General features: G+C 44.1%; 2 protein-coding genes across 3 annotated transcripts; one reads left to right on the top strand and one right to left on the bottom strand.

Annotated features, from left to right (window-relative positions):
* Nucleotides 1-19,671: 19,671 nt before the first annotated feature.
* Nucleotides 19,672-94,242, top strand: CDHR3 (cadherin related family member 3). The gene is given in 20 exon segments (XM_074958274.1): nucleotides 19,672-20,204; nucleotides 29,434-29,555; nucleotides 32,991-33,193; nucleotides 35,422-35,590; nucleotides 40,235-40,326; nucleotides 47,910-48,004; nucleotides 48,115-48,219; nucleotides 52,798-52,949; nucleotides 56,387-56,576; nucleotides 60,101-60,269; nucleotides 62,451-62,550; nucleotides 62,698-62,796; nucleotides 66,196-66,422; nucleotides 71,247-71,418; nucleotides 73,545-73,789; nucleotides 77,116-77,297; nucleotides 81,334-81,388; nucleotides 88,121-88,169; nucleotides 93,855-94,010; nucleotides 94,013-94,242. Coding segments are annotated over 20 exon segments (3,345 nt in total).
* A 36,503-nt stretch (nucleotides 94,243-130,745) lies between these two features.
* SYPL1 (synaptophysin like 1) lies at nucleotides 130,746-139,139 on the bottom strand. Of its 2 annotated transcripts, none has more exons than XM_074952539.1 (5): nucleotides 139,056-139,139; nucleotides 137,762-137,880; nucleotides 136,150-136,354; nucleotides 132,353-132,541; nucleotides 130,746-130,883 (listed from the first exon to the last, which is right to left on the bottom strand). In XM_074952539.1, the coding sequence occupies exons 1-5, from the start codon at nucleotides 139,122-139,124 to the stop codon at nucleotides 130,752-130,754; spliced, it is 714 nt and encodes a 237-aa protein (XP_074808640.1). In that variant the 5' UTR covers nucleotides 139,125-139,139; the 3' UTR covers nucleotides 130,746-130,751. The 2 variants fall into 2 exon arrangements, with proteins under 2 accessions (XP_074808640.1, XP_074808648.1); XM_074952547.1 differs by having other exon boundaries at nucleotides 139,068-139,124.
* Between the last annotated feature and the right edge of the window lie 2,141 nt (nucleotides 139,140-141,280).

Raw genomic sequence — 141,280 nt, 5'->3', positions numbered from 1 at the left:
GCACTGCTAAGATTTTATCACTTGTCTGGGAGCAGGGACGAGGTGGCTATCAAGAGACCCACTACACCCCTGCTTTTCTTGCAGTTCTTTCAGCAGGCAAGCCTTGTAGCCTAGTGTTCACTGGCTGAGGTTGCTCTCTGTGCCCCTGACCATGCCTCCCATATTATCCTTCCCCTAAAAATGTCCCTTCACCCCTCGTCTCCACCAGTGCCTTTAGCTCTGGCCATCTTCAGCAGTGAGCTACAGTTGATCTGTCAGCTACAAGTGCTCATCTGACAAATCACCAGAGTTTAATCACACCAGGGCTTGCAGTCAGCAAACTTCTTCAGTTCACAATCCGAGAGGCCTGGTTTGATAAACACAGGTGGTTCATCAGGCTGGGACTGTCAGGAAGGCTTGGGAAGAGGGCCAGAGCCTGAGGAATACGTTCATCATAGAAAATGCATATGTAGATATTTGACAATGTGGCTTTTCAGGGGGATGGGAGGCACAGCTCAAATTACTACCTACATATGTACAATTCTGTTTTCCTGTGTTGTGAATTGTGGGATTGGTATCCAAAAGGCACTGCAGTAAACCATTTTAGAAAAGCATATAGTGTGGATGTGGGGCTGCAGTGCAAGCTTTTTTAAGCTGGTTCAGCCAGCTAGCGTGGATGCACTGAATCATTTATATTTTACCCAGTTAAACCCAATGTGGTGGCTATTTTTATCTAAATAGTTTTTTTAGTATTGAACGGTAAATTAAAAAAAATGTTTAAGATCTAGAAGCAGACATGTAGCAAGCCAATCGAGACACTGGAGGCTGAAACCAGCATCCTTCTAAAAAAGATGATGCAGTTCTCTGGATTTTGGAAGATGTTAACACACTTAAAAATTGCAAGCACAGAAAGTAAGCCAACCTGGCGGTTATCTTATGTCTGTGAACGTGTAACTTGCCACTTTGCCAAATTTTGTTACATTAAAATGCTAATATACATACAACAAAACTAATAAAACACAGAGCTCCTAGCACCCTGGCATATTTTCCACAACACACACACAGTAACATGCAAGAAAGATATTCTTCAAAGAGCCTCCACTGCTGTTAAAAACTTTAAAAAAAAAAGTTTTCTCTGTTCATTTATAGGTCTTTTGGTCTCCCATGCACACTGCCAATCCACAACCAGCGCATTCAGATCCCCCTGGTTGTGCACAATCATTTCACCTGGAGGTATATGAAATCTAACAAAGTACACTGTACATGTGGTAGTATTTTGGCACCAAACTTTTACAATTTTTTTAAACATCTTTGGGGGAAAAATTCTAAACAAACTGTTACATACTGTACTTCATCTTTCAGTTGTATTGGGGTTTTGTTTTTTGCAGGTTTTTGTTTTGTTATTTTTGTTTTTGCTTCTCATCTCCCTTCATTTGTACATTGTCCATTTAGATTGTAAACTCTTCAGGACAGGTATCGTTTATTTATACCAAGCTGAAAAGAACCTACCATGCTACTGATGCTACACAAAATATATACTAATAGTAACTTACTGTATTTCCCTTGATTTCTCTTCTGCTCTCTGTCAATTTTCATGCCACATTTTTCTTTCCTATCTGTGCCTGTCTTTCTCTTGTATGCAGTGTCGTTGTAGCCATGTTGGTCCCAGGATATTAGAGAGACAAGACAGGTGAAGTGATATCTTTTATTGGGCCAACTTCTATTGAGAGAGAGATACACTTTCGAGATTACACAGAGCTCTTTTTTCAGGACCTGACCTGAAGAAGACCTCTCCCTCCACTTGGTTTAGGGGAGGGAGAAGGGGAGAGGTAAGGGAGTGTCTGCATTTTTCCTTAATCCCCTCTTGCTGGGGAAGGGTATCTCTGCATCTCCCCTCCCATCCATCCCCTAATAGTAGAGGACAAGTCTCCCTCACCCCAGTGCTAGGGAAGGAGATGGAGGTCTCTGGGTCTTCCCACCCCAGAGCTCTCTTGATGGGGAATGGGGGGGTCTCTGGTCATCCCCACCCCAGTGGTCCCAGGCTGAGGATGGGGCGGGGGGTGTCTCTGAGCTCCCCTTGCTGGGGAGGCTGGTTGCAGGCCCTCTGCTTTGCCCTGTAATTAGGTGCTCAGAGCAAGAGGGAAGCAGTCATTAGAGTCAAGGCAGGAACCGCTCCACAGCCCCCCTGCTATGTGGAGGTCACAGGAGTCCCCAGGTCAGTGCTAAGAGCCAGACTGGACAGCTGGAGTGTGTGAGGAAACAGCACCCCCTATAGCCTAGAGAAGGGGCTCAAGCCACAAAATACAGATCTGCTTTTGGATCTGAACTTCCCCAGTGTTTGAGGGAAGCTGGGGTTTGGTTCCGCCCATTAAAAGAAGGGAGAGGGTAGCTGGAAAATTTGGATTTGGGTCAAAACTCCCAAAAGTTTGGAGTATGTATGTTCTGGCCTCTCTCTAAACACACCTGTTTTAATGTAGGTCATGTTTTGGCCCTTAATTGACAAAACTGACTTGGATAAAATAATTCCCCCACCCCGCCCCTTGCCAAGACCTTGCCCACTTTTAGAAGCCAACTCAAACCAAACCTTGCTTCAGGTTCTGAAATGTTTTGATAGCTGTTATTGTATATCCTATTTCCAGACTGTACAGGAACCAAAAGTGTCAAGATCTCATGAGAAAGCCTGTTCTTTTTGTAATTCTGGCTAAGACTGGAAGCAAAAGTGCCAGAAATCAATCAACTCTAATCTATTGTACTTACAGAGCATTTATAGACCCTAACATCTAAATGCTAAATTTAAAGGCTATTTTTAATAAATTCCTCATAAGAACATAAGAATGGCCATACTGGGTCAGACCAAAGGTCCGTCCAGCCCAGTATCCTGTCTTTAAACCATGATTTGAGGACTTCAGTAGCTCAGACACAGGTGAGAGGTTTATCACAGGAGTGGGTGGGTGAGATTCTGTGGCCTGCGTTGTGCAGGAGGTCAGACTAGATGATCATGATGGTCCCTTTTGACCTTAATATCTATGAATCTACCAACAGTGGCCAATGCCAGGTGCCCCACAGGGAGTTAACCATAACAGGTAATGATCAAGTGACCTCTGTCCTGCCATCCATCTCCATCCTCTCACAAACAGAGGCTAGGGACACCATTCCTTACCCATCCTGGCTAATAGCCATTAATGGACTTAACCTCCATGAATTTATTTAGTTCTCTTTTAAACCCTGTTATAGTCCTAGCCTTCACAACCTCCTCAGGCAAGGAGTTCCACAGGTTGACTGTGCACTGTGTGAAGAAGAACTTCCTTTTATTTGTTTTAAACCTGCTGCCCATTAATTTCATTTGGTGGCCCCTAGTTCTTATATTATGGGAACAAGTAAATAACTTTTCCGTATTCACTTTCTCCACACCACTCACAATTTTATATACCTCTATCATATCCCCACTTAGTCTCCTCTTTTCCAAGCTGAAAAGTCTTAGCCTCTTTAATCTCTCCTCAAGTGGGACCTGTTCCAAACCCCTAATCATTTTAGTTGCCCTTCTCTGAACCTTTTCTAATGCCAGTATATTTTTTTTTGAGATGAGGAGACCACATCTGTATGCAGTATTCAAGATGTGGGTGTACCATGGATTTATATAAGGGCAATAAGATATTCTCCGTCTTATTCTCTATCCCTTTTTTAATGATTCCTAACATCCTGTTTGCTTTTTTGACTGCTGCTGCACACTTCATGGACATCTTCAGAGAACTATCCACGATGACCCCAAGATCTCTTTCCTGATTAGTTGTAGCTAAGTTAGCCCCCATAATATTGTATGTATAGTTGGGGTTATTTTTTCCAATGTGCATTACTTTATATTTATCCACATTCAATTTCATTTGCCATTTTGTTGCCCAATCACTTAGTTGTGTGAGATCTTTTTGAAGTTCTTCACACTCTGCTTTGGTCTTAACTATCTTGAGCAGTCTGCAAACTTTGTCACCTCACTGTTTACCCCTTTCTCCAGATCATTTCATCCTCAGCACAATCTTACAGATTCAAGGGGCTTGGATAGTGAATAATTTTCAGATAAGCACCTGAAATTCTGGATGCCAAACTGAATGGAATGCAGATGCCTTACGTTTATTTGGGAACAGTTAACTATGTGCCTGACAGGTGAAGTGACTGAAATATAAAAATATGTCTGACTTTTAAGCTGTTGTTTACATATAATGCATTCTGAATCAAATCCTCCTCTTTACATGATATAAGCAGGCCCTCCTCTACTGGCTTATTTATTGAGAAAGACTGGTTTGTTGAATGTCCTTAAGGAACTGGTTTTCTCTAGCAGACAAAATATAACTGCACAGTACTAATGACCCTCTGAATGAAATGAAACTAAGTCAAGAAAAGAAAATTTAAAAACTGACATGTTATTAAAATGTAATGTTACTGATAAAGGGGCTGATTCAATAGTGCCAAACCACCGAACGGGTCCCACATGAGGAGAGATTAAAGAGGCTAAGACTTTTCAGCTTGGAAAAGAGGAGACTAAGTGGGGATATGATAGAGGTATATAAAATCGTGAGTGGTGTGGAGAAAGTGAATATGGAAAAGTTATTTACTTGTTCCCATAATATAAGAACATGGGGCCACCAAATGAAATTAATGGGCAGCAGGTTTAAAACAAATAAAAGGAAGTTCTTCTTCACACAGTGCACAGTCAACCTGTGGAACTCCTTGCCTGAGGAGGTTGTGAAGGCTAGGACTATAACAGGGTTTAAAAGAGAACTAAATAAATTCATGGAGGTTAAGTCCATTAATGGCTATTAGCCAGGATGGGTAAGGAATGGTGTCCCTAGCCTCTGTTTGTGAGAGGATGGAGATGGATGGCAGGACAGAGGTCACTTGATCATTACCTGTTATGGTTAACTCCCTGTGGGGCACCTGGCATTGGCCACTGTTGGTAGATTCATAGATATTCATATTCATAAAACAAATAAAAGGAAGTTCTTCTTCACACAGCGCACAGTCAACAGGTCCGAATGAAGTGAATGACACTTGAGGCTGTTCACCAACTGTCCAGCTGGGGCTCAAAGAAATCTTTGTGTATCTAAGGCCATCAAATTATGTAATTGGCTAGTAACATCTAGTAATGCAGCCTCTTACAAAAATTATTCTAGTTTTTTATGTATACAAGATGGCGTGTGACATCTAGTATATACAGAAGATAACACTAATGAAAAAGTAAACTACATAGTCCGAGGGAGATTTTTTTAACAACAACCAAAAACATTATAAACGAAGTATTTAATTAAGTACTGTTGGCACAGTTCTACCGTCAAATACATTTAAAATCAATTGGAGTTGTGCCCATGTGTATGACAGTAGCATTCAGCCCAGTACTGGCTGTTGTTTTTTAAAACTTCCTTTAACTGGCAGACAAAAAATATGCTATTCCTTTAAGAGACAGTGGGCATCAGTAGATTCCCTCTATTCGTGTATGTTTAATTCAGTTAAATAATAAAAATAATTTCAAATCGAAATACTCAAGTTCAGCCAAGTTACTAAACACAAACATCTCTGCTCCCTCATGTGGAGTTGGTGAATTCTTATTTTGTGTATATTGAAATGTGCTCAGTGTGAACTGTAACATTGCTTTTAATTCATATTTATTTACAAGAAACCTGTAATCATTTGGTAATGCAATACCAGCTTCCCTTTCTGCACTAAGAGAACTGTTTCTCCTCACTATCACACGAACTAATGGCCAGAAATATTACTAAAATTAAACTCACACTACAGGAAAACCCAGTGAGATCAGAAGACCTGCTGTAGAGTGGATTGTAAATATAACTGAAAATAATCTGCTCATAAGCACACAGACTAGACCAAATTCTCCAACACCATAAGCAGTGAAACTGCGTATGAGTTGAAACATGTAATGGTGGTGGTTTTAAAATGCTTTCAAAAAGCTTTGCCTAGTCAATTTTGGTAAAAGGGAAAAATGGTCATCTTGACGTTTTAACATATGTAAAATTGTTGATATAAACCAGCATAAAATGGAATCAAAGGCTTTGTGTAAACTAAGTTTGTTTGGGATGCTATATGATGGTGAAAAGACCTCCAAGTAGTCTTATGAAAGCATAAGTTTACATAACAATGGACCACAAATTCCTTGAAACAGAAAGAAATGCCTACATTTGGGATACTGGAAATGATCTTATTTGGACAACTGAGGCAGAGATGTCTGACCATTCCCCTTCTAGATATTTTAAAGAAACACAAGGGGCATCTATGGAGTTCTGGAGATACTTAAATATGAGGGAATTTCCACACCTTATCCAAGTTTAAACACCTTTTCCTGTGGACACTGGGAGACTTTTCTTGAGACATCAATGGACCAATAAGAATGTCAGGCCATCACCAGCAGATCAGTTGAATCCTAATGATGTGGCCACAGCGGCAAAATGAGGACAGACACATGCATGGAATTAAGTGGCAGGTGGCAAATTTTTTTAAACTTTTAACACAAGGGAGGGGCACTACCCACCCATCACCCATAGTCTCCTATACAAGGCATTTAATTGGTTCCAGTGCGGGGGTTACAGGGCTTCTGACCATATGACCGTAAGACATTGTAGGCTCTCCTCAGCCTATGTCCCAGGAATCAGCTCTTTCTGAGTCCTAGCACCCTCACCCCTACAAGGGGGACAGATGGTGCAGCAGGGTGGGGACCTCAGCCCACGAGGGCCACAAGGTTTCACCCAATCACATGAGCCCAAGGCCCATCACCAAAATCCTAGGTCTTTTACCTCTGGGAACGGTTAATTTTATTCTCTTAACCGCAGTGGAAACTGGCCACGAGTAATGATGAGTTAACAGCACCACTCCTTAGGTATCATGCGCATTCCTACTTAACCCACTGTGGCTTGAAGGTGCTGTGAGGAAGGCAAAAAACTCCCTGGTCCTCTGTCAAGTGACCCATGGGAGAAAAAATTTCTTCCTGACCCCCAAAACAGGAGATCAGCTAGACCCACAGCATCTGTCAGGGTGGGTTCCCATTCCTAGTTCAGGTGGGTAGGGTGGGCTGCTGGGAACAGAGCTGAAAGAGGCTCCATATGACCCCTGTGCTGGGCTAAATCCCTTGGAGCTGGGGAATGCTGGCCAATCAGCACCCCTCTGCCCGAGCTGGCCAGTGGATGCCAGAGACTCCCATGGGAGGAGCTACCTATTGTTCCTGGCCAAGTGCCTCCCTCCCTTGTTACTGGGATTGTCCCCCTTTCACTGCCGTCTCCATCAATTTCTCTCACCCATCGATGTAGGTGGATGGCCTATGTAACCAACCCCAGTTCAGAGTATCCCTGTGGGTGTTGTGGTACACAATAGTCCCCTCTAGGTGTCTGGTAGCACGCTCTGTGTACCCGAACTTTGGAGGCCAGGTACTCCAAGCGCTAGGCTCTAGCTCTCACTGGGTTCCCACACACATACATGTTAAGTAACAGAAGATGCTTTACTAGGTCTGGCAAACAGAGAATGCAAATCCCCTAGACACAATTGCTTTTAACAGTTACAGGAAAGGATTAAAACAATAGTTCCTTACACAGCTCCTGGGGCAGTCCAGTTCAGGGATATAAAGGTTCCAATCTCAGCTCTCAGGAAGCCTTCGCATAAGTGACGGATATAATATAAGCCTGCCCTGGCAGAGCTGCAGCCGCTGGATGCCAGTTGCGGGATTTGCATGGGAAGTTTTTGCTTATTATTATTATGGACTCCAGGGAGATTACTGAAGAACCCAGGAAGCTAAGTAACACATACCGCCTCCTCAGTTGCCCTGGAACGTGCATGGCACATATAAAAAGGTCAGGTTCTTCTGGAAGAGACAAGCTTTTTCCACAGAATGGCTTGGGGTCGCAGGAGGGGAGGCATGCCACGGCTGGTGGGGTTCCAGCTAGCTTGGGGCTCCTCCGGCTGTTTGGGGGGGTTGGCTCAGGGCTTCTCCGGGAGGAGGAGCTCAGGGCTCTGGCCGTGGAGGGGGCCTCGGGCAGAAGAGGTGGGACTGGGGGGACTAGCCTCCCTGCTGGGGGGCTCCACCAGCTGCCCATGAGCCTGTGCTCTGGCCTGTCCTCCACAAGTAGTTCCCATGTTGCGTCTCTGGCCTGCTGCTCTCATCCAGGTTACTGACTCAGTTAGACCTCAGCGAAACTAATATTCCCATTGTTATTACTGCTTGCTGTGCGCTCCACAATATCTGTGAAAGTAAGAGGGAGACGTTTATGGCGGGGTGGGAGGTTGAAGCAAATCGCCTGGCCCCTGATTACATGCAGCCAGACACCAGGGCAGTTAGAAGAGCACAGCAGGGCGTGCTGTGTATCAGAGAAGCTTTAAAAACCAGTTTCATGGCTGACCAGGCTACGGTGTGACAGTTCTGTTTGTTTCTCCTTGATGAAAACCGTCCCCTTGGTTCACTCTACTTCCCTGTAAGCCAACAACCCTCCCCTCCTCCCTTCGATCACTGCTTGCAGAGGCAACAAAGTCATTGTTGTTTCAAATTCATGCATTCTTTATTAATTCGTCACACAAATAGGGGGATAACTGCCAAGGTAGCCCGGGAGGGGTGGGGGAGGAGGAAAGCACTGGGTGGGGTGGGGGAGGAGGGGAGAAGGGAAGGACAAGGCCACACTGGACTTCAAAACTTATTGAATGCCAGCCTTCTGTTTCTTGGGCAGTCCTCTGGGCTGGGGTGGTTGGGTGCCTGGAGCACCCCCGCCCCTGCGTTCTTGGGTGTCTGGGTGAGGAGGCTATGGAACTTGGGGAGTAGGGGAGTTGGTTACACAGGGACTGCAGTGGTGGTCTGTACCTTTCCTGCACCTCAACCATACACTGGAGAGTATCAGTTTGATCCTCCAGTAGGCTCAGCATTGCATCCTGCCTCCTCTCATCATGCTGCTGCCACCTTTCCTCTTGATCCCGACACCTCTCCTGTTGCTCCTGCCACTTGTCCTCTTGTGCATCTCTCCTGTCCTTGCGTTCATTTTGTACTTTCCTGGACTCTGCCATTGTCTGCCTCCACTCATTCTGCTGGGCTCTTTCAGTGCGGGAGGACTGCATGAGCTCCGAGAACATTTAATCAGAAGTGCATTTTTTTCGCCTTCTTATCTGCGCTAGCCTCTGGGACGGAGAAGCTAGTCGCAGCGTTGAAACATTTGCAGCTGCGGGAGGAAAAAAAGGGAGAATAAAATTGAAAAAGACACATTGGCCATTTAAAAGCAGGGGCTGATGTTTCCGGGTTAATGTGCAGCACAAACCCAACTAACCCCCCCTCACACCCAATTCTCTGGGATGATCGCTTCAGCCCTCCCCCCACCGCGTGGCTAACAGCAGGGATGATTTCTTTTCAGCCACAGGCAAACAGCCCAGCAGGAACGGCCACCTCTGAATGTCCGCTTACTAAAACCACCCTATTTCAACCAGGTGACCATGAATGATATCACTCTCCTGAGGATAACACAGAGAGATAAAGAACAGATGTTGTTTGAATGCCAGCAAACACCGGGACCATATGCTGCAACGCTTTGCTTGGCAATGATTCCCAACTACGTGCTACTGGCCTGGCGTGGTAAAGTGTCCTACCATGGAGGACGCAATAAGGCTGCCCTCCCCAGAAACCTTTTGCAAAGGCTTTGGGAGTACCTCCAGGAGAGCTTCACGGAGATGTCCCTGGAGGATTTCCGCTCCATCCCCAGACACATTAACAGACTTTTCCAGTAGCTTTACTGGCCGCGAATGCATCCCAAGTCTTCAGGGCAAATTAATCATTAAACACGCTTGCTTTTAAACAGTGTATTATATTTACAAAGGTACACTCACCAGAGGTGCCTTCTCTGCCTTCAAGGTCCGGGAGCCCGGGTTGGGAGGGTACTGTCTCCAGGGTGATAAACAGTTCCTGGCTGTCAGGGAGAACGGTTTCTCCGCTTGCCTGGTGTGCGCTATCTTCAACCTCCCCCTCCTCCTCATCTTCCTCATCCCCAAAATCCTCATCCCTGTTGCGTGAGACTCCCTTGCAGGAGTCAACGTACAGGTATGGGGAAGTTGTAGGGGCACCCCCTACAACTGCATGTAGCTCATTATAGAAGTGGCATGTCTGGGGCTCTGACCCCGAGCGGGCGTTTGCCTCTGTGGTTTTTTGGTAGGCTTGCCTGAGCTCTTTAAGTTTCATGCAGCACTGCTGCGGGTCCCTTTTATAGCCTCTGACCTTCATGCCCTTCGAGATTTTTGCAAATATTTTGGCATTTTGTCTTTTGGAATGGAGTTCTGATAGCACGGATTAGTCTCCCCATACAGCGATAAGATCCAGTACCTCCCGTTCGGTCCATGCTGGAGCTCTTTTGCGATTCTGGGACTCCAGGGTCACCTCTGCTGATGAGATCTGCATGGTCACCTGTGCTGATCAGCTTGCCATGCTGGTCAAACAGGAAATGAGATTCAAAAATTCGCGGGGCTTTTCCTGTCTACCTGGCGAGTGCATCCGAGTTGAGCGTACTGTCCAGAGCGGTCACAATGGAGCGGTCACAATGGAGCACTTTGGGATAGCTCCCGGAGGCCAATACCATCGAATTGTGTCCACACTAATCCAAATTCGACCCGGCGACGTCAATTTCAGTGCTAATCCCCTCCTCGGGGAGGAGTACAGAAATTGATTTTAAGAGCCCATTAAGTTGACAAAAATGGCTTCGTTGTATGGACGGGTTCAGGTTTAAATTGATCTAACACTGCTAAATTCAACCTAAACTCCTAGTGTAGACCAGGGCTAAGTACTATGTAGACCACCCTGACAGATGTTTGTCTAATTTGCTCTTAAAAATCTCCAATGATGGAGACTCCACAATCTCCCTAGGCAATTTATTCTCGTTCTTAACTGCCCTTAAATCTTGAATTACTTTGTGTCTACTAAGGGAGCAGAGTGGGGTAGTTTTTCACCCCTCACTAGAAGAGGAGGCAGCACTGGTTTTTTCTCAGAGAAAGGTCTTCTCCCAAATGTTTGTCAGGAGTCTGAATTAGATAAGCATTCGCAAAAACAGGAAGAAAAAAAGTTTTTTTCAGAAGTAAGTTACCCTTTAATGACATTCTTACAAAATTGATGATTGAATCCCCCCATGAATTTTGCCAATAAATTCAAAGATTTGTGACCAGCACCTTTGTGTTTTGGGAACTTTCACCAGAAGTGGAGAACGTTGCTTTCATCCTCTCATTCTCTAAAAGAAAATGATGAAGTGAAATTTTATTTTCCAGTGATTCTCTGCCCCACCTCCCCCCAGTATAAAATATTTGCTTTCCATTTTCATTTTTTTTAATTTAAATTAGAAATGGGTTCTTGGAATCAAAAGTTTGAGTTATTACGGACTACTCTGTTCAATGATCTCACGAATTATGTATGTATGACACTACTGGTGTAGATGTTAGCTTAAATTCCCTGCTTGAGGGGATATATCATATTACAATGAAATTCTTTTTTTGGCACCTTTATCATCACCATCATCCCTTGTTATTGAGGAAAACAGATCAAGGAATGAAAAGGAAAAGGAGGAGAAGAGCTTTCCCAGAATTATAACAAGATAATTTTTCATTTTCAGATTTCCCAGTATGAACTCCTCATCCATGGGGATGGAGCAAATTCCAACATTCCCTGACTGCCTACAGGTCTTTAGGATTATTATTTATTCACTACTGGTAGTGTGCTTGACACTGTGCAAGTACAGAAGATACTCATGTGGGCCAGCTGCCAGGATTTTGTAGGTGCTGCATCTTTAAGTAACTGTTTGAGGCTGTCTTGAAAACAGAGAAGCTTATCCACCACGTCAATATGAACCTTCCATAGTTGACTATAGAAGCTATTGCTCAAATGCACCCTGAATGTTTGGAAAGATGTACCAGTGCAGTTTAATTTAATCAAAAATAGCAGCAGTACATGGTAGCTTTGTATAATCAAAACCTTTAATAGTAAATACAATCTTTACAGTTCTAATATGGAAAATTTTCTTAAGGAAGGCATTACACAGGCTGCTTTGACACTTACAGAGTCAAGATTTACAACCACAAGGCAACATGGCTTGCACGACTGCCTGATATTCTTTAAAGCTGGTGTCCTTATGATGTCCAAGATCTTTCTCTAAACACATTTGTTGGACCTGCCAAAGACAATGCATGCTTTGTTAATCTGGATGGTGATTTCAGCATCCATACAAAAAAGCATTGTCAGATTCAACACTTCCCAAGTGGCATCACTGATGAAAATTTCATGTTCAGTGAAGGGATGGGCAGATGGAGCTTGTCAGAGCAAGTCTGTCTTTTCTTAATCTAACAGTAAGAAAGTTGATTGTTGCTATATTAAAATGAGTTACCAATGTGTGGAGTTCCTGCTCAGACTGAGCAACAAGAACAGCATCCTAAGGAGGTCGAGCTGTTTGGAAACTTTAGTTTTTCCTTCAGGCATGATAGATTGGAGAATTTACCTTATTGCACATGACTGTCGTTTTCTGCCTGGAGCTTGTTGGTGGATTCAGCATTAACTGCAGCAGTGAAACAGGTAAAGTGCAAACACACATCCTTGCTTGACATCTGTCCTGATCTGACGGATCACCACTGTAACCGATCCTTTCAGACATATCCTGATGGAATGAATGGATGATAGCAACAAGCCTATCTAGGCAGCACTCCCTGAAAGGATGACACAACATGCTCACAAGCCTTAGATCAACTTAATATTAGTTAGTATTGTTCACATGCTCTTTTCTGAAGTTATTGGAGAATAAAGATCATGTTTGTGATACAATATTCTGCTCAGAAAACACGTTGGCTTTCAAAAGAACACATTTGGTACATGTTCCACAGAAGCAGACAAAAAATGGATTCTTCCCACTGCTTTGTCAGGAATAGCTACATTTTTATAGACATTACGGGGGAGTTAACTTATTTTACTTAGCTTAGAAATGACAAACGTCTCACGGGTTTGAAAGTTCATTCAACTCAAATTTGTTGACCCTATGTTCCATATAGGAGGAACTGTGCAGAAATCAGAGAAGGGGAGAGGTAAGTTCTAATTAACAAATAAATACAATCAATATGTACTAGATATAGGGCACTACTTGTTGGAGCGTAGTTTCATTTTGGGCAGGTAGGATGTGTGCGCGCGTGTGTGCGTGTGCGTAAATGCATTTTCCCCTAACAAACTAAGCATTTTTTAAATTACATGAAAAAAATTGGCTTACATTTTGAGGAAAAATATTAATTAACTGTAATTTTAGAAAGTCAAAAATGTATATTCAAGATGATGGCAAAACCTTCATGTAGTTCATGCATCCCTAAAACAGAAATTTTGAAAACAAATATTTGGCAACAGATTCAATTTACCAGTAGCAATCCAGCTTATCTGGGAGGACAGAGTTACTTTCTCCCACCTGAGTAAATTCTTTCTCATTTGTTTTAAGAATGGAATCTAATTTATATCAAACAAACTGTTTAGCTGGGGGATGATGACTAACCCTCATAATAATTCACAGAGCATATAGTCCCATTTAAATGGAAGGGTACAACATACGTTAGGTTTTGAGAATTACATTGAAATCCAGAGACATTGGTATTCTCCTGTATTTCCCCACAAAGGAGGGCAATAGCAAAGGCTGAAGGTTAACAATCATAGATGAAAGCGGCAGAGTCCTGTGGCACCTTATAGACTAACAGACATATTGGAGCATAAGCTTTCGTGGGTGAATACCCACTTCTTCGGATGCATGTAGTGAAAATTTCCAGAGGCGGGTATAAATATTTATTTATTAATTATTATTATTATTATTATTTATACCTGCCTCTGGAAATTTCCACTACATGCATCTGAAGAAGTAGGTATTCACTCACGAAAGCTTATGCTCCAATACGTCTGTTAGTCTATAAGATGCCACAGGACTCTTTGCCGCTTTTACACGGCTAACACGGCTACCCCTCTGATGCTTGAAATCATAGATGAGACAGTAATGCCAATTTGTGGCCTGTCCCTCGACTCTCATAAGCATGACCTCAGATCCTTTAGACACATGTGCCTGAAATGTTTCAGTAGTTTTGCAGCAACGGGTACACCTACTTTTTTTAAAGTATTTGACAAAATGATGCCCTGCATTAGCAACAATTGAAGTGGGTGTTGCTTAGATGCTATGGTGGTAAGTACCTTACATATGTATATGTCAAGGTTCCTTCCCAACTCTGAACTCTAGGGTACAGATGTGGGGACCTGCATGAAAGACCCCCTAAGCTTATTCTTACCAGCTTAGGTTAAAAACTTCCCCAAGGTACAAACTTTGCCTTGTCCTTGAACCCTATGCTGCCACCACCAAGCATGTTAAACAAAGAACAGGGAAAGAGCCCACTTGGAGACGTCTTCCCCCAAAATATCCCCCCAAACCCTACACCCCCTTTCCTGGGGAAGGCTTGATAAAAATCCTCACCAATTGGTACAGGTGAACACACACCCAAACCCTTGGATCTTAAGAACAATGAAAAAGCAATCAGGTTCTTAAAAGAAGAATTTTAATTAAAGAAAAGGTAAAAGAATCACCTCTGTAAAATCAGGATGGTAAATGCCTTACAGGGTAATCAGATTCAAAACATAGAGAATCCCTCTAGGCAAAACCTTAAGTTACAAAAAGACACAAAAACAGGAATATACCTTCCATCCAGCACAGCTTATTTTACTAGCCATTAAACAAAAGGAAATCTAACACATTTCTAGCTAGATTACTTACTAACTAACAGAAGTTCTGAGACTGCATTCCTGATCTGTTCCCGGCAAAAGCATCACACAGACAAACAGACCCTTTGTTTCCCCCCATCCAGCTTTGAAAGTATCTTGTCTCCTCATTGGTCATTTTGGTCAGGTGCCAGCGAGGTTATTCTAGCTTCTTAACCCTTGACAGGTGAAAGGGTTTTGCCTTTGGCCAGGAGGGATTTTATAGCACTGTATACAGAAAGGTGGTTACCCTTCCCTTTATTTTTATGACAGTATAGAACATCTTTTTTTGCCTGCACTGAAGACAGTTCAGCCAATAGAGCAATCCAACTGGCTGAACATTGTGGAGTCTCTTCTGATTTGAGTAGAGATGCAGCATTACATTTAACAAGTGCTCCATTTTCACTAGAGATGGGAAACTTATTTATGCATTACATTTATTTCTTAGCTTTATAAAAATGTACATATCCTGGGGCAGATCATAAACTGATATAAACTTCAGTGGAGCTATGACACGTTCTATCAGCTGAGGGTCTGCCCCCATATTTCTCTAAGAGCCTAATCCAAAGCCTAGTGAAGTCAATGAGAGAGTCTTCACTGGGTGCTAGATCAGGCCCTAAGCAAATATACAAACATTTAAATACCCCAATTACATAACAAATTGAACCAATGTCAAAAATCCTCTGCCACCCACTCAGAATGCACCAAACTATCTAGTCCAGCCCTTACGTCAGGCAAAAAGCCTGAGCAAACATGTGGGCCTAGCAATATTTACTAGAGATCAACAAGCTCATGCTCTGTCAGACCATGGGGGTGGAGCAAATTCCAACATTGGTCATCAGCTCCCTGACATTTATATTTAGGGAAGTTGTTAGTTCAAGCATCTTAGTCATTGGGGAGTACATGAGGTGAGAGAGGGCTTTGTAATATATTAATAATCTCTCCCCTGCCTGTCTTTCAGATATTGTAAGGTATTTTGATTCTCTGTTTGGAAGACACTAGGACCTTTCACCTGCAGTTCATGGCATGTTGCAAAAGAATCCTGACCGCCCCCCTCCCTCTCAAACCCACAGAAGAGACGGGCAATGGAGTCCTTATATACTATCTAGAAGTGGCATTACTATTATTATGGGACACCCATTAGGTAAACATTTCTTCAGTTCTTGGGTGGTTTATGGTAGGTGTTTTGTGTCATACTCAAAGTCCTTCCCAAGGTGGGAGAAATTCCAGAACAGGACTTACCTTTGACTATGTCAATAACACATTTTTATATAGATGTATGTTACTTACTCAGCTTCTTGTTTAATTTGAGTTCATTTGTTTTCATTCTTTCCCACAACACAGTCTGGCTGTATCTGTGATTTGAATCTTGTTTTTACATTATTATTGGGCAGAAACAGGAGTCAAATCACAAGCCCCAAACAGTAACATACCACACCCCAAAGATATTGGTGGTGCACTGTCGTGAATTTAAAGCAGCACACACAAACAAACATTACATTATTAGCTAGAAGATCTGGATATTGTTTGCAACTGTAAGTTTTGACTGCTAAATTGATTTATTTTCTAATCGTTTCAAAAGCGACAAATGTATTTACCTCTAGGTTCCACTGCTTTGAATCTGGTCCAGATTCATAATGACAGAAAATCATTACAATCTGGCACATATTTTGTCGCCTATTTAAATGAGCTGATGGTCTCAGTCAAGTATCTCAGACATAGGCTCATATTAAAAAAAATCATAATTAGCTCAGCTCAGAGGCGAAGGTTAAATGAGCAAGGGCACTGAACTACCATCTCACCCTTACAAGGGATCTCTTTAGGTCAGATCTAATTGGTGCTGCTGCCCATGGTGTTTTTTCTTTCTCTGTGTAAATGCTAGTGTTCTTACTCTGGCAGCTTTCATGAACGGTAAATGCAATGCAGAATATCTATATGTGTGTGTAATTATTTTTTCAATGTAGTCAATGAGTCTACTTGTGTGAATAAGTGCTCACCAACGTGAGGGAGGGTGACACAGTTAAATTCATAGCTTTCCAGAAAACAGAGTGATATATATTTTACCTACCAATAAACAGACCCACGAGAACAACTGCAAACCCAGCAATGGATAATATAGATATATGATCAGTAAATGGTAGACTTTGTGTCAAACAAGGCACAGAAAGGTCAGGCTCACATAATTCTCAATGCAATTTACTAACGTTTTATGTGTTTTTTATGTTTTAATAGCTCAAGGGATCTGTGGCTGAAGAACACCTGAGAAACCACACTGGTCTCTTTTGCAATGCCTTCTCTCTCAGCTTCAATTACCTGGTGTACGTTTTTTAAATGAGAAAAGTGTAAAACTTTCTACAAAGATCTTTATGCAAAGGACTCTAAGCCCAATGTTGTCTCTGGTGCATTTTGAATGTGATCTGTAACATTGGTCTAAAATGTACAGGGTGAATATTTTTTCTGTGTTGGATTTCTGTGCGGCACTAGATGGCAATATTCCCTCATCTCCAAAAACAGAGTCATGGCAAGAAGAGGGTATAGCACAAGATCAAATTCCGCCCTCACTTACCCTGAGGCAGTTCTGGTTACACCAGTGGGGTTTTATGTGTGATATCAGAATCTGGTCCAAAGAGGTTTCCCTGTTTCTTTATATTCATTCATCTAGCTTCAGATTTTACAACTCTCAGAACATTACTTGAACAAATAGTATGTAGCAATAAGAGCTGCTGTTTCATTACAAAAGCTTGGCCTCATAATATTTGCACCAAAACCTGCCACTGGACAGGCATGTCTGCATCTAGAATATCACTCTTGCTTTCCTGCTGCATTTTAAATATTGATCTAGAGATGGAATAAGTCACACTCACTCCTCCAATAGAGCTTTGCCTCATGTCATCTGAACCTGGATCACTTCTTCACTCAGACTTGCTCTCAGTTACACCAGCGTAATCAGAGTTACTCCACTGACTAGCATGCGGCAGCTCTGCATTCACACCAGTATAATTAAGAGCAGACATTTTTTTCTTTTCATATATTTAATTGAATTTTTTTCTCCCCAAGAATAAGTGGAGAACAGAAAAAAAGTCAAAAGAACAGAAAAAGTAAAGGAAAGGGGAAAGGAAGATGACATCTTGATTTTCATCTGCTATGAATTAATCAAAGGTTCCTAAAAAGTTAGACCAAATCTTTTCAAATTTGTCAGAGATCCCTCTGGATTGTATTTCTAGAGATGAACCTTAGCCATGGAGTTTGTGGGCAAGGAAGTTGGATGCAGTGTTCACATTTGTCCTTATCTCCATTTCTTTACGTAATTAAGATTCTACTTGCCTCCGGATCACTTTTTTAGGGCCCAGTCCTGCTCCCATTGAAGTTGCATTTTGTCATTGACCTCAATGTATCTATTAAATACATCAGAGGGATAAATACCAGCGAAGGAGAAAAATTATTTAAGTTAAGCACCAATGTGGACACAAGAACAAATAGCTATAAGCTGGCCATTGACAAGTTTAGGCTTGAAATTAGATAAAGGTTTCTAACCATCCAAGGAGTGAAGTTCTGGAACAGCCTTCCAATGGGAGCAGTGTGGGCAACAAACCTAAGTGACTTCAAGACTGATCTTGATAAGTTTATGGAGGAGATGATATGATGAGACTGCCTACAATGGCATGTAGCTGATCTACGACTGCTAGCAGCAAATATCTCCACTATCCAGTGATGGGACACTAGATGGGGAGAGGTCTGAGTTACTACAGAGAATTCTTTACCAGGTATCTGGCAGGTGGGTCTTGCCCACATGCTCAGGGTCTAACTGATCACCATATTTGGGGTTGGGAAGGAATTTTCCCCTGGGTTTGATTGGCAGAGACCCTGGATTGTTGTTGTTTTTTGCTTTCCTCTGCAGCATGGGGCATGGATCATTAGCAGATTTAAACTAATGCAAACGGAGGATTCTCTGTAACTTGAAGTCTTTAAACCATGATTTGAGGACTTCAGTAACTCAGCCAGAGAGCGTGGGTCTACTACAGAAGTGGGTGGGCAAGGTTGTGTGGCCTGCAATGTGCAGAAGGTCAGATTAGATGATCATGACAGTCCCTTCTGACCTTAAAGTCTACCAGTCTAAAGAGAGCTGGCATATTCTTTGTTTCCGGAGGGACACACAATCTGTTAGCATTCATAGGAAGAGGCACAGTCCCTGCCCAGAGACCTTACAATATAACGGCCAGTGTGTGGCCTGGATTGTGCAATAGCACAACAGAGTGTAAGGTTCTCCCCTTATTTCCTTGCACTAGTTACCTGGATCACAAGTGGCAGCACAGGGAGGCCTCCATAAGGCTGCTACATCCCCACTACCTGGGACGTGCCATGCAGTGGGCGAAATCTTGGCTCCTTCCCCGCAACATGCCGGTTAGTATCAGTGTGCTTAGGAAAATTGGCTGCACCAGGTACAGGGAGAGGCAGAGTCCTGAGAGTCACAGTCTGCCTCCAGTCTGCTCCAAGGGAAGGGAAAACTTGCTGCCCCTTGTTGGTGGCTTGTGGCAAAGCACAATCAAGGCCTAAAGTGATAAGACAAACAGACAGAGGGTAAGGGGAACAGGGAACAAAGCACAAGTGAAGTGGTCAAGGTGGTAACTGGACATGACTTGGTAACACAATGTCTGATTAAAAAATAAAGCAAACCAAACTGTGTTAAGCTATGTAGGCCCATGCTGAACTGTGCCTCTCAGGAAACATAGCCCCAGGAGCGAGGGGGCGGGGGGGAGAGGAAATAGGCAAATATGGCCTTACTGCCCCCACAGAACCTGCCATGAGCTGGTTCAGTTCTCAGCATAAGCTATAGCAGTCCAAGAGTAACTGAGCCCAAAACACTGTAGACACGTCTCCTCTTCCCACAGCAAATCCATTCCCACCCCCACGCTGCCCAGGGACCCAACCGCATGCTGTTCAGGGAACCCCCTCACCCCCTGTTTGTGCTGGGGAAACTTGGCTGCTTTCCAGTCCCATTGGGCTGCCGAAGTGGTGTAAAGGGGCCAGAATGCAGCCCAAAAGGAGTTGGCCTTCAAGTGGGATCGCATGCAGAAAGAGCTGTGGCTTTGGATTTCCTGTACACAGAGAGTGGTGTGAAGATGGCTGTGGGGCTAGAGGAGAAATTCATGTCGGAGTGGCACCACTGGCTGGGGTACAACAGGGAAGGAGACCAGGGTGGATACGCAGGGAGGAGCAGAGCTATGCAGGGCCTTGAAGGCAAGGACAAGACGCTTAAATTTGGTGTGGTAGAGGAAAGGGAGCCAATGGAAGGATACAAAGAGCAGAATGACACCGTCAGATTGACAGGCAAGGAAGATGACTTTAGCAAGTCCTCTGTCTGGGTTGGAATGGAGGACATGTCTCAGGGAGGCTACAGAGGGGAAGCTTGCTGTAATCAAGAGAGGAGGAGCTGGGCAAAAGGTTTAGTTGTAGGAGTAGAAAGGTGGCACCAAGAGCATGTCATTTTCAGCTGAGGCTTCAAGAGGCACAATCCATCCCAGAGCCAATGAAGCTCTGGACCATCTTCAACACAGGGCTATGCCTGTCAGGCACAATTGAGCCTTTAGGATGGTTGGGGAAAGGTTTGGGTTGTGACTTATTTTAAGGGAACTTGTTTTCCTGGTCTTATGATAAAAATAATATTTTCCACTTCTATAACCTTTCCAACCAAGGACCCCAACATGCTAACAAACGTTAATGAATTAAGTCTCACAGCACTCCTATGAGGCAGTGATGTATCATTCTCCCTATTTAATAGGTGGAGAAACTTGGCATAAAGAAGTTGTGACTTGCCTATGGTTACACAGTCACTCTGTGGCAGAGGCAGGAATGGGGAACCCAGAACTCCCAACTGCCAATCCTCTACTAGGTCACATGCTATTCTGCTAAATACAATGCAAACTATTTCACAGATGACAAAGGAAAATATTCTTGCTGTGTTAAAATACCCTGTAAAACCACCTATTTAATATTTTACATGCAAAATATAATTCCATAATAGAAGAGACTATTTATTTTGTTCCTTGTGGGATAGGACGTTGTTTGACCATGCCATGCATCACCTTATGTACATAGAAACCTTAGAGTTTCTGTACCAGGAATTATACAGCACTTTCTTCCTTGTGGCATTTGTATCATTCGCTACTTTAAAGGGACGTTTGTATATTTAAAATCTTATCAGCTCAGGAGGCTAAACAATTATAGCAACAAACAAACTAGTAATATGCAGCAAGTGCTGTAGCATGAGGTACAGTGGATTGTCACATGGATTTAACCCTGATTCAATGGCCACTGGATTCAGTGGAAAGACTTTGATTGACTTCAGTGTGTTTTGGACCAGGCCTTTAGTTGCCTTTAGATTTTAAGACAAATCAAACAGTCACATATCATGTCACACTCATGACTGACATGGTCATCAGTGGGAATTCCATCTAGACACTGAACGCAGTGTATGGTCAAATATTTTTATTGTGTACTACAGGACCTGTATTTTTAAAAAAATCTTTATATACTTTTTGAAGATCAGGAACCACAACTCACAAAGTCATTGTTGCCACATCTGTTCTAGTTAAGGTGGATTAATTTTTAAATTTATGTTTCATGAAAACAGTTTTAAAAAAATATGAAACCAGGACAGAAACTCCTCCTGAAACATATTTCTCAGTGACGTGCCCCTTACATTCATGGTGTTTTAGAAGGAGCATTTTTCCTGGTGTGAACTTGGGGCTGGGGGCCAAGAGCTCCAGCTATGCTGCTGACTTACTGTGTGGCCTTGGGTGGGTCACTTGACCTCTCTGAATGGCTGGTTCAAACACAGCCAGGGTGTAACAGAATCCTTGTTGGTTCCCCTCTGTGAGGATGGGAGAACCTGACCATGCCCAGTTATCTACACTGGGGAGTCCAGCACAGGCTCTACTTCCTTACTATTTGCATGGCGGGGGAGGGGGTTGCTATGCCTTTTGTGGGCTTTCTTAAGTCTCTCCAGATGGGGAATCAAAATGAAAATGACAAACCCCAACACATTCAAGGATAATCCCTCCCTGTAACCCCAGCAAAAGGGGTGGGGGGAGGGCAGGGTGAGTCTACAGTGCTGCCACTGATCCGGCACTAATGTAGTGAGTTGTGTGGAAATTGCTCTGGCTGGGCTTCTGAGTCAGGGCTCAGCCTGTCTGCCTTACCTTGGGAGTGCACTGTACGCCCCTCAGGGGCGGACTCAAGGTCTCCTAGCTAGGTGTTCCTGCTGCAGCTTCAGGAATCACTCCTGAAGTCTGTTGCTTAGGGCAATCTGACTCCTCCCCCACCCCACTGCATTTCTTCCCCTTTAAAGGCCTCCTCCCTATCGTGAATGATCGACAGGACCGGAGATGGGGGGGCTATCCCTATCTTCAGGGGCACTCTGGCACCTCCCTCGTCTGTGTGGGGTCTATACACTCCATCACACAGCACCCTTGTGAACCCATTTGGTTGGGCTGTTCCCTTCCACATAATCAAATCAATACTCCCCAGTCCATACTTTTAATTAAAATTGTGAGAGGGGATACAGAGGGAGGGACAAGCAGGAGATGAAGCAGGAGGAAAAGAAGGGATGCAGAATCATTTTGAAATCCTTTATGCATCTCTCTCTCTCCTTTCCATATGAAAAGAATAAAGCCAACTGTATCTATATTTATTTGGATTCATATGAAACACCTAGTGGGATTTCATTGACATCAGACAGATTATGTGAGACACAATCTTAATTTACATATTATTTAGAGCTGATACAAGGAGAAATTTTTAGCTAGATGAGAATCAAATGAAAATGTTGTGTGAGCTCTTGGTGCTGGCCCTCAGAGTAGTTTTAACGTTTTAGGGGGGGAAATGATCAAGGCAGCTAATAGAAAACAATTGCAGTTTTTAAGAGGAGGGAGATGAAGCTAAAAACTGATTCAGGAAGTTACCAAAACTGGTCATTGTAATAACAATAATAAATATCCCCTGATGGCTATGAATCAAGTTTGCAAAAGTCTCTCACTTATTTAGGAGCAGTGGCTACCTACATTTCAATGGACAATTATCACAGAAAGTACAAAATGTCCTCTTCCCTAGGGTAGTCGTAGAAACAGAAAAGTAAACTGACTCAGAGTGTCATATGAGTCAACTATGTGGTGCAGCTTCAAAAAAGGTTAGTATTCTGGGGTGTATTAACAGAAATGTTGTATGTAAGACACGGGAGGTATTTGTCTCGCTTGACTCACCACTGGTGAGCTATGTTCCCTGTAAGCGGCGCAGTTGGGCGGCTACCCAGCAGAGCTTCAAGTGCCATGCAGCTGATCATCAGAGCACACACACATCCAGCCAGCAGCGTGTGTTCAGGTGCCCCTCCACACCCTCTCCACCCACCCACCCACCCCCTGCTGCTTTGCGGCCATGTTGCTCCTGCAGCTGCTCCCAGGACCCTCCTGGTGGCTGTGCAGAGCAGGAGGAAGTGGCGGGGGGGAGGGGGAAGGAGGGTGCTGATGTCAGGGTGTCCCTCTCCCCTGTACTCCGTCTCCACAGAGCAGGGTAGAGGGGTCAGGACTCAGGACTCGCAGCAGCTCTGAGGTCTGAACAAGCCTTCAGGTGAGTGAGTGCCTTAAAGAGAGACAGCACACAGTCTCTCAGAGACTTCCCCAGCAGTCAGCACACCATCTCTCTCTCTCTCTCTCTCTCTCTCACACACGCGCACACAAACACACACACACACACTCTGTCTTTCCCCCTCCCCATGTACCCCATCTCCGCAGAGCGGGGCAGGAGGACATGGTTCAGGAGGAGGAGAGCTTTCAGTGAGTGCTTTAAAGAGACAGCGGACAGGTGTCTCTCAGAAACTTCCCCAGCAGCCAGCACACACACACACACACCGAGTCTCTGTGTCTCTCTCTCACACACACAGAGTCTGTGTATCTTACACACACACACTGTCTCTGTGTGTCTCTCTTTCACACACACAGAGTCTCTGTCACACAGTCTCTCACACACAGTCTGTGTTTCTCTCTCACACACACAGAATTGTGACACATACACACACACTGTCTGTGTCACACACCTCCCAACACTGTTGTTGTTGTTGTTACTTCTTGGTACTTCCTGCAATGCACATATATTCTCTGTAATTTTATTCTTTCAAAGTGCTGTTATTTGAGTTTTTTGACTGGTCTATGCATTTCATAACTTTTATTTCGCTCTCCCACTTAAATTTAATTCTCTGAGTAGTGAGTTCTAAAATCCTTCCTTGTCCTGGCTGGAGTAATTATCCCTACTGGTAATTTCTTTAAAATATATATTATACCTAAGTTTTTTGTTTCTACTGGTGGCGCACATCCGCACATTACCTTGGTGCACATAACAATATTTAGTCTGCACATGGATAGAAAAAATTAGAGGGAACATTGCTGGTGAAGCCTCAGCTGAAGTACTGTATCCAGTTCTGGACACCACATTTTAGGAAATTGGACAAATTGGAGAGAGTCCAGAACAGGGCAACAAAAATGATAAAGGGTTTGGAAAATCTGAACTATGAGGAAAGGTTAAAAAAACCTGGGATGTTTAGCCTTGAGAAAAGAATACTGACAGGGGGGACCTGTTAACAGTCTTCAGATGTGTTAAGGGCTCTTAGAAAAAGGATAGTGCTCAATTGTTCTCCATGTCCACTGAAGGTAGGACAAGAAATAATGGGCTTAATTTACAGCAAGGGAGATTTGGTTAGATATTAGTAAAAACTTTCTAACTATAGGGTATAGTTAAGCTCCGGAATAGGCTTCCAAGGGAGGTTGTGGAATCCCCAGCATTGGAGGTAAGGGCCGAGAATTTCTTTAACGATTTGTTCTGGTGCAGCCTCCAGATGATGTTGTATGATGTGTGTCCTCCCCAGGCTTTTGCAGAACACCTGAACGTACTGAAGTCTCAGATCATTTGCAAAAACTAGGTCTTCTATTCTGGTGCAAGAGCCCCATTCAATGGCTTGAGTCCAGACTCTGGGCTAGCAGCTACCTCAGGTCCTAGTTCAGGGCTCGCCAGCCAGGGATCTATCAGGAGGACTCCAAGTCTTCCATGACTTGAGAAAATGTACATGATAAATCTTTGTCTCCTTCCTCTTGCTGGGTAGCTTGATTTCTAAATCAAACAGGCCATTTGACTCAGAGAATGGTAACAGGAGCAACACCCTGTCTCTGGGGTGGAAGGTTTGTAAGTACGCCCTGTGGATGTTCTTGCCTCTGTTGAACCTGGATGAGGTCCTCCTCTGCGAAAGTGCTCAACTTCTTCAGACGTTCCCGTAGTCAGAAGATGTATTGGGTTTCCCCAAGCACGTTTCACCTTACTCCTTCCATCCCTCTAGCAACACATCCAAGATACCTTGGGGCTGGCATTCATAGAGCAGTTCAAAAGAAACCCGTGGAGAGTTGGGGTACCTCTCGCATGACAAACAGAAGTGGTGGGAGGAGCCGGTCCCAGTGTCTGTCCCAACAAACCTCTTCAACATCTCTTTTAACATCTTTTTAAAACTTTCCACCAGGCCATCAGTTGATGGATGGTACATTGATGGGCCTTGATTTTAAGTAGCTCAGGTTGCTGCAGTGGGGTTTGTACATGTTTTCTGTCATGCCCAGGGTGCAGCATCTGCCCTAGTTGGTGAGCGGCTGGAGGCAGTGTGTGTCCCATCTCCAGCGACCCCTTTGCTGTGAGAAAATTTTCCATCAGTTGTACCACATCCAACAATGAGTCAGGGCAATGCTGGAAAACGCACTCCTGGCCCCTCACCAGAAGTATAGACAAGAATTGCTCTGTGAGGACCAATTCTGCAAATTGAAGTCTGGTGTGTTCCTTGGGGTGAAGCCACCATCAGCAGTCCTCTTTTAAACACTGCATCACCACTCGCAGGCATGCCTCCTTGGGGTAGGCCTCCAGCCTAAAGCGGTACCTAAGTGTCTCTTCGCATATATCCAGATAATCTGAAATAGCTGTCTCCAACCAACGGTAGTCTCTAGCTTGCTCTAGATCAAGGTTATTTTAGGCTGGTTGTGCCTGTCCTGTCAGGTAGAGAGCTAAAACTAATGCCCAGCACTCTGGAGGCCATTGAGAGGCCAACACTACCCCTGACAGGAGCTGAGGAATGCCTCTGGATCATGGTTTAAATCATAGAATATCAGGGTTGGAAGGGACCTCAGGAGGTCATCTCGTCCAACCCCCTGCTCAAAGCAGGACCAATCCCCAATTAAATCATCCCAGCCAGGGCTTTGTCAAGCCTGACCTTAAAAACTTCTAAGGAAGGAGATTCTACCACCTCCCTAGGTAACGCATTCCAGTGTTTCACCACCCTCCTAGTGAAAAAGTTTTTCCTAATATCCAACCTAAACCTCCCCCACTGCAACTTGAGACCATTACTCCTTGTCCTGTCATCTTCTACCACTGAGAATAGTCTAGAACCATCCTCTTTGGAACCACCTCTCAGGTAGTTGAAAGCAGCTATCAAATCCCCCCTCATTCTTCTCTTCTGCAGACTAAACAATCCCAGTTCCCTCAGCCTCTCCTCATAAGTCATGTGTTCCAGACCCCTAATCATTTTTGTTGCCCTTCGCTGGACTCTCTCCAATTTATCCACATCCTTCTTGTAGTGTGGGGCCCAAAACTGGACACAGTACTCCAGATGAGGCCTCACCAATGTCGAATAGAGGGGAACGATCACGTCCCTTGATCTGCTCGCTATGCCCCTACTTATACATCCCAAAATGCCATTGGCCTTCTTGGCAACAAGGGCACACCGCTGACTCATATCCAGCTTCTCGTCCACTGTAACCCCTAGGTCCTTTTCCGCAGAACTGCTGCCTAGCCATTCGGTCCCTAGTCTGTAGCTGTGCATTGGGTTCTTCCGTCCTAAGTGCAGGACCCTGCACTTATCCTTATTGAACCTCATCAGGTTTCTTTTGGCCCAATCCTCCAATTTGTCTAGGTCCCTCTGTATCCTATCTCTGCCCTCCAACGTATCTACCACTCCTCCCAGTTTAGTATCATCCGCAAATTTGCTGAGAGTGCAATCCACACCATCCTCCAGATCATTTATGAAGATATTGAACAAAACCGACCCCAGGACCGACCCCTGGGGCACTCCACTTGACACCGGCTGCCAACTAGACATGGAGCCATTGATGGGTTTGGGCCCATCTTCAGCGGCACAGGTAGCAGCGCTCGTCTTGGCCGATTGGGCCATCCTAGGCCTTCCTGTTCAGGGAAAGGGGTTTTTAAATTGCAGCAGAAAGATACTCTGGCGATCTTGCTGGTGGGTCGCAATCGCTTTCAGAAGCTGCTGCGGCTGTGCTGGCTGGGCCTGCTGCTGGATCATCCACTGCGGCAACGTTCGCTGCTGAAATTGCTGTTGCTGGTTGGCCTGCTGCTGTTGTCATTCTACCATCCACTTACACCGGTGCTCAGGGTCCATATCGACTGATAATCCCTCCCCAAGGACTGGTGTGAAACCTGTTTCTGTCTCAAGGCCTTGTATCAGGCGTAGGACATCTTGCCGTATTCTCCACCACTTGTAGTCAGCTGGCTCGCAGCTTGGGCTCAGCCATCATCTCTTTAAAACTCATGCCCTAGGGTCCTTTCTGGAATCCCCACTCCTGAGCACTTTTTCCAGCGGGAGATGGGCTTACTTCCAGGGTCCTTTCTGATTCTAATTACCTCCTGTTCTTGGCACCGCTCCTCAGGTCCAGCTACGGGGAACTGACAGAGAGTGGATATCAGATCCCTTCTCAGGGCTGCAGTGTCTGTCTGCCCTACTCTAAGAGGGGGCAGGAAGGAAAAGCCAGTCACTGTCTTGGGCTGGACTCCCCTGGCTACTGGGCTTGCTAGTGGTCTCCAGCAGCCTCTCTTCTTGGGCAAACTTCCCCACATTGTCTGTGACCCACTTCACCTTTTGAAGCTCCCCTTCTCCAAATAGAGCATCCTCTACAGGTGTGCCTAATTGGCACTGCCTGAGTGCAGGGACACTTGTTCGGCTTGCTGTCAGTGGGATGGGGGGCGGGGGTGTCCCATCACAGCAGGGGGTTGATGGGATGATGGGGGGGCTGATGGAGCAGAGGGGAGTGGAGGGGAGTGTGGGCATCATTTTTATCATAGATGTACCATGAGGCTCAGAGAGTGACAAGGCAGAGCTGCTGTGGTTAAGAAATTCCTTTGCTAAGCTAGTGTCCCTTGTTTTCCTGCCACATTGTCCCTGAAGTCAGTGCGAAATATAGCAGAAGAATGACTTCTCGTGTCTTGCTTACGTCATTCGTGCTAATACATCCCAGAGTGATGTTTGCTTTTTTTGCAATAGTGTTACACTGTTGACACATATTTAGCTTGTGATCCACTACTATGATGACCCCCAGTTCCCTTTCTGCAGTATTCTTTCCTAGGTAGTCATTTCCCATTTTGTATGTGTGCAACTGATTGTTCCTTCCTAAGCAGAGTACTTTGCATTTCTCCTTATTGAATTTCATCCTTTTTACTTCTGACCATTTCTCCAGTTTGTCCAGATCATTTTGAATGTTAATACTATCCTCCAAGCACTTACAGCCCCTCCCAGCTTGGTATCGTCCGCAAACTTTAGAAGTGTATTCTCTATGCCATTATCTAAATCATTAATGAAGGTATTGAACAGAACAGGACCCAGAACTGATCCCTGTGGGACCACACTCGATATGGCCTTCCAGCTTGAACCAGTGATAACTATTCTCTGAGAATGGTTTTCCAACCAGTTATGCACCCACCTTATAGTAGCTCTATCTAGGTTGCATTTCCCTAGTTTGTTTATGAGAAGGTCATGCAAGACAGTACCAAAAGCCTTACTAAAGTCAAGATATACCACATCTACCGCTTATTCCCCTATCCACAAGGTTTGTTACCCTGTCAAAGAAAGCTATTAGGTTGGTTTGACATGATTTGTTCTGGACAAATCCATGCTGACTGTTCCTTATCACCTTATTATCTTCTAGGTGTTTGCAAATTGATTGTGGAGAAGTCTGATTTATGTAACTGTGCACATGAGCACTGATCTATTGTTGGCAAAGGGATCTGTGTGGGCATTCAGACAAAGGAAGAACCAAACCAATAGGCTCAAATATATATTTATAGAAGAGAGAAAATACAGGACAAAAGTTATGACACAGAGCATGGAGGGAGGGGGACCTGCTCATGTCATTGCAGAACAGAGGCAAGGGAAAAGCCCTGTGCTCTCATAAGCAATAATGATACATTGAGTGCACACTAGAGGATTTCGTGAGAATGGATATACCAGTATAATTATAATGGCAAAACCCGTCTAGTGTAGACAAGTCCTAAATGACTCTGACACCCCAGAACAAGTGTGAAACACACTAGCAGCATGGGGAAACATGCAGTGCTGCATCCAATATTGTCCCTGGTCTATGGAGAGAGAGCACCTCATTCTTCAGTATTATCAAGCCGGCATTGTATTATCTATTCCCCTCCTTCTTTGTCATTCTAAAAGGATTGCAGTTTAAGGGATATTTTATGGTATGTCAGCAAGGAGCCGTCCACTGAAGAGCAAACAGGCTGATGGTGTTTAGAAACTCCCCTAGATACGGCAGAACCTTTGTTTGATTTCTTACTGGACAGCATGACAAGGAAGAAAAATTTAGGTGGAGCTGAAGCAGACTGAGGCAAATAAGACCCAGATCTTCTTTCAGTTCACATCCTAGGACTATGGATGGCAGGATTCTAGGGAAGAGGCAGAACATTTTTCTTCTTTTGGTTTTGTTAGGAAGAATATCTGGTAAGAACACTCTTTTATTCCATTGCTAAATTTAAATCATTCTTGTCTGTTATAGTTTCTCTTAAGGGACCTAAAGCATATTTTTGAGATCAGAACTTTTGACAAAAGAGTTCAAGGAACAGCTGTTTTGTTACTGGACTGCAGTGAGCCATGGGGCTGCATCAGTATAACTGTCAGGAGATTTCAGCCCATTGTGATCATTTATATACCATTACAATAATATTATGCTGGATGCTGTGCTACAGAATAACGTCCACAGTTCAAGATGATAGTATTGGGGTGGGAAAGCAGGTGAATTTTCAAAAAAGCAAAGTCAGTTCACTTTAGGCAGCTCCAGGTTTTGTTCATATTTCATTTGTGGGTTAATTGAATTAAAAAAAATTGAAGTTTTTAAAATGACATGAACTTGATCTATGTTTGTAGCAAGTTTTAAGAAGACCTTGCCATAAAGACATGTATAGAGCCCAGTTCTCCACCACCTTAAAGCTTGTGTAAATGGTAACGTTTTATACCCTCTTCTGATCTGGTTGCTTTTTAAACACTGATGTAGTCATTTACACTAAAAATCAGACTGGTAGTGGTTTATACCCACTTTGCACAGATATAAATGACTGTACCAGGTACACAGCGGTAAGAATCAGGCCAGTAGAATTTAGACTTTTTTTCTAGGTTGATGTTAGTGGTAACTTTAACAGTTGGTGAATTAAAAACCAACAATCAACCAACCAAACCCCCTCACCCACCCCCCACAAAACCCAGACCATGGCATGTTAACTTGGCAATATCAGTATTTGGGTTCAGCATGAAAGCATTACAGATACACAAAGAATAGACCTTCTAACAAGCAGCAAAGAAGAATGGATTGCTTACAGCAGAGGTTTCTTAAACTGTTGTCCATGAACCACTAAGCACTGGCTGGTGCTTGCAGAGAGCTGGCTGGTCACACATTGCTGGCTCTCCTCCTTTTTTTCTAGTCACTAAATTGCTTTAAAAACAGTGTTGCCAACTCTCATGAGTCTCATGATATTTGGTGTTTTCCCCTGTAAGTCCCAACTGCTTTAATCTGTAGATTGCATGAGGATCTCAGCTTTCAAGAGAGTAAAATTTGAGTGTACCATAAAGGCTCAGAAATCAGAAGGCAAAGCAAGAGGTCTCAAGATTTTTTTTTTAAAGAAATTCATAATTTTTAATAAAAAGAAAAGGAGGACTTGTGGCACCTTAGAGACTAACATATTTATTTGAGCATAAGCTTTCGTGAGCTATAGCTCACTTCATCGGATGCATTCAGTGGAAAATACAGTGGGGAGATTTATATACATAGAGAACATGAAACAATGGGTGTTACCATACACACAGTAACAAGAGAGTGATCACTTAAGGTGAGCTATCACCAGCAGGAGAGCGGGTGGGGGGGGGAACATTTTGTAGTGATAATCAAGGTGGGCCATTTCTAGCAGTTGACAAGAACGTCTGAGGAACAGTGCGGGGTGCGGGGGGGGGGGGAATAAACATGAGGAAATAGTTTTACTTTGTGTAATGACCCATCCATTCCCAGTCTTTATTCAAGCCTAAGTTAATTGTATCCAGTTTGCAAATTAATTCCAATTCAGCAGTCTCTCGTTGGAGTCTGTTTTTGAAGTTTTTTTGTTGAAGAATTGCCACTTCTAGGTCTGTAATTGAGTGACCAAAGAGATTGAAGTGTTCTCCGACTGGTTTTTGAATACAGTATCCCCGATAATGTCACGGCAAACATGGTGGCTGCACTTTGTGACTTTGTCCTTACCCATAACTATTTCACATTTGGGGACAATGTATACCTTCAAATCAGTGGCACTACTATGGGTACCTGCATGGCCCCACAGTATGCCAACATTTTTATGGCTGACTTAGAACAACGCTTCCTCAGCTCTCGTCCCCTAGTGCCCCTACTCTACTTGCGCTACATTGATGACGTCTTCAGCATCTGGACCCACGGAAAAGAAGCCCTTGAGGAATTCCACCATGATTTCAACAATTTCCATCCCACCATCAACCTCAGCCTGGACCAGTCCACACAAGAGATCCACTTCCTGGACACTACGGTGCTAATAAGCGATGGTCATATAAACACCATCCTATACCGGAAACCTACTGACCGCTATTCCTACCTACATACCTCCAGCTTTCACCCTGACCACACCACACGATCCATTGTCTACAGCCAAGCTCTACGATACAACTGCATTTGCTCCAACCCCTCAGACAGAGACAAACACCTACAAGATCTCTATCAAGCATTCTTACAACTACAATACCCACCTGCTGAAGTGAAGAAACAAATTGACAGAGCCAGAAGAGTACCCAGAAGTCACCTATTACAGGACAGGCCCAACAAAGAAAATAACAGAACGCCACTAGCCATCACCTTCAGCCCCCAACTAAAACCTCTCCAGCGCATCATCAAGGATCTACAACCTATCCTAAAGGACGACCCATCACGCTCACAGATCTTGGGAGACAGGCCAGTCCTTGCTTACAGACAGCCCCCGAACCTGAAGCCAATACTCACCAGAAACCACAAACCACACAACAGAACCACGAACCCAGGAACCTATCCTTGCAAAAAAGCCCGTTGCCAAGTGTATCCACTTATCTATTCAGGGGACACCATCACAAGGCCTAATAACATCAGCCACACTATCAGAGCCTCGTTCACCTGCACATCTACCAATGTGATATATGCCATCATGTGCCAGCAATGCCCCTCTGCCATGTACATTGGTCAAACTGGACAGTCTCTACGTAAAAGAATAAATGGACACAAATCAGATGTCAAGAATTATAACATTCATAAACCAGTCGGAGAACACTTCAAACTCTCTGGTCACTTGATTACAGACCTAAAAGTTGCAATTCTTCAACAAAATAACTTCAAAAACAGACTCCAACGAGAGACTGCTGAATTGGAATTAATTTGCAAACTGGATACAATTAATTTAGGCTTGAATAGAGACTGGGAATGGATGGGTCATTGCACAAAGTAAAACTATTTCCACATGTTTATTTCCCCCCCCCCCACCCCGTGCACCCTCCACTGTTCCTCAGACGTTCTTGTTAACTGCTGGAAATGGCCCACCTTGATTATCACTACAAACGGTTTTTTCTTCCCCCGCCCCCCCACTCTCCTGCTGGTATTAGCTCATCTTAAGTGATCGCTCTCCTTACAGTGTGTATGCTAACACCCATTTTTTCATGTTCTGTGTGTATATAAATCTCCTCACTGTATTTTCCACTGAATGCATCCGATGAAGTGAGCTGTAGCCCACGAAAGCTTATGCTCAAATAAATTGGTTAGTCTCTAAGGTGCCACAAGCACTCCTGTTCTTTTTGCAGCACAGCTGCTGCTCTGAAACCCTTCACAGAAGTGTAATTTTACTTTCCTTTTCAAATATGCAGGGGCAAAAACGCTGTCACTTAATGGCTTGCCTGCTACAGTCAACGTGACAGAAAATGCTTCAGCTTATGTTTTGGTTCATACGTTTAGTGTTACGTCATCACCATCGCCTTCTGAAGTGGCTTCAGGATATCCTTTAATAATAAACTCAAATCCACTTACGAACGCTTTTCGGATTGATCCTGGAGCTACACGTACTTACAAGGTAAGTTTTCAATTCAACTTGGGCAATGTGTTTAGTCTGTAGACTGATGCTTACTCTTTGGATTACTGGGAGCTGATATTGGTACAGTATTTATTCATGTATCATTTAATTGTAAGAGTTGCAAAAGCAGATCAAGGTATCTATTACAGGAAATTCAAGTCTTATAGCACCCAAATAGCTGATAGTGCTTCTAGGCTTTTTATTGGTTTTCAAACACCATATTTGTTCCACGTATCACAGAAGTAATTGTTTTAAAAAATGCTAAGGCGAATAAAAGCACCTGGGGCCTGATTCTGATCTTACCTACCCCCATGTGGATTAGGTAATGTAAAATCAGAATCAGGCCCCCATTGAATCCAACTTGTTGCACTGTAACAGAATTTTACTAACTCACCTTAATGGGGAAGATTGTCAACCTTACTTAAGCTGAATCCAGTTTAATCAGCCCCTTGAAGGCTCCCTCAGTACTGAGGAATCCTTGGACTTCATAGAGCTGCCAAAGAGATGGTTTGCCACCCTCCTGGCTGCTGATTCAGATGGCATGTTTGGGGAAGGGAGGTATAGCTTGGGCCCCAGATATCCTCAGTTACTGGCAGGGCCCTTGGGGGCTCTGCACAGCAGCACAGCTGGAACAAGCTAGAGCAGTTCTCCAGGTTCCCTAACTTACTGGGAGGCAGTACAGATCAGCTGCAGGATCCGAGGGACAAGAAGGTAGCTTAAAGCAGAAAGGTGCAGCAATGCCAGATTGAGGCCTGGCTTACCCCTAAAAAAATAGATTGACTTAGCTTTATCTCTCAGGGCTGTGAAAATTTTCACACCCTCTGTGATGTAGTTAGGTCGACCTAACCCCCATGGTAGATGCAGCTAGATCAACAGAAGAATTCTTCCATCACCCTAGCTACCGCCTCTCCAAGATTTTTCACACTTGCTATCTGGTCACCCCAAAGAGAAACCCCCCTTCTGTAAATGTATGAAGCATCTACACTGCAGAACCATACCTGTGCTGCTGTAGTGTAGATGTGCCCTGAAATCTGTCCCAATGACTCCATTGTGAATTACTAAGTTCTGCAAACTAGTAGGCAAGTGAACAAACATGATTTAAAAAGCTAGGATGATGTGGCACAAATGTAATTAGCTCATTTACTGGACAAGTGTAGTTAGTGTTAATTATTTATGCTATTGCATAATATTCTAATGAACGTGTAGTACCGTATTTTGTAAAAGTAATGAACTCCTAATAATGAGATACCCCAGAACTACACTCTACTATTAAGTCTTTGCTGAGATATGGGGAAGGCTGTTTTCATGCATGAATTATGGGGGCTGACAATTAGAATCTCTGTTTTCACAGCCCTCTGCTGCTGTGGTGCGAGAGCGGGAGGAGAGCATAGGGAGATTCTTACCTACCCTCCACCCACAGAACAAAAGCAGCAGAGCAGGTTCCCCACACATTATGCAGGAACATGCTAGCCCATGCACCAAGTCTCCTGCTTTGAGCAGTATATAGCTAAGGCTCCCCCTCTCCAGGCCCACAGCAGCAGCAATCGGTAGTTGGAGGTAGAATTGTTCCTGCTCAGAGGCACAAAGAGTGGTCCAGCTCACCTCCAGATGACATGCTGTATTTCTCCATCGTGCTCTGTAAGGACAATTGAGCATCTCTTTCCTCTTCATTGGAGAGGCATCTAAAAACAGCAGCATCAAAGCTGAATATATAGCTTCCCACACTGTTCATGAAATCAGTGAAAATGTTTAATTGTTGTGAATTGGAGGTATATTTCTATTAAGCAGGACCCAATCTGCTTAGAAACATCTAGATTCTCATTTAGACTGTGTGACAGAGTGGCACCCACCTCCCACGAGCACACCCTGGTTGAGGGTGTGCATGCCTGTGATTTTTTTCTCTGCTCACAGCGACCCATCAGCCACTGCGCTTGTTAAGTGGGGCTTCGGTGACTCAGCCCTCTGGCCAAGTCACACTCTCTCCGTGTGCAAAACAAGCAAAGCCCTTCTGGGGGATACAGTCCAAAATGTCCTTCAGTCCTCCCTGGACTCAGTCTTTAATAGTCCAACAGGGACCTACTGCAGTACCCCCTCAGTTGGTGCATCTTCCTGTAGCCCTCCGTCTTTAACCAGTCCAACATGGCACCTTTTTATATGTATTTATTCCTATATACAATAATTACAGATTTGATTGCATAGTGTGCTACTAATAATTTGTTACATTTCAGGTTGTTACCACTGGAGATCCTGTTCTAGATTATGAAACTATGCCAAACAGCTTTGATTTGCAGATTTATGTCAGTGATACAGCTGGGGCAAGTGACCTTCAAATACTTACTGTCCAAATAACAGATGTTAATGAACCTCCTGTGTTTCGTGGCAATTTGGCAAACCAAAGTAAGAGAACTGCTTGGAAGTAACAAAAGAGACTAATGCTTGAAATTACAACATTGGGAAACTAAACCTTAATCACTAAATGTTATAGACGGAATGCCTAGCAATGCTTATAGTTAAGATTGGCCAAATACTTCCATTCTAGAGGGTCACTGTGGTTGTTACCTGTTTTATGTTTTCAGCTGAAATTTAGTGATTGATCTCATGCAGGGAGTGACGTCCCTCCTTGAGACTTGCACTAAAAATGGATCAGGCATTTTCAAATACCAAAAGAGTGAAAAGAAAGCAGTACTAGTGATAACAATAAATATTTATGAGCTTTTTTGATTCGTTGAAGTGTCTTAGTGGCAGCTGTTAGAGACTTCCCATTTGATAGGGAGGTAGGGTGGGATCCATAAAAGTACATAAACATCCGAGTCCTATTTTTAGGCATCACAGCAATCCACAAAACTCCCCTTGGCTGCGCCTAACCATCTAGGCACCTAAAGTCTCTTGCCATCTAAGTTTCTGCATCTGAACCTCCTTCTACGCATCCGGGTGCCAATCTCCCACCTAAGCCACACAGTGATTGACAAACCAGGGGAAAGACAAACTGTTTGGCCACCTAAATCATTTGTGGGGCCTGATTAGAGGTTGCCTAATTCCACATGAAACAGCTGGGGTGGGGGCAGGAAAAGAGGCCCTCCCTTATAACCTTTAGCATAGTGGCTAGGGTTCTGTGCTGGGATGGGGGCAATGCTCAGTTTAAGTCCTCTCTCTGCCTGATGAGGAGAAGCATAGGCACTGACTGCATAGGTCCTCTGGGGCTGGAGCACCCACGGAACAAAAATAGTGGGTATTCAGCACCCACCCGCCGATCAGCTGTTTGGCAGCGAGCAGAAGGTGCTGGGGGGAGAGGACGGAGTGGGGCCAGGAAGAGGAAGAGCGAGGGTGGGGTTTTGGGGGAAGTGGCATGGCCTCTGGGCAGAGTGGGGGTGGAGCATCCACCCAGAAAAATGAAAAATTGGTGCCTGTGAGCAGAAGGGATTTGAACAGGGATCTGCCACTTCTCAGGTGAGTGCCCTAGGCTATGCGGTCTCCCTCAATCTCTCCTGTTAAAGTTGTTCCACTTTAAATAATTGAACAATTAAATATTAATTGGGCCAGAAAAAGAGCCTATAGCCTGGTGGTTAGGGCACTCCCCTGAGAAGTGGCAGATCCCTGTTTGAATCCCTTCTTCTCACTGGGCACTTGAATTAGGGCTCTCCCACATCCCGGGCGAGTACCCTAACCTTGGGTTAAATATTAAGGGAGCTCCTTCTCCTGCCCATGCCTGGCTGTTGTGTGTGGATTTAGGCAGCCTCCGATTGTTCCCTGCATTGACTTAAGTGGCCAAACACCCACCTTCTCCCAGTTTGTAAATCACAAGCAAAGATAGGCCCCTCCTAGCAGCCCGGATTTAGGCATGGAAATCTGACCTGAGGGTGTTTGGCTTAAGACGTGCTCCCCACCCCCCATCAGCATCTCCCATTGGCTATTTTAGGCAGATCCCCACCTAGCCTGTTGGCTTTTGTGGATCACATTCTGAGGCACCTATCTATCTCCTCATATAGGAGTCTAGTGGCTAACCCAGGCCTTTCAGATTGCAGTGTTGCTCCTGTGTTTTTAGTCACCTAAAAGTTAGGCATTGTGATGCTGAGTGTCTCGACATTCGAGTTCCTTTTATGGAACCGGCATAGCCACTTGGTTATGGACATACTGTTTTGTGCCTTGTTGAAAACTGAATTGGATTTGGAGAAGCAACAAAGGTTTAAATAAATGTACTTTGTGCATGTGCAAGAGTTTCTGAAAGACAATAAAGCTAGTGCTCAGCCTGCGTGCACAGCAGTACAGTGAATCTGCATGTGTGTGAGAGAAATTTAAGTGGGAAATCAGTTTTAAATGTAAGGTCATGGAGATTATGATCTGTGATAGTGCATAAGGAAAGAGACAGGGTTCCAAAAATACTATCTCCATGTGATCGGTGATATTGGCCCAGCTCTGTGTGTGTGTGTGTGTGTGTGTGTGTGGGCGGGGGGGGGGTGCAATGTGTGGGAACTTGGAGCACCTCTGCTTCATTCACTGCAGCAATTGGTCAGGGTGTTGAGAAGGAGGCTGGAGTTCACAGAATCCCTTCCTCATTCAGGGTGGGGTTTGGAAGGAGAGCAGTGTATGTTCAGTACATGGCCCCACATCTCAAGGAGGATAAAAGTAAATATCAAACAGCTGCCTGGCTCACTGAGCACCTATCTAGCTCACTCAGTAATGAGGGGACCTGCAGAACTTATACCATGACATCATGGAACTGAAGGCTGTATAACATATACATATATAAAGGGGCAGAATTAAGGTTACAAGAGAAATCATAATTTTGTCACTTCCTGACTTTTAAGAGTTTCAGTTTGAAACTTCAGTGTTCTAACACGTGTGTGTGTGTGTGTGTGTGTGTGTATGTGTATGGAACAGCAATGAATTATTAAACATTCAAAGTTTTTTTTTTCCTACCCAAAAATACAGATGGGCCAGAGCCACAAAATACGGATCCAGCTTATGAACTCCTCAATAGTTGGGAGAATGGCAATGTTATTTCAGGATTTTGGCTCACTGGCAGAGGCCAGTGATGAAGTTTGGATCTAAGTTTAAATACTGATCCCTGCTAAAGTTAAGGATTAAGAGCCAGTGCAGGTTTTGGTTCAGGCCCTTTTCTAGCTGGAAAACAGCCAATTTAACAAATAACATGTAAGCATCCCTGGAGTTCTTGCTTCTTTACTATACTTTTTACAAGAGACAAAATAAACTCCTTGGAGAAGGGCCTGGGTCTTCAGAGCGTGGACAGTGCCTAGCATGTTGTGGGTGCTACTGTAAAAAATACTAATGAGATTTGACATGATGACGCTTCAGGGGATGGGCGCAGCATGAAACATGCTATATTTGGGAGCTTGTTAAAAATAATTGCATCAGTTTAACACTCAGCTAGAGCTGCAGTAAATCAGTGAACACAGACATAGGAGTTGTCTAACTGGGTGGGGTTAGTTATCAATACCAGCTGCCGTTAACACTGATGGCACATTCACTGGTTATTAAAATGTGTCTGTTTCTCATTAAACTTCATATTCATATCACTGTCATCTGGGAATCCTCATTCTGCTGTTTGGGGATTACTGCTGCTCCTTTGGGCACAAGCAGCCAGTCAGGGTCACGGACAGATTAATGTTCTACAAGCACAGGACACAGCAGACGTGAAAAAGTCTACAGTAAATAATGAGTTAAGGGTCCTCTTACTCATTAACTGCCCATACTAGCAATAATTCCTACACATCTTAGGAAAAGCTGGGATTCCCATGTTTCCAATGATGTAGCACATGAGATCCTAGTCCTAGCAGTTCATGATATGAACTGAATTGACGTAGACACAGTGAAGAAAAAGGACAAACACAAGGATGGATTTTAAAGCATCAGGCCACAACTTTATTACATTTAATACTTGGGAGGGCTGCTATCTATCCTGTTAGCCATACTCTCACCTACCAGGCATTTTAAGTGGTTCCAGTGTGGAGGCTAAAGGATTCCCTACCCAATAACCCACCACTCGTGTAGGCTCTCTTCATCTTACCCCTAGGACTCAGTTCATTTTTCTGAGTCCTACTCCTGCCCCCAAGGGGGACCAAGGGTACGAAAAGGGGGGAACCTCAGCCCACAAAGGCCTCAGGGTCTCCTCCTATCCCATGAACACAAGGCCCACCAGTAAAATCCCAGGTCTTTTACTTCTGCGAACCATCCCTTTTATCCTTTTAACCACACTCAAAACTAGCGGCAAGTTGCGATGAAATAACATCCTTATTGAGTATTAATTATTAAACTCTGTTCTTATTTAACTTAACCGTGCCTCCAGGATGCTGTTAGCAAGGCAAAAAACTCCCCAGCCCTCTGCCAGTTTGGCCCCTACAGGAAGAAAAAAATTCATTCCTGACCCTACAACGGGCAAACAATCAGAGCCATAGCATCCACAAAACACAACTTCACGGCTGCTAATACAGGGGATGGAGGGTGAGGCTGCTAGAATGGAGCAAAAAGCAAGAGGCTTCACGAGGCCGAAGCTAGGGTTTAAATTAATGAAAGAGGAGAGTGAGGGACCAGTCAGATCCCTTCCTTCCCAAGCTTGCCAACCAGTGACTAGAGACTTTGAAGGGGAAGGGCACCCCTGCATCCTCTCAGCACATGTTCTCTTTCCACATTCAACTGGGCCTAACCCAGTTGCTGCTGGCCCCATCAGGTTTCCCATTCATTGAGGCAGTTGGGTGGTACTGGTCACAATCCCTCAATGACATAAAAATTCAAGCTAGCCCAGGTCATTTACCAATGACCAGTTCAAGATATGCTCTGTCTGTCAGTGATGTAAGCTTCATAATCACAAATATTGATGGTTGTCTATTTACAGCATGGGGGCATGTTCTTTTGACCCAGCTGTGTGTTGTTTTGGTGTGTGTTTGGGTATTTTGTTTATTTTGGAATTAGACAGAGTTGCAGAGTGAGTACATGCATCAGGTAATGACGTGTTCTGATATAGTCAGTATATCTGTGTCTTTTTTAAAGATAAAATTAACATTGACTATATTTCTATTCATCCAGCTGTAATGATCTATATCTTGGAGGGAAATAGAACACCTCCTCGAGTTATTTACCAGATTGATGCATCTGATCCTGAACAGTCACAACTCACAGTAAGTTTAATTAAGGAAAAAAGAGAGAGAGAGAATGCAATCCACTGCATCTGAAGTATAACTAATTCCCAGGAACTTTCTCCTCTGAACTCACTCATCAGGCATATAGAAAACGGTATATTGTCAGTTGAAATGAAACATTTTAAATAATAAGCTAGAATAGCAGAATGTTATTTTTGATAAGAAGGGACCAATCTCTCGCCAGTGGGGTATGGAGTAGGTTTTAAAATTTGAACACCCTGAAGTTAGATTTTGGAGACAGGGTTTTGCTGTGACCCACCATAGATATAGCAGGTAACGGGGTCTTTCTTACAAACTGTCTCCAAAATCCCTTTTCAGAGTAAGGGTTAAATGGGGCTTTTAATCTTTTATGTTACATTGAAGTTTCTTTTAAATGAAACATTGGGGAAATAACTCTTCATACAATGAAACCTCAGCATTTAGCCATCTGGAAAGCAATACAGTGTGATTTGTGGCCAAGAGCTTAAAAAAATGAAAAGGTTCTGGATATCAGCAGGAATTTCAGAAAAGTCACTTTTTGCAGACTTTTACGTGAGAAACTGGTGAAAGATACAACATTATCACAAACAGACACTTCAGGTGTTACTTCAGCCTGTAGCACTACTCAAAAGACCAATTACATTTTAGGAGCTGCATTCTTGACCTCCTTACTCAGTCTTTTCTCAGTCAAACTCCCATTGAAGTCAATGTGGGTTTGACTGAATAAGAAAAGGTGTAAAGGCATCAGGATTTAACTCTAGATTAATGATTATTGCCAATGAAAGTGAAAAATAACTGCAGTGAATTCTTCATAAGCAAAAGTCTTTGAATCTGTGATAAATCCCAGTCATAATAAGGAGATGCACATGCAGAAATGATGGACTGCTGGTACAATAATACTCGCAGCAGGAAAACTAGAGTGGTCCATTGACAAGAATTTGTTAGCTTAATTGATTAGATTACTCAGCCGCTTTTTCAGCAACTTCAGTTAAACATATCACAATAGGAGATGAATTGTGGTTACACTCGGTTCTATTTCATTTCTGTTTGTCAAAGAAGTAACACAAGAGGAGTAGCACCAGTTGAGCAGGTCTTTCATAAGGCTGTAGGATTTTTAAGAACACTTTACTGATCACCTGGCTTATCATTATTTGATGCTGTATGTTCTAGAATATCACTTGTTAAGTTAGGCCTGCTCTACACTACACAGTTAGGTTGACTCAAGGCACCTTACGTTAACCTAGCTGTGGGTGTCTCTCCACTTGAATTTGGCTCCTGATGACATAAGTGCCCCATTACACTGATTTAATAACACCACCTCCCCAAGCAACATAGAATCAGGGTCAACGTAGTTAGGTCGACGCAATGTGAGCGTAGACACTCTGTTACTTATGTCAACCTTTACTAGCCTCCAGCAGCTGTCTCACAATGCCCCACAGTGTCCGCTCTGGTCACTGTTGTGAACTCCACTGCTCCAGGGTCAGGTAGATGGGAAGCCCCACGAATTTCTGAAATTCCTTTTCCTGATTGCCTGGCTTGGCGAGCACACCCTAGCAGCTCTCCACTGTTGAGTGCAACTGCCCAGCTGACCATGCTGGCTACACACTCCAGGCACACTCCTGCCTGGAGGAGACAGGAGGTGGTGGATCTCCTGGGTCTCTGGGGAGAAGAGGCTCTGCAGGCACAACTCTGAACCAGCCACAGAAATGTGGATATCTATGAGTAGGTTGCTTGACAGATGCAGGAGATGGGCTACAACAGGGACCAGCAGCAGTGCCATGTGAAAGCCGAAGAGCTGCGGCAGGTGTACCAGAAGGCCAGGGAGGCCAACAATCGATCTGGTGCTGAGCTGCAGAAAGCTGCATGCCATCCTCAGCAGAGACCCCACCACTACCCCCAAGAGCCCTGTGGATACTTCTGAGGAGCCCAAATCACAGGCCCCTGCCATGAACAGTGAGGAGAAGTGGACGAGGAGGAGGAGCAGGTGACCGGGGGATCTAGCTGAGCCAGGATCTGGTTTTGACTCCACTGGAGTCCAGCCAGTCCTGACTGTCGAGCACAGGCGAGCCTGATACAGGGGAAGGAAACTCTGGTAAGTGTGCAGTTTACTTTGAAATTACAAGGAGCCTCTGTTACCCTCAGGAATGAGATATCGGCTAAAATCACCACCCCCTGGGGGAAACGGTGCCAGTATGCAGTTCCATTGCCCTATACAACCAGAATTATGCAACAGAGCAATTCCCTCCTCATTTTCCCAACTGCTGGAGGGCCATCCTCAGCATGGATGCCATGCTCTATCAGTCCCAAGCAGAAGTGAGAATGCAGCACTTACAACTTTTGGGGAGCAAGGAGAGTGAGTTCCATGTTTCATTTTGATTTCCATCATGAATACACTGACAAAGGTACCTGTGTGTGTTGTACCTGCAGCTGCTGCCATTGCAGCTGTAAGGTCTCCCCATCCCCACTCACGGAATGCCTGAGCCAGACACAGAGGAAGAAAAGAGGACTAAGGATGACGTGTTCCAGGATATCCTGCAAGTCACTGCTGCATCAGAGAATGAGCACAGGGCTTGGAGGATGACCCTTGCTGGTAACCTGGAGAAGGATGGAGTGGAGAGGAGAAAGGTGCAGGAAAAGGAGAGGGGATGTGCAGCAGGACATGCTTGTTCTTCTCAGACAGCAAACAGAGATGCTGCAGACTCTGGTGGGCCTGTAGGTTCAACAATTCCATGCTCGTTTCCCGCTGCAGCCCATTGAGAACTCAATATCGGGACCAGAGGTGAAAGTAAGTCGGTCCGGTCCGGCGTACCTGCAAGAGCCAGTACGCTGTGCCAGACTGGACTGGCTTCCCCAGGCTGGCGCTTTAAAGGGCCCCGGGCTCCCCGCAGCGGCTGGAGCCCCCGGGCCCTTTAAAGCGCCACCTGAGCCCCGCTGCCGGAGCCCTTGGGTAGTGGCGGCAGGGCTCTGGTGGTCATTAAAAGGGTCTGGAGTTCCACTGCGGTAGCGGTGGCTGGAGCCCGGGGCCCATTAAATCACCCCTGAGCCCCAGGGCTCCCAGCTGCCTCTGCAGCTGGGAGCTCTGGGGGTGATTTAAAGGCCCGGGGGCTCCCAGCCACAGCTGGAGCCCTGGGGCCTTTAAATCTTGATTTAAAGGGCCCGGGTATTTAAAGGCCCCGATTCTTCCAGTTGAGGCCACGCCTCTTCTGGTTGAGGCCATGCCCCCTGCTCAGGACTCCGGAGTACTGGTAAGTCCTTTAAGTTACTTTCACCCCTGATCGGGACCTTCCTATGTCCCCACTCAACATTCCATGTGGCATCAGGGGTCAGTGCACTACCCTTATCACTCCACCCCAGGGGACATTAAAGACAATCACAGCTTCATATACACTGACGTGTGTAAGCCCCGGTTGGTGTATGTGTACCTAAAATGGACATGACTATTTTTTCCACATCATAAGTTCTATTCCCTTAATTTTTTAATTTTTATTAAATTTCAAAAGGTTTTCTTTAATTGCCCATTCATATTACAGAATAAGTTTTTTTTTGTAATGAAATTAATCTTTATTAGTTCACAATGTATGCTGGTTGGTGCTGAGTAGGTCGGACAGCAGCCAATTATCTGTTACTGCACAGTGTCACACAACCCATAGCACCATTCATAAACAATATAAATAGATGCATTGACAATATTATATCCCAAAATACACAGAAATCACCACAAGATTCATACGGGGCCACAAAAGAGCAAGGCCAGGTGGACCACACTACAGCACACACACACTATTCTGGGTCATTATTAAAATGGTCTTTCAAAGCCTCCCTGAGCTTGGCTATTCAAATTCAGCAGATAGTTGCCCCACCTCCACCCTGGCAGAAACTTTTCCCCCTTTGCTTCACAGGACACAGCAGGCAGCTATAGCCACTGGGATATTTTTCTCACTGAAGTCCAAAAAAGCAAACAGGATGTTAGGAATCATTAAAAAAGGGATAGAGAATAAGACGGAGAATATCTTATTGCCTTATATAAATCCATGGTATGCCCACGTCTTGAATACTGCGTACAAATGCAAATACAAAAAAAGTACAAATACTGCGTACTCCTCGTCTCAAAAAAGATATACTGGCATTAGAATAGGTTCAGAGAAGGGCAACTAAAATTAGGGGTTTGGAACGGGTTCCATATGAGGAGAGATTAAAGAGGCTTGGACTTTTCAGCTTGGAAAAGAGGAGACTAAGTGGGGATGTGATAGAGGTATATAAAATCATGAGTGGTGTGGAGAAAGTGAATAAGGAAAAGTTATTTACTTGTTTCCATAATATAAGAACTAGGGGCCACCAAATGAAATTAATGGGCAGCAGGTTTAAAACAAATAAAAGGAAGTTCTTCTTCACATAGCGCACAGTCAACCTGTGGAACTCCTTGCCTGAGGAGATTGTGAAGGCTTGGACTATAACAGGGTTTAAAAGAGAACTGGATAAATTCATGGAGGTTAAGTCCATTAATGGCTATTAGTCAGGATGGGTAAGGAATGGTGTCCCTAGCCTCTGTTTGTCAGAGGGTGGAGATGGATGGCAGGAGAGAGATCACTTGATCATTACCTGTTAGGCTCACTCCCTCTGGGGCACCTGGCATTGGCCACTGTTGGCAGACATGATACTGGGCTGGATGGACCTTTGGTCTGACCCAGTATGGCCATTCTTATGTTCTTATGTTCCAATCTTTTAAGGAAACAATGCCAGCTACCCTGGAAATGGCACATTCCCCTGTCATTCTGCACCTGCTGAGCCTGTAGGTGAAGTGCTCCTTGGTGCTGTTGAGGGGGCAGGAGTATGGCTTCATGAGCCATAGGAGCAAGGGATAGGCTGGGTTCCCCAGGATCACTATTGGCATTTCAACAGTGCCAATGGTAATCTGCCGGTTGGGAAAGAAAGTCCCTGCTTGCAGCTTTCTGAACAGTCCTTTGTTCTTAAAGATACACGTGTCATGCACTTTCCTTGACCAGCCCTCACTGCTGTCAGTAAGGCGTCCCCAGTGATCCTGCAGCGGTTGCTTAACCATAGAAAAGTAACCCTTTCTGTTGCCGTACTCTGTGGCAAGGTGGTCTAACTCCAAAAAAAGGAATAGGCGTCATCTATCACCCCACCACAGTTCAGAAACCCCCGGCTGCAGAACCATCCACTATGTCCTGCACATTGCCGAGAGTCACAATCCTGCATAGCAGGAGGCGATTAATGGCCCTGCACACATGCATGACAATGGCCTCTGGGGTGGATTTCCTGACTCCAAATTGATTCCCAACTGGCTGTAGCCATCTGGCATTGCAAGTTTCCAGGGTACGATCACTACTTGCTTCTCAGGTGTCCCTGCATTGGATGGCTGGGGCACACAGATCTAGGAATGTGGCCTTGCTCATCCACAAGTTCTGCAGCCACGGCTCATCAGCCTGAAGTTGCATGATGATGCAATTTCACCAGTCAGTGCTCGTTTCTCGGTCCCAGAACCAGCACTTTACCATCTCCATCTGCTCCATGAATGCCACCAACAATCTTGAATTGCTTTTTTCTATGTCCCATGGCAATCTAGCCTCCAAGGAATTATGTTCCCTGCAGCTCCTCCTGAGGTTCTGCAGTACCCCAGGATCATGCACCCTATGCTTGCAATGCTCATGACAACAGTGTAGAACTGTGCAGGCGCCATGCATCTGTCAGAGATGGCATATGGTAAGGGGAGAAAAGGGGGTTTATGGGATTTTGAAAAGAAGGCATGAAAATTATGGTATGCGGATGAAATTATGGGATGGAGAACACTGCATTATGGGAAGTTGACCCCATGCTCCCAGTCACCCTTCCACAATTCGTTTTGGCTCCATCAGGCATTGCAAAAACTTCCCAAAAGACTCTGCACTGGACAGTGGCGAGTTGCATTGTGGGATAACTATCCCTGGTGCACTGCACTCTACATCAGTACAAGAGCTCCTGGTGAAGACATGCACTGGTGACACCAGGAGCCAAGTACGCATATGCACAAGCGAAGTACTTATTGTGGTGGCTGTATGCCGACATAACTTTGGTCAACATAATTTTGTAGTACAGACATGATGTCTTCACAGGATTACTGATTATGGCCTATGGGTAGCAGAATCAGTTCTTAGGCCCACTTGAAAGGAAGGGACCAGAAGAGAAACCAGACTAAGTATGAGGCAGGCAAGCTGGGAGCAGTTTCCTGAATAAAAACACAAAGTCATTGTACAACTGCACTGTGTGTCAGTGTTCTCTTCTCTATCTATCCTGCATGGACCTCCAAGAGATGAAGGGCAAAAGGCTTTGCAACTGCTCTCTTACAAAGGGTCCCCCGCATATCTGCTCTATCTTGATAATGGCTGTATCTTCAACTTTTGTAAAAAACAGTATAGCTCCATTGAAGACAATAGATCCATGCTGATTTACACCAGATGAGGACCTGGGCAGTGTGTTGTTAGTAACAGTGTAGAGGAGCATCTCAACTGGCATACAGAATATTAGTTAAATGCAGAAAAAGGTGATCTACCTTGGACATGGAGGTTATACTGTGCTGGTTAAATATCTGTGCACCACTACTCTCTTCTGGATAAAATGTCAGACTTGCTTAAGTATTTCCTGCTGCCCAACCACTAGATGGGTAGTGGCACGTGCACACACACCAGCCGGTAAATTATATTATTTTCATGGATTAGGATACCAGAGGGGGTGAGAATTATTCTGATAAAAATAAAAGGAGTACTTGTGGCACCTTAGAGACTAACCAATTTATTTGAGCATGAGCTTTCGTGAGCTACAGCTCACTCCATCGGATGCATACTGTGGAAATTGCAGAAGACATTATTATATACACAGACACCATGAACCAATACCTCCTCCCACCCCACTCTCCTGCTGGTAATAGCTTATCTAAAGTGATCATCAAGATGGGCCATTTCCAGCACAAATCCAGGTTTTCTCACCCTCCGCCCCCCCACAGACAAACTCACTCTCTTGCTGGTAGTAGCCCATCCAAAGTGACCACTCTCTTCACAATGTGTATGATAATCAAGGTGGGCCATTTCCTGCAGAAATCCAGGTTCTCTCACCCCCTCACCCCCCTCCAAAAGCCACACACACAAACTCACTCTCCTGCTGGTAATAGCCTATCCAAAGTGACCACTCTCCTTACAACGTGCATGAAAATCAAGGTGGGCCATTTCCAGCACAAATACAGGTTCTCTCACACGGCTGTTACTCTGAAATCTGATAAAAATGTGACACAATGACTAGCTTGGTGTGTGACCATGTCTCTTTCTAATGGGGACCACTGTCATGCCCTGCTTGCTATTTACCAGAAGATCTACTTCTATAGCTCAAGTGACAGTGGCTTGTGTTTCTGGTGATGAATGTCCTGGGTTTGATCCTGCTGATGACCACGATGCCTGTACATTTCCATACACAGAGTTCTGGGAATACTGTAAATGTGGGGCATATATTTCCTTGATCCATTCTGTAAGCCAGTGAATGAACGGCTGGATGTTTTAAAAAGATACAGATGCTAATTCATAATCCTTTTATTCCAGTATTCATGTACCCCTGTGTCTCAGTCATTCACGGTCTCTCAAACTGGAACCATTTCTTCCACAAAAGAATTTGATTTTGAGAGAGATCCACATCTGTAAGTATTCATTTTGATCCTCTGATCATTCTCGTTGTTCATTGTTAACAGAGACCTACTGCATGTAATCCACGGTGTGATTCTGGTTTGATTTTGTTTTTATTTAACAGTTATTTGTTAAACATAACAGTGACAGACCGCCTAGGGCTGAGCACCACCAGGGCAGTGATAGTCAACATCATTAACACCAATGACGAAACACCTTACTTTATCACGTAAGTGAAACGTTCACTTTGCACCCTAAAAATACACATAGTTCTCAGACTTTTCAGCCTCAGCATTATTGGTTCAACCTTTTGGGAGACTCTATAGCATAGCCATTAACTGATACAATGTCTCATTGTTTCCATGTACTTCTCCCTCTTTCTATATCCATCTTTTTTAAACTTAGATTGTAAGCTATTTGGGACAGGGACTATCTTTTTGTTCAGAGCCTATCACAATGGGGTCCTGCTCCATGACTGGGGCTCTGAGGTGCCATGACCATACACATAATAATGAACTAATGATAATACATAAGAACAGCCATACTGGGTCAGACCAATGGTCCTTCCAGCCCAGTATCCTGTCTTCCAACAGTGGCCAATGCCAGGTGTTTCAGAGGGAATGAACAGAACAGGGCAATCATCAAGTGATCCATTCTCTGTCACCCATTCCCAGCTTCTGGCAAACATTAATAACTATTATAATAACTGTTGCTAAAACACTATTTTCATTTTGTTATGACTTCTTAGTCTCTTGTTGGACGTTTTTATCAGTTTCTTTCCATTATCCCTGTACATGTTATTACAGTTAATTTTCAAAGCTTGTGTTTGATCCTAAGTCAAGCATGAAGACATACACTCTGTCTGGCTGAAACTCACCCCTGTGCAGAACGTCAAAATAAGGTCTATGGTTCGGATCCACAAAGGTACTTAGACTCCTTACTGCCATCGATTTAAACTGGAAGTCAGGAGCCTAAATATCTTTATGGATCCAAGCCCTAAGTCCCAATTTTAGGGTCCACTGCAATGCATAAGCCCCCTGTGACGAAGTGGGACTGTTCTTAATGTTTCCTCTGAATAGTGTGGGGGTGCCTCAGTTTCCCCTATGCAGTTCTTAAGTATCTAGGTGGTGGAGTAAGAGTGTATGATCACTGCAGAGCCCTAGAGGGCAGGTGTGTGCAGGAGTCTGGCCACAGAGAATGGCCGACACCGTTTCCCGGCAACTGATGGTCTGGGCCCTTCCCCCCTGCAAGGTGAGAGCTAAAGGGTTGGAGAACAAAGGAATCAGGTGTCCTCCTGGCCCGGGAAAGGAACAAAGCCAAGAGGAGGAGGGGCTGGAGGGAGTTTCAGTTTGGGGCTGGCTGGAGACATGGAGAGAAGGGCAGACATGGTTGTCTGGCTCACTGCCCCCAAATGGACCCAGCTGAGGGGTCCGGTTCTCTGCACCTACAAGCTCTGTTTTAGACCATGTTCCTTTCGTCTAATAAACCTCTGTTTTACTGGCTGGCTGAGAGTCACGTCTGACTGCGAAGTTGGGGTGCAGGACCCTCTGGCTTCCCCAGGAGCCCCGCCTGAGCGGACTCGCTGTGGGAAGTGCACGGAGGGGCAGAGTATGCTGAATGCTCCGAGGTCAGACCCAGGAAGGTGGAAGCTGTGTGAGCTGTGTGTCCTGAAGACAGGCTGCTCACAGAAAGTAGACTTCCCCAGAGTCCTGACTGGCTTCATGGGGAGCAGTTCCAGAGCATCTCCCAGGGACTCCGTGACACTCCCTACTCAGGTGCCACCTTTAGGTACTTAAACATTTGCTGTAAAAGTTCCCTAGCTACCTCTCTGCCTCTGGGCATGTGCGCTGCTGCCTCCCTCTAGGGGTCTGGACACCTGTCTCCTGCCTAACTCCCAGCACGATCCATGAACTGAGGGAAGACAGGCATTCACCTGCCTATCTTCCCTGTAGGGCCTGATCTGGCAGCCACCCTGAGCAAGTTTTGGTGCCAACAAGGTTATTTTACAGTGGAAAGGAATGTGGGCTATAGTGGTTAGAGCAGGTGCCTGGTAGGTTGAACTTCCAAATTCTTGATCTGACTCTGCTAACGACTGCCTGTGTGGTCTTGGACAAATCATTGAAGTATTGTATCCATTTTATAGAGGTTATCTACCTCAAAGCAGCGTTAGAATTAAGGGCCTTAATCTTCACTTGCACAGTGGTCAGTGAGAAAGGCTGTAATTCTTCTCCTGATCCTGGTGGCAACCTGGCACAAGTTAGGGCACAGCAAGGGCTGATCTAATCCATGCTAGGTTGTAACTTCCCTCCACAGGCCATTATGCCTGTGAAGATCAACCAGAGTGCAGTGAGGTTCAGCCCTGCCCTCTATACAGAGGAGGGAGAAGCCAGTGCCACTGTTTAATCACCATGCCAAGAGACTTCCAGCTGCCCCTCTGGCTGCTTTGTGCTGCCTGAGCAGTGGAAAGCTGCTGGAATTGGGGCCAAGGATCTGGGTATGATCTGTAAAGCCTGAGATGTCTGGTGAAATAGAAGAACTAAGTATTATAAATAGAAATGTGGCTTTTTCTTCCTGCCTATTTGATACTTGAAATGCATGAAGGAAACAATTAGCAGAGAGAGGTTTAAATGTAGATGCCCCACGTTACTGTGCTGGTCACATACAACTGGGAGGAGCCTAGATTTCAGAACCACCATTTGTACCTGTAGGACCACATTGTTTTCTAGACTGATTTTCCCCCTCCAAAAGTTGCCATTATTGTTATTTTATCCAGGAGACTGGAAAGACTACTGGTATTATGCTAAATATCTATTTTCAACCATACTATTTCCTAAGCTAATGAATAACAGCAATGACTTCGTGTTTTAGATGTAAAAAACAATATTTATATAGAACAGAGAATCACTGGTATCTGGTTGATCCCTGAATGAAATGGTCTCTTCCTATTCAGGGTAAGGATTTCTATTGGTATTACAAACCAAAAAGCACAGCTCAAGCTGTTTGTTAAGAGCTTGAGCTTCCAAAGATAAAATGATACTTCATTAATTGACCTCCCATATCACTACTGAGTCACATACAAAAACACATGTGAGCTGCATGCCTGGGCTTTGAACTTCATGACTCTATCATGGTTAGAGCTGTGGTGGGAGTTTGGGAAAACTTGACAAGTTTACAAACCTGTTTTCATTTTTTCTGATCAAAGCTTTTAGGACGAAAGTTTCAAAGGGTCTTTTTAATAGTGCCCACAAGATATGCAAACACATCAGTTCTTGGTGTGCAAAATCCTACATCGGCAGCCAACCCTTTGAAAATCTGCTCCTCAGAATGGGAAACCAAAGGAGGAGACAAGAAAGCAAACATGTTTCTCTCTTAATTACATTGTAGTCTTTGTCTAAAAGGCATTGCCTGAAGCATCCTATATAAAGCTACTGGCAGGAGGCTGATAGATCAGCAACAGCACATAGTCTAGATATATCTCAAAAGGAAGTGGCCAAACCCATGGCACAGTGGTGTTGGCATTCAGCATTACCTGCAGTGTGCTCAGAAGCTTCCTGTCTCTCCATGCAAGATCCCGTGGAGGGCTGAATAACCACTCCATGTCATGGCTAGAGGTGCTATAGTACTGCTAGGCCTGCCTGTGGGGGTGGGTAGGTGGTGTGGGTTCCAGTCACAAAGAGGGCAAGTTTTTTAAAAATTGGAATTTAAATGAGTTGAAACTTATTGTGTCTATTCTCCATAGACCTCACTACCTTCCTGTTTGCTTCTAGGTGAAATTCAGGTTGTCTTTGATTTGTCAAGCTCTATGTGGCTTTCCTCCTCTCTCCCTGTGTGCTGATGTAACAATTAGGGCAGCTTGGGTGCTGTCCCTAGCAGTTCCTACATTCGAAAATCTGGGGACCAGAGGCACGATATCCTCCACAGTGAACTAGGCTTTGTAATTCACTTCCCTGGCTGGTCAAAGCTACCCATATCTATTGTCCTTCAGAGTATGATATATTGCGCCCTGCTTTCCTTGGTGGCCATGGACTATGGAATGATTAACTAGTTAAGTAATGACATGGGAAGCTCATTGAAATGTTGACGTTTGTCAGTAAAGATGCTGAGCACTTCTGGAAAGTGTTGAGCACCCTCCACTCCCTTTGACTTCAGTGAGCACCTTGCCATAGCGGGCCCTAAGATATGTGCATTATTTTCAATAGAATAGGTCAGATTTCCATTAGGGGAGTCCTGAGGCCCTTGCATAGTTTTGCGCACACTCTGGCATGCCTACTTTTGCACATGCAGTGGTTGCAATTGCACATCAGAATACTCATTTGTACATGCAGCTGCAATAATCACAAGTAACCATGCAAATCTGCATGTAAAACAATGCCTGGGCCATAAGCTCATTCAGGAGAAATCTGGCCCTGCCAGGGTGAATATGTTGAGCTGGTTTTATAAATAAAGTGCATCAAATGTTGCCTGGAGTTCTGGGAATGCTCAGTCAGGGGAAAGCAGACCCTGTCATTTAAAAAGTTTATTGCACCACTGAGACAAGCTCTTTAAAATGATATTGTCCTGGCAGCAGTGACCGTATTTATTCCGTAGCAAGATTCCTTATACTGCTGCCACTATTTTTATTTTTTAACCTGCATGTGGATGGAATGAAAACAGCTAATCCATTTGCCAGGAGATGGACTGGATGATCTAACAGGTCTCTTCTATTTCCGACATCTACAATTCTATGACTCTCAAGCAATATTGACACTTAGCAAGGGACGTGGGGGAATATTTATTTGCCTCTGTTGAACTTCTTTGTCTACTCTAGGAAAGAGAGAGTCTACAGGATTCCAGAGGAAAACAGCCCAGGAACTGTTGTTGCCAATATAACAGCTAAAGATCCAGATGATGATGAAGGGATTATCAGCAGACTTGTCTACAGCATCAGTCCACCTAATACGCATTTTGCCATAAATCCATGTAAGACAAACAAAAATACTATTTGTCCTTCAATCTATCTCTGCCTTTTGGTACAACGAAAGGAAACAATCTAGGTTAGAGAAACTCCTTTGGCTCCAGTTTTAAGTTACCTTATTTCCTTCTGTCGCTGCCCATATGAAGAAGCAGCATACTTTATATAGGGTTAACACATTCTTAGGGCCAGGTCCTTGGGTCTGGCTGAGCTGTGCTCAACATGGAAGTGAAAAATCGGGGGGGGGGGGGGGGGGGAGGCAAAAGTGGCTGAAACTCATCTGATCCTGAGGGCTGTTCCCCCCGGCACCTCCAGAATAAATTAGTGTAGCCCCACCGTTTTCCTAATCTGTGTTGGCTGCAGAATTCCCCAAGGGGCTGTTGCGCTGGCTGGAGATTTTCAGGGCACACTCCAGCCACCTCTGGTCCTGCCTGCAACATGCGTACTTCGCCAGCAGTGGGCTGGGAGGGAGTGATGTAGATAGTGATGTAGCCTGGGTTTCCCCTAGGGAAGCGGTCTCCTCAGTTGCCTTCTTAGGGCAGTTTTATGCCTCTTTGAACCATGAGAGCAACACAACGTGGTCAGATCAGGGGGCTAAGGACCGGGACTTTAATGTTCTTCATGGTGCAGGCTGAATCCCCTCCCAGGATATGACCTACAGAAGCCCTGTAATTCAAATCCATTATTTCCCCCAGGTGAGACATCTCAGAAGACTTGAAGAGCTCATATAACAGGAGAGAAACACTTCTGCCCCCTATTTTCCTTCTGCCCATGCACACCGGGTTCTCCTCAAGTCATTTACAGCTGCGTCAGTGAATGCTACCCTTCCGAGCTGGTAGCACTTTCAATCTGATTGGTGCAGTTGTAAATGACTACACAAAGCACAGGACAGAATAGAATCAGGCTCAGTGACTTTTTCTTCTTGCTAAATGCTTTGGATTCCCTATGCCTTTTGGGCTTAAAGCGCTACACTCCCCATTAGTACACTATGAAACACAGACAGCGTATAAACACATTCTGTCACCCTCTTCTGGCTCTTTATCTATAGTAATACGTGGCTGACAAGTTATCCTGTTTGAACAGTGGCAGATGAAAGGGTATATAACCAAGAAGTGAATGAGTGAAGACAGAACTTGACACACTGGAGGTGGTTTTGGAATTAATTGATAAACTTAACAGTAACAAGTCATCGGGACCAGATGGCATTCACCCAAGAGTTCTGAAAGAACTCAAATGTGAAATTGCAGAGCTATTAACTATGATTTGTAACCTGTCCTTTAAATCAGCTTCTGTACCCAGTGACTGGAAGATAGCTAATGTAACGCCAATATTTAAAAAGGGCTCTAGAGGTGATCCCAGGAATTACAGACCAGTAAGTCTAATGTCAGTACCAGGCAAATTAGTTGGAACAACAGTAAAGAATAAAATTGTCAGACACATGGAAGAACATAAATTGTTGGGCAAAAGTCAACATGGTTTCTGTAAAGGGAAATCATGTCTTACTAATCTATTAGAGTTCTTTGAAGGGGTCAACAAACATGTGGACAAGGGGGATCCAGTGGACATAGAGTACTTAGATTTCCAGAAAGCCTTTGACAAGGTCCCTCACCAAAAGCTCTTACATAAATTAAGTTGTCATGGGATAAGAGGGAAGATCCTTTCATAGATTGAGAACTGGTTAAAAGACAGGGAACAAAGGGTAGAAATAAATGGTAAATTTTCAGAATGGAGAAGGGTAACTAGTGGTGTTCCCCAAGGGTCAGTCCTAGGACCAATCCTATTCAACTTATTCATAAATGATCTGGAGAAAGGGGTAAACAATGAGGTGGCAAAGTTTGCAGATGATACTAAACTGCTCAAGATAGTTAAGACCAAAGCAGACTGTGAAGAACTTCAAAAAGATCTCACAAAACTAAGTGACTGGGCAACAAAATGGCAAATGAAATTGAATGTGGATAAATATAAAGTAATACACATTGGAAAAAATAACCCCAACTATACATACAATCTGATGGGGGCGGATTTAGCTACAGCTAATCAGGAAAGAGATCTTGGAGTCATCGTGGATAGTTCTTTCAAGACGTCCACGCAGTGTGCAGCGGCAGTCAAAAAAGCAAACAGGATGTTAGGAATCATTAAAAAAGGGATAGAGAATAAGACGGAGAATATCTTATTGCCCTTATATAAATCCATGGTATGCCCACATCTTGAATACTTTGTTTCAGAGTAGCAGCCGTGTTAGTCTGTATTTGCAAAAAGAAAAGGAGTACTAGTGGCACCTTAGAGACTAACCAATTTATTTGAGCATAAGCTTTCGTGAGCTATAGCTCACTTGAATACTGCATACAGATGTGGTCTACTCATCTCAAAAAAGATATACTGGCATTAGAAAAGGTTCAGAGAAGAACAACTACAATGATTAGGGGTTTGGAACGGGTCCCCTGTGAGGAGAGATTAAAGAGGCTAGGACTTGTCAGCTTGGAAAAGAGGAGACTAAGTGGGGATATGATAGAGGTATATAAAATCATGAGTGGTGTGGAGAAAGTGAATAAGGAAAAGTTATTTACTTGTTTCCATAATATAAGAACTAGGGGCCACCAAATGAAATTAATGGACAGCAGGTTTAAAACAAATAAAAGGAAGTTCTTCTTCACGCAGCGCACAGTCAACCTGTGGAACTCCTTGCCTGAGGAGATTGTGAAGGCTAGGACTATAATAGGGTTTAAAAGAGAACTAGGTAAATTCATGGAGGTTAAGTCCATTAATGGCTATTAGCCAGGATGGGTGAGGAATGGTGTCCCTAGCCTCTGTTTGTCAGAGGGTGGAGATGGATGGCAGGAGAGAAATCACTTGATCATTACCTGTTAGGCTCACTCCCTCTGGGGCACCTGGCATTGGCCACTGTTGGCAGACAGGATACTGGGCTGGATGGACCTTTGGTCTGACCCAGTATGGCCATTCTTATGTTCACTACATCATAGATGAGAATGGTTCTTATTTATACGTAGATCTAGAGCTGCCTTGAGAGCACTAGAAAATGAAGTTCTGTCTTTAGCCACAGAGCAGGGACAGCATGAACATTAGCAGTGCACGCTTCCCAACACTACTCTGCCAATGTACCTCACCCCTGACTTACAAAGACCCCTACTCGGGGTGAGAGGGTAGGCCCGTCTCCATGCCTGGTCAGTTATTGGCTTCTCTGCTGAGGCTGTCAGCCATCATGGTATTTTTGTGCTGTGGACACTTATCTGCTAAGGGTTAGATAAAATGCATCAGTTTATTTCAGATCACTAAAGAAACAGCTGTGACATGGAGGTAGGGAAGGCTGTATATTTATCACCAGTTCCCTGAGCCATCAAGTCCTTAAGGAGAACAATACATTTAAATATGAATTCTTGTCATTTCCTTTCCAGTAGTATCTAACCTCTCATTCTTTTCCTCTTAGTCACTGGTGTGATTTACGTGGCTATGCGAATAGATCGAGATGCTGCTCCCCTACGTCTACATCCTAACATCTCATTGGTCATTCGTGTGGAGGACAGTCCCAGTGGTGGGCAAACGAATCAAATAGAGATAACCATCATTATTGAGGATCTTAATGACAACCCACCAGAATGTAGCTTGTACAACTTCAGGTACTAAGCCACTCACAGTGTCTCTCACCAATATGACGGGGCCAATATGCGATGTAGGGCACCCTAGTTAGGCACCTAGATCCTGCATATGTGTGTTCAAATGGGCACTCCCTATTGGCTCCTACTGATAAGTGCTGACTGTGTGTGCTAGATGCAGGGCTCAAACATCCTGTTGGCTCAGATTTGAAAATTGGGCCCAAAACATCTGTGCCAAATCAGGCGTTTATCTATCTCTCTCTCTCATTCAGATGCCAGTCACCACAGCATCGAGGGGCCATAGACTGTATATAATTAAAAGTAGCATCATTTCTGTCCAGAACAGGGGCAGACTTTTCACCTCTCTCATTTCATGCTAATTTATTAAATGGGATCATTCTAGGCGGTTGACTTTCAGACTGTTCTGGCTGTTATTAATTTTAACCTTTGCTCTCTCCTTTCCCAACTCCCTTCCTTTGTCTGCTATCTTCATGTTCCTGGCCTGCAAACTCTTCAGGGCATAGACCACTCTGCCATTATACACAGTTGGTGTGCAGTTGCAAGCACTATCAATTACCATCAGTCCTGCTATTTTCTGCTGGACGACTATCATTCATACTGTATGTGTGTGGTAAGGGGGGATAGGTGGGATTGTGACATGAAGGATTTAGAATCTTTCACAGTTCATGGGGCTGATCATGATGTTATTCTATTTTTGTGCTGTTGTCAATAGAGCTGGGAGAAATTTTTCACACTGTTTATTTGCCCTCCCCTCCCCCCAAATGCAACTTTAGTCAACATGAAACTATTCACGAATTGGGCGGGAGTTTTCCAGTTTTAATAAACAAAGAATGGAGGGAGGGGGAGAACTGGATTGACAAGGAGGCTTTGGCACCATTCACAAAACTGCTGTAGGAGGAGGAAGCTCCCTTTTAATCTTTAGGCCAGTGATTAGGGTACTCATTGAGATATGGGACCGCGCCCCCCCCAGCCACTAAAATTTTTGATTTGCTGAAATTTTTCAGTTTGATACAAACTGCATTTTATTCCACAATTTTTCAGAACTACCAGGAAACCGAAAAGTCAGTTATTCACACAGCTCCAGTTGTAAGGCCCATTGGATGTATTTTTTGTCAAATCTTTTCAATTCACATTTAAAAGACCCAGTCCTGTAACCCGGCTATTTGTGAAACTCCAGAGAGGGTCAATGGGATCTGTGATTGAACAAGGACTACAGAGTTGGATCCCAGGGCCTGGTTCTGATCTCATGTCCAGTTTTATATCAGTCTAACTCAATTGACTTCAGAGGTGTCACTCTTGAATTAAATTGGTGTAACTGAGAGCAGAATTGAGCCCTAAGCACTTTGTTTTTAAAAAACTGCAGTACAGTTTTAATAAAACAAAACAAAAAAAACCACCAACCCCCCCCCCCCAGAATCAGAGTGATAGGCAAGAAACTCACTTTAAACCAGTCACTTCTGATTAGATTGAACTCCTAGATATTTATTCATTCTTCAGGAAATGAGAGAAGAGCTCTTCTAATTAAAGCATATTGAAAAAACCAGAATAGCATTAAGTGAGATGGGAAATCAGCCCAGCAAAATTAGTTTAGTGACAGGAAAGTGTTTCTCTCTAAATTGAGAAATTATTAAATTGATCTGAACAATTTACTTTAGGTTCCAAGGATGGCACAAAGCACCCAATTAGGAAGAAAGCCTGTCGTTATGAAGAATCTCCTTCTCCTGTGTTTTTAAACATCATGATCCTTAACCTGTAGCTCTTTGGGATATTTTTCATTGATTCTAAGGCCAGAAGGGACTCATTTGATCATCTAGTCCAACCTCCTACATAACACGGGCCATAGAACTTCCTTGAAATAATTCCTGTTTGAACTAGAGCAGGTCCTTTAGAAAAACATCCAATCTTGATTTTAAAATTGTCAGTGATGAAGAATCCACCATGACCCTTGGTAAACTACTCCAATGGTTAATTACTTTGACTGTTAAAAAATTATACCTTATTTTCAGTCTGAATTTGTCTAACTTCAACTTCCAGCCATTGGATTGAAGAACCTATTATCAAATATTTTGTTCCCCATGTAGGTACTTACTTACCACGCCATCAAGTCATTCTTAACTTTCTCTTTGTTACCCTAAATAGATTGAGCTCCTAGCATTTATCACTGTAATGTTTTCTAATCCTTTTGTCATTCACATGTCTTTACTCTGCACCCTCCCCAATTTATCAACAGCCTTCTTGAATTGTGGACACCAGAACTGGACACCATGTTCAGTAGTGGTCAAAGCAGTGCCAAATATGGAGGTTCACCCTATTCCTCGTCAAGATTCCCCTATTTGTGCATCCAAGGATCACATTAACTCTTTTAGCCATAGCATTACACTGGGAGCTCATGTTCAGTTATTATCTGCCATAACCCCAAAGTCTTTTTTCAAGGTCCCTGCTTCTAAGGATAGAACCCCACATCCTGTAAATAAATCCCCAGGAGTCTATGTCTCAGACAAAGCACAAGCTATTCCCAACTTGCCTGACATATACAAGGCTGCTCAAGGAGTATTGAGTGAAATGACTGGAGTGGTCATGATTCCACCCCATCCCTGCAAGCAACAAGGAAGTAGGGAGATGGAGGAGATACTGTGGGAAATAGAATCGCAGAAAGCTGCAAAATAATTCTGGATCGGGTTCTTGACATTGCATTATAATATAGGTATCAGAGCCTTTCATCAATAGAAGATGGGATTGTCAAGATGACAACCATTAGAACAGAACATCTGGAACTCATTCCAACTTTGTTTGTCTACTATTCCATTCATGGAGGAAATAACTCTTCAGTTCTGCAAATCTAATGTGATGAATGAGAATTGCTTTGATTGAGGTATATCAGATTCAGCTGACAGATCATGGGTTATTGTAAGTAGTTTAGTTGGAAATATATCACACGCTGTTCAAAGATAAAGAATAAAAACTAATTTCAGTGTTTGAAAGTAACCTTATGCCTTCATAGGCCCTGATACAATGAATCACAAAAACATATACTTTAAACATGCAAGTAGTCTAATTGATTTTGGTCCCGCACCAACTTCAGTGGGACTACTCACATGAGTAAAATTAAGCATATACTTAAGTATTTTGTTCAGTGAAGAAAAACCCAGGCCAAGTATCAATTAAGGGGCAAATGAAGTAGCATGTCTCAGCATGTAGATAGAGTACTGAAATGCAGATTTTTAAAAGATACTCATTTGAAATTAGAGGTGGATTAAACTGAGATCCTGATGCTGGTTCCAAAGTTAAGGGGTGTTCCGAGCATTTGGTTTGGGTTCTGTCTAAGGGTTTTGGTTCAGCCCATTAGAGAGAGAAAGGGGTTACCCACAAAATACAGATCAGATTCCAGTTCTGCTCCTAAAGTTTGGGGTGTTGGAATCTGGGATTTTGGTTTGAAAAGTATGTGGAAGTCAATATGCAGTACACTTCAAAAGCTGTTCAGAGGAATGTTGTAAAGAGGCATGATGGGAAACATTTCTTTTTGACAGACTTGAGGTATCTGAAACAGCCACCACTGGGACACTCTTCCTTGACCTACGAGATCACTGCCAGGATATAGATGTTGAATCACCAAATAATGAATTTAACTTCACTGGACTGTCCGGACTTGGAAGTAACAAATTTACACTGAATCCATCTGGCTCTGGAAAAATTGTGGTTAGTTAATTGTTTTGTTTTAGGAAGTCTCAATTAAGATGGCAGTTTCTTAAATCGAACTAAGGTATCTTCTAATACTCTCCATTCATTATCCTTTCAGGAAAAATTGTTATTCACACTGGGCTAGGGTGAAGTCTATTGAAACTGTTGATGAAATGCACGCATGATTGTGTGTGTGTGTGCGCGCATGTGTGAGAATGTTCTTTATGGAGTCTTTATGGAGATCATGATGCACAATTGCTCTTTATTCTAAAATCTGAAAGAATGGTTAAAACTGGGGAAAAAAAACAAAGCCATAGACTTGTTTGAAATCTCCTTTCTAAGGAGTGTGGGGGCACATAGGAATGAGTTTCAAAGCACTATATTGACATTGATTGTTTAACATTGATATGGAAGTATAACACGAGCAACCAGGGGCAAGTCTCAGCAATTTAAACAGTGCCAGACTAATCCCAATTCACACAAGTGTTTGTAAAATACTATATGAGATCTTGGCTATTCAGAAGAAAGATTGACATACCACAGAAATCTCAAACTCAAAATCGCCTCTTGACTCCACTGATAAGAACTGTAGAGCTACCTGATCACTCTTGTTACAGTGTGTATGGTAACACCCATTGTTTCATGTTCTCTGTGTATATAAAATCTCCCCACTGTATTTTCCACTGCATGCATCCCATGAAGTGAGCTGTAGCTCACGAAAGCTTATGCTCAGATACCTTTGTTAATCTCTAAGGTGCCACAAGTCCTCCTTTTCTTTTTGCGGATACAGACTAACACGGCTGCTACTCTGAAACCTGTCAAGGTGGTCAGTTCATACAAATGCACGTTGGGATTTGCACTTGTTTATTTCACATGACAGAACAATGGATTCCTTGTGCTGATATCAGTCAGATCTGCAGTTACAAGAACTCTATCCCATTGCTTTGCATTTGTAATGTTGGTTGTTTTGTGGATAAAAACTGTGCAGATACACAAACCAGCAAGCATCTAGATATACCATTCAAAAGAGGAGAACATTGCAGAAGCATGATGGATGTTGATGTACAGCAAACTACTTCCTCATCTACAAGGCTAAGAAACATTTGCATGAAACACAGGAATTTATGGTCCTAATCTCCTCTGCTCACCCTGGCTGTATAATGTAACATGCTGGCTAAATGTGCCATTTCCCCTCCACTGGCTATTTCATAGAGGATAAGAGCCTACTACTGCTACCGGCTGAAGGAGTTACTATTTTAACTCAAATGGTAGAGACTTGAACTTTAGTGCTGACAACCCCAGTATGGGTGCTACAAAGGATGGCACAATGCAAGAGACTGGGTTTTGATTCCCCATTTGGGCAACCACTTTGTAACAACTCTCCTCAGGGATTATCATCAGTGACTGAACCTGAGACCTTAAGCATAGGCCTACATCCCATGATCTAAAGCAGGGGTTCTCACCCTTTTTCTTTCTGAGGCTCCTCCAACATGCTATATAAACTCCATGGCCAACCTATGCCACAGCAACTGTTTTTCAGCATATCCAGTAGATTAAAAACCAGGGCCGGCATTAGGGGGTAGCAAGCAGGGCAATTGCCTGGGGCCCTGCAAAGCTAAATTGCTTGGGCTTTGACTTCAGCCCTGCACAGCGGGGCTTGGGCTTTGGCTTTCTGCCCTGGGTCCCAGGGAGCCTAATGCCAGCCTTACTCTCTGGTTTATTTTGGAGGACCCCCTGACACTTGCTCATGGCCCCCCAGGAGGCCCCAGGCCCCTGGTTCAGAACCTCTGATCGAAGGGATCAACATTGTTAGGTGGTGGTGGTAGTAGTAGGCTTTTTTCCTCTTTATGGACCAACCATGAGATAAGGGACTTGTTACACTTCGCCAGCAGGCTACACACACTTTGAACTCAAAAGATAAAAAGATCAAGACTTTCAGCTACATATAACCCAGGCCACCTACAACTTTAGCTAAAGGAGAATGAATCTTCTTGGCTGTAATGAAGTTAGGAATTACAGCTAGCCACCAGAGAGTGTATTCAGTCCTGTAATTTATTAATTGCTTGTATAATTCAAAGAGGGCAGTGATATATGTACTTAGCCAGCACATTGACAGAACACTGGAAATCATCATTTGCTTGGTGTGTGCTGTGACTTTATGTAACAAGGTATAAATACAGTTTCCTTTTTTTAATCTAGTTGATTGGAGGTTTGGATTTCGAAAATCCAGATAATCTAGCAGTTGAGGAATATACTTTGACAGCTGTGGTGCAAGATATTGCCCAGCCTTACTATACTAGCAAGTATTCCTTTTATTCTTCTTTGAGATTTTTTTCCTATGCTGTTCCTGCATAGAAGAAGGAATGTTATTCAAAATATGTTTATGTTCAACAGATGTTTTCATAGCCATACTTAACCATTAGTTAATCTTCCATTATGTTTCCAGATAATATCTACATTTACATCAAAATAATTCCAGTGAATGAATTCTTCCCAGGCTTCAATAACCCATCATATGTATTCAATGTTTCAGAAATTACCCGAGGTACAGTAAGTAAAGGCTGTCCTACAGGTGTAAGGTTGTTACAGTGTAAAATAATCATCTTGGAGCAAAAATATATTAGTTTGTATTACAATAGTGCCTCAAAGCCCCAGCCAAGATCAGGACCCCACTGCACAACCTCAAAAGTACAGGGTTTACATTGTAAATAGACAAAACAGGCAAAGGGTGGGAGAAAGGAAGTATTTTTATGTCCCCTTTAACAAATCGGGGAGAGAGATTAAGTAACTTGCCAAAGGTTACATAGCAATTCTGTGGTAGAACCAAGAACTGAATACACCTCTCTTGGGCAAGATCCTCACTCCCACTCTGGCCACTTTACACTATGTAAAAGAGCATAAATGGGTCCAAAAAGCCTTGGTTCAGCTAAGGGATGATTCCCCTGTCTCTGGCACTGTGAATGACAGCCATAAAGCTGCCTTCTGAGGACCCCTTGAAGCCTCTGTTGTAGTGGGTGTGTCACCATGCCCCTGAATCCCAGGGCAATACTTTAAGCATAAGACTATCCACTCCTGCCTAGTAGAGTAGTATATACAAGGAAACAGAGTTAGACTTGCACTTGCTTGGGGGTGGGGGAATACGCATTTGTTGTGAGGAACCTACTTTTGCAATAGCAAAAATTTGCAGGTTAAACAATTTGGTAAAAACCTTTCAAGCATGAGTTTTTCCACTCATGCTGTCTGAGAAGCTTTTGCACATCTTTTACATGGCCTGCCTCAGCCTCCCCTGTGGCTGCCCACTGCCTTTTCCACTTCTCTCAGCTCCCCAGACCTTCCAGCTTGCTCTCTGCTCTAACAGCACCTTTGTTCTGCAGTTATTCCTAAGCAACTTCTTTGCAGCGTTAGCAGTGTTTTCTTCCTCTGTGTAGGGTGCCTGCCACCTGTGTGTTTACAATGTCCCTTACCTGCAGCTGCATTTAACTCAAGCTTTTAAAATCTTCTTACTTGCCGTGTACGGTAATTGAGAGGAACAGACAGAATTCCATCAGGAATTTGGGGGATTTTTTGGAAGGCGGGGGTAAAAGATGGAAGTTACAGTCTTTTGCAGGCATTTTCACTGGGTTTAAAGGGCCAGGGTTTTTCTAGTTCATACAGCACAGTTTCATTAGCCAATCTGCACTGGATGTGGAACTTTTCTATTATAACATGTCATTAAACCAAGCTTAAATTGGAGGCAGCAAAAACGTAAAAGTGAAAACTCACCCCCAAAACAGAAGTGATACTCTTTATTAAAATCCACTCTTCCACCACGCACTGTAGTGGTTCCCTCCCTCCCCACCACCATATTGAATTTTAAAAAATGGCCCACATATTGGGACTGTGAAGCCCACACAGAAAAGAGGAAAGAGTCTAGCTCACTAGTGGCTGACCAGAAGGAGATGTGGACCTCTCAAGGAAGGCCTGGTCTACTTCTGGTGACTCAGATCAGTTACAAGGAACAAAGCAAATTGAAAGGTCCCTATCTACCCTGGGAGGCTCTGGTATCTAGGAGGCTCTGGATAGGACCTGGGTACTGGCCCTGGGTACCAGCCCAGGCTTCCTCCAGGCAGCTTCTAGGTTTCCTCTGGTCTCAACCAGGCCTTCCTTTAAGGGCCTAGCACAAGAAATCCATTCCTTCTCCTGGTCAGCCACTACTGAGCTGGGCTTTTCCTTTTTGACTCCTCCCTTCAGGCTTGACACCTCTGGCAGGTTTTAATGGGTGGGGCTGACTGAGCTCACAGGCTGTCATTAACCTCTTCCCAGCCAGGGAGGGGGTCATGTCATCTGAAGATGGCCACAACTGTAGGTAGACAAAAGACAATGCACAGAACCATCACTTGAAAAAAGTATGGCAGGCCTACAGCAAAATTGCAAGATATGACTGGGCCTGCAATACCTACCAAATCCTGGCCTGCATTCAGGGGGGAACATGTTGAGGCTGCTTCTGAAACTCTACAAGCTTTGTGTGGTTTGAAAGTACCTGTTTGAGCTCAGCGATGCTTTTCAAGCAAAACAGCAGAACAAAGGATGGTGTAATGGTAAGGCACTGGACTGGGACTCAGGAGATGTGGGTTCACTTCCTGTCTCCTCAGAAGAGGAGGACTTTCTGGTGGCTTGGCAGGCTAGTATTTCCTGGCAGTATGGCTTCTGCAGGAGCTAAAATGTCAAGTTGCTGATGGGAATCAAGGAGAGCAGAGACATAGCGTGGAGGCATAGGTCTCCATGTAGAGGGCCAGGGCCCTGATCTTCAGCTGTTTCCCCTAGATTCATGCAGCTATCAGGAATGCTTTGGTTTTGAGAGATCTGTTAGTTCCATGGTGTAGGGGTGAGGCTAGGCATCATACACTGCCTCTCTGTAGGCACAATATGGGGAACCTCATGGAGTTTCCTGTCTTGCATGTGTTTCCCTCCTCCCACTTGTGTGATTCAGACCTTTGTAATGTAATCATTTAAATAAATCTCTGAAACACATGTGTGACTATAAACCTCTGTGTCCATTACAGAGTTTTGCTGGATTCTGCAGAATGCTTATAGGAGTTAAACAAGTGTTAATGTAAACCTTTAAATACTGTTGCTTTAAAAACCCTTTGCAAAACAGCACACATTTTTGGAGAAAATACAGATGTGGGCTCTAACGGGATTCTGGGGATGGGGTAGTGCTGGCAGAAAGCATGCTGGCTGTCACACCAACTAGGAGCTAGCAATCTGCAGCAGGGCTGGAATTCACAGAGCCAGGAGGAGAAATAAATGAAATGCTAATGGCCTCAGTCACAACAGCTCCTAAACCTCCCCTCCCTGGTTCACTTTGGGCATTTAGCCAATAGTTCATAAGAAGCTGGTTATTTAAATATGCATTTAGGGTGAAATTAACTCCTACACAGAAGTCACTCTAGCATCACATATGAAAAATCATATATATGGGGAAACTGACAGCCAAAATATGGGAAACTTTTGGATTTCTTCCCCCTCCTCTTTTTTTTTGGGGGGGGGGAGGGGGGAGGGGTTGGTTTAAAAAAAAAGAAAAAACAAATATTGAGGGCTTGTTTATTCTGAGAAGTTAATTCAGATTAAGGTAGTGTATGAACTTCAAGCACAGCATCTATTCCTGATTAAGTCCTGGTGTGGACACACTCATACCAGAATAAGAATACCTTTGGAAATGGATTAAGCTAATTTGGAATAAGGGACTATTATTCTGGAATAACAACATCCACACCAGGAGTTAATCTGGAATGACTATTCTGGAATAACTACTTGTGTAGACAAGTCCTAAATTAGAGTTACAACAAAATCTACCTACATCATTTGAACTAAGAAACTCACTTAGGAGGAGCCTTATAGTCTGTACATTTCATTTTGTATGTAATTTTTTTAAACGTTAAGATAACATGACTCTTCTTTTCAGCTGGATCCAGCATTGGAAAAGTGAGTGCAACAGACAAGGATTTACCGTTTACTGGAATCACATATTCTATTGTAGCTGGAGGAGGTACCCTTTCTTACACAAATATATTTTGGATCGACCCAAATGAAGGAAATCTGGAGATTATAGCTACACTAGACTATGAAACAACACAGAAGTACATTCTCATAGTGCAAGCTTCTGACGCAGAGAAGCTTGCTACAGTGTCCGTGAGTAAAACTATACTACTTTGGCAAATGTCACCCCCACCTGAGGCAAAATTTAATCTATGTCCACGGTCATCCCAAGACCTATGCACCACTCGACTCCCACTGAAGTGATATTAAGGCTGTGGACCGGCTCTCTACACAGAGCTGAATTTCACACAAAGGGAGAATACAGTGGGAGTGAGCAGGGAGTCCTGGCATTAAAAAACAAAACAAAACAAAAAACATATTTATTTGTTGTTTTTTCCTTTAAACACTTTCTTTTATCTGCCTGTTATTCATTCTTGATATTTTTGGTGGGCAGCGAGAGAGCTTTCTGTGTATCCACAAAGGCCGTAAAGTGCATGCCTACACTTACAGCAGCACGTTGAGTACAAATACTGCACACCCAGCTAGCATGGGTATAAATAGCTGTGTAGACTGTGAGGCACAGCTTCAGTGAGGGGAGTAGAGTGCCCAGCACTCCTGATATCTAGCCTATACACCCTACATGGCCAAGCAATGCCTCCCAAGTCTACACTGCTATTTTTAGCAGCATAGTGTCCTGTTGTCTCCCCGCTGCAGGAGCCTTTCCCCACCACAGTGAAAGGCTGCAGCAGTGGGGAAAGGCTCCAGCAGTTTCCTGCTGCCAGCGCCTCTCTCTGCTGTCTCCCACCTTCCAGAGCCATTCCTGGATGCAGTGAAAAACTCTGGCAGTGGGGAGCTGCTGGAGCCTTTCACTGCCACATGTGGCTACACAGCACAGTGACAAGTATGGATGCAGCCTGCCTTTCACTGTGGCGTATACCTTCATGTGTAGTACCTGTATTGTCAGGGCCGTCCTTAGGATTTATTTCAGAGTAGCAGCCATGTTAGTCTGTATCCGTAAAAAGAAAAGAAGGACTTGTGGCACCTTAGAGACTAATAAATTTATTTGAGCATAAGCTTTCGTGAGCTACAGCTCACTTCACTACATGCATCCAATGAAGTGAACTGTAGCTCATGAAAGTTTATGCTCAAATAAATTTATTAGTCTCTAAGGTGCCACAAGTCCTCCTTTTCTTCTTAGAATTTATGGGACCCTACACAGTATTATTAAACTGGTGCCCCTATGCCCAATGGCAGCCTGAGCTTGCAGCCCGGCGGTGGGAGGTGGGGGCGGGACGAGACAGCAAAGGATAACAAGACGCCCGGCCTGCTTCATGGTGGCGGGGAATCACAGTTCCCCACAGAGACCCCCGTACCCTCTCCCTCACGCAGGATGGACATGCAGAAGGTACCTAATTAAAAGCGCTAAATTTGGGAATAAAAAATGTCAGTCACAGGTTTTTTGATAGGCCCTGAAGTTTGTCAGACATTTATTTGCAAAAACTTTGTAGTAAGGGCGAGTCAGCTGTCTTGCTGAATACAACATTAATTATTATGGAATACATGATGCAGCTCTTCTCCGTTTTACGTTTTCTTAATCAGTATTTCTAAGCTGATTTTATATTTTAAATGTACTCTTAAGCCTTCGTAAAGTAATCGTTCTAGATTACTACATATTTAACTCACTGAAACAAAGACATTATTTTAAATTAATCAGTCACAAAGGTTTAGGGTGTTCATAACAATGTTCATTGCTTTTAGAAAAAGGGGACACTAATTTACTTTGTGTGATCTCCATAACAATAGACAATGTTTATGAAATTTCACCAACTTTTTTTTTTTAAAGTTTCCAAAGATTTTAGGCATAACAAAGGATTTTATATCTTACTAAGGTTTTGTTGGAGGGTTCTCTTAAAACTAGTTCATCAGATAGTCAGAAGTAAAGAAAACTGGACAAAGAGCTTCCCTATCTGGAAGGAAAGGGGTGTTCTCCCTTTAAGGGCTCTCTTCAATTGGAGGGGGCAGGTGTGAAGGGAGAAAGGGAAGGACAGAGACTTTCCAAGCAAGTTTTTTTTTACTTTAGTAATTAAAATGTGTATTTTAGATAAGGGTGGTCTTTTGAAGGATTTATTTTAAAAACTATATGTCTGAAGAGCCAAGCGTTTAAGGCTAAAGATGATTGTGCATCTAAAAATCTATGCAAGGATTTTTTAGAGATGTGATTTTATAATCTTCACCAACTCACTAATGAAATATTTTTAAAGCAAATTTTAAACTAAGATCCTGTAGACTGACATGTTCTGACTAAATATTACAGTAATGCACAACTGTTTTTGTCAGTAAATTCAGAAACTGGCAGTACATACCTGGGGTTTGGCAAATGCCTGTTCAATGGCTTCATTACCCCTTGAATGGCTCTTTAACAGTTTCAGCGTTGTGCTAATAGGTCTGGCAGGCTGGAGGCTTTTTCACTTTTAAATACTAAAAAGAAAAGGAGTACTTGTGGCACCTTAGAGACTAACCAATTTATTTGAGCATAAGCTTTCCTGAGCTACAGCTCACTTCATTGGATGCGTATTGTGGAAAGTGTAGAAGGTCTTTTTATACACACAAAGCATGAAAAAATGGGTGTTTACCACTACAAAAGGTTCTCTCTCCCCCCACCCCACTCTCCTGCTGGTAATAGCTTATCTAAAGTGATCACTCTCCTTACGATATGTATGATAATCAAGGTGGGCCATTTCAGCACAAATTCAGGGTTTAAACAAGAACGTGGGGGGGGGGGGGAACAAGGGGAAATAGGCTTGAATAGAGACTGGGAGTGGCTAAGTCATTATGCAAGGTAACCTAAGTTAATTGTATCCAATTTGCAAATGAATTCCAATTCAACAGTCTCTCCCTGGAGTCTGGTTTTGAAGTTTTTTTGTTGTAATATCGCAACTTTCATGTCTGTAATGGCGTGACCAGGGAGATTGAAGTGTTCTCTGACTGGTTTATGAATGTTATAATTCTTGACATCTGATTTGTGTCCATTTATTCTTTTACGTAGAGACTGTCCAGTTTGACCAATGTACATGGCAGAGGGGCATTGCTGGCATATGATGGCATATATCACATTGGTGGATGTGCAGGTGAACGAGCCTCTGATAGTGTGGCTGATGTTATTAGGCCCTGTGATGGTGTCCCCTGAATAGATATGTGGGCACAGATGGCAACGGGCTTTGTTGCAAGGATAGTTTCCTGGGTTAGTGGTTCTGTTGTGTGGTATGTGGTTGCTGGTGAGTATTTGCTTCAGGTTGGTGGGCTGTCTGTAGGCAAGGACTGGCCTGTCTCCCAAGATTTGTGAGAGTGTTGGGTCATCCTTCAGGATAGGTTGTAGATCCTTAATAATGCGTTGGAGGGGTTTTAGTTGGGGGCTGAAGGTGACGGCTAGTGGCGTTCTGTTATTTTCTTTGTTAGGCCTGCCCTGTAGTAGGCGACTTCTGGGAACTCTTCTGGCTCTATCAATCTGGGGTGGGGTAGGGGGAGAGAAAACCTTTTGTAGTGGAAACACCCATTTTTTCATGCTTTGTGTGTATAAAAAGGTCTTCTATACTTTCCACAGTATGCATCCGATGAAGTGAACTGTAGCTCACAAAAGCTTATGCTCAATTAAATTGGTTAGTCTCTAAGGTGCCACAAGTACTCCTTTTCTTTTTGCGAATACAGACTAACACGGCTGTTACTCTGAAACCTTTTAAATACTAGATCCCCTCCCGAGGAAGACTCACCGGGCTGCAGCAGCCAGCTGTGGGAGCCTGCAGAAAGGGTCAGAACAGGGATAGGAAAGCCAGGGGGGTGGACACAAAGACCCAGTGGTGCCCCAAATTTTCAGGTGCCTTACGCAGCTGCATATGTTGTGTATGCCTAAGGATGGCCCTGTGTACTGTACACACTGCTTTAAGTGTCGACATAAGCTTACATTCACTCCTTATATGTTTCAGAGAACACCAAACTTCTGTGCATATAAACTCTTTCCTTCAGTGGTTAACATCTCTCTTTACCCCATTTTTGCATTACATTTGATTTTGCTATTCAAAAAAATTGTATTATCTCCAAGAATTTAGACCCAATTTTCCATTCCAGCCAATAACTGCTTGGTGAAGGAACAAGGGGGGTTGGGGGGAGAATGCTTACCTTCTCACTGCCCCTCATCTCCACATGGGGAAGGGTTGATCTACATGAGAAGGGCTCCCTTCATGCATGGAACAGTTGTAGAATCATAGAAGATTAGGGTTGGAAGAGACCTCAGGAAGGGAGGGCCAGCATGTCCCTTGGCCCGTGCTGCTTCCCACAGCCCCCATTGGCCTGGAGCGGCAAACTGCGGCCAGTGGGAGCCGCGATCGGCCGAGCCTGCAGACGTGGCAGGTAAACAAACCGGTCCGGCCTGCCAGGAGCTTTCCCTGAACAAGCGATGGACCAGCTTTGAGAACCACTGATCTAGTCCAACCCCCTGCTCAAAGCAGGAGCAACCCCAACTAAATCATCCCAGCCAGGGCTTTGTCAAACCAGGCCTTAAAACCTCAGTCGCTGAATTATTATTAAATGTCAGGAAGCTTAATTAACATTTGTGAAGCACTTTGAGAACCTTGACTGGCTAGATCTAATAAGTGTAAAGTATTATTTTCCATTCTGACTATCACATACTTTAGGCAATTCAAAAAAATCAAAAGTCCCACATAAAAGAAAGTTCAATGTTAGAACATAATAGCCTTAATGAATCTGAGTTCTAAAGAAACATCGGTCACAACATGAGTTCATAATCTCTTGAACTTTAACATGTCCAAGGCCAAAACTAAATTAATGGACCTTCCCTGCCACTCTTGTTTAACTACTGTCAATAAAAAGAATGAAGAACAAATCCTACCAGCTACTAGAGCTGGTAATATTCTGGCACAGCATACTGAAAGAATCTCACCTGATCAGCTGGCTCTCTTTCAGGTAACCATCAATGTTCTTGAAGTAAATGATGAAAAACCAGTTTGTTCAGCCAATACCTATTCATTGGCAATCCCGGTAGACCTAGCTGTTGGGACCAACATTGAGGGTTTCAGGATAGAGTGTGTTGATCGCGATTCTAGTCCCAGATCTTTCCGGTACTTCATTAATTCAGGTACTGCACTTGTTTGGCTCTTGAATGTCATTGTTACATGCCTGGTGCATGGGGAAAATGCTTGGATATAGATAGTCCATTTGATTTTGTGAACAAAAAAGTCTAGTACATGTTACATGCTAATGCTGATATTGGCTAGGGTTTAATAAGATGGTGATAGACAGGCACTTTAGAAATAACTTAAAGATTAGCTAGTGAGAGCTTCCATTTAAATTAATGGCAAAACTCACATTGACTCACTGGAGCCAGCCAGACTGCTGCTACTCTTGTACACAGGGACAAGTTGTACTTTCAGTTATAACAGGTACACTGGAAAAACCCCAGTGGACTTAATGAAGTTCCAGTATTTCAGATTTCTATCAGTGTAACAGAGTGGAATTTGGGGCACTGCTCCAAACTGCTCGACAAAACTTGTGTCCTAACTCCATGCTGTACTCATTAAAATCCCTTTGTAAGAACGCGTGCTTGGACACAAAAATCAATTATAAGCCAGGTGCTGAGACATTTGGTGTTGCCTCATTTCACAAAAAGGGGGCCATCTGAACTTAGGAAAAACTTCTGCTTTTGAGGCAGTAGTTGAGAATGGGGTAATGATTAAACAGGTGATGCAGACAAATATCTTAAGCAGAGAGGGTGAGAGCCTCACCCCCACTCCAGTCCCTTTATACAACATAAAAGGCTCAGAGTAGCATAAAGGGGCTCTAAAAGCCCTGGTCCTGGCCATGGGAGGGGTCTCCTGGTGCAGGCTCTGAGGAAAGAATGGTAAGGCTATCTTCTGAGGACAAAGCTTTGTATAGGGGACATGCAGGGGATGAAGCTGGGAGCGAAAGAGGCATGTCAATTGGTGGGTCTCCACACTACAAGGCAGTGCTGAAACCCATAGTGCAGCCATAGGGATGCTGCTTAAGGCCTGGGCTACACTAGAAAATTAGATCAGCAGAACTACGTCACTGAGGAGTGTGAAAAATCCACAAACCTGAGTGGCGTAGTTAAGACAACCTATGTCCCCATGTAGACAGCGCTAAGCCGGTGGAAGAATTCCACCTCTCGGGGAAGTGGATTAGCTATGCTGATGGAAGAATCCCTCCCATCAGCGTAGGTAGTGTCTACACTGAAGCGCTACAGTGGTGCAGTTGTGCTGTTGTAATGTTTTAAGTGTAGACAAGCCCTAAATTAAGCCGGTGACCCAGAACAGCCCAGGATTGGGAGGGCACAAAAAGATGTCTTAAAGCCACCTCAGGAAGTAATCTAGTCCAACACCCTGCTGAGAGCAGGACCAACCCCATCTAAATCATCCCATTGTCAAGCTGGGCCTTAAAAACCTCTAAGGATGGAGATTCCACCACCTCCGTAGGCAACCAATTCCAGTGCTTCACCACTCTCCTAGTGAAATAGTTTTTCCTAATATCCAGCCTAGACCTCCCTCACTGCAACTTGAGACCATTACTCCTTGTTCTGTCATCTGTCACCACTGAGAACAGCCTAGCTCCATCCTCTTTGGAAACCCCCTTTTAGGTAGTTGAAGGCTGCTATCAAAACCTCCCCTGCCCCCCACTCTTCTCTTCTGGAGACTAAATAAGCCCAGTTCCCTTAGCCTCTCCTCATAAGTCATGTGCCCTAGCTCCCTAACCATTTTCATTGCCCTCTGCTGGACTCTCTCCAATTTGTCCACATCCTTTCTGTAGTGGGGGGCCCAAAACTGGACGCAGTACTCCAGATGTGGCCTCCCCAGCGCCGAATAGAGGGGAATAATCACTTCCCTCGATCTTCTGGCAGTGCTCCTACTAATGCAGCCAAATATGCCATTAGCCTTCTTGGTTACAAGGGCACACTGTTGACTCATATCCAGCTTCTCATCCACTGTAATCCCCAGGTCCTTTTCTGCAGAACTGCCACTTAGCCAGTTGGTCCCCAGCCTGTAGCGGTGCATGGGATTCTTCCATCCTAAGTGCAGGACTCTGCACTTGTCCTTGTTGAACCTCATCAGATTTCTTTTGGCCCAATCCTCCAATTTGTCTAGGTCACTCTGGACCCTATACCTACCCTCCAGCACATCTACCTCTCCTCCCAGTTTAGTGTCATCCGCAAACTTAGTTTTATGTGGATTTTTTTGCTTCTACTTTTAGGTAATGTGAATAATCATTTCACTTTTTCACCAAGTGCTGGCTCCAACATCTCTCAGTTGATTCTTGCATCTAGATTTGACTATGACAGTGGTTTGGATAGAATCTGGGACTACAGACTGCGCGTCTATATAACAGATGACAATTTGCTGTCAAGTTCGAACAGAGCTACAGCCCTCATTGAAACTGGGACAGTGATATTAAGCATCAAAGTTATCCCAAACCCAACTACTACCATCACTACTACAGTAAGTTCACTGAAATTCTGAATCTTCAACTTAATTCTGTGGCTGTTGCATGGGGGATCTATCTGTGTGGGACAATTAAAACAACGGAGGGTAAGTGCACTCAAAAGAACACAAGAATTACTGTGGGCCCAATCCTAGGCAAGGGTAAGCGTCTTCCATTTACAGTGAAGTCAGTGGGAGACAGGGAGCTCAGTGTCTTGCAGGATTGGACCCATATACAAACCCATAATGTTTATTTTTTATTTAACTTTCTACAACAAAAAAGGCACCTACCCAAAGGTCCAGGTACCCTGCCATCACCTAAGATCATAGCCAATACAAAAAAGCATCCCAAAGCCTATCCCCTTGTCAAAATATCAAGCCATAATAAAATAATTGATTAAAAATACCCCATTCTGCAACATACTCTACATGCCATCCCCTCTAACTCCCACTCTCCCTTGAAAGCCTGAGAAAACAGATGGGCCCTGCCTGAGCCGTGGAGCCTACCATGGGGAGACTGTTAGAGCAGACAATTGAGAAGTTATAGACGTTGGCAGCTGCATTGATAAGGAGAGAGCAGGAGTTAACCTTTGCCTGGGATATTAACGTTTCTTCACGCATTTCTCAGAGACTGGTTTTTGGTTCCTAGCTATACACTGCTTTGGCTGACTCACACATCTGTATGTTTCTCTAATGATGGAATACAGATTAATCTTTGTGTGTGAAGATCAAAAAAAGGTAGCACAAAACTAGCTTTCAAACAGCCAGAAGGGATATTTCTCCATCACTTAGGTCACCCAAATATTACACCCAGTGACTGTCTACACCTCTCGCATATCCCACTCACCCTCATCCAATGTTTTTTCTGTTTCAAGCACACAAAGTTGCAAAGAAACGCTAAGTGTGGGATGGAGCCTTTGGTCAATGTCCTACATATGCAGTGGGAGTTTAGCCACTGGGCCCACGGGCCCAGGCCAACTGGGGGGCCCTGGCTTCAGCCACCTGGCAGGTGGGGCGGGGGAAGCCCCACCCAGCATCCCCAACCCCATCCCTGACAGAAGCTACAGGATAGGGGAAGCCCACCCCCAGGTCCTCAGACTGCGTCCCTGGTAGAAGCTGCGGGACAGGGGAAACCCCACAGCACCCCCCCACACCTTGACCCTGTCCCTGGCAGAAGCCGCGGGATGGGGGAAAACCCCGCAGTGCCCCACCCCCATCCCGGCAGAAGCCAGGGACAGGGGAAGCCCCCTCACTACTCTGACCCCCTCTCTGGAAGAAGCCACGGGACGGCAGGGGGAGTACCTGTACCTGACCCCGCTCTCCGGCAGAAACACCAGGCGAGAGAAGCCCCAGCACCCCGACCCTGTTCCCCCCCAGAAGCGTGGGAGGTGGTAGGGGAAGCCCCAGCACCCAGACCCCTACTGCGGCCCTGGGAGCTCTCACTTCCTGCTGCAGCCTGGGGCTGTGTCACAGGGACAGAGCTTCTCCTGTCTTGGGGCCGCCGTGGGGGCAGGGCAGAAAAGAGCAAACGAGTTGTGGGACTGGCGGAATGGGGGGGACCTTGGGTGGAACAGGGGTGTGGTCCCAGGAAAGGGGCAAAAAAGGGTGGGGCTGTGGGTGGGGCTGCAGACAGAAGGGATGCCTAGGGGCCCCCCCACTTACTCTGGCCCAGGGAAACCTTAATCCACCTTTGTATATATGGGATGGTCCATAGCTGAGCCACCTCAGGAAGAACTGTGGTTCAGAGTCACAATTCTTTCCCTGTCTCCATCACTTCCCTCAGAGGGAGGCAATTTGTGCCAGCACTTTACCAGATGCAGTTTGCTTCTGTCATCCTGTGCCATGTCAGCTCTACTGGCTGGTGTTTTAAAAAAGAGGGGTGTGCAGCCACGGGTCTCCCCCATTCTTCACCCCTCTCTGCCCCCCTGCTTGCTGGTATCAGTCCCTACTCTCCCCAGCGCACCTGAACCAAGATGTGGGGAGGTTGCAGAGGGTGGACGAGGGAGTGGAATCTTACGTGCTGTGCCCTTAGTAAACCCACAGATGAGCCAAGTAGACCCAGGCCTGGATCAGAAACCCAGAATCTCACACATGGAATGTTTGAAATCACAAGAGCTTTGCTTTGAAAATGCCTGGATCCAAACTTCCTAACTGACTCCTATCTCTAGTAATATACAAAAATACCCTGTAGTGAATGAGTTAAGATTTCCACACCCACCAAATTATAGAAATCAGATGTTAAACTGCCTACCGGTACTTACTCTCTACCCCTTCTCCCACAGCCACACACTTTACTATTACCACAAACTACCACGCACCACAGATCACCTATCACAACCCCAATTCTGCTTCCCTCACGCTACTAGCCTCCCAGCAACTATGAATTTAGTCCAGAAACCAATCAAAAATTTAATGAAAACTATATAGGAAACTCAAAGGCAATGAAAACGAATAGTGTAAAATTTCACACAGAAAGGACTCCACAGTAGAGAAAAAACAATAATTTATGCTCCATGTTATGCCCGTTTCAAAATTCAGCCTTAACAATGGATCTGTTAACTCCTTAATAATGGGCCAAATCAAAACTCTGTTTCAGAATACCTCTCATTTGGGGGGACCTCTGATATAGCTCACAACTTTGTGTTTAGGCTTTTTTCTAGAGCCAAGGAAGGTCACATGAGAATTTGGGGTTTCACCTATTTTTATGTAATGTATTGTAACAGTATTCCTACTACATTGGCATTGAACTGCATACAAAGGTAGTGCTTTAAAACTTTCCAGTTTTGCCTTAGATAACTAGAAACTATTACCTCAACACTGGGCAGCATTTCCTGTACTTCCATATACTAAGATAGTGAGGTAGAAAGTTCTCATTGTCTAAGGGTATATCTTCACTGCAGTCGGGAGATGGGATTGCAGCATGGGTAAACTTTCCTGAGCTAGCTTTGATCTAGCTAGATCAAACCTAGCTCAAGTAACAATCTCAGTGGAGGGGGCAGCAGTCCAAGATGGGCTACCTTCTTGAGTACCACCCCGCCCAGGACTCTGGGTACATATTTAAATGGCTAGGGGCTGTGCCACCATCCCTGCTGCTGCAGCCACACTGATATTGTTACTCAAGCTAGCTTCAAGGTTAGCTAGGATATGCCTACACATGCTGCAGTCACACCTCCTGAGTGCAGTGTAGACATACCCTAAGGCAATCCAAAGTTTTTAAACACACGTATGCATGTTTTACTGTAAAATACAGGAGCACAATCAGAAACATACTTTCTACACTAGTTGTCAACAAAATTCAGTTTGCAGCATTTAAGAATCTTTTCTATTTTATTTTTTTTTCAAAGCCTGCCATTACGCTTCTGATCAGAACAGAAAATGTTTATTCTGAATCAGCTTGGTATGTGCCGTTCCTCATTTCTGTTGGCAGCATGCTACTGCTTGGACTGCTTGGATACCTATCCTTCCTGTTGGCAAAATATATCCGTACCTACTGTCCACCAAAACCCAAAGCAAATAAAAGAGCACTGTAAGTAACCAAAAAAAGAACATAAACACTAGTTTCCTTGAGAAATAGTGAGTTTGTTATTACTATTGAGAAATACCCACTACTTATAAAGACAACTTGAAACTCTGAGAGTTAATGGAATTTATACTTTGAATATTTTAGAGCAATATGTCATTTGCTGTAATAAACGTTAATAGTTGTTGGAATAAGATGTTGATTCTTTAAAGAGATAGTCAAATCAAAATGACATAGAAACTCTTGGTGGATTTACTGATACTTTAGCAAATGCTTTAGCTGAACATCACTAGCAGAAATAATAATAATTGTAATTACTAAATATTTATTGTTACCACCAGAAGTCCCAATCAGGATTATGGCCCAATTGTGCTCAAATCTTTCAGAATGAGAGATAACTTAGGCTATGTTTTAGTCATGGGTACTTTTAGTAAAAGTCACGGACAGGTCATGGGCAGTAAACAAAAATTCACGGCCCGTGACCTGTCTGTGACTTGTACTATTACCCAGAACTAAAACTTGGCCTGGGGCCTGTGGGTGCTTGGGGTGGGGGGGGAGTCTGGGGGTGCTGCGGGTGCTGGCCCGGGACCTGTGCTGGTGCTGGGGGATGGGGGGTGGGGCGGGTGCTGGCACGCAGCCCAGGACCCGCGCTGGTGCTGGGGGGGGGGGTTGGCAGTTGGCAGGGCTGATAGGCTCCCTACCTGGCTCCCCGTGTCCCTGCAGCTCCTAGAGGCCAGGGGGGCTCTGCGCACTACCCCTGCCGAGCTTTGGATCTGTAGCTGCCATTGGCCGGGAACCGCAACCAATGAGAACTGCGGGGGGTGGTGCCTGCAAGCAGGGACAGCGCGCAGAGCCCCCTGGCCCTTCTGCCTTGGTCAGGAGTTGCAGGGTCATCCCGGCTGTTTCCAGGGAGCCTCCCCCACCAGATAAGCACCTCCCCACATCCCAATCTCCTGCCCCAGCCCTGAGGCCCCCTCCCACACTACTGCTGCTGCTGGCCCAGGGCTTGCCTCAGTAGCTCCTCAGACAGCCGCATCGGCTGCTGCAAAAGTCACGAAGGTCATGGAAAGTCACGCAATACATGACTTCCATGACCGACCCGCAGCCTTAGAGATAACATATGAACTGCAAGATATTGTTACTATTCTAGAGGAGTATGCAAGGAGTTTAGCAATTTGTGGTAGAAATGACAGATGGATACAATATGGCTATTGTTATTATTTATTAATTGGTGACAATGATTCGTCGAGACTCATGATCTCCTGTTAAAAAGCAATCTTGATATTTTCACGCCACATTTTAAACCTTTCAAATATTTTAAAAGATATTAGCTCAGCCCTAGTGTTGGATGGGGAGTGTAGTTTTTTTAAAGTATAATTTTGGGGGGTTGTATAACTCTGCCATGCTGTTACTGATACGATGAAAAAATATATATACAGCCATTCTTTTGGGAGTCGCAAAAACAATATTCAGGGCTGTTTTACTGTTTCTGGTAGCTCAATAGCAGTAGTTAATAATGCTGAGGCGCAGCAGAACAAACATGCCCAAACTAAACAAACCGAAAAAGGTCAAACACAAGAAAATATCCTGTTTGCCAAATCAAAAAAGAACAGGATTTCTTAGGGCTAGAACTGGAACATGATATTTTTGTAGGCATAGGTATTGCATATTTTACTATATTGATGACTTTATATTTTTATTATAGGAAAACCACACCAGGTATGTATCTTTTTTTAATGCTTTCATTACTTAAGAACAAGCGCACCACTTATTAAGCTGCATCTCCACTAGCAGCGAGGGGTGTAATTCCCAGCTCCTGTACACATACGCTAGCTCTCATCTGAGTTAGCATGCTAAAAGTAGTACTGTAGCTGTACTGTGGCAGCAGTGGCATGGGCTTGCTGTCCTGGGAGTGTATTCCCGGGGATCAGCTGGGTTTGTACTTTGTACCTCTGGTAGCTTGTGGTGCTACTGCTGTTGCCCATGCTATCATGGCTATGCAACTATTTTTAGTATGCTAGTTCAGATGAGAGCTAGCACTAGTATGTGTTCGCAAGCTGGGAATCACACCCCAAGCTTGTAGGGTAGACGTAGCCTTAGTCAGAGAAATTTGTAATTCCATTTTCAGATAAATAATCCATGTACTGACCTATGTATTGAGCTCAATACAGGGATAACTAGGTAAAATTAAATTGGCCTGTGCCAATACAAGTCACAATAGATGATCTAATGGTCCCTTCTGGTCTTAAAAATCTATGAAAATGTTGAGTAAAGAACAAGCCTGGTGTAGCCTAGTGCTCTGGCATGGTGGGGCAGGAATTTATTAATTATTTTCCAACTAGCCTTACCAGCACTCTACATTAGTTCAATCTCCTAAATACAGTTTGAGCTGACTCAGCAACAACCAGCTTTTGGACACCGCACACACAACCAGGCCATCCCAATTTGGAAGCCATGATTCTCACCTATAACAAGTTTCAGAGTAGCAGCCATGTTAGTTCATCGGGGAACATCCGATGAAGTGAGCTGTAGCTCACAAAAGCTTATGCTCAAATAAATTGGTTAGTCTCTAAGGTGCCACAAGTCCTCCTTTTCTTTTTACCTATAACAAGTGATTTTGGGTGCCTGGTTTGAGACACTTAGAGGTGCCTGGTTTTTCAGAGGCTGGATGCCTGGTACTTTCTGAAAAATCGGGTCCCTTCAAGTTGCCTCAAGTTGAGCCCCAAAAGTTGAGGCGGTAGGGAGGGAAAAGGAAGATGGTTTGAAGTAATTTTTCAGGCTCAGACACATCTGTACTAATTATACATTTTAGGCCACCACATGCCAACCACTAGAGCCTGTTGGTGGCTGGAGGTGTTGTTTGAAGGGAGATTAAAAAAAAGCCTCAAAGGAGGGAACAAAAATGGAAATGCAGAAATATAGAGGCAGCATGCACCCTTGAAATTGGGCAGCATCCATGGGTCTGCGCTGTAGAGAAGCCCAGTCTCCCTACTATTGGCGCTGACTGTGTGTGCGCTCCAGGGCTGGAGCACCCACAGAAAAAAAAAAAAGTGGGTGCTGAATGCCCACTGGCAGCTCCCCTATCAGTGCCTCCCCCTTCTCCCAGCACCTCTTGCCTGCTGGCAGCCCCGCCGATAAGCACCTCCCCCTCCCTCCTGCCCACCATGGATCAGCTGTTCTGCAGCATGCAGGAGGCGCTGGGGGTGGGGGGAGAGAAGGCGCTGATTGGCGGGGCATGCTCGGGGGAGGGGTCGGAATGGGGCAAGAAGAGGCAGGGTGGGGTTGTGGCTGTGGGGGAAGGGGTGGAGCCAGGGGAGCACCCCCCTGGCATATTAGAAAGTTGGCGCCTACGCTCTCTACTAACTCAGAATGAGTGAAAATGGGGGTTGGGTGGGGGAAAGAGATTGCAAATATCCAATCCATTTTTCAAATCAGAATGTTGCTTGATTGGGTTTGCAACACTTTCTTGTTTTGGCTTCCATAAACTTGCAAGTGCATAAGCTTTACAAGTGCAAATACTCATGAAAGCTACATTTTAGTTCAAATATTCCTCACAGGTAAAATTTACTCTCCTGTAGAGGGCCAGTGCAAGGACTTTGCAGCAGCTGAAGCCTCAGAATATGGCTTGATTGCGAGGTCAGTTGTGCATAGCCCTAGTGCTGTCTGTCTGCACAGAGGGGAATTTCATCCCCAAAGCAAATTATTCACTCTTCAAAGGTGTGAATAATTTTGAATAAAGAATACATGTCAATTTCTAAATCTGTTCAAACAATCAATCAATGGAAAGTAAAATTCATTGAGGAAAAATTATTTGTGGCAAATTATTCACCTCTACTTCTAGGGCAAGATTGTCAAGTGTGATTAGCAAATTTGGATGCCCAACCTGAAATACCTCAAAGGGCTCTGATTTTCAGAAAGTTCTGATCACCTGTCCTGTGAAAGTCAGGCTCTTTTAAAAAGGTGTCTCAAACTCACTCGTCACTTTTGAAAATCTTGGCTTTAATGTCTGTTTATCACAGTCAAAAAAATTCTGATTTCTTAGAATGTACATTTTATTTCCTGTAGAAAAGAAGAAAGTTAAGAAAGAAGAGGTTTGGGTAAGCACTGTAAGTCACAAACTAAAGTAAGTGTTTGGCCCACACCAGTCCTAAAGTATGGTCACAGAATTTCCGTGGAACTTTTGTATGATGCCAATGACGGAGATTGCAAGGTAGAATTCTTGGCGTAGTTTGTTTCTGCCACTATACATGTTTTCTACAAACCCACTGTTTCAAAAGTATTGAATAGTGCTATTTTTTTAACTGTAGACATATCCTAGTGGTTTTTTCATATATACAGACTGAGAATTGGAAGCCATCACTAGAAATACTAATGGGAATTTTAGCAAGTGGATCAATGATGCCATATTAGATTCTGGTCCCACAGATCTTATCAGCCAATGAGAGTCTGGTCTAAACAAAGACTGTAGGATTATTATTAATATAACAAAAGGAGTACTTGTGGCACCTTAGAGACTAACCAGTTTATTTGAGCATGAGCTTTCGTGAGCTACAGCTCACTTCATCGGATGCATAGCATATTGTGGAAACTGCAGAAGACATTATATACACACAGAGACCATGAAACAAAACTTCCTCCCACCCCACTGTCCTGCTCGTAACAGCTTATCTAAAGTGATCATCAAGGAGGGCCATTTCCAGCACAAATCCAGGTTTTCTCACCCTCCCCCCGCCCCCCCAGACACACATACAAACTCACTCTCCTGCTGGTAATAGCCCATCCCTCTTTGAAACCTCTCTTTATAATGCGCATGATAATCAAGGTGGGTCATTTCCAGCACTAATCCAGGTTTTCTCACCACCACCACCACCACCACCCCCCCCCCACACACACACCCCCCTCCAAAAACCACACACACAAACTCACTCTCCTGCTGGCAATAGCTCATCTTACAATGTGCACAGCAATAATCCAAGTTTAACCAGAACGTCTTGGGGGGGGGGGTTTGTAGGAAAAAAACAAGGGGAGATAGGCTACCTTGCATAATGACTTAGCCACTCCCAGTCTCTATTCAAGCCCAAATTAATAGTATCCAATTTGCAAATGAGTTCCAATTCAGCAGTTTCTCGCTGGAGTCTGGATTTGAAGTTTTTTTGCTTTAAGATAGCGACCCTCATGTCTGTGATTGCGTGACCAGAGAGATTGAAGTGTTCTCCGACTGGTTTATGAATGTTATAATTCTTAACATCTGATTTGTGTCCATTTATTCTTTTACGTAGAGACTGTCCAGTTTGACCAATGTACATGGCAGAGGGGCATTGCTGGCACATGATGGCATATATCACATTGGTGGATGTGCAGGTGAACGAGCCTCTGATAGTGTGGCTGATGTTGTTAGGCCCTGTGATGGTGTTCCCTGAATAGATATGTGGGCACAGTTGGCAACGGGCTTTGTTGCAAGGATAGGTTCCTGGGTTAGTGGTTCTGTTGTGTGGTATGTGGTTGTTGGTGAGTATTCGCTTCAGGTTGGGGGGCTGTCTGTAGGCAAGGACTGGCCTTTCTCCCAAGATTTGTGAGAGTGTTGGGTCATCCTTCAGGATAGGTTGTAGATCCTTAATAATGCGTTGGAGGGGTTTTAGTTGGGGGCTGAAGGTGACGGCTAGTGGCGTTCTGTTATTTTCTTTGTTAGGCCTGTCCTGTAGTAGGTGACTTCTGGGAACTCTTCTGGCTCTATCAATCTGTTTCTTCACTTCCGCAGGTGGGTACTGTAGTTGTAAGAATGCTTGATAGAGATCTTGTAGGTGTTTGTCTCTGTCTGAGGGGTTGGAGCAAATGCGGTTGTATCGCAGAGCTTGGCTGTAGACGATGGATCGTGTGGTGTGGTCAGGGTGAAAGCTGGAGGCATGTAGGTAGGAATAGCGGTCAGTAGGTTTCCGGTATAGGGTGGTGTTGATGTGACCATCGTTTATTAGCACTGTAGTGTCCAGGAAGTGGATCTCTTGTGTGGACTGGACCAGGCTGAGGTTGATGGTGGGATGGAAATTGTTGAAATCATGGTGGAATTCCTCAAGGGCTTCTTTTCCATGGGTCCAGATGATGAAGATGTCATCAATATAGCGCAAGTAGAGTAGGGGCGTTAGGGGACGAGAGCTGAGGAAACGTTGTTCTAAATCAGCCATAAAAATGTTGGCATACTGTGGGGCCATGCGGGTACCCATAGCAGTGCCGCTGATCTGAAGGTATACATTGTCCCCAAATGTAAAATAGTTATGGGTAAGGACAAAGTCACAAAGTTCAGCCACCAGGTTAGCCGTGACATTATCGGGGATAGTGTTCTTGATGGCTTGTAGTCCATCAAAAATGGATACTCTCATAAAAAACCAACCTTCCACACAAACTTCCTCGTGGCTGGATTTTACCAAAACTAGACAAGCCATTTACAACGCACACTTTACTTCTCTACAAAAGAAAAAGGACACTAAACTTTCTAAACTACTACAGGCTACAAGGGGCCACAGCAATGGTTCCCTCAACCCACCCAGCAATATTGTTAACCTATCCAACTATACTCTCAGCCCAGCAGAAGCAGCTGTCCTATCTCGGGGTCTCTCCTTCTGCCCCTCCACCCCCTCGAACATGATACAGTTCTGTGGTGACCTAGAATCCTATTTTCGACGTCTCCGACTCAAGGAATATTTCCAAAATACCTCTGAACAACATAATGATCCACAGAGGCCTGCCTACCAACATTACAAAAAGAAGGATTCTAGGTGGACTCCTCCTGAAGGTCGAAACAGCAGACTGGACTTCTACATAGAGTGCTTCCGCCGACGTGCACGGGCTGAAATTGTGGAAAAGCAGCATCACTTGCCCCATAACCTCAGCCGTGCAGAACACAATGCCATCCACAGCCTCAGAAACAACTCTGACATCATAATCAAAAAGGCTGACAAAGGAGGTGCTGTTGTCATCATGAATAGGTCGGAATATGAACAAGAGGCTGCTCGGCAGCTCTCCAACACCACTTTCTACAAGCCATTACCCTCTGATCCCACTGAGAGTTACCAAAAGCATCTACAGCATTTGCTCAAGAAACTTCCTGAAAAAGCACAAGATCAAATCCGCACAGACACACCCCTGGAACCCCGACCTGGGATATTCTATCTACTACCCAAGATCCATAAACCTGGAAATCCTGGGCGCCCCATCATCTCAGGCATTGGCACCCTGACAGCAGGATTGTCCGGCTATGTAGACTCACTCCTCAGGCCCTACGCTACCAGCACTCCCAGCTACCTTCGAGACACCACTGACTTCCTGAGGAAACTACAATCCATTGGTGATCTTCCTGATAACACCATCCTGGCCACTATGGATGTAGAAGCCCTCTACACCAACATTCCACACAAAGATGGACTACAAGCCATCAAGAACACTATCCCCGATAATGTCACGGCTAACCTGGTGGCTGAACTTTGTGACTTTGTCCTTACCCATAACTATTTTACATTTGGGGACAATGTATACCTTCAGATCAGCGGCACTGCTATGGGTACCCGCATGGCCCCACAGTATGCCAACATTTTTATGGCTGATTTAGAACAACGTTTCCTCAGCTCTCGTCCCCCAACGCCCCTACTTTACTTGCGCTATATTGATGACATCTTCATCATCTGGACCCATGGAAAAGAAGCCCTTGAGGAATTCCACCATGATTTCAACAATTTCCATCCCACCATCAACCTCAGCCTGGTCCAGTCCACACAAGAGATCCACTTCCTGGACACTACAGTGCTAATAAACGATGGTCACATCAACACCACCCTATACCGGAAACCTACTGACCGCTATTCCTACCTACATGCCTCCAGCTTTCACCCTGACCACACCACACGATCCATCGTCTACAGCCAAGCTCTGCGATACAACCGCATTTGCTCCAACCCCTCAGACAGAGACAAACACCTACAAGATCTCTATCAAGCATTCTTACAACTACAGTACCCACCTGCGGAAGTGAAGAAACAGATTGATAGAGCCAGAAGAGTTCCCAGAAGTCACCTACTACAGGACAGGCCTAACAAAGAAAATAACAGAACGCCACTAGCCGTCACCTTCAGCCCCCAACTAAAACCCCTCCAACGCATTATTAAGGATCTACAACCTATCCTGAAGGATGACCCAACACTCTCACAAATCTTGGGAGAAAGGCCAGTCCTTGCCTACAGACAGCCCCCCAACCTGAAGCGAATACTCACCAACAACCACATACCACACAACAGAACCACTAACCCAGGAACCTATCCTTGCAACAAAGCCCGTTGCCAACTGTGCCCACATATCTATTCAGGGAACACCATCACAGGGCCTAACAACATCAGCCACACTATCAGAGGCTCGTTCACCTGCACATCCACCAATGTGATATATGCCATCATGTGCCAGCAATGCCCCTCTGCCATGTACATTGGTCAAACTGGACAGTCTCTACGTAAAAGAATAAATGGACACAAATCAGATGTTAAGAATTATAACATTCATAAACCAGTCGGAGAACACTTCAATCTCTCTGGTCACGCAATCACAGACATGAGGGTCGCTATCTTAAAGCAAAAAAACTTCAAATCCAGACTCCAGCGAGAAACTGCTGAATTGGAATTCATTTGCAAATTGGATACTATTAATTTGGGCTTGAATAGAGACTGGGAGTGGCTAAGTCATTATGCAAGGTAGCCTATCTCCCCTTGTTTTTTTCCTACAACCCCCCCCCCCCAAGACGTTCTGGTTAAACTTGGATTATTGCTGTGCACATTGTAAGATGAGCTATTGCCAGCAGGAGAGTGAGTTTGTGTGTGTGGTTTTTGGAGGGGGGTGTGTGTGTGGGGGGGGTGGTGGTGGTGGTGGTGGTGAGAAAACCTGGATTAGTGCTGGAAATGACCCACCTTGATTATCATGCGCATTATAAAGAGAGGTTTCAAAGAGGGATGGGCTATTACCAGCAGGAGAGTGAGTTTGTATGTGTGTCTGGGGGGGGGGGGGGGGGAAGGGTGAGAAAACCTGGATTTGTGCTGGAAATGGCCCTCCTTGATGATCACTTTAGATAAGCTGTTACGAGCAGGACAGTGGGGTGGGAGGAAGTTTTGTTTCATGGTCTCTGTGTGTATATAATGTCTTCTGCAGTTTCCACAATATGCTATGCATCCGATGAAGTGAGCTGTAGCTCACGAAAGCTCATGCTCAAATAAACTGGTTAGTCTCTAAGGTGCCACAAGTACTCCTTTTCTTTTTTCTTTTTACGAATACAGACTAACACGGCTGTTACTCTGAAACCTATTAATATAACAGTAACACTCAGATTCCAGCTCAGACTGGCACTCTGTTGTGCTAGATGCTGTACATATATAAGTGACAATCCCTTCCCTAAAGAGTTTACAACCTAAAGAGAGAAGACAGGTAAAGAGTAGGAAGGGAAACAGAGAGAAGTGATCACAGGATCACACAGTAGGTCAATGGTAGAGATGGGAATGGGTGCAGGTCCCGACTCCCAGTCTGGTGCCCAATCCACCAACAGCGTTTTATAGAGGAGGGGTGAAATCCAGGCTTGATTAAAGTCAATGGCAAAACTCCCATTGAGTTCAGTGGGGCCAGGATTTCACCCAGATCCCTGCCTGAACGGAGTTACAATCCAGACAGACACACAAAATACAGCGAGTAATGGGATTCAGTGGGAAGCAGAGTGACTGAATGGTGACACTTAGCAGGGTTTGTTAGGTCCATGATTTGTTTGTGGGCCTTTAGGGTAAGGATTTTCAACCATCTAGCTTGTTACCTTCCTACCTGAGGAAAGGATTACGGTGAAAGGCATTTTGATTTATGGAGGGATTAGATGAGGAGATGGAAATGGGGTGAACCAGGTCAGGGTTTTTATTTAGTGACTTTGGAAAAACAAACCAATATGACCCGTTAAATCTGGCCCAATATGTGATATTAAAAACACTGAGAAAGCAGGCACTGAAAAGAAGGAATCTTGAGCTATTCAGGCTACACAATGCTGTCATTCGGGCTGGTCGAAAATTTTCCATCGAAGTTGCTTTAGAAGGGAATTGGTTTTTCAACTGAAGCAAACACGGTTCATGAAAAATTTTGTTTCCGTGATATATTTTGACTTTTCATTAAAACAAACAAAAACACCCAAACATCAAAATGTTTTTGGCCAAAACCTGAAAATGTTCTATACAGAAATCCCACTGTGGTGCCTCTTGGGAGTTGTAGTTCAGGTGCATCATCCCCCCCAGTCACCTCTATGGACTGGGCTCCCCAGCCAGACTACATTTTCCATCCTCCTATATCAGACACAAGAGAGGTGGAGTCACGGGGGTCAGAAAGGAGATGATTATCCGAACAACAAAAGGCTTATTTCTCCATTCAAACCAATTTTACATGGTGTAACTTCATTGACTTCAACAGCGTTACTCCTGACCAGCAGCAGTGTAACTGAGAGGAGAGTCAAGTTCTAAATTTTTTAGTTCTGATATGATGCAGCAAAATGACATGATTAATTCCAGGTAATAGAGACTTGCGTACTTCTAACATGACATTTGGAGTCATTTAGAAGGTCAGACCCGATTAATTCTCCTTTAAACATTTGGTAGCAACACCCTAAGTCACAATGACTTTTGTTGTCAGTTCTGATTAAACTCACCCTAATGCAACATGCGGGTCATATAAATCTGCTTCAATCCATGTAGGTAAAAATGTCCAAGTCACTGCTACTCCTCCTTCTTTAATTATTTCACAGGTTTGATTTCACATTGCGTGTCTCTTCATAGGAAATGACCAAGATAAACACCGTCTTTGATGGAGAAGCCACAGATCCAGGTAAGGAAAAATTAAAAGTGAATTTAAATGTTTGGCTAGAAATAAATTGGATTGGTTACCTTGTAGCAGCCCCACAACCTATTGTGTACAAACATATGACATGTCCTTTCCTTAGGCTTTCCAGACTACTTTAGCTCTAAAGCAACAAGGTGGGTGAGGTAATAGCTTTTATTGGACCAACTTCTGTTGGTGAGAGACACAAGCTTTCATAGAATCATAAAATAACAGAGTTGGAAGGGACCTCTGGAGGCCATCTAGTCCAACCCCCTGCCCAGAGCAGGACCAATCCCAAATAAATCATCCCAGCCAGGGCTTTGTCAAGCCTGACCTTAAAAACTTCTAAGGAAGGGGATTCCACCACCTCCCTAGGTAACGCATTCCAGTGTTTCACCACCTTCCTAGTGAAAAAGTTTTTCCAACCTAAACCTCCCCCACTGCAACTTGAGACCATTACTCCTTGTCCTGTCATCTGCTATCACTGAGAATAGTCTAGATCCATCCTCTTTGGATCCACCTTTCAGGTAGTTAAAAGCAGCTATCAAATCCCCCCTCATTCTTCTCTTCCGTAGACTAAACAATCCCAGTTCCCTCAGCCTCTCCTCATAACTCATGTGTTCCAGTCCCCTAATCATTTTTGTTGCCCTTTGCTGGACTCTCTCCAATTTTTCCACATCCTTCTTGTAGTGTGGGGCCCAAAGCTGGACACAGTACTCCAGATGAGGCCTCACCAATGTCGAATAAAGGGGAACGATCACATCCCTTGATCTGCTGGCAATGCCCCTACTTATACACCCCAAAATGCCATTGGCCTTCTTGGCAACAAGGGCATACTGTTGGCTCATATCCAGCTTCTCGTCCACTGTCACCCCTAGGTCCTTCTCTGCAGAACTGCTGCCTAGCCATTTGGTCCCTAGTCTGTAGCAGTGCATTGGATTCTTCCATCCTAAGTGCAGGACTCTGCACTTGTCCTTGTTGAACCTCATCAGATTTCTTTTGGCCCAATCCTCCAATTTGTCTAGGTCCCTCTGTATCCTATCCCCACCCTCCAGTGTATCTACCACTCCTCCCAGGTTAGTGTCATCTGCAAACTTGCTGAGGGTGCAATCCACACCATCCTCCAGATCATTAATGAAGATATTGAACAAAACCGGCCCCAGGACCGACCCTTGGGGCACTCCACTTGATACCAGCTGCCAACTAGACATGGAGCCATTGATCACTACCCATTGAGCCCGACAATCTAGCCAACTTTCTAACGACCTTGTAGTGCATCCATCCAGCCCATACTTCTTTAACTTGCTGACAAGAATACTGTGGGAGACCATGTCAAAACCTTTGCTAAAGTCGAGGAATAACATGTCCACTGCTTTCCCTTCATTCACAGAACCAGTTATCATAGAAGGCAATTAGATTAGTCAAGCATGACTTGCCCTTGGTGAATCCATGCTGACTGTTCCTGATCACTTTCCTCTTGCCTAAGTGCTTCAGAATTGATTCCTTGAGGACATGCTCCATGATTTTTCCGGGGACTGAGGTGAGGCTGACCGGCCTGTAGTTCCCAGGATCATCCTTCTTCCCTTTTTTAAAGATGGGCACTACATTAGCCTTTTTCCAATCTTCCGGGACTTCCCCCGATCGCCATGAGTTTTCAAAGATAATGGCCAGTAGCTCTGCAATCACATCCACCAATTCCTTTAGCACTCTCGGATGCAAGGTATCCGGCCCCATGGACTTGTGCATGTCCAGTTTTTCTAAATAGTCCCAAACCACTTCTTCCTTCACAGAGGGCTGGCCACCTGCTCCCCATGCTGTGCTGCCCAGTGCAGTAGTCCGGGAGCTGACCTTGTTCGTGAAGACAGAGGCAAAAAAAGCATTGAGTACATTAGCTTTTTCCACATCCTCTGTCACTAGGTTGCCTCCCTCATTTAGTAAGGGGCCCACACTTTCCTTGGCTTTCTTCTTATTGCCAACATACCTGAAGAAACCCTTCTTGTTACTCTTAACATCCCTCACTAGCTGCAACTCCAGGTGTGATTTAGCCTTCCTGATTCCATTCCTACATGCCCAAGCAATATTTAAATACTCATCCCTGGTCATTTGTCCAATCTTCCACTTCTTGTAAGCCTCTTTTTTGTGTTTAAGATCAGCAAGGATTTCACTGTTAAGCCAAGCTGGTCGCCTGCCATATTTACTATTCTTTCTACACATCGGGATGGTTTGTCCCTGTAACCTCAATAAGGATTCTTTAAAATACAGCCAGCTCTCCTGGACTCCTTTCCCCCTCATGTTATTCTCCCAGGGGATCTTGCCCATCAGTTCCCTGAGGGAGTCAAAGTCTGCTTTTCTGAAGTCTAGGGTCCATATTCTGCTGCTTTCCTTTCTTCCTTGTGTCAGGATCCTGAACTCGACCATCTCATGGTCACTGCGTCCCAGGTTCCCATCCACTTTTGCTTCCCCTACTAATTCTTCCCGGTTTGTGAGCAGCAGGTCAAGAAGAGCTCCGCCCCTAGTTGGTTCCTCCAGCATTTGCACTAGGAAATTGTCCCCTATAGTTTCCAAAAACTTCCTGGATTGTCTGTGCACCGCTGTATTGCTCTCCCAGCAGATATCAGGATGATTGAAGTCACCCATGAGAACCAGGGCATGCGATCTAGTAGCTTCTGCGACTTGCTAGAAGAAAGCCTCGTCCACCTCATCCCCCTGGTTCGGTGGTCTATAGCAGACTCCCACCATGACATCACCCTTGTTGCTCATGCTTCTAAACTTAATCCAGAGACTCTCAGGTTTTTCTGCAGTTTCATACTTGAGCTCTGAGCAGTCATACTGCTCCCTTACATATAGTGCAACTCCCCCACCTTTTCTGGCCTCCCTGTCCTTCCTGAACAGTTTATACCCATCCATGAAAGTACTCCAGTCATGCGAGTTATCCCACCAAGTCTCCGTTATTCCAATCACATCATAATTCCCTGACTTTGCCAGGACCTCCAGTTCTCCCTGCTTGTTTCCCAGGCTTTGTGCATTTGTATATAGGCACTTGAGATAACCCGCTGATCGCCCCTCGTTCTCAGTATGAGGCAGGAGCCCTCCCCTCTCACACGCTCCTGCTCGTGCTTCCTCCCGGTATCCCGCTTCCCCACTTACCTCAGGGCTTTGGTCTCCTTCCCCCGGTGAACCTAGTTTAAAGACCTCCTCACTAGGTTAGCCAGCCTGCTCGTGAAGATGCTCTTCCCTCTCTTCGTTAAGTGGAGCCCGTCTCTGCCTAGCACTCCTCCTTCTTGGAGCACCATCCCATGGTCGAAGAATCCAAAGCCTTCTCTCCGACACCACCTGCGTAGCCATTCATTGACTTCCATGATTCGACGATCCCTACCCCGGCCTTTTCCTTCCACGGGGAGGATGGACGAGACCACCACTTGCGCCTCATACTCCTTTATCCTCCTTCCCAGAGCCACGTAGTCTGCAGCGATCCACTCAAGGTCATTCTTGGCAGTATCATTGGTGCCCACATGGAACGGCAGGAAGGGGTAGCGGTCCGAGGGCTTGATGAGTCTCGGCAGACTCTCCGTCACATCGCGAATCTTAGCCCCTGGCAAGCAGCAGACTTCTCTGTTTTCCTGGTCAGGGCGGCAGATAGATGACTCAGTCCCCTTGAGGAGAGAGTCCCCGACCACCACCACCCGCCTCCTTCTCTTGGGAGTGGTGGTCGTGGAACCCCCAACTTTAGGACAGTGCATCTCATGCCTTTCAACTGGTGGAGTCTCCTTCTGCTCCCTTCCCCCAGACGTATCATCTGGGCCACTCCTCGCTATGGTACCTATGGAGCTTTCAAGCTACACAGAGCTCTTCCTCTTCCCAAGTAGCTCGAAAGCTTCTCTCTCACACAAACAGAAGTTGGTCCAATAAAAGATATTACTTCACCCACCTTGTCTTTGTAATATCTTGGGACTGACACGGCTCTGTGAACAATGTCTACAAACGTTACATCTAAACGTGACGAATACAAAGCTGTTTGGGCTCAGGCTCTAGCTACAGAGTTCAGAGGGTCTGAAATGCACCACAGTGGGATGACATTTGTGCTATGCCATGACTTAAATGTTATGCTGCAGTACAACGTTGCAGGGGCAGCGGAGATATGTGTGCTCACTAGGAGTGTGTTCCTGCAGCCTGGCGGAGGTTGGCTGTGTTGGCAGGTGCGTGCTGGTTGAAAATGAAAACTGCCACACACACTAGGGTTATTCCCAGAGCGAGTGCTCTTTGGGATGAATGAGCACATCCTGGGGACAGTGCCACAACATCCCACCTGCCAGAATTGGATTCATAAGTGCTCAGTTCAGCAGACTCAAGAGGAGCTGGGTCAGGTGTCCTGCAAACTCCACTGGTGCAATAATTAAACCTTGCATGAAAGCCCTGCTGGAGCGTATGTAGACATCCACATTTTCAGGCTGTAACCTCAGCACCTTTTGTGCTGGTAGCTACATATAGGGCTATTAGACATTCCCTATTCTTTTCTATTCTAAAGTGCCTAATCTATAAGTAGCCAAATCATGTGAGGAGAGATCCAATTTTATTTTTAAATTGCCCAAATTTCACTAATGTGTTAAGATCCATTAATCTTGATACAGTACTAATTATAGCATAGAACCTCCACTTCTCTCGCCAATCCTTAAAAGTCTTTTTGTCTCACAGTACTTGGTAAAAATAATGTTTAATTAATTATAGGCAATGCCGCTAGTTGCCCTTGTCCACTTAACAAGTAAGGAGTAATTTAGACAATAAGGTAAGTACAATGGACACCAGGAAATTTCTCTACATATCTGTGGAGAGTAAATGAGCTGAAGTAGTGGATGCCTGTTTCCAGTGTACAAGGGAAGAGTCACTATTAAAGTCTACAGAGGGCTATAAGTACTTTCTAACAAAGCACTATTGCACAGTGCACTAAAGTACCAAAGATTTGTGACTGCAGGACCTGTAACTATGAGTTCCCCCCAGCATGTAAACAGAGAGAACACATCGTCCCATTATCTTTCACTGAAGTATAGAGCATCTGTCAGAGGAAAAGCATTCTAGGCAAATTAAAAGTCAATGAATAGGCCAGATCTTTGGGGATGCCAGATCTCCGAACCTGGGGTGAACTTAGACCAACTAACCTGAGTTTAAAGGTGTGGAACGATGTCTACAATAGATGCCATGTGGTGTTTCAAATTGTTTGTTCAAATAGTTAGCTACTTCGATGTAGCAAACCTATCACACACAGAGTCTTTCCTAGTCTAGATAATAGTGTGTTTTAGGGCTGGTCTACACTAGATCGTTATGCCAGGATATCTACATCAGTTAGCGGGGTGGGTCAATAAACTACTACAACCTCTAGTGTTGACACAGCTATATCCTTATAAAGGTACCTAATAGTGGTATAGCTTACTCATCTTCGTGAACCAGGATAATCACTTCAACACCTCTATAACTGCATCCACAGTACGGGAGTTTTGCTGCTTTACTATACCGGTATAGTTAAAATAGAAAATCTAGGACTTAGATGAAGAAGTTGGGCTTGCCAAACTGACCAGAGTTTCCAGACCTTTTGATGAGATTTACTCCTTTTTAACTGACACACTGAGGGGAACTTCCTTCCATTAGTCTGCTAAAAGGAGAAATAGTTTAACTGTTTGTGTTTTCCCCCCTACCCAGTCACTGGCAAAATGTATGAATACAATTCAAAATCTGGGGCCCGAAGATGGAAAGATACGAAGGAGCCAGTTGAACCAGGAATAAAGGATCCAGTTGCACAGGTAATTTCAACTGCCCCAGCAAACAGTGGTGAAGGGAAAGAGAGAACGGGGACTCCAAGAAAGAAGAAGCTGGACCAAATGGCAGGGAGCTAGCAGCAGAGAACAACATGGCAACAAAGCCCTCAGAAGGGAAGGCAGAAACTTCAAGCCAGGATAGCCTGAAATTACAGAAGTCAAAAGATGGAGCTGGGGGCAGGGGGTCATCCTCACCAGTCAGGTCACCAGTCCCCACTCCCAAAATATACCCTCAGTTACAGCCAAAACCAGCCTTAAAGAATGCGGTGTGAAGCTTTTGGGAGCCATCCCAACTGTGTGCTCCATGGGAAAACCTTCACCCTGGCATTACACCATTAACAGATTCCACAGACAAGAGGGGCTTGTGCTTCTTACTCAACACCTTTCTTAGTGTGAGGGACATGGTAAATGGACAGTACCATGTAAATTGCACCCAAAATGTAGGGCCAGGTTGTCCCTGCGCCTGTGTGGGTACATGAACTTGGGGGAAGAGGAAAGGGTACAAACGAGCTTCCCCATTCCCCTTTGTGTCACTCAACATAAATGCATAAAACCATAAATGCATTCCTCGTGCTCCCCACAACACAAAGACTGTTGGCTAATGCGGCTAGAAGCATGAGCTATCCCAAAAAGGGAGGGCAGGAGGTGAGCCCCTGGCCACAGAAGGGATACATACTACACGTCTATAAGAAGCGTAGCAGCTGGCACATTGTATGTATGTGTGTGTGTGTGCGTGCTCTCTCTCTGTCCAGAAAGTGTCATGCGTCCATTCTGCTTCAACATGGGCCAGTGCCTGAAAGGCAGAATTGCACCCTTTGGTTGCATTAAAATAATGGGGCGAGGGGGATGTAAATATGAACAGGGGGTTTCATAAGTTTTTATGAATTAGAATGGAAACAACTGTGTGGCTTGATCTGAACTTTGGTCTACCATAAGGAATTCCCAAACCTCTTCTCCTCTGGAGATGCCCGTCTTGTGACTGCATGTTTGAAGTCATTGAGCACATCAGAACCGATTAATTCTCCTCTGAACATTTGGTAGCAACACCCTAAGCCACAATGGCTTTTGTTGCCAGTTCTGATTAAACTCCCCCTAATGCAACATGCAGGTCATATAAAAATGTCCAAGTCACAGCTCCTCCTCCTCCTTTAAGTATTTCACAGGTTTGATTTCACATTGTATGTCTCTTCATAGGAAATGACCAAGATAAACACTGTCTTTGATGGAGAAGCCAGAGACCCAGGTAAAGAAAAATTATAAGTGAATTTAAATCTTTGGCTTGAAATAAGGTAACCAATCCAGTTTAACTCTGGTTAGATATTTGCATTACATATTTAAGGCTTGTTGTTTCCAAGGAGAATGGGAGTAACATTTCCAGTCAATGTTGATAAATGCATAGTAATGCTCATTGGAAAATATAAACCAAGCTATACATATAAAATGATGGGGTCTAAATTAGCTGTTACCACTCAAGAAAGAGATCTTGACATCATTGTGAATAGTTCCCTGGAAACATCCGCTCAATGTGCGGCAGTAATCAATAAAGCAAACAATGTTAGGAGCCATTAATAAGGGATACAAAAGAAGACAGAAAATATCATAATGCTTCTATGTAAAGCTATGGCCCACCCACACCTTGAATACTGTATTCAGTTCTGGTCGCCCCATCGCAAAAAAGATATATTGGAATTGGAAAAGTTACAGCGAAGGGCAATAAAAATGATTAGGGGAATGGAACAGCTTCCATATGAGGAGAGATTAATAAGACTGGGACTTTTCAATTTGGAAAAGAGACGAATAAGGGGCAATATGATAGAGATTTATAAAATCATGCAAGGTGTGGAGAACGTGAATAAGTGTTATTACTTCTTCACCTAAACACAAGAACAAAGGGTCACACAGTGAAATTAACAGGCAGCAAATTTAAAACAAACATAAGGAAGAACTTCTTGACACAACACACAGTCAACCTGTGGAACTCATTGCCATGGGATTTTATGAAGGCCAAAAGGATAACTGGGTTAAAAAATGAATTAGATAAGTTCATATAGGATAGGTCCATCAATGGCTATTAACTAAGATGTTCAGGGATGCAACCCCAGGTACTAGGTATCCTAAGCCTGCAAGTGCCGGAAGCTGGGACTGGGTGACAGGGTGTGGATCACACAATAAAGTGCCCTGTCCTGTTAACTCCCTCTGAAGCATCTGGCACAGTCAGAAGACAGGATACTGGGCTAGATGGACCATTGGTCTGACCCAATATGGCCGTTCTTATGTTCACAGGTTATGAAAAATCAAGCCAATACCCTAGTAACATTTACAAATCAGCTAAGATAGCTAAATATCTTGAAAGCATGTACAGTGACTATACAGAGAGAATATGTGTTATGGGGAAACTCCTGTTCCCCCTGCCAAGCAGTGGCACCAGTTGGAAGGGCTGCGGGAGGGGCAAAACCCTCCCCCAAGATTTTTACATTCGTTTAAAGTTCCACAGGCAGCAGAGCCGGGGGTGGGGTGGGGGCATGGCCTGACCTCTTTTAAGCAGTGGTTCTGTAGTAAATCAGTACAGCTGCTGCTGGAGGGGTCCAGAGAGTCACTCTGGCTCCATGGTGGCAACACCACTGAAAATTGACCTGCCCACCCCTCTATACAGATGGAGGGGTGGCTGGATCAAAATGGTGTTACTACCTTGCGCATGGGGAAGAGCGTTCCTGTAAGCAGAGCATAGGGAGTGGCTGAGGACTCGACTCCTGGTGGCACCATCTTGTGCACTGTGTGGATAAGAGAAAGGAGGGGCTCTTAGCCTGAGGGAGACTCGGGGAGTCCTGCTAGGGGATCAGATGAGTGGGGACAAGAACAGAGTCTCTGTTAGGAGAGTGGGGAGACCAGAATTCCTCTCCACCCCACTGCAAAGCGTCTCCCTGTGGAAATATCTGAATTGGTGCCACTGCTGCCAAGCAGGACTATGTAGGGTGACCAGATGTCCTGATTTTACAGGGACAGTCCTGATATTTGGGGCTTTTTCTTATGTAGGTGCCAATTACTCCCCACCCCCATCCCGATTTTCCACACCTGATATCTGGTTACCCCATCGTGGACTTAGCAGAGGGAGTGGGGAGGAAGGACTGCTCCATGACTGCGATTGTAGTGCTAGGGCTGCAGAAATCCCTGTGGCAGTTGCACCCCTCCCCCACATTCAGGGGGTCGGCCTGTGGAGTAGGAGTAGATGTATTGACACAACCTCTAAAATTGCCACAGGGAAGCACAGCAGGGGTGAACGGGTCTCACTCCTGCACAGCTGCTGAGAGCTCACCTTCATCTCATGCAGCAGAAATACACTGGTGCCACTACATCCAGGGATTACCGACTGTATAACACAGAGAAACCGACCGGTCGGGCTGCCTCTCAGAAAACAGTAGGACAGACAAGAAGAGAGAAAGAATTGAGTCAAAAGCTACAGCACTGATCTTCTGCCTAAACGAGTGGCCATTGTGAGATCTATACCTTAATGCATCGAAAGGCTGGAAAAATGTGCACCAATTGGAGAAAGTCCAGAGGAGGCAACAAAAATGTTCAACGGCCTAGAGAACATGACCTGTGAGGAAAGATTGAAAAACCGGGATTTGTTTAGTCTGGAGAAGAGAAGACTGAGGGGGGACATGATAATAGTCTTCAAGTATGTAAAAGGTTGCTATAAAGAGGAGTATAATAAATTGTTCTCCTTATCCACTGAGACACAACAAGAAGCAATAGGCTTAAATTGCAGCAAGGGAGATTTAGGTTGGACATTAGGAAAAACTTCCTAATTGTCAGAGTAGTTAAGCACTGGAACAAATTACCTAGGCAGGTTATGGAATCTCCACCTGTGACATACCAGGTACAATCCAGACTAATTAGCAGCTGTGTCACTCCTGCCCTGCAATCTTGGGTGCCTTACAATGCCTTGCTGAAGTAGCTCTCACCTGGGCCACTCACAGCCTTCCAGCATGCAAGCCACACCCAGAGGGTCTACATGTAACTGAAGCCTGCTAGACACACATGGGTTACACTCTGGCTCGTCTCAGCTTTGGTTATACTGCAGGGTGTCCCCAATACACTCCCAGTCTTAGGTTTCCCCCCAGAAATGTATGTCCTATATTGCCCATCCCTCTCCTGGACAATAAAAGTTATATTAAGTTTGTTATTTCTTTAAAAGGAATAATATGCACTGATCTTGTCACCCCAAATGGAGTTTCCCAGACACTTCAATTTAAAACACACTGGATTAGATAAAATAATAAAACAAGTTTATTAACTACAAAAGATTTTAAAAAGAACAGGAGTACTTGTGGCACTTTAGAGACTAACAAATTTATTTGAGCATAAGCTTTCGTAGGCTACAGCCCACTTCATCGGATGCATAGAATGGAACATATAGTAAGAAGATCTTTTTATATATATATATATATATATATATATATATATATATATTATACACACACACACACACACAGAGAGAAAGAGAGAGAGAAAACATGAAAAAGTGGAGTAAGAGGCTAATTAATTAAGATTTACTCCTTTTTAACTGACACACTGAGGGGAACTTCCTTCTATTAGTCTGCTAAAAGGAGAAATAGTTTAACTGTTTGTGTTTTTCCCCCTACCCAGTCACTGGCAAAATGTATGAATACAATTCAAAATCTGGGGCCCGAAGATGGAAAGATATGAAGGAGCCAGTTCAACCAGGAATAAAGGATCCGGTTGCACAGGTAATTTCAACTGCCCCAGCAAACAGTGGTGAAGGGAAAGACAGAATGGGGACTCCGAGCAAGCAAGAAGCTGGACCAAATGGCAGAGAGCTGGCAGCAAAGAATAACATGGCAACAAAGCCCTCAGAAGGGAAGGCAGAAGGTTCTAGCCAGGATAGCCTGAAATTACAGAAGCTAAAAGATGGAGGGTGGGCAGGAGGTGAGGCCACGGCCACAGAAGGGATACATACTACACATCCTTAGGACATGTAATAGCTGACACACTGTGTGTGCGTGTGTGTGCGCGCACGCGTATGTGTAACCCACACACATCCTGGGTGTGGTGTTCTCTCCCATCTAGTGACACTAAGACCACTTAGAGAGAGATTAATGATCTAAAAATGCCAGAAAAAGCCCCAAATGAAGCTGATATATATATATATACACACACACACACACACACACACACACACACACACACACACACATAAACGCAAGCAAACAATGCTAGGAAACTGAGTGAGCGGCTAAAAGAAAATAATCATAAAGAAAGAAATGTAAGTTTAAAAAGTCTAGTATTTCGTTGGTAACAGCGAAGTGCTTTTCACACATGATTTTTATCTGTACCCTGTCCTTTATGACTTAGAAAAGAAAACGTTTTGAAAATATTTTTGAATGGAAAAATCCCTAGCTTCTTTTGTTGTATTAGGTCCTCCTGTTAAAGTTCATAGCTTTTGTAACTTTATTATTGTTCAATTTCATCATGTTCTGTGCTTTTTGTATTTTGCAAAATCAAGGTGAAGATACCCAGAAGAAAAATGATTTCACAACGTATGTTACAATATAACTGGTCTAGTGTGATAATGTATGAGGTTTATGCTGTGCACAATACTGAAACAGGGAAAAAAGTGTTACATCATTGCAAGAAATTGCTAGTTTGGAAACAAAAATATTTTCTGAATGAATTATTTTTCAGAAATCCTCTGCTCTTTTTTTCTTGAGTACAAGGGGAATGATCTGATCAGCTCATGGCAGCAGAAAATGTTTGGGATTAAGTTAGGTGAGGATCTTAAATTCTAATTTTATTTGATCTTAACTTTTCCGATGTGTCAGTCTGTACCATGTTAAGGGGTACTACCCTTATTTCCAGATACAAATCTGGAAACAGCAGTCTGATTTTCCAGGACTGATGGGGAAAGCACGCAAGACTTGATTCCATTCCCTTGCAGTGGAAGGCCTATGACAACTTCATTGGTTGGGTTCCTACTAATTGTAAGGCTGTTCCTTGTGGTGTTGCATAGCACGCTGTTTCTGAGGGCCTGGAAGGGGTTTGGCTCATGAACTATTTTATTAGGAAACACCAACTGCAATTGGAAAAGAAGAAAGCAGGGAAAAGTTCTTCAGTCATGACAACATTTCACTTAGCAATTAGAAACCTAATTTATCTTTAATAACACAATGCTAGAGATAGGAAAGAGTGATTCACTGCCTTTGCACAGTCTGGGCATGTTACCAGTTACTGTGTCTGTGCTGGTTGTTATAGTGTTGCTTGACCCTTGAGCACCAACATTACTAGTCACCTATTCAGAGCTCCAGCCCACTATTGTTTGTAGTGGTTTCACGTAAATAAAATACATCCCATTTCTGCATGAGCTGCTTTCCAGTGTAATAAGAAGTGCTGCAGTAACTGGTACTGGCATTGTAACTCTTATCTTTTCATCAGCATGGTTAAGAGATACCCACAGGTACACCTGTCACTGATAAAGAAACTTCATTTCTGGGTGTGTTGAAGATTTTGAATTGCATTATACTTATTATAAGAAGACAGCCTGCATTTTTCAGTTTGCCCTTATTGGCATTCCTATGGTGCTCCTCACTATAGTTTCTGAAGGTCCCGCACATCACCCTTGAAAGGTAGGGAATCATTATCCCTCTTTTACAGATGGAGAAACTGGGGCACAAATAACTCCTAGCATCACTCAGAAAGCCTATGGCAAAGCAGGGGGTAAAAATCAGCTCTCCTGGTGCCTAGTCCTGTGCTTGAACCACATGACTCCTCCATTCTAGGGAGAAATTGTGGAACATTATGCTTGCAACAGCAATACGGGTGACACCCAGCTCTGTCTTGCTCACCTCCCCCACTAATAGAACCATCATCCCAAGTAGCTCATTGCCTAGATCAGCAACTGCATGAAAAGCAGCAGACTGAAACTTGGCTCAAGTGAGACAGAATTGTGTTGGTGGGAAGCCATAAGCGTTTTGAAGGTTTAGTCACCAAAACAGCAGCTCCCCCTTTTTAGAGATTCCCCAAATAGTCACAACTTGGGGTTCTGCTTGACCCTCCACTGCTACTGGAAACTACAAGCTATGGCTCCCAGGACTCCTCCTTCCATCTGAGGTTGGCTTGAGGTTTGGCCCCATACTGCTGGGCCGTGACTTGGGCACAGTAGAAGGCATGCCTTTGTGAGTCCCATGCAGCTCACTGTACTTGGGAAAAGGTGAACTGACCATAATGCTCCAACTGCTCTAGAACACAGCATCCTTAGCCACCATAGTTGCTGAACACACCTCATCCCAGTACTCTGCTCACTACACTGGCTCCACATGGAACACCCATATACACTTCAACTTGGTCCTCCTCTTTAAGGACTTCCATGACCATGAACCAAGCTACATAAAAATGCCTCTTGCTCAGGAACCCCAAGTTCCTTCAGGAGCTAAGTTTCACCGGGACTATGAAATGGTCAACCTCATGCCAAGGGGACAGAGGTTTTTCCAGCAGCTGGCCCAGTGCTATGGAAGTCCCTCCCTGCTGGGAGGAGTTGAGAATGACTATGGGTCTCCCCACTTTCAGGGGAACAGTGGAAAATCCACTTCTTTAGCCTATCTTTGCCACAGCAACAGTTCTAAGGCTAAGACAGTAGGATGAAGAGAAGAGGTATACACCTTAATAATAATACAATACACTATGTAATAAAGCTTCTAGCCACATTTTGGGGAGGAGGAAGACATCTAGTGTCAAGTGGAGTGGAGTGGAGTGCCCCAGGGGTCGGTCCTGGGGCCGGTTTTGTTCAATATCTTCATAAATGATCTGGAGGATGGTGTGGATTGCACTCTCAGCAAATTTGCGGATGATACTAAACTGGAAGGAGTGGTAGATACGCTGGAGGGCAGGGATAGGATACAGAGGGACCTAGACAAATTGGAGGATTGGGCCAAAAGAAACCTGATGAGGTTCAATAAGGATAAGTGCAGAGTTCTGCACTTAGGACGGAAGAACCCAATGCACAGCTACAGACTAGGGACCGAATGGCTAGGCAGCAGTTCTGCGGAAAAGGACCTAGGGGTGACAGTGGACGAGAAGCTGGATATCAGTCAGCAGTGTGCCCTTGTTGCCAAGAAGGCCAATGGCATTTTGGGATGTATAAGTAGGGGCTAAGCGAGCAGATCGAGGGACGTGATCGTTCCCCTCTATTCGACATTGGTGAGGCCTCATCTGGAGTACTGTGTCCAGTTTTGGGCCCCACACTACAAGAAGGATGTGGATAAATTGGAGAGAGTCCAGCGAAGGGCAACAAAAATGATTAGGGGTCTGGAACACATGACTTATGAGCAGAGGCTGAGGGAACTGGGATTGTTTAGTCTACAGAAGAGAAGAATGAGGGGGGATTTGATAGCTGCTTTCAACTACCTGAGAGGTGGTTCCAGAGAGGATGTTCTAGACTATTCTCAGTGGTAGAAGAGGACAGGACAAGGAGTAATGGTCTCAAGTTGCAGTGGGGGAGGTTTAGGTTGGATATTAGGAAAAACTTTTTCACTAGGAGGGTGGTGAAACACTGGAATGCGTTACCTAGGAAGGTGGTAGAATCTCCTTCCTTGGAAGTTTTTAAGGTCAGGCTTGACAAAGCCCTGGCTGGGATGATTTGATTGGGGATTGGTCCTGCTTTGAGCAGGGGGTTGGACTAGATGACCTCCTGAGGTCCCTTCCAACCCTGATATTTTATGATTCTAGTCTACATGTTGGACTAAACCTTGCATTTGTTCTATTTGGGAGGCATTCAGATACTACAGAGCCAACAACTGGAAGCTAAAGCTAGACAAACAAACTTGGATTAAAGTGCAAGTTTTTAACAGTGACGTTAATTAATGATTGGAGCAATTTCCTTCAGGATGTAACGGATTTTTCATCACTCAAAGTCTTTAAATCAAGAGTGTTTGTCTCTTTCTAGAAGATATACTCTAGCTCAACCACAATTTGTGGGAATTACTGGGTGAAATTCTATGGCCTGTGCTATGCAGGATGTCAATTTAGATTATTGTAATTGCCTCTTTTGGCCTTACACATTTATTAATATACACAGCGATGGATATGGTATAAGAGGGTGGAGGAAAGATTCTAGCACAATTTATTTCTGACAGATACCATTGATTGCAGCTACAAGATGTTATAGTGAGAAGAAGTGGGATCTAATGGCTAGAATAGTGGGGAATGGGAGTCAGAGCTCCTGACCAGTGATTTGCTGTGATCATGCACAAGGTCTGATACAACACCCACTGAAGTCAATAGGAGTCTTGCTATTTATTACAATAATTTTGCACTGGGCTTCAAGTCATTGTGCCTCTGTTTCCTGATCTCCAAGATAAGTATGGTGATATCTTACAGGACTATTGTGTGGTTTAATTCATGTTGCTGAAGTGCTTTGAGAACTGTGGATTAAACTTGTTATATAAGTTGCAAATGTTGTTCTAAAAAGAGCACAAATCAGTTTTCCTGATGAGGATTTACAGTTTGCTTGTGGTCATATTAGCAGATTTTTTGGGTCTTTTCTCTTGAGGAAAAAAAGTTTTATAACCCATAAATACCTAGCTTTCATGGTTAATGCAACTACTATTTATAATAGAAACATGATAAATCTCAGCTTGCTGCTGGCCAAATAACTATAGTTATCACGGAATGCAAAAATGCCTTTACTGTATTTGTCCATGATCTGTCTGCAATATGTCTGGCCATAGTAGTCTACTCAGAAGTGACCTTTTGGACCTCATAGCTAGCGTTATTTATTTGCTGATCTAATTAAAAAAAAAATGATCATATTAACTATCTTGCCCACTTGCCAAGTACTCCCAGCTGGAGTACTGTGTCCAATTCTGGGCACCACAATTTAGGAAGGATGTGGACAAATTGGAGACAGTCCAGAGGGGAGCAACAAAAATGCTAAAAGGTCTAGAAAGCCTCACCTATGAAGAAAGTTGAAAAAATTGGGCATGTTTCATCTAGAGAAAAGAAGATTGACGGGAAACCTGATAACAGTCTTTCAGTATCTTAAGGGCTGTTATAAAGAGGACAGGAATTGATTGTTCTCCATGTCCACTGAAGATAGGACAAGAAGTAATGGGCTTAATTGCAGCTAGGGAGATTTAGGTTAGATATTGGGAAAAACTTTCTAACTATAAGGCTAGTTAAGCTCTGGAATAGGCTTCCAAGGGAAGTTGTGAAATCCCTGTCATTGGAAACTTTTAAAAACAAGTTGGAAAAACACCTGTTAGGGATGGTCTGGGTTTACTGGGTCCTGCAAAAGCACAGGTGAGTGGCCTTGGTGACTTCTTGAGGTCCCTTCAGCCCTACATGTTTATGATTCTATGATTTATTCAGCAATAGTCATTTTGTTTCTATGTCTGCAATTTTAAATGTCCTCTTAAGAACAAATATGTAGCTCTCTTGCCAAAAAGCAGATTCATTAGCGTTTATGATATGCAATACATTCTTATGAGTGGCAGAATACAGAGTCAGTGCTGCCTTGGGGGTAGAACACAGGCCTGGCTATCAGGATTATTCATGTTACTATAGGATTGTTGGGCAAATCATTTTAACCTTGTTGTAGCTCAGCTTGCCCTTCCATAAAATGATCAGGGGGCCTACTTCATAGAAGGAAGTCCACATTTGAAAAGCATGATGGCCTGGCTCCACAAAGGGACGTAGGCATGGCAACACTCGGCATCTAGAAAGTCACAGGAACACCATCCCCAAAGCCTGAATTAAGTGCCTAGGCTCCCTATTTAGGAGAGAGAGGTACCTATGAATGTGATCCACAAAAGCCAGCATGCTAAGTGGAGGGCTGCCTAAACTTGCTAATGGGCGATGCCAACCAGAGGGTGTGTCATAAGCTCTGTCCTCTCTGAGATTGGAGCCAAAGTCAAGGGTTCAGGGAGGTGCATATCTCTGCTTAGTGATCCACAGCCAGGATGCCCCCTTCTGGACTGAGTAAGCTAAGTCATTTCTTGTGAGTAGGAACCCACCTTATAAACTTTAGCTCAGCAGACAGAGGACTCAGCTGGCATATGGGAGACCCAAGTTCGAGAACAGGATCTCCCACCTCTCAGAGGGTTGCTCTCACCACTGAGCTATAAAATAGTCTGATGTGGGGTTCCCTCACCCATCTGGGACGCTCCAGCCAATGGCCACTACTCATATGCTTCTTCCACTGTTAATTGACCCAGTGAACATTGGTGTTTAAAAATCAGACCGGATTAATTAAATTAAAATTACTGGAATCAAGAGAGGCTGATCTTTGACAACTTATTCTTGTCAAGGCTGTACTCCACTTGAAGAGTTTTGTTTATTTCCCCAATACCTTTCAGTGGACTATAGCTGGAGATAATCAGATGGTTGCTAAGACCATGTTTACACTAGGAACACTTTACTGGTGTACTAGACTGGCACAGTGCTTCTACTGTGGATGTGCTTTGTACCAGCAGAGCAAAATCACCCCCATGAGAGAAACAGGTTGTACCGGTAAATGTGCAGTTTCTATGCTAAGGGCATTTGCTCATCCACCTGTCAATCAGAGATCACACCTCTTCACACCCCTGACCAACAGCTATGCCAGCAGATGGCTGTAGTGTAGACACAGCGTATGTGTTTTAATGCAATGACATAGCACTGTATTTAATGAGGAACATTGCAAGTCTCCCCCCCCACCCCGAAAAAAGCCACCCCCAAACAAAGCCACATTCTGCCATTGAAACAGCCTCAGACAAGAGATGGAAAATGCATTTTCCAACTTATCTGTCTCTATTATAGCACAACATGGTAGCACTATTAGCCCCGTTAAAATGATGGGATCATGCATGCCATATTAATGTACTACTATATCCTCATTTATATTCCAAATGCTAATGAGAAGACCTCCAATGTTGTATGTGGCTCAGACAAGTATTGCAAAATGATGTTCGGGATCTTACATAGCCCTATACTTAATACCTTGCACTTCTATAGCACTTTCATCCAAGGATCTCAAAGCACTTTACAAACTTTGATTAATCAGTTACAACACAATTGTGATGACTAGGCATCTGGCCAATATGTTGCATACACAGATAATCCACACAAAACCATGGCTGTATTATTATTATTATAATTGCTGGAACTAGCAGTGCGGGGGGCGCTACCGCACCTGCTGGCTTGAAGTGGTTTCCATTATATACAGGGTTTACAGTTCCATTCAATGGCTCTCAGGACCCCCACTATAAAAATTGTTCCAGCACCCTTGATTATGAAATCATCCTTCCCCAATCCCAGCTCATTTATTTGTTTCATCCACATTTTATATCATCTCGTCTTAACCAAGATTATAAACTGGCAGGGGCAGAGACGGCCTTTTACTGTACATCTGTACAGCACCCAGCACAATGAGACCCAAATCCCTGATTGGGGCCTCTGGGTGCCTCTGAAATACAAATATGAATGATAACCATGAGGCAGGTTAGTCTCATGAACTGCATTTTACGGATAGGGAAATTGAGACAGATAGTCTAAGCTCAAGGTCATAAAGTAAGTAACTGGCAGTGTCAGAAATAGAACCCAGGACTCCTGATCATGGCAGCTCTAGTCTTTACTTGTCTGTGGTTGTCCACGGAGCTGCTTCTCTCACAGTGGTGAAGCATCGGTCATTCTTCAAGCAGCGACACTTCCTATTCTGTAAAAAGAAAAGGAGTACTTGTGGCACCTTAGAGACTAACAAATTTATTTGAGCATAAGCTTTCGTGAGCTACAGCAAAGCTTATGCTCAAATAAATGTGTTAGTCTCTAAGGTGCCACAGGTACTCCTTTTCTTTTTGCAAATACAGACTAACACGGCTGCTACTCTGAAACCTTCCTATTCTGTGCGGCTTAGCCATGGCTCTTTTCCGGGAGGGTTTCTGGAGGTTTTTCTGACCGACCAAACTAAAAATCTTTTTTGCTCCTGTGCAGCTGTTTCCTTTGTTGTGGGTTTCTTTAGGATAACTACAACCATGGTGAAATCTGATGATGACACTAGCACTACAGGGAAAGCAAACATGCGCACAAGTCATTTAAGACCAAAGGTTAGGTTTTTGGTTTCGAGAAGGGTACTATTAAAGCTGCTCTTAATAAAAAACATGTGTGAGTTCTTTTGTTTGTTTTTTAAGAGAGTACATTTCAGTTCATACAGTTCCCTCGCCTCCCAGAGCTTAACAATCTCTGGTGGTAGGAACAAGTTATATCTGAAGCACTGTGCTAGCACATGGGAACAGGCCACAGGGATATGAATCATAGAATATCAGGGTTGGAAGGGACCTCAGGAGGTAATCTAGTCCAACCCCCCCCCCACTCAAAGCAGGGCCAATCCCCAATTTTTGCCCCAGATCCCTGAATGGCCCCCTCAAGGATTGAACTCACAACCCCTGGGTTTAGCAGGCCAATGCTCAAACCACTGAGCTATCCCTCCCTCAATGACATTGATTATAAACTGACTCAGCTAGGTTTGCTGTCCTAGAACAGTCAAATGCGAAATTAAACAAACTGCATAAATGGAAGAGATTTTAAATACCCTGCTAGTTTAGGCCAAGATTTTCAAAGCCAGATGGGGGATTTGGGAAATTAATGGGAAATGGACATCTATATCCCCTTGGTGGCTTTGACAATATCAAAACTTAGTCCTAGGGCCAGATTCCACCAGTGGAACGTTGGCTGAAGGCCCCCAGTGGAGGAAAGTTCACTTGGGGGTGTGTCACAGTACCAACCCCGCGGCATTTTCTTCCAGGGTTGACTCCCAGCTCCTACTTGAACTGTCCATGAATGCATTGATGTGCAAACTACAAACCACACATACGTATCCAGAGTAGAGGTGTGTCGGGGGAGGGAGATTCAAGCCTTACGTTATTAGTAACACAGAGAAGTGTAATTCACCTCTGGGCAGAGCTCCAGCCCAATGTCCATGCACAATTCGAGTACCATTTCACATCCCCAAGTATGGAGCCTGGGCCTTGGGCTGGCCCTATCCACAGGGGTGAGTTTCATCTACAAGAAATTACTTTCTCTAAAACCAGATTTTTATTTTTTCCCCTCTTTATCATGTCCCTTTAGGTATCTCCACCTTTTCCTACTCATGGCTCACACCTCTTTTCTCCCCCCGCCCCCTTTATGACACTATATCCTGGAATCCTTTGTGCTGTTTCAGCCACACGCATACACACAGGCCACGCTCAATTCCTTAAACTCTTGAAGAAAGTATTTCCCCACAGCCTTTGGGTAGCAGGCCTTTTTTTACGTTTTGGCCTGATCCTAAGATGTGCTCTGCAACTGTGTGGCTTCTTTTGTGGTCTGTGGGAGTTTCACAGTTACCCAGGTCCTTTCAGGATCAGACTCTTCATTCATGTCCCACAGATTGGTTCCCATCCCCACATTGTAAAGGTTCATTTTTTAAGTTCTTGTTCCAAGCAGAAGATTACAATTCACTCAGAACTGTCAAAGAAAAAAAGTCTTGTTATTTCGAAAGCAGAGCGGCTTTAAATGCCACCGCAGCATCACCTGGTGAACTGTGATCTCAGAATTTATTGGTTTCAGAGTAACAGCCGTGTTAGTCTGTATTCGCAAAAAGAAAAGGAGTACTTGTGGCACCTTAGAGACTAACCAGTTTATTTGAGCATAAGCTTTCGTGAGCTACAGCATCCGATGAAGTGAGCTATAGCTCACGAAAGCTTATGCTCAAATAAATTGGTTAGTCTCTAAGGTGCCACAAGTACTCCTTTTCTTTTTTCAGAATTTATTGTCTTTGTGGTTACAGATGTGCCAGTTGAGAGCCTGGAAGGAACCGATGTGCCTCACTCTGTACTTCGGTGTAAAAGCACATTTATCCCGCAGCATCTAAGCAGGCAGCAAATGCTTCATGATAGAACTACTCAATAACTTCAGGGAAAGCAGATTAACGCTACTAGCATATTCATCTCGTCCTGTGTGCATTGCTGCACGCATTCTCTTCTAGAGAATATACTACTCTTTGAAGCAGAAGGGGAGGAAATAGAATGATTACTATTTTCAAGGGAAGTAACCCTGTGGTTTCAGTCATAGCATTTCTCAGGATTTAAAAATTTGTAGCCCAAGGGTGCCCCGTGGTATTGCTAGAGATATGAGAAGGGCTGATGGAAAACGACAGGCAAGAGCCCACAAATACTGGGTTGTTTTAATCTTTATGGAACAATGGTGACCCCTAGTGGTACATCAAGTTAATGATGGAAGAAACTGATCAGTCATTTTTCTATTTAAAAAAATAAGGGAGATTGTGTAGATGTAAAATTAGATATGGAAGGCATGCCAAGTGTAACACATTCCCTTGAAAGGTAACCCAATGAGAGAGAGAAAGAGAGGCCAAGGTGTGCATGTGGCAGCGGTGGGGAGGTAGTAAGTGATGAATATGTAGGTTCACCATGTTTCAATGGCTATCATGTGAGTTGAAATCTCAGTCTAGAATCATGCTCTTAAAAAAAGCTGGGGAAAATGAAGGGGCTTTGGATACCAAGCGATGGCAGCCAGTAGAACAGATTCTTTCTTTGCCTTCTGTCAACTGGTGATCCCATTAGATACCCCAGAATAAATTGAGTTCCCTTCGCTAATGTGATATAAGTGTTTATATTTCTCTTAAACTTTCTATTAAACTTTCCAATTAATCAGACCTAATCAAATCCTTCCTTAAGTCGTATATAGACTAAAGGCCTGATTTCCTCCTATGTTCCACCAATTAATTATTTATCATCTGTGCAAAGTAAGTGTAAAACTCTACCGGCCCAACATGGAAGGGTTCCACACCCAATTTTCACAGGGTTAAAAGACGAAGGTCTACAGAGTTTTGTCAACAAAAGTTATGCCGCTTTAATTACACTGCTGTTGCATGTCCACACTATGCTCCTTGTGTCGGCAGAGCACATCCACGCTAGCAGCTCTTGCATCAATACAGAGAGCAGTGCACTCTGAGTAGCTATCCCCTGGTTCAGCTGGCCACAGGCTGTCTTGGGAAGGGTTTACAATGCCTCATGGGGAAGGTACAGCATCACATTATGCAGGTTTCTCAATTCCATCATTCCAGGGGCATCCTACCAGATTGCCAGCCGCTTTTCAACTGAAGTGTATGTGGCGGGGGAAAAAGGGGGAGAGTGTGTGTGACAGGTTGTGTGTGTGTGTGTGAGACAAACTGTGTGTGTGTGTGTGTGTTGGGGAAGTGTGTGAGAGATTGTGTATTGCGGGAGAGTGTGTCGGCATGTTGTCTCTAAGTTCAGACAGCAGCCTGAGCCAGGGGTGATGGACTCTTCCTAAAAGTGGGGGAGGGCCATGAGGCCCCACCCCCTCTGTGGCCCCACCCCTTCCCCCCAAGGCTCCTCTTACCCAGGCTGGGCTCCAGTTTCTGGCCCGTGGTGAAAAGTGGATGGGCCCCTTGACTCCCTCTATTCTGGCACCCCTGGCCTGAGCAACCAATCCTGGGGCAGGGGGAGGGGGAAGGGAGGGGAAGGAGGACAGCCCCCCGCCCATCAGCCCGAGATCTGCACAGCACAGTAGTATCTCCCCCTCCCCCCATCTCTGCACCAGCAGCCTGCTTTGCCTGCCTCCATGTTCCCAGTGCCGGGGAGAGCGGGATTCTACATTAATGGTTCTGTGATTCCCTCTGAGTTCTCCCACAGCCGCCTCAGCTGCTGGGAGCAGCATCCTCAGCAGCTCTGTGAGCTCTCCACCCTGAGGAATGTCAAAGCTTCCTGGAGCTTTGAAAGGGGAGGGGCACATGCAATGATGAGCTGCCAAAATCTTAATAATGGGTTCCCTCGTCACCCCACTAGGGGGTCGTTGCCCACCCCTACCCCCTGGGACTCCTGCCCCATCCAACCCCCCCGCGTTCCTTGATGACCCCCCCTCAGCCCCATCCACTCCCCTCCCCTGTCCCCTGACTGCCCCCAGAACCGGGCAGGAGGGTCTCATGGTCCACTGTAGTGGGTGCCCACCCCACCCCTAAGAGCCAGAGCCACCTGCCAGGGGGCGAGGTGGGGAGTCCCGGCGGTGCTTACCTGGGGCAGCTCCCAGGAAGCATCCGGCAGGTCCCTCTGGCTCCTAGGGGCGGGTTAGTATAGCTGGGGGGGAGCAGGGGGAGCGGCCGCTCCCCCCACTGATCACATCAAAAGTGGTGCCTTAGGCGCCAACTCCCTGGGTGCTCCAGGGCTGGAGCACCCAAGGGGGAAAATTTGGTGGGTGCAGAGCACCCACCGGCAGCTCCCCGCCCCACCCCCGGCCCCAGCTCACCTCCGCTCTGCCTCTGCCTCCTCCCCTGAACGCACTGCCCCGCTCTGCTTCTCCGCGCTCCCCCGGCTTCCTGCGAATCAGCTGTTCAGCGGGAAGCCGGGGAGGGCTGAGAAGCAAGCGGCGGCTTCCCGCTCAGGCCCATGATGGCGGAGGTGAGCTGGGGCGGGGAGCAGTTCCCCTGCACACCCCCCAGGTTACCTGCTGCGGTGTGGGCAGACCTCCTCGCACCCCGCACCAGCTCACCTCCGCCTCCCTGGGCCTGAGCGGGAAGCCGCAGTCTGCTTCTCAGCCTGCCCTAGCTTCCCGCGCGAACAGCTGATTCGCGGGAAGCCTGGGGTGGGGGGCAGAGAAGCAGAGCTGGGTGGCGTGTTCAGGGGAGGAGCTGGAGGCAGGGCAGAGGTGAGCTGGGGCTGGGGCCAGGGCTGGGTGTGGGGCGGGGAGCTGCCAGTGGGTGCTCTGCACCCACCAAATTTTCCCCTTGGGTGCTCCAGGGCTGGAGCACCCATGGAGTCGGTGCCGAAGGCGCCACTTTTGGCCAGTTAAATTTAGAAGCCCTTTTAGAACCAGTTGTCCCTCGCGGAACAACCGGATCTAAAAGGGCTTCTAAATTTAACAACTGGTTCTAGCGAACCGGGGGGAACCGGCTCCAGCTCACCACTGGGCACATGCCTGAGTGGCTAGATGCAGGGCAGCTGCATTCTAAACAGTGAGCAGAGCGGTCACAGTGGGCATTGTGGGATACTGGGGGGACCCAGTTATAGTGACATAACAAAAGGCAGCACCTACGCTGACGCTTAGTCACTTGAATTTTGCTGCAGAAAGCTGTATGCCTCCTGTCGAGATGGTTTTGCTTTGGTGGCAAAACAGCAGAGTTTTGCCACCAAAAGTAGCTTTGTAGTGTGCACAACTCCACAGTTTTCAAAACCGTGTAGCGTAGACAAGGCCTTAGGCAATGTCTACGTGACAGATTAACAGCGGCACAGTGTACTGCTGCAGCCGCACCACTGTATGGTCTACCATGCAGTCGCTCTATGCTGATGGGAGAGAGCTCTCCTGTTGGCATAATTAAACCACGCCGAGGAGTGGCAGTAGGTATGTAGGCGGGAGAAGGACCAACAAAAGTTTTACATAAGAACAGCCACACCGGGTCAGACCAAAGGTCCATCTAGCACAGCATCCTGTTTTCTGACAAGTATCAGAGGGACAGAGATCAACACCTACAAGATCTTCACCAAGGATTCTCAAAACTCCGATACCCCCACAAGGAAATAAGGAAACAGATCAACAGAGCCAGACGTGTATCCAGAAGCATCCTGCTGCAAGACAAGCGCAAGAAAGAAATCAACAGAACTCCACTGGCCATCACATACAGTCCTCAGCTAAAACCTCTCCAACGCATCATCAGTGATCTACAGCCCATCCTGGACAACGATCTCTCACTTTCACAGGCCTTGGGAGGCAGGCCAGTCCTCGCCCACAGACAACCCACCAGCCTGAAGCATATTCTCACCAGAAATGACACACCGCACCATAGTAACTCTAACTCAGGAACCAATCCACAAAACAAACCTCGGTGCCAACTCTGCCCACATATCTACACCAGCGACACCATCACAGGACCTAACCAGATCAGCCACACCATCACCGGTTCATTCATCTGCATGTCCACCAATGTAATATACGCAATCATGTTCCAGCAATGCCCCTCTGCTATGTACATCGGCCAAACTGGACAGTCCCTACGTAAAAGGATAAATGGACACAAATCAGATATTAGGAATGGCAATATACAAAAACCTGTAGGAGAACACTTCAATCTCCCTGGACACACAATAGCAGATTTAAAGGTAGCCATCCTGCAGCAAAAAAAACTTCAGGACCAGACTTCAAAGAGAAACTGCTGAGCTTCAGTTCATTTGCAAATTTGACACCATCAGCTCAGGATTAAACAAAGACTGTGAACGGCTAGCCAACTACAAAAGCAGTTTCTCCTTCCTTGGTGTTCACACCTCAACTGCTAGAATTGGGCCTCATCCTCCGTGATTGAACTAACCTCGTTATCCCTAGCCTGATTCTTGTTTGCATATTTATACCTGCCTCTGGAAATTTCCACTACATGCATCTGAAGAAGTGGGTATTTACCCACAAAAACTTATGCTCCAATACATCTGTTAGTCTATAAGGTGCCACAGGACTCTTTGCCATTTCTTCTGACAGTGGCCAATGCCAGGTGCCCCCAGGGCCAGCCCACCACATTTTGGCACCTGAGGCGGAGAGCTCAAATGACACCTCCATGCCCCCTTGCTTGGGCCAAAACTTTGAAAGGTCTCAATTCTGCCTTCTTTCTGTTCTACTCCTCTCATGGTACTGCTCTGCTACCTACCCCAATAAAGGAGGACTAACAACTTAAAATGCCTTGTTCAAAAATTTTAAGTAACACTTAACTTCAAATGCCTGAACAGCAAATGTAACTTTTCTTGTCTGCATAGTAAACATTGGTGTTTTTATCTGTCTGAATAATCAAAGTGGTGCTTTCTGTGCCTTCTTGGTTGCAAAGATTTGAACTGCTTCCTGCCAGCTCATGTTCTGTTGAGATGGTTGCAGGGCCAACCAGCCTCTCCTGTGTCATTGTGGAGCATAGATGCGTTTTTATTAATTTCAGCTTGGAGTAGCTGCATTCTCTACTGGCAAGTGTTACAGGAAGTGTTAGAAGTATGCGCAGAGCAGCAAAAATATTTGGAAAGAGGATGGTCATCTTATTTGTGCACATATATTCCAGAACAGCCTTTGGAGTTGATCCTGCTGAAATATATCTTGAAAGGGCTTTCAGTTCATCATCTAAATCACTCACATCAATATCACGCATGTCATCATGTGTCACTGTCTCTAGTGCCCTGCATTGCTGGTGTAGGTCTTCTTCAGGTATAGTGAGGAGTTTTGGAATATCATACAACATCTCAGATATACTTCTGTGTTCCTTGAGCTGCATGAAATGTTCTTCAACTGACTATTGCACAATCTAGCACCTGGTTAAAAAATTCAACTTTGAATTGTTGTTTGGGGGTCTCTTCTGGGATTATCCCATGCCTCATAATAAAAATGTCGTCTTCTTCGGTGACTCTTGTATTCTTGAATGGGTGGGGAAATAGCTTCAGCGTGAAGTTCCTCTGCCAACTTCTGTGCACTCTTCAGAACATTTTGAAATCCCTCATCTGACCGGTCAGACTGTAGGTCTGACTTTGCTTTGTCCAGTCATTCCATTGCTCCAGATATATCAAGGTCAACACCTTGGAGTCTCTTGCTTACAACATTTATTTCAAACAGTATGTCATGCCACAACACCAAGCCACACAGAAATTTGAAGTTATGTACGTTTCTGGTGATTCCATTTCCCTCTGCCACTGTTCTCCCATGAACAGTTCCTGTCATACCATTATCCTCCCTAATGGCAACTATGGCATCATCTATCTTCCCAGTTTGGTGTTTGATAGGCTTTATCGCCTCCACTCGACTTTCCTATCATGTGGCACTCAGTGGTTTCAGTGTCAGAGAGAATGTTGCTTCAAAATTTGCCATCGAGGAGCTGATGCAGAGAAAAATACATAGATGCTTTGAATTACATTACAAAATTCAGCAGCCTCACTAAAAGCTGATGCTGCATCACTGACCACCAAGTTCAATGAATGAGAACTGAATGGGACAAAAAAAGCTTGATCGTTTAACTCTCGGATCCATGTCTGCACTCCTCTGTTCTTTCCTCTCGTGTTGGCACCATTATCGTAGCCCTGACCTCTCATGTCAGCTATCGCAATTCCCATATCTTTCAGCTTTTTAAGAAGCACATTTGTCATACCATCTCCTGTAGTATCAATGTCAATAAATTCTAGAAAATGCTCTCTGACAGTCACCATTGCAGGGACATTTTCACTAGGTTCTGTTGTTGTTACAAAATGCACCATTAAAGTCATTTGTTCTGTATGGCTGATGTCAGGTGTGCAGTCCAGAATAACAGAGTAATATCTTGCTGACTTCAGATCTGCCACAATCTTCTGTTTTGACTTTTGTTGCCAGTAACTGTATGATCTCATTTTGAATGGTTTTTCCAAGGTAGTGGTGTGTGTACATTTCTTGGGTGGTGACTCTTCTTAGATGCTCCTCGAGTACAGCATCAAACTGAGCCATCAGCTCCACAATTTTAAGGAAGTTTCCATTGTTTGGCACATACAGCTGATCTGAAGTGCCACGCAGTGCTAGGTTTTGGGTAGCAAGCATTCTCACAATGGCAATGAGCCTTTTCAGAACATTTTCATAGATATTAAGGTCAGAAGGGACCATTATGATCATCTAGTCCGACCTCCTGCACAACGCAGGCCACAGAATCTCACCCACCCACTCCTGTGAAAAACCTCTTACCGATGTCTGAGGTATTGAAGTCCTCAAATTGTGGTTTAAAGACTTCAAGGAGCAGAGAATCCTCCAGCAAGTGACCCGTGCCCCATGCTACAGAGGAAGGCGAAAAACCTCCAGGGCCTCTTCCAATCTGCCCTGGAGGAAAATTCCTTCCGGATCCCAAATATGGCGATCAGCTAAATCCTGAGCATATGGGCAAGATTCACCAGCCAGATACCCAGAAAAGAATTTTCTGTAGTAACTCAGATCCCACTCCATCTAACATCTAAAATTTTGCCAGTAAAGAGACTCTGATGCAATCTTCTCTTAATGCTGATCATCTATGGTGGCCTTTAACCTTAGTCTCATCTCAAGCTCTTTCCACCTATGGAATGCTCTCTGGTGATTTGCTGCCTTCTCATGGCATGCCAGATTTCTAACCAGATTTTTCCAGTCCTTTGTTCCTGTAGAACCCAATGTGGCTGGAACATTAGACTGGAAGAGTTTGCGATAAAAACAGTATGCAGCATTCTGGGTTTTTGAGTACATAAGCCATGGCCTCTCCACTTTGCCACCATTGGGGATTTCACGCCAGTAATGTGTCAGATGGAAACTTCTGTTTTCATTGGCTTTGGGGAAAATGAAGTTTTTCATTTGCTGTGGCCCATGCAGTACAAGGAAGTCCCTCGGGCTACTGCTCAAGTCGGTCCACAGTCCTGGATCATCTAGACTTAAGGAACTAAACTCAGCAGCAGCAGATTCTTGTGCCTCCACCACACTCTTCTCTTATCTACACTTTTCTTCAGGAATGTGCATGGTTACATCCAGTTGAGATGGAGATATGGATGCTGAAGTAGCTGCCAGGTCACCTGCACTCTGACTAACTGGAAGATCAGGCATCTCCTCACAACTCACATCCTCACTGCGGACGGAAGGCTCACCGTGAACATTTGTGTCTATGTATCTCAGGAGAGCTCCTTCCTGCTTAGATAGAAAAGCTTCCTTTGCTTTCTTTCTTTTTCTGAATGCTGCCCCAGAGGGGCGTTTTCTTCACTCATGACTGCTGTTCTGTGCCAGCTATAGTGGCTCTCAACACTCAGTTGAAGGGGACAAATAAGCAGGCTGGTAGCAGGGCGTGAGTGAGGGAAGATATCAGCATCTTAAGGGCCTAACTGGCTCCTACTACTTCAGTTGACTGCCTGCTCTCCTCAAGTGGGTTCAGGGAAGCAGCAGGAAACAGGAAGCTCCCTGAGAAGCTGGTGTTAATCAGTCCAAGCTCCTGAGGGTGCTAGAGAGGTACATAAGAGGCTCCTCCTCCTCTCTCTCCCTGTACCTCCTGCTGCTTTCTGTTATTCCCTCTCACCTTTTCTCCTGCCTGCCTGGTCTCTTGTGCCCTCCTTCCTCCAGCACAGCACTCCACCATCTCTGTGCAGCTAGAGCTGAGAGAATACATATGCACCAGCAGCAGACACAATTTTCTAAACTCTGGGTCCTAGTGGCGCCCTCCCCCCCCAGTCTGGCACCTGAGGCGGCTGCCTCACTTCACCTTATGGTAAGGTCAGCCGTGGGTGCCACGGTGGGAATGAACAGAACAGGTAATCATCAAGTGATCCATTCCCTGTCACTCATTCCCAGCTTCTGGCAAACAGAAGCTAGGGACACCATCCCTGCCTATCCTGGCTAATAGCCATTGATGAACCTAGCCTCCGTGAATTTATCTAGTTCTTTTTTTAACCCTATTATAGTCTTGACTTTCACAACATCCTCTGGCAAAGAGTTCCACAGGTTGACTGTATGTTGTGTGAAGAAATACTTCCTTTTGTTTGTTTTAAACCTGCGGCCTATTAATTTCATTTGGTGACCCCTAGTTCGTGTGTTATGAGAAGGAGTAAATAACAATTCCTTATTTTCTTTTTCCATACCAGTCATGATTTTAATAGACCTATCATATTCCCCCTTGATTCTCTCTTTTCCAAGCTGAAAAGTTCCAGTCTTATTAATCTCTCCTCATATGGAAGTTGTTCCATACCCCCTAATCATTTTTGTTGCCCTTTTCTGAACCTTTTCCAATATATCTTTTTTGAGATGGGGTGACCACATGTGCATGCAGTATTCAAGATGTGGTGTACCATGGATTTATATAGAGGCAATATGATATTTTCGGTCTTATTATCTATTCCTTTCCTCATGATTCCCAACATTCTGTTAGCTTTTTTTGACTGCTGCTGCACATTGAGTGGAAGTTTTCAGAGAACTATCCACAATGACTCCAAGATCTCTTTCTTGAGTGGTAACAGCTAATTTAGACCCCATCAGTTTATATGTATAGTTGGAATTATGTTTTCCAATGTGCATTACTTTGCATTTATCAACATTGAATCTCATCTGACATTTTTTTGCCCAGTAACCTAGTTTTGAAAAATCCTTTTGTAGCTCTGCGCGGTCTGCCTGGGACTTAACTATCTTGAGTAGTTTTGTATCATCTGCAAATTTTGCCACCTCACTTTTTACCCCCTTTTCCAGATCATTTATGAATATGTTGAATAGGACTGGTTCCAGTACAGACCCCTGGGGGACACCACTATTTACCTCTCTCCATTCTGAAAACTGACCATTTATTCCTACCCTTTCCTATCTTTTAACCAGTTACCAATCCACAAGAGGACCTTCCCTCTTATCCCATGACAGCTTACTTTGCTTAAGACCCTTTGGTGAGGGACCTTGTCAAAAGCTTTCTGAAAATTTAAGTACACTATATCCACTGGATCCCCCTTGTCCACATGTTTGTTGACCCCCTGTAACTATGCTGCCTTTGGTCGGACACTTCTGAGAGTGTCAATTCAGGACAAATTGCTTAGAGCAGGGCGATTATAGCCCAAGGCTGGGGTTCCTTTGCACACCAAACCAGACAGACAGAGAGGACTTTGGTTTTACCCCACTGGCTAACCATAAGTCATACAAGCAATTCCCTTAGACACTCCAGTTTCCCACTATCACCACCAGTGCCATTCCTTATGGGGACGAATGGTTATGAAAACCAATACCCCAGTAAAAGAAAAAGGTTCTCCCAATCCCAAAGGACCAAGCCCCAGACCCAGGTCAATATACAACAAGTCAGGTCTTACCCACAAATCATGCTGTTGCCAATCCTTTAGAATCGAATATCTAAAGGTTTATTCATAAAAGAAAGAAATATAGATGAGAGCTAGAATTGGTTAAATTATATACAGTAATGGCAAAGTTCTTGGTTCAGGCTTGTAGCAGTGATGGAATAAACTGCAGGTTCAAATCAAGTCTCTGGAGTACATCCACAGCTGGGATGGGTCATTCAGTCCTTTGTTCAGAGCTTCAGTTTGTAGCAAAGTCCCTCCAGAAGCAAGAAGCAGGACTGAAGACAAAATGGAGGAGATGCAGCAGCCTTTTATATCATCCGCCCTGTGGACGATCACAGCAGCAGGATGGAGCCTGGAGTCACATGGGCAAGCCACATGTCCATGCATGACTCAGTTCTTTACAGGCCGACGCTATTGTTTACATGTTAGTTTGAACCCAGGAAATGAGTTTGAATCCAGGAAAGCTCAGATATGGATTGGTGCCTCCCAAAGTTCTTTGTCAGCTAAGTGTTTCTTTATTAGGCACTTACTGAGAATAGTCCCATCTCAAGAAGCTGACCAAATGCTTCACTGACGCTACTTAGAACAGGGGTAGGCAAACTACAACACGTGGGCTGGATCCAGCTTGGATCTAGCCCATGGGGTTGCCACCCCCGTGGCGCCACAGGCCCCGCTCCGCTCCCAGAAGTGGCCGGCACCACATCCACCACCACGGGGAACCGTGGCCAATGGGAGCTTTGGGGGAGATACCCACAGGCAAGGGCAGCACGCGGAGCTCTCTGACCCCCCCTCCTCCAGGGGCCACAGGGACGTGATGCCGGCCACATCCCGGAGTGGCGTGGGGCCGGGGCAGGCACGCAGGGAGCCTGCCCTGGCCCCAGTGCACACTGCTGCTACCCCGGAGCCACTCCAGGTAAGTGTTACCTCCAAAACCTCCTCTAGTGACACCTCAATAGATAGTTCCTGGGATAGTTCCTCAGATTTGTCACCTAAAAAGAAAGACTCAGGTTTAGGAATCTCCCTCACATCCTCAGCCATGAAGATCTACGCAGAGAATTCATTTAGTTTCTCTGCCATGATCTTATCATCCTTGAGTGCTCCTTTAGTATCTCGATTGTCCAGGGGCCCCACTGGCGGTTTGGCAGCCTTCCTGCTTCTGCTGTACTTACAAAAGTGTTGCTATTGCTTTTGGAGTCTTTGACTAACTGTTCTTCAAATTCATTTTTGGCCTGCCTAATTGTATTTTTACACTTCACTTGCCAGCGTTTATGCTCCTTTCTACTTTCCTCACTAGGATTTGACTTCCACTTTTTAAAGGATGCCTTTTTGCCTCGCACTGCTTCTTTTACTTTGTTGTTTAGCCACGGTGGCACTTTTTTGGTTCTCTCTGTTTTTTTAATTTGGGGTGTACATTTAAGTTGAGCCTCTATTACGGTGCCTTTAAAAAGTGTCCATGCGGCTTGCGGGGATTTCACTTTTGGCGCTGTACCTTTTAATTTCTGTTTAACTATCTCCCTCGTTTTTGTGTAGTTCCCCTTTCTGAAATTAAATGCTACAGTGTTGGGCTGCTGTGGTGTTTTCCCCGCCACAGGGAGAAAACTGACAAAAGGTAGACATAACCTAAACAAGATAGTTGAGAACCAGACCTTAGTTGTCTTAATATTTCTAAAGCACTAGTCACCATAAGATCTAACCTTACTGTTCATTCCTTCTTCCTGCAGACTGTACATCTTTCCTGCCTTTTAATATTGATCCCTTCTGTTTAGGGATAGTCAAATATTACACACTTCAAAATTTAATACAATAAACATTGTCCTTCCAGCATGCATGGAGAAAAGCTCTCATCCCCATCACTTGACTTCTGTTTGTGGCTAGGGGAACAAAGTGCACCATAACCCTCTTGAAGGGACACCAGTTTCTCAGACATTTTACATAGTTAATTAACCCCCACTCCTATGCTGTGCCTGTAGAATCTGGACACTGGAAAGAATCTGGCCCACTAAATCATCCAGGAATGAAAGTCGTTGATAGTTCAGACCAATAAATCTAGCTACTTCTCTTCTGAGCAGGCACTGCTGCTGACAGAATTCTGCCAGACAAGCTGGAGCAAAGGCAGACATGCTCAGAGATTTCCCACACAGCCTGGGCTGAATTAATAGTGACATCACTTGGTTGTGGAAGGATCATGCACTATTGTTGAATCAGGAAAGGGAATAACAATACTGGGGCATTCCAGTTTCTCTCCGCAACTAACAGTATAAACTTATCCACTCAGCAAAATAGTAAAGCAGCCACACGGCCTTCAGCAAGGACTCAACCTTAATTAATTATGCAGGGTTTTACCTTGTTGCCTGGCAGATTATGCATCTTTTAACTCTCTGTAGCAGTAGAGCATTACACATGGTATCAGCCATATTACAGACATGGAGCTTGATTTTCCAGAGCACCCTACCTCACACAGTCATTTACGCTGATGAAATGTGGCTGTAAACACTGCCATTCTGCTTTGGTAACATACTGCACCCACTTTACAATCACTGTAAATGACTGCACATGGTGGTGGACACTGGCACATTAGGTTCAAGGTCTATGGAAGAAAAAAGCCACAGAATCCACACTGCAGAGGCCCTGCAACTACCTACAGCTGAGGAGGTAATTAGCTTTGAAAAGGCCACCTCCACCACATGCTAGGAAGCAGACAGCTGCAGTGAAGTTATAGATTTTAAAAATTCAGATTAAATGCACCAAATTGTACTATTGGCTCATACCTGCCTCTTCCTTATTAGGTAAATAAGGATCACATGTTGGTGTATCAACAGCAATGATCTCCTGCACTTATAGAAGTTCCTCTCAGGAGTTGTTTATTATTATTAGTATTATCTTAATGCCTAGGTGCTTCAGTCATAGACAAGAACCCCCATTGTGCTAGAGGCTGTACAAACACCAGATCAATTCATAGGAGGAGGATACTTTACTCCCCCCTGTGATTAGATGTTCGGCTGTGTGTGTTTTTCCTGTGTGCTGTCCCAGCTCTGCGCAGACAGCCGGCACAGCTGAACTTGGGCGAACTGCCCAGTGACCACAAGATACGTTAAGATACGAAGGCCAGGTTTATTGTTGACAAAGTACGATAATAGCACCTGGCAGACTCTACGAGGATATTAAGATATGTATGCCTGTGACCATGGATGCAGCTCAGTGAATGGTGGGGCTTTCCATTTCCCCCCTTGGCTGGACAAAGATACTTCCTCTGAGATACATTTTTATACCCTGATAAAAACAAGTTAGTACTGCCTCTGACATAGTTAGTTACTGCCCTCTGATGTGGCTAATTATTACCCATTACATGTTGGTTTAAAACATTTTTATTACATACTGTTATCCTGACCTTATCTTTTAGGAGGGGTCAGTGTGTTTCTGTTATCCTTGGGGAATGTTTTGTACCATCCTTGATATCGGTATGTTCTGGTACCACTTGATATCGGGATGTGTTTCTGTGAGTACTTTGTGCTTAGCATTTCTTAGGAATGTGTATTTTTGCACTATCAGCCCTACTCTTGCCAGATTTTGTGAGCAGGTCCTGCCTCATACCAGGCCTCTGATACAAAGACTTATGTTTCAAGCTCTCTTCCTACTACACCCACCCCCATGGTGACCCCACAGAATGAGCAGAGGGTTCAGGGGATCTGGTGGAGGCCAAGGTCTTCTGTCTGGTGGCCCCTGTAACTTCATAACTCTGGCCCCCCTCCCATTTCCAGCTCCCTGGCGGACAGGCTGCCCTGCAACTTCCCCTTGTGGGAAGGGGATATGCTGTGTCCCCTCCAGCGCTGTCCTGGCCATCTCACTCCTCACCTGTGCATCCAGCCCTGTGCGGGGACTCTGGCACAGTGTAGGTACAGGGGTATAATATTGCTGAGGTGTTGGACCCACCCATCTCTATGTAGGCAGGAAGAGTTCTAGCCCTTGATCAATACAGCTTATAATGAGATACAGACCTACTAAGTCTCAGTGCTTAAGAGATGCCAGGGGCTTGGGATGTGGCAGGAACATGAACCCTTTATCTATACGCTTGCTCTGAATAAGAGTTTTTCTTTAGAAACTTGTTTATTAAACCTGGTGTTCTGACTTGGCTCCATCTTACAGAGATATTATGCATGGGACGCCCTTCCTGAGCAAATCTGATAGGTCCCTCCTTAATCACTTGTGGTGTGCTGCCTCTGGGGAAACTAGTGACAAGTGTAAAAAACAATTAACTTTATTTTGCCAAGCTCCACCTTGATCTCTCTACTTTCACATGGCATCCCGTCCCACCAATCGCTACTATTCATCTGCCCGTTTTAAGGCTGTGAACTTCTTAGGGAAAGGATTGTGCCTCCTATTTTATTCTGTTCAGGTTCTCATACTGCACCCATCACGGTGATCTGAGCATCTTTCAAAAATGCATTCAGTGATGTGTCTAGCCTGTGTCTTGAAAGTGCCTATCACATTGTGGACACTACTGGAAACATAATCAGGAGTTCAGACCTGAACTTTCCCAGAGTTCAAAGGGTCTCATCTCTGTGGTTCTGCATTGAATCCATTATTAGTGTGTTGCTTACTTATCTCTTCTCAGAACTTCTGTGTTTTCTTTCAGGGAGTTCTTCCCCTTTATCTAGTTTGATATGCATTGAAGTGAAATGTGCAGTTTAATAACATGCTGTTTTCATGATGCAACTATGTCTTATTCCAGTGAGACTATTAACTACTTCACATCTGTGCAATTTCCTAAGCCCTTCTGTGTAGCTGCTGTTGTACAACATTATAATAAATGTTTGCGCAGGAACACAAGTTGAATTTGAAGTCATAATAGCAGCTTTTTGTACAGCTCAGCCCACTAATCTGCCTATTAGATTTGCACAAATCCGATAGTCAGGGGCCTATCAGATTTGTTCAGGCAGGGAGTTCCATGCATAACATTTCTTCAGATGGAGTCAAACCAGAATGCCAGGTTTAATAAGGATGTTTCTGACGAAAAACTCTTGTTCAGGGCAAGCTTACAGACAAAGGAGACACTGCACAGCATTAGCCAATATGGGTTTTTTCCAGCTACTTTGTATGTTTCTTTTACTGCTTTCCCAGTTCCATGCTTTGCTTGAACTAGAATATTTAAGGCCAGATCCTCAGCAAGCATCAATTCAACATCAGTGGAGCCATGCCAATTGATATTAGCTGAAGATCTGGCCCTTAATATTTAATTACAAAATCATCTTCATGCAGCCCGGTGAATCAGCCCAACAAAGCAATGTATGAGTGGTTTCCACTGATTTACAACAGAAGGAAATGTGTGCTTTTGAAGCTGTGGAGGGATGAGTGGTGGCTTAAAACGATCCCGCAGATCTTCCTTGGTTATAACAAAAAGCACCAGCAACTATACAGGGAATTTTTAGAACCTAACAGATGCAAACTATAGTATAAAAAATTTGAATAAAAAAAAAGAAAGAAGAGAAACCATTTCTCCCGGAAGATAGAGACCATGTGAAATGCAATCAAAATGAGCCATAAAAATTGCAAAAGCAATTGGCAGTTGCCCTATGCTTTGTGCAGTCCTCTACACCAGTACAGAGAGAGTACAATTCTGCTGCTCTGATTTAGACCCAGGTGACCACACCAGGTGCAGGGGAACAGTGAATCAGGCTCTGTCTTGGCCCATTTCTACCCGAGCTTTCTGTACCTGGGGATGTGTGTGATACCCCCTTTCTATAGTAAATGGGTTCTTCTGGAATGTAATAATTTAATTTTTCTCTTGCAGCAGGAGATCCCTCTTTTTTACACATTAGAGCAGTCACAAAAGGGGCCAGAGGCCCTGACTGGAGGACTTTTTCAAAAAACTCCAACCCACGCGACGCTCTGCTAGTTTGGGGTTTGAAATGGAAATGCAACTAGCCAAGTTTAGCGTACAACTCTTTTGGGTTCCATAATCCTGTTGGTGAAATTAAAAACAGGGGCTTTTGCTGTCCCCAGATGAGCACAAAGGTTTTAAAGCAGTGTTTCCTGGCTCTGGATGGGTTTCATAATGAAACGTGTGATGTATAGCAAATCTTCTGGTCAGAAAGAGCCCTGATGAGTTCTGGCAAACCCTTTGGAACTGGCACCCCATCCAAAGAACTGAAAGAAACTTGCTATTTCAGAATAGAACTCAGAAATCTTGACTCCTAGTTTCCTGTTATAACCATTAGAACACGTGTGTGTGAGGGGGTGTGTGTGTGTATACTTTACCAATGAGATTGAAACATACTTCATACAGTAAAAAAGAAAGGTGTCACCTATTCCCTAGTGTTGGTTTTGAGACTTGAAGGAACCTACACACCTAGAGTGAGCAGACAGCAAGTGTGAAAAATCAGGACAGGGGGTGGGGGGTAATAGGAACCTATATAAGAAAAAGACCCAAAAATCGGGACTGTCCCTATAAAATCAGGACATCTGGTCACCCTAACACCTCCTCCACAACAGAACACCTAACAGTGGGAACACAATGCTCCTGTGTAAACATCTTCCTGAATCATTCTCATGATTCAGGTTAATATTTAATGATGATTAATAATAAGGACTGTCCTTACATGTGGCAATAACTAATCTGTTTTAGATTATACAGGGCCATGTAAAACTGCTAGAAATGAACTCAGACTAAATATTGACACAAGAAATGGAAGTAGAGAATAAACTCAGTGGAACAGCAGAATGCCTAACTGGGAAATAACAGCTTTGCTTAGACTCACTCATTTGTGAAGATAACGAGGGGTACTCGTGGCACCTTAGAGACTACAAGTTTATTTGGGCATAAGCTTTCGTGGGCTAAAACCCACTTCATCAGATGCATGGAGTGGAAAATATGAAGTGGGTTTTAGCTCACAAAAGCTTACGCTTAAATAAATTTTAGTCTCTAAGGTGCCACAAGGACTCCTCATTGTTTTTGCTGATACAGACTAACACGGCTACCACTCTGAAATCTGTCATTTGTGAAGGCAGTAGTGATTCTCTTAATACCACACCAAGAAGTATATTCTCTTTTCAGCTTCCCAGGATTCTGCAGCTGGATTTGGCGCCAAATCCTGGGTCACTGTGCACCCGCAGGCAGCATAGTGCAGCACAGCAGGGCTGAGTTCCCTGGCAGCAGAAGCCTGATTCAGTCTAGGGGCAGGCAGGAAAGAGTTCCTCTCAGGGTTTCCCATCCAGGAGACTGTGTTGGAGACTGTGACTCAAGTAAGGCATTAGGAGATGATGTCAGGAAGGCAAGTACAGTGCCTCCCCAGCTGTATCTACACCAGCCTTTCTTAGGAAATCTCCCACCATTGCAACTTCACTGGTGGTAGTAACAGTGGAAGTACATGTGTAGACCAAGCTCAGATGATTTTACCACAATGTCATAAAACACCACTCAGAATAGGTCTAAATAAATAACTGCTATTAACACAGGCCCTTTGCTGGTGTTTTGGAGTTCCCTGCTATACATCTGGGGCGAGGGGCCTGCCTAATGCTGGGGGCCTGTCCACAGTTATCTCACTGGATTCCATTCAGTAACTTCCTTGAAATGGCAACTGGTAACCAGTAACCTCACCTTGCCAAATCTCCCTTGGCTAAGCTGTTAGAACACTGCCTGCAGCATGGTGGCAAAAATCTTAGCCAGCAATTTAGAGACACAGGCTTTACTGGCCCCACAGCTGAGGCAGGCCCAGGGATCTCTTCTGGAAATCAATTAGTGGGACAGGTGCATTTTTAATCATTTTGGGACAGGCCCAGCTCTCAGACCAATAGTATGAACATTCTAAACCACAGAAGGCTCCCTTCCCTAAACAGGGGATACCATTCATAAGACTATCCATCCTTTCCCAGATCTTTAATGAATGACCGTGTGGTTTCTTTTTTTCCCCATCTACAACCATCACCCAAATCTCCCTTTCTTCCAAAGTGTTTTCATACCTCAGATTTCTGTCTCTCTCTTTAAAAGATGCTTAATAAGCTTTAGTTCCCTAATATGATGATTCACTAGAGGAAGGTGGAACAAAGGTGATTATAGAGGATTTTCACCCTCCTGACCAAAAAAAAAAAAAAAAAAAGCTTCCCTCCCCTGACAGATGTTGGTGAAATTGCTGCCAGCTGGAGATATCCTACCCTGAGAGAATCTCACCTAGAGAGATCTGGCAGCTTGCCAGCTGTTGTTCTGTCAGAATGATTCAATCAGACCCTCTATACATTTCCAATTAGTTTCAGTGCTTCTTGTGCAATCAGAAAAAACGCTATTCAGCCGTTTGGGGGGTCCTTTTTACAAGTGCATAAACAAGACACAAAAACATTTCACAGCCGCCAGCACAAAGGTGATGTAACTTCAAAAGCAAAATGTCAAGAACTGGCTTCCCACCACCTGTGAGCTTCCTGAGCAAATGAGGGCAGTTCCTTTTCCATCCAGCAGCCCTGCAGAGGCTGACTGCTACTGTGGCATGATGTCTTGAATTCTTCCTCCCCCATTTGCAGGACTCCACCAGGGAGGCCAGTGCAAGCAGCATACATCAGACACTCCCCTCTGGAGGGGAACAGAAAGCCATGGAGGGGGAAGCAGCTGATGTTTATTCTAGGAAGGAGAGTGACTCAGATCCACTTACCCCTGTTATATAATTAAATACTTGTCTTATTTACCCTGGAATAGATGTCACACTGAGCAGACTTCAGTGCAGCTCAGAGTCAAAATCTGTGGGAGCTACAACCTATTGACATTTAGTTGTATAAAACTTGTGTCCTGAAGTAATTAGTTTAAAAATGAACTGGTTTTCTTAACAATAAAATAAGCAACTTAGGCAGTTGAATTACTTGGTGCCAGGGATTCCTTGACAATTGCATTGTATTTAGCAGTTAACATCTGAGGCCAAAAGAACATTTATTATTTCACTTTGTTACAACCCACTAATTAAGGCTAGGTTGTGGGAACTTAGGTAAAATAAATGGATTTTCACAAAAATATTTATTTAAGCCTTTTCCTCTACCATTTTGTCTGTCCATCATTCAGTGTGCAAACTCTTTAGAACATGTCTTCTCTTATATTTGAAAAGCACCAACCTAATGGTGGGTGCTACTGCAGAACAGTAATGACTCTTTAGGGAAGCATTTTAAAAAACAAAGTTACAGCAAGTTTCTTTCCCATATTTCATTACAGTGAAAGAATCAACACAGGAGACACAACTTAATTCCACCTGCAGGTTATTTCCAAAATGCCAATTCTGCATGCCCTAATTTAATAAATCCTGCTTCCTTGTAACCCACTCTTGTAATCATGCCCTGATTAGCATCATCATGATCATTAATTTCAATAGGACTATTCACAATAGTCAAGTTAAGCACATGTATAAGTGTTCGCAGGTTTGGGCCCTTGCTGGGGATTAAATTTACAGGGACACAGTCAGGGTAAAAAAATATATCCTAAGAAAACAAAGTTTCCTTACAGTGTAAATAAAATCTTGAAACAAAGAATTTAAAAATTTGACTTACTTTTCACCATTTATACTATTTATTTCCTTTGCGTACATCAGTTTAAGCAAAAATATAAAAAGTACATTCTCATTTACCAGCAGAATACTGCACTGCTTAAGGTGTAAAGATGTCAGGGGAACATTTGTTTTAAAAAAGTTCTCCTTGGAATCTTTTTAAGGTAAATTCATGACCACTTTTCTATTGTGCTAGGCTTTGTGGAGGGAGATTTTAAAAAATTATATATAATACAAATAGAGAATTTGGTTAAAGTTGAAAAAGGATATTTAACCTGCAAACGTTTAATAGGTATATATAGAAAAGATGGTGATAGAACTAAACTTTGGCAGTGAGCCTGAACTAATAACTGCTGAAAAGTCAAGTCCTTGGCTTAGGTTACTTGATTACTTCAAACATGGCCCAGTTTGATTTAGAGAAGTGTCTGATTAGGGTTTTCTGCAGCCAATAAATAGGTCTATTTGGGAAAATAACTATGGCCATTGAATAGCTTTCTTTTAGTGAATCAAAGAGCCACAGCTGTGTTTATAAAGTGATTTCCCCTACACTCTGCCCAAGCTTTCATTTTCATTCTCCTATATGTAAAGTGGCTTAGACAGGGTTATCACCTGTGAAATGTCAAAGAGTGAATAATGTGTGTGTGTTGGGGGGGGGGGGTGTCACATCTTATTTACTGCACACTATTCAAATTCCATTCTGAAGACAGAATTATTGATTTTCTGCTGGGCTTTTATCTGCTGCTTATCCCTATGGTATCTGTGTGCTCCACATTCATCCCTAAACTAGGTTCATCCTACACTCTGAAGGAGGCAAGAGTCCAATCTCAGTGTTCCCGTTTCTTTACTCACCCTATCCCAGTTTGTTCTGTACATGCTGGGTTCCAATTAGTAGAGCCCTGTGTGGATACAAAATTTGAATCGGCCTCTGATTCGCAATCCACAAACATGGTCTGTGGACACGGATATCCACAGATTTGTGGGGCTCTACCAATTAGCTCTCTCCATCCACCCACACTACCATATCCTGCTTTAGCCGGGCCAAGGTCCTGCTCTTACTGCTACATTCCATCAGGCGGCTTCCTCCTCTACACAGCCAGAGGTAGAATTGCGAGGGAAGTCTGCTCAGAGAAGCAAGCAAGGAAGAAAAATGAGTAGACTAAAAGTTACAGCAATCCATCTTTATTAGAGGCTGTTCTTGCAACAGTACATTTATTTTATTTTATTTTTTTTTACGTCTTTACAGATGGAAAGACACTTAAGGCAAGACACTGAAAGATCAAGAGATGTATGTACCATTACACCTGTCCTAGCTTTGAAAGAAAGAAAGCAAGCTTATAGAAATATTTGCTGCTTAGAGTGTATAGCCCCAGTAACTGTTTAAATATTTATTAAAGTTTGCAGAAACCATGAGAGACATCTTTGTTGGACAATTCACATGGAGAAATAAATGAGGTAACAGTAAGTCAGATGTCTGAATATGTAAATATCTCATGGGAAGACTGTCTATTTACTGGGATCAAGATTTGACTATTAAACAAGACCTGTATAGATTCGTAAGACACATCTCCAGCTGTTGTGTCACTAGGTAGGTAAGTCCTATGCACCTCCCATTGCTCTGCTTGGACTCATTTACCTGAATCGAAAATAATAAGTTTACTGATGGAGTCAGCTTTAGCATCTACAGTATCTCTCAAACTTACAACAATGCTTTGTAGCTGAGATGCACTTAAACACCCCCACCCTACCTAAATTTCTTAACTCTTCTGCTCTTAAATTATGCCACAGAAGTGTGACTTGCAGCTTTACTAAGTGTTTTTGAAGATTGTCCCGAATCATGAAGTAGTAACAATGAACATATAAACACCAAACAAGTCTTAAGTGTCTATCTGCAAGTACAACATTAGAAAGTGTCTATACTAGATTCCCCCTCCAAAAAAAACACCAACAATATACAAGAAAATTACAGAATGCCAGAATCATGCTACCAGAGACGACTAAATTTTTTTAGAAAGCTTATCTGTGCAAAGTTATTAATAGGTAACCTCTGAATGACAGATTTAATATTGGAACTCCAAACATCCTAAGCTAAGTAGTCTTTTCAATTGAGAAATCAGTCATGTTACAGAATCCAAATCAGTTTCTTCCCACAAACGTTAACTAGAACCACTTCCTGAAAAGATGTGTGTGTATTTGCCAAGAGACTTAGGAGGGTCTGAACAATTTGTTATTTTTAATGAAGAAACTGCACTCATTTTAGAGTCATAATATATTTCACTGTAAAACACTTGAAAATTTACATCCATATTTCTGTGAGACATGCTTTAAGTACAAAGCAGAAGTTTACCCACTAATTTGTTTAAACTATTCGTTACTACAAAAATAAACTGCAGTGACTCCAAGTTGTTAGCCGTCGGATGCAAAATGGATGCTCTTTATGAAGTATCAACATCATCTTACTAATTATATTCCTGTTGTAGGTGGATAGATTCCTGAGCTTTGGGAAGTTGAGTTTGATGGGTTATGCAAGCTGGTCTCCTTGTATACAAACCAAGCATTTCCTCCCCACAGAATCATGTTAAGTAATCCAAAAGCCTGGGGGGATGGGGGTTAAAAATAGATTATAAAAATTAAACTCTTGTAGCGCACAAATTTGAAACTAGCAGGCAAAACAGTTTGGCTTGCAACATTCCTTTAGAGATTTATACTTGCAAAGTGCTTTAAATATTAAGTTAATTGATCCTCTTTCCACAGGGATCTACTAATGAGTACACCCATTTCTCCATGAGTTAGCAGTGACAGTTATTATAATGAGGATGCTCATTATAGAGATGTAGGATCACAGTCACGGATATGCAAGGAATTATGAAGTTCCTCCATTCATTGAATGGAAACTGCAGGCATGCATTAAGGGATTAAGCATGTGATCTCCACTGGTCTAGTGAGCAAGTGTAAGATCACTTTTGAACCCAGATTCTTACAGTTTAATATAGTGTACTTTTGGCCACACTCCTTATGCTTTAGTAAAGGGGGAGAAGCTTGTTATCTATCACCACAAGAATACTGTGCAATTCCCAGCCCCTAAAAAGAGCTTTCCTTAAGTCTCTTTGTTTTGGGGTTTGCGAAGAAGGTTAACAGTTACTACAAAGGCCAGGTTCGATAGATAAACGTCAGGCAGTAGCTAGTTTACTCCTACCAGAGACACCCCACATGAACTTCAATAAAGTTACTGGACAAATCGCACTCGCTGAGAGTGGCTATGGAGAGAAGTAATGTGGAAGCTTAAGAGAAAGGTGCTGGAAGAGAGATTCCCAAATGACTTTGAAAGACATTTTTCTGCAAATTAAATTACACAGATTTGCCAAGAACGGTTTTAAGAGGAAAAAGTTGTTGCTCTGGTTAGTGCGTTCAGCGGCAGATTTAGTCACTGGGCCTATGAGGCCCATGCCCAGGGGCCTCGGCCAACTGGGGGACCCCAGAGCCCTGGGCAGGTGGGAAAAGCGCCCATGCCCCCAACCCTGTTCCCTGGTAGCTGTGCCAGGTGTGGAGGCAGGGGAAGCCCCTAGCGCCCCCCAACCCCATCCCCAGCAGAAGCCAGGGGGAGCACGGGAAGCCCCAGAACAGGGATCCCTGCTGCAGCCCCAGGACTGGAGGAGCTCTTACTACCTGCTGGAGCCTGGGGCCATGGTGGGGGAAAACAGAGCTTCTCTGGTCTTGGGGCCGCAGTTTGGGGATGGAATGGGCAGGATCCCGGCAAAGGGGCACAAAGGGGTGCCATGAGCGAGGTCATATGGGCAGGGGCTGGATCGGGTGCAAAATAGGGGTGAGACCACAGGTGGAAGGGGTGGGGAGGGCCCCCCCCCCCCACTTGCTCTGGCCCAGGGCCCTAGGAAACCTTAATCTGCCTCTGAGTGCTCTGCCTTAGGTAACTCTTACTGAAATTCCGTCATGGGTTACCAGTCAAACTAAAAAATGGGTGCTACATAGAATACCATCAAGTGTGTATTGTAAGTTCAGGTGCAATACAAGCAAGGTAAGGATGCTATAACTCTTGACATACGTACCACGGACACATTCAGAGTTCCCATGCTGGTAACAGAGGCAAACAAACAAGTTGATCCTGGTAATTTGCAAGATGCAATCTCCCGAACAATGCTGGGACCGGTGGATATTTTTATATCAGTAAGTGCCTTAGCCCAGGCTGAAGTGCTGACCAGCCACAGAAAAGCAGCCATAACAGTAATAACCAAGTCCTATACCAAAAGACAACCGTCAATTACCACTTCCACAAGAGAATTAAACACATTTTCCAGTTAAGGGAAAAGTGAAAAAATGCATCAGACTTACAGTCAAGATACAACACTGGCATATGTAGCTATTAGACAACGAGTTAGGTAGCTATTAGACAGTGACAAAGACAATATCTTTAGTGGACCAACTTCTGTTGGTGAAAGACAAGCTTTTGAGCTAAACACAGCCCTTCTTCAGGACCATAGCTATTGACTTACCTGTGCAAACATATTAAACCAGTTTAGTTAGGCAGTCTCAGATACTAGTTTTCTTTGTCAACACAATATAGAAGTTACACAGACAGTACTGTAACTGGACTACAGAACTGTCTACACCCCTTCTATACTAAAAAAAGGTTATAAACATTCAACTTAGCAGTTGTGACTAAAATATGCTGGCTAGCATATAAAGATATAATAGTGTGTATTATCCACACCATATATTAGTACAAACATCAATCAAATACTGTAACAGTAATTTAGCCTAAATTGCCTATACCATAATCCTGTTCATTTATGCCAAGTATCCCACAACACCTTGCATTTGCTGAAGTAACCATTTGGAATAAGCAGACAGGAAACTTGTAAAAATCAAGGTACATTCATTCTGTGTCTTAGCGCAAGCTACGGAAGGAAGTACCTTCACATATCAGTGCCTGAAATGCTAGTATCCAAAAGAAAGATAAGGAACAAAACAAGTTAGGGAACTGGAACAAACTGATGGGTTGGATTTAAGTGACGTGTAAAGAAATGTGTAACTTGTCAAATAATATCAGCTGAAATGTACAACTTGGAGCACACCTTTTGTGTAAGGTGAACGTAATATCGCTGCACGGGACTGCTCTGGGGAGACTGGTGTTGTATAGAACATTTTTCCTGTACCTACCACATTAATAAACCTGACTGATGCTGGTTATTTAGCCTAAGTATATTTCATAATGAAATATCTAACCAAATGTAGTCAAGCAATTACTACAATTTGTCAACACAATTCAGATAGAAGAAGTCTACCTCTCTCTAATCTGAAGGCTTGCACCCCCCAAAAGTTATTTAAAACATGGGCAGAATGTTAGGTACAGTTCAGTGTGATAAGTTATCCTAAATGTTCACCCACCCCCCCCCCCCCCCCCCAGAATTGGCACAGAGGCTCAGGAGAATCAAATTGTGCTTGAGAATGCAGTACTGATATTTTTAATATTAAATCTCTTGGTACACTGACAGCCGAAAAATGTCATTCTGCTGTTTGAAGTGCTGCAGTTTTTAAGTCATCCAATATGTAGACTCTGAACTATTCAGAGAATTGTCTCTACAGTAGTGACTACCTTCACAAAATCCCCATGAGGCTGGAAAAAAAAAAAAAAAGTTACTTGCCTAAGGTCACTCAGTCTATAGAAAAGCTAATATCTGGGTTCCAAGCCAAGTCCCAGGCCTGACTCACTAGAAGAGTTATAACAGCATGTCAATTAGGGGTGTATATAGTATTTTTTAAACATTAATGCAGTTATACTGGTATAAGCACTAACATGATGTTACTGGTTTAAAAGGTGCCTTATACCAATATAGGTTATTCTATTTTCGGAAGTGAAAAAAAAAAAGCTATGCCTATAGAAGTACTTTTATCCCGCTAAAATTGCATCCACACATGGAAGTAGGCGAGGAGGTTTGCCATTTTAACTATACTAACACAGCCCTTTGACACAAGACCCTCCTTTACAGATAGGACTTGGTGGCCCGGGAGACTTTCACTGTGTCTCACAGTTTCCAATTTGTCCAAATGGCACTTTAAGTTTGGGTAGTAAAAATTAAAATATGGACATTAAATTAAAAGAAGTAGTTTTAGGTGGTATATCTGACCCCTAAATCTTTCTGCCCCTAAACAAAAAAAAAAACAAACAAACAAACAAGAAAAAAAAACCACAAAACAAAACTGCATCTCTTGTTGCTGTGTGAAAAAGCCTGCACAGAGGAAACTGCAGAATTGACAATATCCAGAGAGCTGTCAAGTTACCCCAAATATTTTTCTGTAGTTTTAGGTGTTAAAAGTAACACTAGTAGGGGAAATATTTTCATATTTAAAGTGAAATTTAAATTGACTGTGACCCTTTAGACTAAGAATTAATTTACTAGTTTTGCTATTTTAAGCAGAAAGATCCAAAAAACCAAAAAGTCTGATTATAGCCATTCTACAAAGAAAGGAAAGATCAGATGACCTTCACAAGCACATTTAAAACATAAGTGTCTAAACTTATTGCACGTATTTCACACTGCAGACTTAGGCCTACATTTTGCAATCAGATTGTACATGCAAACTTTGGAAACCACAAAGTTCCATGGTCTCCACCCAGCCACCAATGTAGACCCAACTGCAGAATCCAGGTCCTATATTCTTAGTCATTTAAATCTGCAGCAATCAATAGGAATGCCTGTTTTCTGTGAACCATACTTGTATTAAGATTCCCAATCTGTTAAAGTAGTTAATGCCTATTCATGATTACAACTAACTAGTCAGAAGATTTCAGTCAAAGAAGGATAATTTTAAACTAAAATTGGCTTAAGTTTTTATTTACATTAGTCTTTTAGCAATTTAAGACTGTAAAATGGAAAAAGGAGGTAGAGTGGAAGTTCTTTACTTGTCTCCCAGTTGTTAAAAGTTCAAATGATATGTGAAACGTCTTAATAAGAAAACTTGTAAAGTGCTTATCTGTGTTGAAACAAGTCCAGGCCTCGCTAACGTCCTTACTGTGATAAACAGAGCAATAAAGTTGGTCTGCAGCGAACAACTCCTTTCAATATATTGAACTTCCACGAGTCAAGAAATCTGAAATGCTTTGACCAGGCTACATTCCTTTGTCCCGTTTTGCAGTTTGAAGTCAATGTGACTTGGTGTCTTTTGTTTTAATGCATCTAGCACCCTCCCCCAAAACAAGTCTTTATAAGCAAACGTTAGGCTCCTATTTTTGTGTTTGCCTGTTCCTGTACACAATTCATAATAGTGTCATTGATTTATTGAAAGTAACTTTTTAGAACTGCCACTGAGTCAATTTTGTTTTGAAGTAATATTTTCTGCCACTACAAGTTAATGAAGATGGCAGTGTCAGGGGCTAAATCTAACACTTATGCACGTACTTAGCTTTTAGCATGAGCAGTCCCATTGAAGTCAGTGGAATTCATGTGAGTAAAGTTACACACCAGTTAAAGAGTTTGGAGGATCTGTTCCTTCATCTTTGGTTTTCCTTTTCGCTTACATTGGGTTTGTTAAGATTAATAAAGAACCCCTTCCAGTAAATATTTTAAAATGCCATACCATTTATAAATTTAGTTTGTTTATATTTTAATCTAAAGTTGTAGTGGTAACAGTTTTCAACTTAATTTTAAAAAGCAGCAACTTGATTTTTTTTTAAATTAGCGAAGTTTAATAAACCCAAGTGATTTTAAACCATTCCACACTGCACCACAATGTGACAATTTAAGTTTAATTGTCACTTAAACAGGTCTGTGCTGAGCAGAAGTCATTTTTCCTTTCAGTGGTTTTAAAAACAAAAGACGAAAATAGCTTAGTGTTAGTTACTTACAATCAATGGGATTTTGCCAGTGTTCTGATACAGGTGCATGTACCCAACATATAGTACAAGGGCAGCAATACAGTAAAGGAATACGAGGACTGCAAAAGTTACAAAGAACTGTGCAGAAGAGGAGAAGTTGCCCACAAGGTGAAAGTCAGTCCAAGTGCCACTGCATCGTGTTGGATCTGGTGCACTAAACACAGCTGTATTCAACCTGTGGGGGAAAGACAGTGCATTTTCCATAGCAAGACTTTCTTGCACAAGGGGAAACCTCAGTATCTTAGCATTTTATGAGAACAATACCATCAACACTCCGACTGCATAAGGCATTCTTTAGATGAATACATTGACTAGCAACTCAAGTTGCATAATACTCTCTATACTCCCCTCCCCATCTTAAAGACTTAGATTTTGCCACAAGGCATACCACACTTAAATAGAAGTTACAAATGAAGACTAACTCAGAATCTGAAAGTTGAAGTTTAAGCCACTCAGACTTGGAAACAAGCCTAATTTAACTGTACTTAATTTAAGTGTGCCAGCCTAAGCTGAAATAGCTAGATGAGAGCTTCCCAGCCACAGGGTTAAATCATTAGCTGTAGGTAAATGCAAATGTTTAGGCTCCCAGCAGTTCTGCTGAGAGATTCAGCTCAACCCTAGTGGGTTACTGAATGGACAGCACAATAGATTTGCCCCCTCTGGATGTTGACTTGGGGCAGGGAGTCTTGAATCTTTTATACTAGCCTTCACTAGCCATCAGCATCTGCTAAAGCTCCAATCCCATAGCCTGCTCTGTGCAGCTACAGCCCTTGATACCTGTCAAGCAGTTTACAGGATTGAGGCCTATGTTTATTAGGACCCTTTCTGGATGCTGGGAAAGAGGAGGAAGCGTCACTCTTCTTCCTTCCCTATTTTTCTCTGAACCTTGCTGTTTATATTTGGCTGGGATTCCAGTCACGTGTTTTTTAGTCTCCCTCTCGTATTCCAACAGAAATATTGTTCTGTCTTTGCTTCAATGTGTTATGGGCAACTACCAAGTTTAGTTGACCATATTCATATAGAAATCAGCTGCTGGTGCACATAATGCCAGGTGAGCTTTCCTATTCAGTACTTAAGCAAAATGCTACACCTAAAGTCTAAATTGGATCCCTCAATGGAATTAGAATTATTCGATAAACAGAAAGCATCTGTTAAAGATTTTAGAATTCCCCTTAAAATTCTGTTTAAAGGATCAGCAGTACTTTAGTATTGAGACAAAATGAAGACAACATGAAGGGTAACTTTTTTTTAAAAAGTCTAGAGATAGTTTAATGATTCATGCACCACTAAAGTAAATGCTTTCAGCTCACGATAGTCATCAAGAAGGTGTATATTTCAATTTGGCAATATAATCTCTTTTCCCAGCCACATAATCTGCATAGAGATGGAGACAAACATGCTTTCAGTAGTTAGTGCCCTGATTTCTCAAAAACAGACTATACATTGCAGGATGTTTGAATTAGCATAAGAGATGACTTTTAAAAAAAGGTAGATTTCTCCATATTATAGTGGGTAACAAGTCAATCCAATAAAATTAGTGGGCAGCGGTGAGGACAGTAAGGAAGTAAAAGAATAGACTCACCTGAATGGATAAGCAAAAGCAGCTGTAACTGTTTTGTTCACAACACCTTTACAAGAAACTAAAATTGTAGTTGTACCTTTATAACCTCCACAGGTGGCAAAAACAAAGATGGAAAAAATCTATAAAAATTGAAATATATTAGTATTCTCAGACTGTGTGAAATCTAGTACAGTCAATAATGGGAGGAAGACACCATTTATTCACATTTGTATTAAATGATTTCAACATTCCCAAATAAGAGTTAGTGTATAGTGCTCCATCAGCAAAGGTCTGATTCAAACAAGCATTTTCATTGCCACAGCATTTTTCTACTAGTAGTGCAGTCAAGTTTCACCAGAATTACTCTCTTTCCATTTCAAAGAAAGGGGGTTTGGATTTAAGCACTCCACTACAGTCTAAAGAAAAGAGTGAAACCAACTTTAACCCAATAGTGAAAACTAGTAGTCCTTATTTTACTTTTTTACACTCACCAACTTTAAAGAAAATAAAGATAAAGATTTTAATTTTAGTTTCACTAATTCAAGGCATCTGTAATACCTAGAGAGTTCTGCTTTTAAAACAGAGAATTATTTTTAACTTTCACTGCCTTTGTTAATTAGCATTGAAATAGCAAAACACATGGGCAATTACCCAGAGAAACAGGGCCTGCTTCAGAGATGCCAGCCCCCTACAACTCCAACTTCACATCAGTGGAAGCTACCTGTGCTTAGAACATTATTTATTAACATTCCCCTCTCAGCTTCTACTGCCCAAGAAACCAGCAACAAAAACACAGGCCCAAGGCTTCCACTGACAGGAAGCAGAGTTTCTTCATAGATCTTGGTCAATAGTTCTTGTTTTCCCCTTCCTCACCCCAACAAACAGAAGACCCACCACACAGACACCCCAGTGGCACAAATATGCTGCAGTTATACCAATTTCTCTTTAAATGAAGTGAGGCAGGCACAGCTCTGTCACAAACACCAGCCAAGAAGTTATTTTGTGGTGAAAATACTTGTAGTGGATAATAAGGGATTTGGCTAGTTCTCTGAGGCACTGCCACCTTGGAGAAACAGGAAACCCCTCACCAACCAGGCCACACCCAAGCCCACGCCTGCAAGCGCTTGGCCTCATAGACATCCCTACCCCATAGAAAAGGCTGCTGTTCCCCTACAAGCCCAGCCCAGCTGGGGAGTTTGCAACCTACAAGGGGAATGGAGAGACCTGAGGGGAGGACTCTTGCGCCTTTCACTCCCTTAGAGCTCAGCTGCTCTAAGAAAAAACAACCCCCCAGCTCACCCTACTCCAGACTCACCCACTCAAGGACCTTCATGAAACCAAGTGGCTCCAGCAGCGGGCTGAGGTTGACCTGAAGGCCAGTCATTTTCTGGGGAGAAAGATCAGTGAGCAAAGGGATGGGAGAAACAGACAAAGAGGCCTGCAAGTAACTCCCTGGCTTGAGCAGCCCACACATTAACCACCCACTGCTGGCAGCCAGAGAGGAGCCCTCCGCTGGTCCCTATAGGGCCTCCCTGACTAAGCCCCGCCCAGCTACACCCTGGAGCCCGTCCTCCCTCACCCCAGCTGTCACCTCACAATGGGCCTGGGTGAGTGGCAGCTGCAGCTGGCCCCGCCCAGTGCTAGTGTTGCCTCCCTGTTCCAAGGCTTCTACTTACATGGCTGAGAGCAGCCTAGGGGCTCACTGAGGTGGGGAGAGCCTCACTGTTGCTTAAAGGCTTAGGGCATCAGGGTGTGTGCAAGGATCCCACTGCCAGTTAGGGCTCTTCTGTGTGCATGAGGGCTCTGCTGTCACTTGAGGCAGCGTTGCCATATCCAAAGGATGGTAGAGTTAGGGTCACAGCCATTGTAAGAGTTGTCAGACAAAATGTGGGGGAGGTCGGAGCTTGTCAGATGTGGCGCTAAGTGAATGGGGGTGAGGAAGGCTGCTGGCCTGAGGTGGGGCTGGTTTACTGGGATGGGTGGCTTGTGGAATGAGGGGGACATTGGTGCTCCTGGGGTGGGGAGGTTTCTCCTTCCCCTCCATTTCTCCCTGCACAGTATTCAGCTCCAGTACTTAAGCAAAATGCTACACCTAAAGTCTAAATTGGATCCCTCAATGGAATTAGAATTATTCGATAAATAGAAAGCATCCGTGAAAGATATTAGAATCCCCTTAAAATTCTGTTGAAAAGCACCACTGCTATGAGGGGTGAAAAACCAGCTCCATTACAGCCCTATCTGAGCCCTGTCTCAGAGACAAACATTGTGGGCAAAGTGAACAGCCCTTCTCAGATTGGATGAAGAGTGGTAGGAGTAGAATAAGGGCAAAGGCAACTGCCACTGTAGCCACAGCTATAAGAAGGAGTTGCAGGCAACAAGCTACTTCTTCTTTCCCTTACCTGGGCTCCAGCTGGATCCCGGTGACTGTGTGAGAACTGCTGGTTTAGGGGCTCCCTATGAGTGTGAAGGCTGGTGGTTCTGAAGCTTTCTTCAGTCACAAAATAGCTGAAAAAAAATCTTCCCATGACCCACCATAAGCAAAAGACTGTGGGATTTGGATTTTTTTGATTATGGATCAAAAAGTGGGGTGGAGGGGAGAGGCAGTCATGTTGGGACAGTCCACTGGGTAAATGTTCCAATGCCCTGTCCCTTGCCTTTTCCAGCTTAAGGAGAACACATGCAAGGAACTAGCTACTTGATTGCTGACTGGAAATAGAGGGGTTGAAATCCTCTGCTTCTGGGGAGATGAGAAGTGTATTATTGTTATGGAGGCACAAGTTGCAGCTCCATATGTAAGGGTGAATTGAGTTTTCCACTTGAAGTGGGATTCAACCTCTTTGTAATAAATGAAAAAATACAGGTTATTTTCCCCACATTTACAGCACCTACTCTTTTGAGTATAGACTGAATTTTCTGAGAATTTCCAAGTAAATCTGCAAAAAGAATAGGAGTACTTGGGCACTTTAGAGACTAACAAAGTTATTTGAGCATAAGCTTTCCAAGTAAATCTTTCCAAGTAAATCTGTTAATTTATAAGTTAAAATTGATTTAAAATGAGTCCTCTAAGAAATTTAGCACCTTAAGCCACACTTTGATTTGGTCTTGAATGATCTCTCTAATAGAATAATGCAGACTTGTTAAACTTCCCATTTAATTAAAACCCTCTGAAATCTTGTGCGTAGGCTACATTTGAAGAATTGTTGATTTTTTTTAGTTAATGGTAATTTTTTGCTGTTAGATTTTGTAACTGAAGGTTATTCTTCATCAGAGACTGAAGAATTAAAATCTTCAGTGAAGCTCATGGAGCATTGTCCTTTTTCATAATGGCCGTGATCTCTCATTGTTCTCAGTGGGACTGAGGCCACAGGCTGCCCTCAAGAGGGGATGTCATCTTTCCTCCTATGGGAGTGAAGTCAAGCTGCCCTCAGGGAAGACAGTGGCCCCTTGTGGTGTCAGGAGGTGGAGAAGAACTCTGTGAGGAACTGGTGAGTGGAGGTGGTAACCATCTTAACTGAGAACAGCCTGTGGCTTCAATCCCTT

The sequence above is a fragment of the Natator depressus genome, chromosome 1 (genome assembly GCF_965152275.1).
Source record: "Natator depressus isolate rNatDep1 chromosome 1, rNatDep2.hap1, whole genome shotgun sequence".
Lineage (NCBI taxonomy): Eukaryota > Metazoa > Chordata > Testudines > Cheloniidae > Natator > Natator depressus.
This window is presented reverse-complemented; position numbering and strand designations above follow the sequence as displayed.

Excerpts from the sequence above, each read along its gene's own strand:
- SYPL1 (XM_074952539.1), bottom strand. The coding sequence starts at position 139,124 with ATGACTGGCCTTCAGGTCAACCTCAGCCCGCTGCTGGAGCCACTTGGT. Across the intron at positions 136,355-137,761 it reads GCTTTTGCTTATCCATTCAG|GTTGAATACAGCTGTGTTTA; the intron begins GTGAGTCTATTC and ends TTTCCCCCACAG. Across the intron at positions 130,884-132,352 it reads GAACTCTGAATGTGTCCGTG|GCTTTTGGATTACTTAACAT; the intron begins GTACGTATGTCA and ends CCATCCCCCCAG.